Raw genomic sequence first — 126,876 nt, 5'->3', positions numbered from 1 at the left:
GTGTCTTGTCCTCACAGAAATCTGAAGCTACTTCCCCATGTTTACCAATGTGCGTGAGTGAGTATAAACCCAGAATATACTCACCAAAAATAAAACCATGGCAGGCGGTCATGTCCAAGTTGTATGGACATCAGATGTTCATTTACTGTTTGATCCCTTTTTAGTGGCAGGTACTGTGCTGAATTCTGGTGTTCTGAAAAAAACTCTGTAGAAGATTGTAAAGAGTAGGAAATGTGAAGATAAACTAAAAAAACCTGCAAAATTCTTGTTCTGTCTTACTATGCTGTATACAGCAATGGAATGGAATTCATTAACATTAAGCCAATTGTTGTTACAGAATCCACCTTGTCAGTTCCTATTTCAAAAAAAGATCTTTCGTTATGATATTCCCAATGAAATAAAATACTTTGTCTTAGAATATAAATGAAGGGTAGAGAAAATTTATGGTGAATGAAACATATGTGCAAGTAATATGCTTTGCATATTATTTTTACTTAGAAAATCCAGAGATCTGATATTTTCACTGTTCTTTTTTTTTTTTTTTCTTTTCTTTTTTGAGACAGAGTCTCACTCTGTTGCCCTGTTATAGAGTGCTGGGTGCCATGGTGTCATCACTCAAGCTATTGGGCTCAAGCAATCCTCTTGGTTCACCCTCCTAAATAGCTGGGACTATAGGCACCACCCATCATGATGCCCGGCTAGTTTTTCTGTTTTTAGTAAACTGAGGTCTCCCTCTTGCTCAGGCTGGTCTTGAACTCTTTTTTTTTTTTTTTAATTATTATTGGAGATTCATTGAGAGTACAAGAAACTAGGTTATACTGATTCCATTTGTTAGGTAAAGTCCCTCTTACAATGGTGTCTTGCCCCCATAAGGTGTCACACACCGAAACCCCACCTTCCTACCTCCTCCCCTCTCTCTACTTTTCTTTTTCCCCACCCTCCTTCTCTCTCTCTCTGCTCTCTCCTTCCCCCAACCCCCACCATGTACTGGGTCATTAATTGTCCTCATATCAAAATTGAATACATAGGATTCTTGTTTCTCTGTTCTTGTGATGCTTTACTAAGAATGATGTGTTCCACTTCCATCCAGATTAATACAAAGAATGTAAAGTCTCCATCTTTTTAATGGCTGAATAGTATTCCATGGTGTACATATACCACAGCTTGTTAATCCATTCCTGGGTTGGTGGGCATTTAGGCTGTTTCCACATTTTGGCGATTGTAAATGGAGCTGTGATAAACAGTCTAGTGCAAGTGTCCTTACGGTAAAAGGATTTTTTTCCTTCTGGGTAGATGCCCAGTAATGGGATTGCAGGATCAAATGGGGGGGTTAGCTTGAGTTCTTTGAGGGTTCACTATACTTCCTTCCAAAAAGGTTGTACTAGTTTTCAGTCCCACCAGCAGTGTAAAAGTGTTCCCTTCTCTCCACATCCACGCCAGCATCTGTAGTTTTGAGATTTTGTGATGTGGGCCATTCTCAATGGGGTTAGATGATATCTCAGGGTGGTTTTTATTTGCATTTCTCTAATAATTAGGGATGATGAGCATTTTTTCATATTTGCTAGCCATTCGTCTATCTTCTTTAAAGAAGGTTCTATTCATCTGGTCTTGAACTATTGATCTCAAGTAATCCACCTGCCTTGGCCTCCCATAGTGCTGGATTACAGGTGTGAGCCACCACACCCAGCCTTTTTTTTTTTTTTTGATGCAGAGTCTTACTCCATTGCCCAGTCTTGCTTCATTACCAGACATCATCATAGCCCACTGCTACTTCTAACTCCTGCACGAAGCGATCCACCTGCCTCAGTCTCCTGAGCAGCTGGGATTACAGGCACTTACCACCATGCGTTGCTAATTTTTTGTTTTTCTGATAGAGATGGGGTCTCACTACTATGAACTAAAATAAAATCTTGGCTGGCCGCAGTGGCTCACACCTGTAATCCTAGCACTTGGGAGGCTGAGGTGGCTGGATTGCCTGAGCTCACAGGTTCAAGAACAGGCTGAACCAGAGAGAGACCCTGTCTCTAAAAATAGCTGGGTGTCATGGCAGGTGCCTTTAGTCCCAGCTACTTGGGAGGCTAAGGCAAGAGGATCACTTGAGCCCAAGATTTTGAGGTTGCTGTGAGCTGTGGTGCTGCAGCACTCTATTGAGGGCAACAAAAGGAAACTCTGTCTCAAAAATAATAATAAAATAAAATCTAAAGCCTGACCCCGCACCCCCACCCCAGTGACTGACTAACTAGACCCCTCTTGGCCAAGGAAATTCCTAAAACTGAGTTGCTAGCCATGAGAAAGGAAATCAGATATGCCTCATCATAGCCCCTCCCCTTCTTAGAGGGGTCCTCTGTGACTCATTAACAGGCCCAAGGCTATGCAAGACATACCTGCAACTCCTCAAGATATACAACTAACTACTTGAGTCTGGGCATATGTCCTATAGTTTGTCTCTGATTAACAGACTCTTATCTTAACTCAGTATTTGTTTTTGTTGACTCCTGGTCTATTAGACAGAGCCTAAGTCTTTCAACCAACTTCAGCTAAAGAATCTTTAAATTCACCTATAACTTGTGGGCCCCCACTTTGAGATGCCCCACATTTGTGGCTGAATCAATGTATGACTTCCACCTGTAATTATGACTTTACCTGTAATTCTTATCTCCCTGAAATGTATACAACCAAACTGTAACCCCACCACAATGAGTCCACTTGCTTGAGGCTTCTTGGGCGTGGCTCTGGGCCATGGTTCCTCAAATTTGGCTCAGAATAAACCTCTTTAAATTATTTTATAGAGTATGGCTTCTTTTCCATCAACAATGTATTGCCCAGGCTGGTCTTGATCTCCTGGCCTCAAGGAATCCTCCTATGTTAGGATGCCAGGCATGAGCCACCATGCCCCAGCCCAGCACTCCTCTTTTAATGGACTCCCTGACATCTGTGCTCTCCTCTCCCGTAACCTCTGAGAGCACGTGTAGTGAGAATACAATGGAGTCATTCGGGCTGGGGCTGAGACCACACCACTGGTCTGGTCACTTTAGGTCCTATGTGACCTTCACCTTATGTCTCCCATTCTCGCTGTTTTATAAATTCAGCTTTAACCTAGAAGTGTGCATCTTGAGTAGTTTAGGGCAATTGATTTAGGAGATTGAATTTTGAATTGGAATGTTGTTTTGGGTCCTGGGTTATGCTGACTATTGTTTATTATGGGTCATGGATTATGCCAGTTATTATTGTTTAAGATAAGGGGTTTTCTTTTGAATTTTCATGTACAAAACTGTGGTTTTGGAAATGGGAGTTAATCTGTTACCTATGCCATACTTCTCAGTAAACCACACTTGAAAATGTAGAAGTTATTTTTGAAGACTGCCTTCAGTTGTTACTGGTCCACAGGTGGGAATCATAATTTCTCTAACCATATTCTAATTAAGTCATTTTATAATGTATCGCCACAATGTGAACACTCACATATATAAATCTTTGTGTGAGTCTGTTTATACAGTATAGCCACCAAGACAGAGTACAAAGACTTTTGAAGTTCTTAATTCATATTGCCAATGGACTTGCAGGAAAGTTGTGTCTGTACCCATTCTATCAACCAGGTATGAGAGCCCATATATCACCAAGCCAATTTAAAAGAAAAAAAAATATTGTTTTAATTTGCATTTCTTTGATAGTAATTCTGTACTTTTTAAATATATTTGCTGGCAATTTTAATTTGTTCTTTTGGGAATTGCCTATTCATGTAGTCACATCTTTCCTGTTGAGTTTTTCTCTATGGAGACAACACATCCCCTGAATATATATTGTAAACATTTTCACCAGATTGTCACTATCTTTTCATTTGGTGGAGTTTTTCCACCCGATTATTTTGCAACACATCACAAAATATGGCTGTTTATGTACCTAAAAGTTTTATGCTAAGAAACACTGTTTTTATGGTATTACATCAACTAATTCATAGTTTGTCAAGTAGTTCTATCTTTTCAAACACAAAATTTACTTGTAACCTGATTTTGGCTGCCTGGAATGCATATTAACAAACAAATAGCTTGGCCATAATTTGTTAGAGTTGATGGTAAGGCTAATGGCCACATTTCCATGGTTTAGTTTTACAATTTCCAGAGCAGCTTCCCAAATATTAGATTATAAAAGGAGAATCTGGAAACTAACACAAATGGCTACAAAACTGCAATTCCTTATCCACTGTGAGCATCTCCCTCCTATTTCAGTGAAGGAATAAGAGATTCCTAAATCTAAAACACAAGAGGTTTTTGCTACTGCATTAGCGTCTAACTTTCCTAAGATCCAGGTTCTCAAAATAATATGTTCATACACACTTCTAATCAATACTTAAAATCTTAATTAAATAATTGTACATTGTGTGCTAGACACAAATTTAAAAATGAAAGAGGCTGGGGGTAGTGGCTCACCCTGTAATCCTAGCAGTCAGGAAGGCCGAGGTGGTTGAATCACTTGAGCTCATGAATTCAGACCAACCTGAACAAGAGTGCTATTTTAGCTATCTCTAAAAATAGCTGGGCATCGTGGTGGGTGCCTATAGTCCCAGCTAGCGGGGAGGCTGAGGCAAGAAGATCACTTGAGTTCAAGAGCTTGAGGTTGCTATGAGCTATGATGCCTTAGCACTCTACCGAGGGTGACAAAGTGAGACTCTGTCTCCAAAAAATATGTAAATAAATAAATAAGAAATAAAAAAATGAAAGACTCTTTTATCGTGAGGAGATACTCTATAAGAAAAGCAAGAGTAATATATCTCTTAGAAAATAAGAAATACCAGATTTAAAAGGATGATTTAAATGTAACTTCTATGCAGTTACCTATTATATGAAATACATGCTTATATATACTTTATGCAAGTGATATGTTTTCTAATTTTTTTTCCTAGTTGAAATGATCCTCAATCCTTTCACTATAGATATTTATAAAGATCTGTATAAAGATCTTTTTCAGGGGCCGGGCACAGTGGCTCACACCTGTAATCCTAGCACTCTAGGAGGCCCAGGCGGGTGGATTGCTTGAGCTCATGAGTTTGAGACCAGCCTGAGCAAGAGTAAGACTGTCTCTACTAACAATGAAAAACTGAGACAAGAGAATCAATTGAGCCAAGAGTTTGAGGTTGCTGTGAGCTGTGACACTGTGGCACTCTACCAAGGGCAACAAAGTGAAACTCTATCTCAAAAAAAAAGAACTTTTGGGGGTCAATAGCAACAGCAGCTATGACCAATGACATTTATTGAACATTTACTATGTACTACTGCAGAATGGAATGTTTTATTTGAATTATTTTATTCAATCCCCCAGCAACTCTCTAAGGGAGTTACTGTTATTATTCCAATTTTATAGACAAAGAATATGAAGTATAGAGAAGTCAATTAACATACTAAAAACTCACATAGTTAATAAAAGGGATAGCTAGGTTACAAACCCAGTGAGTCTGACTGCAGATTTAATGCTCTCAACTCAGTACTATATTGTACCTCCACCCTCAGGTTGGGTGAGAGTATTTAAGAGTCACTTATAAAATAATAGCAAACACAAATGCAGCCCTTACACTGCACTAACCCTGGGTTTCTCATAGGTAGCCCTATTGACATTTGGGGACGGGTCATGCTCTGTCCTGGGGGCCTGTCCTCTACACTGTAGAATGTTTAGCCTGTAGTATCCCTCCCTAGCCCAGGTTTGACAACAAAAACGTATCCAGACATGCCAATGTCCCTGGAGGGACAAAATAGCTCCCAGTTGAGGCCATTGTAGGAAACACTTCACTTATATTAGGTCATTTAATCCTTAGAACAATCTTATGAAATCGTTACTGTCATTATTTTCATTTACTCACTTCAGCCCAGTGCCATTCTGGGTAATCTAATCATCCAGAAAATGAATTTAAAAGACAATCCATAATCTGGATCAGCCCAATTACTTCTAATTGTGTTCCTGGCAGATAAGCATCTCCTTTGGCAACACAGCAATATTTAGATTAACACGTTTTGTGGGGAAAAATAATCCCTTGTTAACTAGGTCTGCCTAGGTTCAGAGAGAGGGCCTAGAAATTTCAATCTCTTTATAAATGTTGTGGTTCATTCAAAAATAATTTACTGAACACTTACAAAATGTCAGGCAGCGTCCCGAATCCTGGAGATGTGGTAGCAAACAGGCCACATCCTTGCCCTCCCTTTCCGGTGGGCGTGTACACTCACATGAGATATAATGATCACACAAACAATGGAAATAATTTCTTTTCAGTTAATGTTAACACTCTGAAAAAAAGTATGAGGGTGCGAGGTGCTAGCAGAGAGTTGGGCAGGGCACATGTTGGTTTAAATATAAGGATGTTAATGAAGGCCTTGTCATTAATATGACACTAGGGAAAAGGCAGAACTACTACGGGACAGAAAATAGAACAGCGGTTACCAGAGGCTGGAGATAAAGGGAGGGGTTGATGACAAAGGGGCACAAGGGATCTTTCGGGTAATGGAAATGTTCTGTATCTTGATTATGCCACTGATTATACAACTGTATATTAGTCAAAATTCCAGAAGTAGAATTTAACAAAAAGGGTGGATTTACTGGATTAAATTATAACTTAATAAACATAATTCTCTCTCCCCAAACACATAACCTCTTTGGTATTTTAAGGGCTGTGGTTCTGAGGCTAGTGGCTCTCCCCTGGGCAGGAGCTTGAACTGATTAGAAGAGAAATCAAGGGACAGCTTCAGAGCAGGCCAGCAGGGGACAGTGATGCCTCTGCTTACTTCTCTGCTAACCTTCAGGGCTCTGCTGAGGTGGCTGCAAAGAACCCCAACGCATGAGGGCACACACCAAGTCACCCTTTCAGCAGCCAGACCACATCAGCAGGCCAACCTGGGAAGGGCAGCCAGGCCTGCTGAGAACAGGAAAGGTGCTCAGCATTGCTCAGATCGTGGGCTGTGGTTCACTGAGCTGCCTGCTCTTTGTTCACTTAATGTATTTCTTCTCCAAAGAAGAAAATCTGGTTTGATCTGGCACCGCTGAGTTTAGAATCCTCAGAACTGGGCGGCACCTGTGGTTCAAGGAGTAGGGCACCGGTCCCATATGCCGGAGGTGGCAGGTTCAAACCCAGCCCTGGCTAAAAAAAAAAAAATCCTCAGAACTGGGCAAAGTTCACCCCAGGCCTTCACACTCAGAGCTGGCTGGTGCCCAGCCCCAGACAGCCACCACTGTCACCACCCTAAACCTGTGGCTGGAAAAGCCATTTGTTTTCACTAATAAAATCTGCTGCAATGGCCCGATGCCCGTAGCACAGTAGTTACAGTACCAGCCACATACACCGAGGCTGGCGGGTTTGAACCTGGCCCAGGCCAGCTAAACAACAATGACAACTGCAACAAAAAATAGCCGGGCGTTGTGGTGGGTGCCTGTAGTCCCAGCTACTTGGGAAACTGAGGCAAGGGACTCGCTTAAGCCCAAGAGTTTGAGGTTGCTGTGAGCTGTGACACCACGGCACTCTACCCAAGGGCGACATAGCAAGACTCTGTCTCAAAAAAAATAAAAATAAAAAAATCTGCGGCACTGACACAGCAGCCTGTGCAGGAAAAACCTGTGGAAGCCACTTCCCTTAAAAGGACTATGAGTCAGTCCTGTCATCCGGGCTAGTGCACTCAGAGAGGGGGAGGCAAGGAGGGAAACCCACGCTGGACTGGATTCTGAGGACCACTGTAGTGTTTCAGACTCTGTGAACCAAGTTTCTGGCAACTTAACAATGAAATTCATTATCTTGTTAATTACATGCATAAGAAGAAAGAAAGGCATAATCAAAACATTCTTCGTGATGCTAAATATGATAACCTTTGACTCTCTCAAGTTAGAGTCAATCAACTGCTCGGAGTCTGAAAGTATCAGGTTGAAAAGGTCCCGTCTCAAATAGAAAGAACTGGCAGCAGCAAGAGAGCTCGTCTGAATCTAAGTAACAGTATTTCTTGCTATTCCTGGGGATAAAGTAGAAGGAAAGGAAATGCCTGCTTTTTTCCTTCTCCATATTGCTTAGACTCCGAATGCCTTTAAGTGTGTTCAATGCACGCCACCTTCTAACTACTCACTGTTTTTGTATCACTGGTCAGATGCTTGTTACTCAGCCAGAATCCTTCCCCAAGAATTCTGTGCTAGGTATCATCACTGAATACAGAATGCAAGTGTGAACAGAGGATGGGCGCTTTTAAAAAGAGGAACAAACTGGAGGCAGAAGAGGAAGCATAAAGATTGGTAAGAGCTTTTCAGTTTACTGTCCATCTGGTTCATCTCTGTTCATTCTCTCCCCTCAAACAAGTAGCAGTGTCTTCCATGCCTGTGGGCCTCTTTATGGTATTTTGTAAGTACTGTTGAATGAATATTCTATAAGCAAACCATGAGCACAGCAACAGACCCAAATGCTTAAACTTGTATAGTGGTTATGAACTTGTTCTCTGAGAACATGAAAATGGAAGCCAGATTGAGTGGATCCTGTCTGTTAGTAAATCAAGAAGTACTATTTAAATACAGAGATACATTGTGAAATATATTTTAACCCATGACATTATTACAACTAGTATTTTTTAAATATAAAACAAGTAAGTTTCAATGCTGGTAGAATTTTTTTTAATGCTTGGGAATAAATGCAGGTACTTTCTGTTCATTCTCCTTGCCCTTAGAAGTTTCTGGAATCCTAAATTAAAGACCTACTAAAAAGTTTCGAAAACTGGTAGTATTAAATACTATAAATTAGAGGGAAAGTCCTGTCTGTACATGTTAGAAGGCTCAGGGGAAAAGTGGTGATACGCAAACAAGTTGTTTCTCATGGCTTTGCAGGTAAGGAGAGTTTTTCCATTCATTCATTTAGAAAATATTTCTAACTTCCTGCCATCTAAGACCTCTCAGCTAGTCAGAGAAACAGACAAGTAGGCTCACTCCCCACCTAGCAGCTGCTACAATCAAGGGGCACCCAGGGAACTATGGGAGACCAAAGAAGGAACTCACTCAGCCTGGAAAATTTAGGATAAATATTGCCAGAGGAAGTGATCTTGGAGCTGAGTCTTAGGACCCACAGATATTGGAAAGAAGGGTTTTCCAAATGGAGGGAACATTTAAAGGCACAACTGTGGAACAAATGGTATGTTCTAGATGCTGATTGGCTCAGGATGGCATAGAGCTAGAGAAGTAGACAGTGGGTAAATCAGTGTTTCTCAACCTTTTTTATTTCATGGTACACTTGAACTTATTGTTAAACTTCCAAGGCATGCTTCAATTACATTGATCCAAATAAAAGAGTTAAAAAAAAAAGAATATACTTACTGTGCTTTGAACTTTTTTTGAAAATAATTAGTGATCTTTAAAAGTTTTTGCAGCACACCTAAGATCCTCTCATGGCACACTGCGCTGCGGCCCATCGGTTGAAAATCACAGCGTTAGATGATGAAGGACCTTATAACCATGCGAAGGTGTTTGAACTTTACCTTGAAGGCACTGGAGAGTCACCAAAGTGAGTTAAGCAGGGTCCTTGGGGATGAACAGAATTAGATTTGTTTTTCAGAAAGGCAAGAGAGGTGGGTGGGAAGTAGTACAAGTTATTTTACAAAAACCATTTCTTCCGATTAGGAAGTGTGGCCTGATTGTAGGAAACCTACTTATGAATGGGTGACTGGAAATCTGTGCGTGAGAGAATGCACAGTCCTTCTCTGTGCCCCTCATCCGGCTTTGGGCAGTTGTTACAGGACTGCTCTGAGGACTGCAGAGAGTGGCTTAACAGAGGGTTATTAATGATCTTCCCAATATTTTTAAAAAGGGAGTGTCAACCTGTGTGTCAGTCACCACAGTCTTGTAGTTTGACTGGAACTAGGCCATGCTCCTCTGACCAGAAGTAAGAATGGCAGGAGAATGCAAGTGGGACTTTTATTTTTATTTTTACTTTTTTTGAGACAGAGTCTCACTTGGTAACCCTTGGTAGAGTGCTGTGGTATCACAGCTCACAGCACCCTCAAACTCTTGGGCTCAAGCAATCCTCTTGCATCAGCCTCCCAAGTAGCTGGGACTACAGGTGCCTACCATAACACCTGGCTATTTTTTGGAGACAGGATCTCACTCTGGTTCAGGCTGGTCTCAAACTCATGAGCTCAGGCAATCCACCTGCCTGGGCCTCCCAAGTGCTGGGATTACAGGTGTGAGCCACCTCGCCCTGGCAAGTGAGACTTTTAGCTTTGACTGTGATTGGATCAAACTTGTGGCTCCTATGAGGAAAACAGAAAAATGACATAACCTTGCATAGGAAGAAAGAGCGCCTAGAGGGAAGGAAATCAGGCTCATTGCCTGTAAATTTACACTTGCCCTTGGGGGTGGAATTTTGCTCCTAGAATATTGGAAACTATAGAATAGCTGAATACATGAACAAATTTATTGGTGGTGTTTACAGTTTCCATAATAATTCCATTTTTACTCTCCTTTACATTTTAGTAAAGTTCATTTTGAAAATTCTAGATTGGCTTAGCTATAGAAAAGATAGCCAAGGAGATTTTCTCTTTCTCTATTCTTCTTTCTTTTTTTTTCTTTCTTCTTTTCTTTTTGGCATTTTTGCCAAGTTGACAAGTTGGGGTGGGAGATTACCCTGGGGAACCAAGAGAAACTGGAGTGAGAATCTATCGGAAATAAACTCCATGGGGACAAAGTTTTAGCTGGGTTTATTTGGCCACTTTTTTCCCCTAAGCTAGAGATTCTCCTTCCAGGGGTATGATCTGGTCATGCCTCATATAGCTCTGTATTTTAATGAGACAGTTCTGACATGAGGCTGTTCATGTCAGAACTTGAATAGCAGAAATACTGCTAAAAAAAAAAAAAAATCCTAAATCCTCTAAAAGAGATCACATTCCTGGGATCCAGATTTTGAACATACATACGTATATAACCATAGTTTAATCCTTTAATCCTCCCCACCCACACACTCAGTAAGCAGAACAGAAAATGAAAAGGAAACCCTTTCTTTATTAAGGGCATCTACACACTGGGGGTAAGTTCTGTTTACAATCAGTACTACACTTTAACCAGGTTAAAACATTGTTAACCTTACCATTACAATCTGTCAATTAAAATTATCTGAGCTCACAAAAGACATACCTCTGACACTACCTATCAAATTATCAATAGAGTAATGAAATTTTAGGTTCAATTGTTTTACTTCTGATCACTGCTATGTTTCCTCTCAGGAAAAAAAATATCAAGTTATTGATCCATCATTACTCTCCGATTCTATGATCCATTTATGGACCAACTTGTAAGATCATGGCATAAATTCTTATCTGTGAGTATTTCCTCAAATCCTGCAGCTTAATATTGCCAGAATGAGAGATAAAAAGCCTTTTCAAATTCTGTTTAAATAGGGTAAAAGTGGGCTGAATTTTAGACCTTATTAATACATCCAAGTCTTATGACTCAGTTATGAGTTGTGTGAAAAACTTTTGGTCATTACATAAAGGAATACAAGCTATCTCTCCTATGTGGAAGCATTCATTCATTCAAAAAAAATTTTTTTGAGTGTCTACTGTGTGGCACACCCAGTAAGTAATAGATTTGGGAAATGTAACAGTGAGCAAAACAAAGTTCTGTTCTCATGCAATTTATATTCCAGTGGGAGTAGAAAAATAAACAGATATGTCAGGTGAGAAGTGAGAAGATGGGGAGCAATGGAGACTGCTGGCTTATACAGGGTAGTCAGGAAGGTGACATTACGGAAGAGGGAGCCAGTTGTATGAATAGCCAACAGCCTAAGAGATGAGGAACAGGCAAAGCCCCCACGGGAAATGCTTGTTATGTTGCTGGAGAGGAAGGAGGCCATTGTGGACCAGCCACTGGTGGAGAGCCCAGGCTAGCCCTGGAGAGCCAGATCAGAAGCAATGTTTCCTTGAACTGCCTTAACTGGGTAATAAAGGAAATAAACAGAAAATGCGGATTAGTAAATCAAAGAGAATAGGTTTCAGGATAAGACAAACAATATAGTGTTTAACACAAAAAAAGAAGAGGGTATATGGGAATTCCTGTTTCTTAAATTAGGATTTATGTTTTACTACAATTGTAATCTGATTTGAGTGCAATACTTTTCTAAATCTTTCTCATTACAAACATGAAATAAAAATACTGAATGAAAACTCTAAAATCTAACAAGTAACAAGGAAGAAGAAAAAAATACAGAAGAATGTCATTTGCTGTGAGCACAAATGTTAACACTGAAAAAAAAATCAAAGGAGGATTGAAACACAGCACCAAATTCCAAAACTTCAGGCTGCCAGTTTGTTTGCACAAATGTCTTTTGTAAACACAATGCTGCTGAAGTAGTTTTTACCTAATTGTGTAGGTGTCATTGCATACAGAGGGAAAAGGTGGCACTTCCACATGTCTATAAAAAATGTATCCTGGGCTGAGCGGGCTGGAGCCTGCCTTGAGAGAGTTTGAGATATATCCCCTTCCCGGCTGTAACAATGTTAAATGGTCCCATTCGCTTTCCTTTGAACTAGCTGTCCACATCAATGTTTCATTGTTTTACATTATGTTACATTTTTTAACCACTTCTCCAAGTGGGAGTACACAAAACATCCCTAAATAGATCTCCCAGCCATCTAGGCTGCTACTACAATTTGGTTATGTTATTCCATTATCAGTTTTCTGGACCGCTGACTTTGCTTGCACTGGGTTTTTATTCTGGGACATACTGAAGATTACCCGAGCAAAGATCCTTTGCGGGGAATGACCATATGCAATCATTGCGGAGGGTATACAGCTAGCTCAACAGTAGCTAATTATTAAATAATTATTTGAATTTGCAAATGTTTGAGAACCAAAACCAGGTGGGCATTTCGTTTAGGGGGCAGAGGCCACAGCTGTTTTGCTCAAACCTGAGGGCGAGTTCACATATGGAAAGCGCTTTAGATGAATGTTAGCATACAGGCGCTGAATAAATTAACTGTCCCCTCCACTTATCGTTCAGTATACGTTCGCTAGAGGAATAAAGAATTTACGTTTTGAGATTCTTACTATCCCACCATTGGAAAACAGTGTTGAGGATCACAATTATGATGGCACAACCCCACTAGCGAGTGCACGATAATTATCAGATTATTGCAAAGGGAAAGGTTACAGGGGCTGGAGAAGAAAGGCAACATCTGGTGAGCTTCGTCAGAGCTCCGAGATGAGACGAGCCGGGCGCTCCGATGGCCTTCCTGCCCTGCAGAGGGACCTCCTGCTAAACTTCCACCCCCAGGAATTCCCCTTACCCCAGTTTCAAGGGGCGGGGAACAAGAGAAATCTTTGTCAGGTCCGCCGCGCCCCGCCCACTCCTCTCCAGAGCCCCGCCCAGCCTGACGTCCCCTTCCCCCACTAGCTCTCCTGGCCGCGGCCCGAGTTCCTCCCGCTCCCGGAGTCCCGGCCCCGGGTCGTCGGAGCGCACCGCGCGGCGGGGGAGAGAAGCCCCCAGCCCGGCGGCCCGGCGGCCGCGGCGCTCCCCAGGGCGCGCGGCGGCGGGGGCGGGGCCTGCGGGCGGGGGCGGGGCGGCAGCCGCGCGCGCCGCGCCGCGCCGGGGCTGACGAGAGACCGGTCCTCGACCCCCACCCGGCCGCCCGCCCCCTCCGGGCTGCCCGGCGAGGCTGACACCCCGGCCGGGCGCCGCCTGACGGAGGGGGAGCGGCTCGCGCCGGGCCGGCCGGCTCCGGGGACGAGGCCGCCGGGAAGGGGCTGGGGGCGCGCGAGGGGCCGAGCATCGCTCTCCCCGGCGCGCCGGCCCCCGCCTCCCGCCTCCCCCGTTCCCCGCGCCCGTCCGCCCCGCCCCGCCGTGACCCCCGGCCGCCTCCGGAGCCCGACGCGGTAAGTGCGACTTCCTCCGCGGCGTCGGGGACGGGGCCGCCGCGGGCCGGCCCGCTCGCCGCCCCCACGCGGCGCACCGGGGGCGAGGACCCGGCGCCTCCCGCGGGCGGCTGCGAGACCCCCCGGCCGGAGGGGTGGGCCGAGCGGGGCCTCCCGGAGCCGCGCCTGGGGCTCGAACCCGCCCCTGGCGCGCAGCCCCAGCCCGGGAACCGCGGCCCGCGCCGCCCGCGAGTTGCTCAAAGTTATCGACGTCTCGTCGGTGGCCGGCGGGTGAGGAGTGGACAGCGGTTCACCATCAGCTGCTGTCCCGGACTGTTCGTACTAATAAAGCAAACTGGACACCATTTCGGATTTTTTTTTCCTGATTGTTACCTGCAGGCTTTCCTAACCGAAGTTTTTCTTTTAAATAATTGGCTCACTCCCAGAGTGTGGAGAATAAGAAAGGGACTTTATTTTTAATAAGATCTGGTGCCCCGGTGGCACTTTTACATTTAGTCATGTAATTCTGTTCTTACTCTGGGGTCAGAAACTGGCTGAAAAGTTTGCTGTCTCAAAGAGTATAGCATTAGCGTGGTCTGTATTATTGTTTCATTTGATAATTTTAAAAATAAAGAGTTGACGCATTCACAGCATTCGGAAGATACAAAAAGGATATCCTGACTGTCCCCACCCACCCCTGTGCTCTCACGATGTTGTCATTTCTCGTGCGTGGCTTCCTAGATTGTGTATGCAAAGGCCCCTCCTGCTTTCTTTTAAAAATGGAGCAGCTGTTATGAAGCGCCTAGCAGTTACTGATGCGCAGTAACTGTTCATTCCTCCACCTCTAAGGAAACAGCTTAATACGTCTTTCGGGTTAGTAGATCCCTAAAAAGACGTGCTCATGACTCCCCCGCCCCCCGCCGTTTTTAAGCATTGAAAGGTTTGCATTGTGAACGTGTATAATCTCTTCGCTGGTTAAAACTTAATGTGCATACTTTTACACAAAGGTGAATACACTGACATTTTGGCGTAATGGCTCAGGAAGGAAAGAATCAACAGGAAATTGTGAGACAGGGCTTGATATATGCCATACATGGTTCCAAAAATGATTTGAAGCAAGTTACTGCCCATTTAATACCATAGGGTAAAACAAACTAGTTGAGAAAATTAAGGTCGAGCAGGATAAAAAGATTACAAAGTCAAGGGGAAAGATAATACGGAGTGCATACTTTAAGATGATCCGTATTAGAAATGAGTCACGTTTGGGCTTCCTAGGAGGCAGGAGAGAAAGAGAAAGAAAAAGGAACAAAGTAAGTTTGGGGGTATTCCAAAGTGAAAACAAACTAGTTCCGCCTAAGCAAGGCATTTTCTATTAATGAGGCCTGAGAGGAAAATTTTCTCAGGGGCCCTAGTAAAATAGGAGATATGTGATGCAGTTGACAATATCTTTAAAATATTTCTACAGAAAATAGTGAATTTTGCACATCAGTGTTTTTCATTAAAAGGAAGTGACAAAACTCTGCGTATAAGTTCTCTGAAGGCTTCACTTGATTCATGTATAACATTTAGAATGATTTAAACAATATTTTCTAAACTGTGTTCTAAGGAACGAGAAATCGTTTATTACTTGATATAAATTCTAACTTCAAATACGTTTGAGATTGCTGAGTTGGACACATTTCAAGTTTTTACTACAGAATTTCCTGGAGGTTTGCTATGCTTATATTCCAGTTGCTCTTTTATGGAGGGATGTTTTGTGATCTTTTCCAAATTTATTTAACTGTGGATCACAAACTGAGAACCTTGAACCTATAAAAGTGGCTGGATTGTTTGTCCTTCGGGCTATTATTTGTACTTATCATAATTGAGGTTTGATGAGAATTGGATAGCAAAGAGTTTAAGGCTAGCCAATTTGGTAAGGACCAAAGTGAACATAATCTAAAAAAATCAGGATTTTCATATACATGTATTATCAAAGGAGAAGGCTACTTTCCCTCTAAATTCTATCATGTTTCTTCATTGTTCTACAATGTTGCCTGCTGACCAAAGGACTTTTTGGGCAACTTCCTGTTCTGTGCTTCAGGATACTTTGTATTTGTGAATTAGACTAGGTTTAGCAAGTAGAAATCTTCAATTTCTACTTGGATGTAAATAATGTGGTTGACATATTCTTTTTTATTAAAACACTATTTGTGCTATTTACTGTCAAATCTTAATTCTGTACCTATAAGAGACCTAAGAAAGCAAGGTACATAGCAGAAAGATCAAAGCTTTGGAGCCAGAAAATTGGGGATGGTGCCACTAACAGGTAGGTTTGTTTCCAACAAATTAGTGGGCTTCAGTTTCCTCATTTGTAAACTGAAACAATTCATTCATGGAATAAGTGTTGAGAATCTACCCAGGTGCTGGGTAGTAGAGAAACATTTTGAAGGATGCAGTTGAAATAGTGTATCAAGAATCCTTCATTGTCTTAAATTTATTCCATTCCTGAGTAGAGGGTAAGAGTTTGGAAGGCAAGGGATAACACCTATCCCAGTATATTTGGTTCCTGAGTTTCAGATGCCAAGTACTGAATGTTGAGAGAATAAGGGATTGGTCTAAAAATGTATCTGAATCCATTCAGTTTTTGTGTTTGGATCATGAGTTTGGATAATGAGGAACAATTCTATACAAAAATATTCTCTAAATGAAAATGAGGGCCAGAGTTATTCATTATCTTACTGCATTCATGAGAAAGAGGGTTGCTGAATATATCAGGCAGGATAGGTTATGTATAGTAATGAAAGGCCCTCATATCTTACTGGTTTAAAACAACAGAGGTTTATTTCTGTTGTACTACATGTCCAGTGAGGGTCAGCTCAGGTAGTCACTGAGCCCCACACTGTGAGAGGCTCCATCTGAACACATGGCTCCACAATTCTTAAGACAGGGGAAGGAATGTGACAGATTGGCTTCTAACAGCGTCAACCTAGAAATGGCACGTGGGTTAACTTCCACTGGCATTTCATTGGACAAACAAGTCACATGACTCCACCCAACTTCTAGAGATGGAGAAACGCAGTTCTACCCTGGGCCCAGATGGAGGAGACTAGAGTGGTTTGAGCAGGCTCAGGGACTGCTATGCAGTCCAGGATAAATTAAACTCAAATTATGTTTTTCAGTACAATAGTCTATTTAGAAAATAGAAAACAGCATTTCTTTGTATATGTATATTTAAACAGAATTATGGTAATGAGAACTATAAAGAACATCTTTTGTTAATTTGCAATGAAGTGCTTTGAAAAGTCCATAATTAGACTTACTATTCTGATTAAATGAATTTCGTTGTTTTTGAATTGTATGTCCATTCAATAAAGACTTGTTAAGTGTATATAAGGCACTGTGTTAGGTCCTGTGAAGATAAAAAGATGAATGGGGAATTTACAGTTCCAACAGAAAATAGCTATAATTGAGTTTGCTCTCCCTTTCTTTTTAAGGCAGCATTCACAGAATTTTTCAGTATGATTGAAAATACAATTTAAAATTGTGCACGAACTTTATGGCCAAGCTGCATAAATGAATACATATTTTAAAAATGTAAATTGTTATAGTTTGTCCCTTCCACCTTTTTTTTTTTTGGACTTAAGGATTGTTTTGTGATAGACAGAAGTACTTAAACTAGCTTAAGCAAAAAGAGTGTTTTGTTAGAAAAGGAATATCGCTATGTCATGGAGTTCTAGAGCAAGAAGTGCAGATGAGCCTCAGAGACAATTTGCGTCAAAAAGTTAGGAACTAAGGGGCAGCGCCCATGGCTCAAGGAGTAGGGTGCCAACCCCATATACCGGGGGTGGTGGGTTCAAGCCTGGCCCCAGCCAAAACTGCAAAAAAAAAAAAAAGTTAGGAACTACCACTACTTCTCTCCAGGTCCACCTGATTTCTTGCTAGGGTCTCAGCCTGCACATATACTTCATTTTTCTTTTTCTCTATTTACTAATTCTTCTCTATTTGCTATTATATTGGTGTTTTAATCTAAGAGTTTACAAACTTGAAACTGCAACCTCTAACAATTCAGATCTAATCTTTTTTAAGTGCTGCATCTTGGTAAGCTCAAGTTAACCACTATCAGACTTTAGAAAGAATGCAATTGGCCCTTAGGTAGACCAAGTTAGGGTGAATTGGCAGTTTTACAATAGAGGAGGAGGCAGTTCTAACAGCTTGCAATCAAAGAAACCTGAGATTAAAGAACACATGAGATGCCAGTAAAAGTCTGAACCATTAACATCAGCTTGCAAATTCTAGTGGCACAGGGCTGATTACAATAATCAGGATAAGAAGGTGGAACCAGACCTGACTTGTAGCTTAATCAATATTCCCTCCCCAGCACCAGCCAGTGCCATCTCCATTGTTACTGCTTCATCCATCCCTCTTCCTCTCCCAGGGCACATACTACTGAATCATCTAACTGACCAGTCACCTGCTTTGATCCTGATACAGGCTCCCTGGCTTCTCCTCATGGCTTATAATGCAGGAAGAAGAGAGCGCTTCTCCCATCCAAACTGCTCTCCTAGACACTCTTTATCTGGACAGTTTGTTTACACTTTAATTGGCTGTTACCATATCGCTTCAGCTCAATCTAATTTTATTCTCAGTAAATACCATTCTTTTTCTGTTAGCTGCATGTATTTAGCTTTGCTAACAAAGTTCCCTTACATTCTTTATGTAGTATCTTTACTTCCTGGTTGAAAAACATCCATAGCTTCACCTCATCAGCGGCTGAAGGATGAACTATGGGGAGGTGGTATATGTTACTTGGAAGAGGGATACCCAGGAAAAAAAAAATAATAATAACAGAGGAAGGTAAGTAAACGCTGTGTATGATATTAAGTAGGATTTGTCAGAGATATAAGTTAGGCTAAAGGAATAGACAAAAGGGGAAAGGGGTGTTGAGATTGTAGATCTGAAATGTCATTCTAAGACTTGTAAATATACAAACGAAGAGTCTTCTTAGGTTCAGCTAAACATTCAGATTCAGAAAACTACCACAGGCCTGTTCACTCAGAAGGCTATCAGACAGGAACCACAGATTGCTCCCAGGGCAACCTCAGATGATTCTCTGCGGTGGAAGTGATCATCCTAGCAGTCCTGCAAGCCGCTCATATAGCCATCTGGGTGATATGTCAGAATAATCTCACATAGGTGTGTCAGGAGCTACCTTTGCTTTAGAAACCCATTTCCCCACCAGATGTAGTGGTTCATTCTATAATCCCAGCACTTTAGGAGGCCCAGGCAGGGGGATCACTTGAGGGCAGGAATTCAGGACTAGCCTGGGAACATAGACCCTGTCTGTAAAAAAAAATTCTAAAAATTAGCTAGGTATGGGTGCTCATGCCTGGAGTCCCAGAGTCCAGCTACTCAGGAGGTGAAAGGATCACTTGAACCTAAGAGTTCAAGGCTTTAGTGAGCTGTGATCAGATAACACCACTGCATTCCACCCTGGTGAGTAGAGTGAGACCCTGTCTTGAAAAAACAAAACCCATGTCCCACAGGATCCATTATCTCTTATACAACTCCACAGACTTAACTATACTGCAAAGTATATGCCAATTAAAAGAGCCATCACAGGGTGGAGTCTGTGGCTCAAAGGAGTAGGGCACCGGCCCCATATGCCGGAGGTGGCGGGTTCAAACCCAGCCCCGGCCAAAAACTGCAAAAAAAAAAAAAAAAGCCATCACAGTCAGGGAAATCAAAGCTATAGCTTCCTTATGAGGTATTTATAGTTAATAAATATAGGTATTTATAGTTCCTGAGCCCGTATGCAAATTTACTAATTAGGGATCATTTTTCCTATAAGTAATCTTGCCTGGTAATATAGGTAATTGACACACCTAATTCTACAGATTGCCAGGGGAACAGAGCCAAGAGAGGTAACTTAAGCTTAACTCTACTCATACTGATATCCACAGTGCCTTTCATTTAGCAAGCATTCAGCAATGTTTATTTTGATGTAGTGTGTTTTAACTCTTTATAATGTATAAAGTATGCCAGGAAGGATGGCTCACGCCTGTAATCCCAGCACTGGGAGGCTGAAGAGGGAGAATTGCTTGAGCTCAGGAGTTGGAGACTTGTCTGAGCTCTAGTGAGACCCCAACTCCTAAAAAAAATGAAAAACCTATCTGGGCAACCCGGCGAGCGCCTGTAATCCCAGCAGCTTCCGAGGCTGAGGCAGCAGGATGCCCACAGCCCTGAGTCTGAGGTTGCAGTGAGCTATGGCGCCATTGAACTCTGCTCAGGGCATAGGGTGGGACTCTGTTGCAACAACCACCACCAAAAAAAAGCAAAGAAATAAAAATAAAAAGCAAGGAAATAGAATGGATAAAGTATGAAATAGGTTGAGGGGAAGGTGAGTTTAGAAGGGTAGGTAAGGACTAGTAGATCATTAAAAACCCTGAATTCCATACTGAAGATCTTGTTTTCTATTTATCTTGTAGGTGATCAAACCCAAAAAGTTTTAAAACAGACCAATATAGCCTAGAATTGCACTTTAGAAGGTTACTTGGGATATAATGTGGAAAATGGTTAAGAGGGGATTTAGGTTTGAGGCTGGTTCATTTCTATTCAGTATTTGCATTTCGTGGGGAGATATTTCTCTGATAAACAGAAAGATATTCAAGTCTGTGCTCTACAGGAATTTAGAACTGCTAGTAGTTCGACAGGGTTCTGTGGAGAAGCCAGGCCCAGTTTGTCCCTCTGTATTTGTCATCTCCTTCCTCCCATGGGAGGTTGCGACGGCTACCCTGAAGTGCCTCCTAAGAACATTGGATTTAATCTAACGCACCATTGACGCTAAGAAATTCTAGTCTCCGCTGATTCCCACTGATTAGCCTGCTTTATTTTGCTTTCTCCTGGAGTTAAATTATAGAACAGTTTATTAGTGGTTCTTTTTGTTGTTTTTTTTTTTTAGATCTATATTTAGAGCAAACCAGGGTGTTTCTTTAATGATTAACTGATTTAATGAACATTTGTAGTGATTAACCATTTCTAATTATGAGCAGCTGAGAAACAGCGTGTTTCACATTTTCTCTGTTACTTACGTTGTCCTTTACTACCCTTTCCCTACCCGATTTATGCTGTTCTAACATAAATACATACTTCATGAAATTTGATTAGGACTGCAGAAGAATCAAATTGATCTATCATTGGCTCATTGTGTGTTCAGAGAGCCCAGGCAACTTTGATTTTGTGTTGAGAGAATACTGATTGATAATTTTTTCACTCGCATCACTGTAAAGCTACATGGAAGATAGAAGCACTTCTGGATTTGGTTCAGGTCACTAAACGACAAAATTATAGTTATCTACATTGTTACTTTTTATGGCACACGCAATAGCTGGGTGTCTCAGCCCAGGCCAACCCTAATAGATGAGGCGAGAATTTAGCAGAGGTTTCCCACCATGTTTGTGGGGTTACAGTTTTCATATTCTTGCCACAGCAAACACACACTTATATTCACAAGATCTAAGGAGCAGGTGGTGAGAGTACCTTTCTTTTTAACCAGTCATCAAGCCACAGGGCTATTTTCAAAAGTAAATATTTTGTTATACTATAGTCATCATACTCTTAATTGTGATAACTTTTATAGGTCAGCTTGAAAAAAAGGCTATATAATATTAATTTAGCTTATTTTAAAAAATATTCTTTGCTTTACTTCCAGATATTGGTAACTCACAGGTAGTTAAGGGATAAAGCGGTACTTTTGATGTTATTGTGGGTCTGCACTTTGCTTTGTAAGAAACACTGACAGAAATTGGGAGGGAGCCAAGCAGGGAGAAATCTGTGAGGCCCTTGTCCTGGTGAAAAAATGCCATTTTGACATTTAATTGCAATTATGATGAATGTAATATTTTGTTATATAAGAATATGTCTCTCAAATGCCGGTTTTCTGTTTTTGTTTTTGTTTTCTTTGTCTCTTAATGCCTTATTTGCTTTAAGTTTTGGTCAGATACTATCAACAATCCACTCTACAGTTCTCTATTAGACAAGTTACTGTATTCTGAGTCTGCTTTCTCATTTGTGCAATGGGAGCAGTAACTATTCCACCTGACTGACAAGGTAGTCGTGAGTAAAAAATGAGAATATTTTGGAAGCAAGAAGCAATGTGCTGTGCTTGTAAATACATGGTCTTTAGAGTTCATCCTGGATTCTACTTGAGCCCTGCTACTACTAGATGTGTGCATTAATTAGTATTAAGGCAAGTCAATTACTCTCTCCCTTCCAGTGTCCTCATCTGTAAGGATGGTGGGGGAGGAATGACCTCTTTGCCAGAGTTTTTCTGACAACAAAATTCTCCATTCAATGTGAAGTTTTTTACATACTTCTGTGCACATTTAAGCAAATGGAAATAGTAGCTGCCATTATAAATCCTGACCCTTCATCAATACTTACACGTATTGGGTAATATGTACCTCATATTAACTCAAAATTAAAAAAAAAATACTTAGATATGCTACTTATTTAATCCTGTTTTACTGCAGAGAAAACTGAAGATCAGAGAGATGAAGTGCTTTGCCCAAGTGACACAGCTAGCTGGTGAGAGGCTCTTCCTGCTGCCTCACTTAGGCTAACATTAGTAAGTGATAATGTGGGAAAATAACAGTATAAGCTCCCTTGACCGTCTGCCTCTGAAGTGACTCATGGCTTTAACCTGATGTCCTCTCTTCTTTCTGTAAGACGCACTTACTGATACCAAGGGCCAGCTGAATATTCACAGCTGTATAGGCCTCTCTGTAGCAGACCTGCACATTTCTGTTGAATTAGATACTTAACAAAAGTTGGTTGTGTTTTTAACCATTATATTTGCCATACTAATTATAAAACATTAGTGAACATGTAAATTAATGACAGTGTAAAGAAAAGAGAATTCTTTCTGTGAAAATTCAGTTGAATGCTTTGAGATATCTCAGTATAAATGAGTTATTATTAAAAAACTTGCTGTTCAATTGGATAAGGGCTGGATAATTGTAAAAGACTAGGGAAAAAGTCATCAAAGTCTAAAGCAGTACTTGTCAAAGTCCATCGATCGGCTACTGGTCTTCAGACTATTGAACTCATACCAGAATGTAAATTAACTGTATCACTAGGCACACTGATTCAATTGATATTTTTTTCATGGTAAGACTTTCTCCTTAAAGAAAGTAGTGCATTAATTCAAGGTCTGGTGTAAGTTCTTTTCCTATAATGGACAGACCACTCATCTAAAGGATTCCGTATTTATATTCTTCCAGAAGTTCTTTTAAATTCTCTTTCCATTTATGGAAACCTTAAGATGGTGGATCCTTATGGGCATGGCTTGTGTATAAAGAGGACGTCTTGACATTAACCCCAATATGAAAAGATTTGTACAGGAATGTGCATTTACATGTTCAAGTTAAAATAACGTCTTTAAGGAAAAGTAAATATTTTTATAGTTACTGACTTTTTCATTTAATAGACCAACTTCTTCATCTGAGAAGCAGGCTTTCACTGTTCTCAGAGTTCCAGACTGACTGGAAGTAACATCTGTGACCTTTGCAGCTATCTTAGCTTGTCTTTCTGGCTTAGCGTAGCCTGTGCATGCCTCGGATATCTTTACCATGCTGTATGGTAATTTTGAAATTAAACATCTATTCTTGTATCATAAGTGATAATGGGCTTGGCGCCTGTAGTTCAAGCAGCTAAGGCGCCAGCCACATACACCAGAGCTGGTGGGTTCGAATCCAGCCCCGGCCCGCCAAACAACAATGACAACTACAACCAAAAAATAGCCGGGCGTTGTGGTGGGTCCCTGTAGTCCCAGCTGCTCAGGAGGCTGAGGCAAGAGAATCACCTAAGCCCTAGAGCTGGAGGTTGCTATGAGCTGTGACACACTTTTGTGGCACTCTGCCAGTGTCACAAAAGTGACACAAAGTAAGACTCTGTCTCTAAAAACAAAAATTAAAAAAAAATAGCCGGGCGTTGTGGCGGGCACCTGTAGTCCCAGCTACTTGGGAGGCTGAGGCAAGAGAATAACTTAAGCCCAGGAGTTGGAGGTTGCTGTGAGCTGTGAAGCCATGGCACTCTACCCAGGGCAACAGCGTGAGGCTCTGTCTCAAAAAAAAAATTTTTTTAAATGATAATGTAGGGGGACATAATTTAGTTTAAAATTTAAAATTGACTGCACTTTTTTCACCTTGATCTTATATGAGGTATGACAATTTAGTTTGCAAACTTGTCCTAGAAAAGGTGCTGCTTACCTCATTGCTGAATATCAACTACAGTCACCTTCAAAGTATTCCTCATGGGAAACTATGCACCAACACCAGCACCTAGTCCACTCTTTAAAGTAATTTTGGAACTCTTTCTCTGAAATGACTATCAGAGCTGTTGCCCAGCACATAAAAATACCCAACAACTATAATGAATCCCATTCAGCAGGACATTGCCACATGTTGACATGAACACAACTATTAGATACACGCCAAGGTTATGAAACCTTACCAAGGTGCTTGTACAGTGCTGCCATTGTAAGCACAGAGTAGCAAGTTTGCCACTTAATTGTCAGACCTCCTACAACAACAGTTCTGATGGCCATTCCAGAAAAAGAGTTCCAAAATTGCTTTGAAGGTTAGAGTAGACGCCGGTGTTGGTGCGTAGCTTCCCAAGGAGAGTACATAAAGGTGACCATAGTGATATTCAGCAATGAGGTGGGTAACACTTTTTCTAGGATGAGTTCATGAACCTTAATTGTTAGACCTTGAACACAAATGTCATAGTACTTTTATTTTAGGATATACATCAAATACAAAGAAATAAAATCCCTATAGTAGGTGGTGGTTACCATGAAACCATACTTCAGTTTTCAGCGTATGGGTATATCCAAAGTTCTCGACTGCTGAGTTTTCAGTCTACCATGAGGCTTACAAAGCGAGATCTCTTAGCTTGTTTTAGTTGAATTTAAATTAGGTATCTATTTTTAATTTTCACTTACTGATTAAATCAGAAATATTTCTCAGCTATTTTTAACAAAGCAAAAGATTTAACATTGTGCTAGAAATCTTAATTTTAGATTTCAAACTATACTGTAAATTTTCTTAATTACAAAAGAAATTTTAGTGCCCTGTGTTTGGGGTACCTAGTGAAAAGAATGCAAAATAACCAACATTAACAGACCAGGGTTGACCTATGTGCACCTTGAATTTCTGATTTTTTAAATACCATATATTGATTTTTAAGTACAAACTAGATACGGCTCTAGCTAATTTGGCTGCTAGATATATGATTAAGACCAAACTTAACTAAACATACACTCAATCCTCCTGAAACAATATCCTCACTTCCTTATTTATGTTAATGTTGCCATTCTTTTTCAGTCACCCAAGTTTAAAAATACCATCTTCTTTAACTTCTTCCTGTCCATTTGCCGCAGACTTCCTATAAGGATAGACCTTATCTTTACACATCTATCCCCTTTCAGTTCTTACTGCTTCCAGCCAAGTTTAAAATGTACCTCACACATTGCATAATTTTCTTTTCTTTTCTTTTCTTTTTTTTTTTTTTGCAGTTTTTGGGGCTGGGTTTGAACCCACCACCTCTGGCATATGGGGCCGACACCCTACTCCTTTGAGCCGCAGGTGCCACCCACATGCAGAATTCTGTAACTGGTTTCCCTACTGATAGCATCTTCTCTCACAAATCTATTTTTCGCCTTTGCCCAGTTTTCTTGAGGTATACCTCTACATCGTCACCTCAAAACCTGATCCTCACCCAAATAAAGGACATTCTTCTTGATAATTCAGTAAGAGTTTTTCATTCAAGACCTATTGTGCTGAATTTTAAGATCTTTTAATTCAAGGTCTGTGCCATCAATTTATTCATTTATTTTTTATTCAAATCTGGTAATTGAATGCATGTGCTATATAGGCTGTTAGGGATTCAGTGGTCCCTGCTCGGATGGATTTTATAGTCTTTTTTCTGTTCTTCATGTTCTGTTCTACATACAGAACACATGTTTATTGAACTTACATAAATACAGAATTTTAAAAAACATTGTGTTTGCTTTTTATGAGCTTGGAGAAGAAGTACAGAATATCTAGTATATTTTGGGAATTAAAGTCGATGTTAGTAAAAGTAAATCTCAGATCTTTTCAGAGTATATAGTTAACTTATATTTTTTGCCATCATACATTTTTAAGTGTTAGTGGGATTTAAATATTAATGGATTGTAATAGTATTTAAATTTTTTAAATGAGCCAAATTCTGATAGAAGATCTAATTTGATTGCTTCTCAGACTTTTGGCTAAGATCAGTGTAGAAGATCTAATTTTATGAAGTTTTAAAAGTATCCCAGAATTAGTAAATGTTGGAGGGCTCTTTAAAATCACATGATGTAACTCATTCTTTTTATAGTGGAGGAAAAATGTAGGGAGGTGAGTGCTACTGGGTTGGTATAGTAAAATTAGTTCTTGATTTTTTTAATGCAATATATATTATACTCTTAAAACTATGAGAATAGATCACATTAGTCATAAACTGTATTACCTAAAAAGTTTTGTGTGAAGAAAGGTTGGTATGATGATTACCAGTGTAAGCTATTTACAAAGTAACTGTGATTTAAATTGTTGAGTGAAGCTAAGGTTTAAAAGCCACATTGTCAAAATGAGCTCATCTCCAGTCAATCTTAATGACATTTCAGCATTTCTGCTGTAATACTGAATAGTTTCATCCTTTAAATTCACATACTAACATTTGAGAAGATTTGAAGCAGAAATCGTATGTGGGTCCCTTAATTACATTTTCAAAAATGTATTCCTCATTGACACTTATATCATCTATTTTAAATAATGCATGAGCTTTTGTATCTCAAGTTTAACTCAAAGTAAAACAAGGTTATTAAAATGAAAGAGAGATACAGGATATGTTTTATAATCATTTTGAGGAAAGCATGGAGAAGTTCGAAGACATCCGCTACTTAGCCATAGGATTTCAAAGTGAGAGAATTTTATGCCTTAAGAATGAAATAGGAGTGTGGCGCCTGTGGCTCAGTCGGTAGGGCGCCGGCCCCATATATTGAGGGTGGCGGGTTCAAACCCGGCCCCAGCCGAACTGCAACAAAAAAATAGCCGGGTGTTGTGGCGGGCGCCTGTAGTCCCAGCTACTCAGGAGGCTGAGGTAAAAGAATCACTTAAGCCCAGGAATTGGAGGTTGCTGTGAGCTGTGTGAGGCCACGGCACTCTACCAAGGGCCATAAAGTGAAACTCTGTCTCTACAAAAAAAAAAAAGAATGAAATAGGAAAAAGAAATTCTTTTTCTCACTTTCTCCCCCTGGGTAGAGTGCCATGGTGTCACAGCTCACAGCAACCTTAAACTCCTGGGCTTCAGCAATCCTCTTACCTCAGCCTCCCAAGTAGCTGGGACTACAGGTGCCCATCACAATGGCTGGCTATTTTTTAGAAACAGAGGTCTTACTCTTGCTCAGGCTGGTCTCAAATTCCTGAGCTCAAGCGATCCTCCTGCCTCAGCCTCCCAGGATGCTAGGATTATAGGTATGAGCCACTGCACCCAGTCAGGACTCATTTATTCATTGGAGAAATATTTGTTGAGCACCTACTGTCTTCAGGTGCTATTCTTAATGCTGGGATTACAGGGATGAACCAAAACAAAGCTCTACGGGAGCTACTCGGTAGTGAGGATGAACACAAAAAGCAGATAAACAGCTAACACCCCAGGTGGTGGTAAGTGCTGTGAAAAATATTAAGAGAGCTGGGAGACAGAGAATGAGGAGAGTCTAATTTACACAGAGCAGTCAGTGAAGACCATTTTGATAATTCAACAGTGTAATGATTTTTAATAAGTATTGATCTTTCATAAATAATTGCCCTAGGAAGTAATTATCATCCGAGCTGAATAAATTTGCAGGAGTGGGGGGGACAATTTCATATTGTTTAGCAAAATTGATGGAACACAAGAAAAAGTGTTATTTAAGTAAATGCTGAATTTTGTGCCATAAAGGCATTAATGCTTAAGCTTACTACATATTTTTCATAAAGAAAATACCAGAAATAGAACTCCTACAAATCAAGAAGAGACAACTTAATAGATAAAAGCAGCAAGAGACCTAAAGAGCTATTTCACAGAGGATATCCAAATGACCAATAAACATGAAAAGTTACTTAGCCACATTGATAGTGGAGAAACTGTAAAGGAAAACCAAATGGATACCATTGTACTCTCATCAGAATGACTAAAATTAAGAAGACAGTACGTGCCAGTGTTAGCTGGTGCAGTGTATCAAGAATTCTCATATGCTGCTTATAGGAATGTAAATTGGTAATAACAAACTCAAATGAACATATGTATATCTTATGACCTAGCACTCTTATTTCCAGATACACACACACACACACACTCACACAACTGTAATGCATATATGTATGCACCAAACAACATGTGCCAAGTATGTTTGTAGAAGCACTATTTGCAAAAGTCTAAAATTAGAAACAACTGAAGTCCGTCAGCACTAGAATGGATTTTGATGGTCATATATTTATACAATGGGATGCTGTATAGCCATAAAACCCAACCCTCAGCTGCTATGGACAATAACAGATTAACAGATTATTTTCAAAGCATTGCAGCACAGAAGAATGCATTTATATGAAGTTCAAAAGCAGATAAAAATATATGCTAAGAATAGTGGTTACCTTTTTTGTTGTTTGTTTCTTTTTTTTTTTTCTACTTTGGGACAGTTTATTTTGAGATAGGGTCTTTCTCTGTCACCAAGGCTGGAGTACGGTGGTTGAGATCATAGCTCAGTTCAACCTTGAGGTCTCCAGTGATCCTCCTGCCTCAGCCTCCTGAGTAGCATGTCACTATGCCTGGCTAATTTTTTATAAAAACAGAGTCTTGCTGTGTTGCCCAGGCTGACCTCAAACAGTCCTCTCACCTCTGCCCCCCAAACTACTGGGATTATAGGCATGAGACAACTGCAGCAGGCATGATGAAGGCTTCTTCCGTGCTAGTAATTATTCTGTTTCTGAACTTGGGTTGGAGATTACATGGCAATAATTTACTGAACTCTCCTTGTTGTTTACACACTTTTACTGTTGTATGTCAGATTTTTTTTTTAATGTTTCTTCAAGGCACAGGCTGTAATTACAATCCATCTGGAAAATAGGTTTTTAAAAATTTCCAAAACATGACAAAGTTATTGTTTAAATATACGAAAAGCTTCTACTTGGTGATCAGGAAAACATAAATATCATACAAGAAAAAAGGCAAGTAATGTAAGTAGGTAGCTCAGAAAACTAGAAGTCAAAATGCCCAATAAAACTATGAAAATATGCTCAATAGCCCTCTGGAGTTTAAAGAATTAAAGTATCCATTGTTAACTGTTGGGACCATGAAAGTAGATGAGAAGGGTATGTTTACTTTACTTTTGATTGAATTTTAGGAAAGTAAACTGTTCAAATTTATAATGTATACACTTCAACTTAGCAATTCCACTCTTCAGAATAAATTCCATAGATATAAAAGCCCCACAGAAATATTGATCTCAACATTAATTGCAAAAAACCCAAACGCCCAAGGAGATAGTTTAATAAATTATGTTTTATAATATTGAAATACCATGCAACTGTTAAAAAGATTAGTTTGTATTTCCATGTTTATATAAAATTAGATGAGGAAAGCGAAATGCCAAAACAGTGAATACAATACGATTTCTCTTAATAACAGAACTCCTGTGTTATGTGTATATGTGTTTGTCATGATTTTATAAACATGGAGAGAGGTGTAACAGGCTGTACACCCAGCTGTGAATATTGAATACTGGGGAGAATTGAAAAAATAAAGGTTGCTGGGCATGGTGGCTCATGCCTTTAATCCTAGCACTCTGGGAGACCAAGATGGGTGGATTGCTTGAGTTCAGGAGTTCAAGACCAGCCTGAGCAAGAGTGAGACCCCCATCTCTACTAAAAGTAGAAAAACTGAGGCAAGAGGATCACTTGAGCCCAAGAGTTGGAGGTTGCTGTGAGCTATGATGATGCCATAGCACTCTACTCAGGGTGACAGCTTAAGACTGTCTCAAAAAACAAAAAAGAAAAAGAAAAAAGAAATGTATCAGTGAAAAAGGCATATGATATGAGTCTACTTATGTAGAGGGGTTTTTTGTATACATATATGCATATGCATGTATGCATGTAACTAAATCTATGATGGCGACAGTGGTGGATAAACGCTCGCTGGCCTTTGCCAACTCAAGGTCCTAGTATCCCTTTAAAATCAGGGAGCCTGTTTCATGGCTAATCTCCCATCTGCATCCACTACATTAAAAAGTAAAAAAGTCTCAATATCCCAGCATAAAGGGTCTTTAGGCCCTCTTAACATTAACAGTTAACGTGCTTTAACGTTCACATCTCCTTTAGTGTTTAGATTTCTTCTTAAAGGGAATTATGTTGAGAAATGAATGACATCTCAGGGGGCTTTAAAAGTTCAGGCTTCAGTCAACCAAACAACAAAGCAATTAAAATCCCTTCTAGCTATTAGAACTACTACATACAATACCCAGAATCTCTGGTAAGTCACATTGATTGATCGACTCCAACTCACAATTTTATATAAAATTATATTTATTAAAATTTATCATTTATATTATTAGGTATCCTTTCCTCTGTCAGAGTGTAAGTTTAAAACTACTTTTTTTTTTTGAGACAGAGTCTCACTCTATTGCCCCAGGCTAAAGTGCCGTGATGTCTTGGCTCACAGCAACCTCAAACTCTTGGGCTCAAGGGATCCTCTTGCCTCAGCCTCCCCAGTAGCTGGGACTATAGGCACCCACCACAAGGCCTGGCTAGTTTTATCTATTCTTAGTAGAGACAAGTCACTCTTGCTCAGGCTGGTCTCAAACTCTTGAGCTCAAGCAATCTACCCACCTCAGCTTTTCAGAGTGCTAGCATTACAGGCGTGCGTCACCATGCCTGGGCCAGTTTAAAACTTGTAAAAGCAAGATCTGTTTGTGACTCATCTGTCTCTGTGGTGCCTTGTACATATAAATACTTGGTAAATGCTTTCGTGAATGAAGAGAGCAGTGGCAAGACCCTCATGGTAGTCTTTCATTCTGTGGGTCTGTACCATGCTGTCTCCGGCCCCTGCCCACTCTCTGCTCATTCTAACAACTAAAATCTATATACTTCTCCCCACCCCCAATTTCTGGAACCCTTTGGGGCAGTGGGGTTGGGGCTCCCCTCCTTGAGAACCACAGGGCTAGAATAATTGAAGTGTATAGAGTAACTGAAGGATGGTAGTGCCTGAGCTCAACGTTGAAGGAAGAGTAAGATTTTAAAACCAGAGAATTTGGGGCACAAACAGTGTTATGAAAGAGGGAGCAACAGAATGCATAGCCCATCTTGACTGGTGAAGTGTTGTGTCTAAAGTTGGAAAACAAAGTTGGATAAATAGAGGGAAGTTAGAAGGATGTGAAGGATCAACAGGAGGTGAAAAGAGAGGGGAAAGTGTCATTTCACTCCCAATGCATCCCACATGCTACTGCCAAATTAATTTTCTAAAACATTGTCCTGTTCAACAGTCCACTTAATAATGCCATTGCTGTGTGTTCAAGGCATTTTATCTCATCATATTCATTTAACTTAATCTCTTCCTACTCCTCAAAATTGATTAGGTAAGGCTGGCTGGTTGATCAAACCAATATTTCCCCCTCCTTTTTTGTCAATATGTTCACTTCATACATTTATTGATATGTTTCTTATATAAATCTGTCATCATTCTGCCTAAACAACTTCTTACTCTTCTTAGAAACCTTCCCTCTGGTGAAACTGGCCCATACCATCCACCCTGTCCTGATATCTCTTTTCTCTTACTTATAATTTTTATGGATGAATTTCCCGTATAATTTAGCACGAAAGTATACATAGCTTTTCACGTGTCTCATTCTTGTTTTTCTGAATAATTTGTATTCTCCAGAAGAGCTGTATGAGGTTAAGATCTATGCCTCATAATATTTTTGTAAACCACCAAAGCAACTTCTTTTGTCGTTTGTTTTTATTTATTTATTTTGGTCAGTCAATGTAGGCATTTCCTTTTGTGTGAAATTACTTAATGTAGGAGCAGATATCGAACATCCTGAAAACTCGAATTCTGCATTTGCAGATCACAACATTTTAATATCTCAGTATTATCATGTTTCTTAACATTGAATATTTTTCTTTTCTTCAATAACTAGATTTAATTATTTGGGGGATTAAGAATATATATATATGTGTGTGTGTGTGTGTGTGTGTGTGTGTCCCTCACAATGCCTAGTAGAGTGGATTGCTCGCAATAAGTACTATGTATTCTAAAACTTGATTGATTTTTTTTTTCAATGCTTTATCAATTAACCTTACCATAACCATGTTCACACCGTTGCTTTGTCTTGCTAACAGCAGAGTACAGTTAGGGCAATCCAGTCCCAGTCCCAGTCCTTGGTAGCTTTCTTAAGCCACACTTCCCTTTTCCTAAGTAGTGTCATAGAAATTTGGGTGTTATACTAATTGGAAGCAGCCTAATTCTAATTATGGAGCAATATTGGCTTCAGGTTCTATGAAAAAGAGTAAGTACTGTCATATTTTGATCCCTGGTAGTTTTCAAAGTTTTCCCTTTTAATATCCTCATTATCCTTTCTTCAAATGAAATCTTACCTAAGCACTTACTGTATTACTTAGACACACTCCTCGTCTGAAGGGAGAAGGTGGAGGTCCAAGGCGACGGTCTGGAGCCCCACCTCTGCATCCTTCCTTCCTCTTCATTCCCCATCCAGAGGGCACAGCTTGAAGATCACTATAACTCACCTAATTTTAAAAAATCCTTTTTAAAAAGCATGTTTTATGATACCTTATTTAGGAACTTCATTTAAAAATAGAAACATTTTAGTTTGCAAGTGGATTTTAAGTACAAAGGAAAATGCTGTGGAATACGTTTCTCGTTTCAGCAATAAAGGAGTTAATGTACTAAGCCGCAGAGACTGAGATACCGCTATGGGATAGTGCTTTCTGTCATTTGCGGCTTAAGAACAGGGGGTGGTGTTCTGCATTTGAAAGGACTTTAATGAATGCTGTCAGTGTTTGTGAGACCTAATGGTCAGTGGGAAGGGGAGCAGGGAGAGTGGTCTGGCTGCTTCAGGATAGGCGGAGGAGAGTTTGCTCTGATTGAACGGAATGTTCCACCGTGTTTCATCTTAATTCATTATCCTTTGTTCTTTAAAATCTGATACATTGGCATAAAAGTAAATGCAGAGATATATATGTAAGAATGTGATTTATTTTCCTTTAAATCTTTTTGTTGTGTACAGCAGGGCATATACTTCTCTTGTCTTGGTTGGATGCACAAATCTGTGTGCAGTGCTTTTTGCCCGTTGCCTAGACGATCACTTGGTTTCTCTGAGGATGTCTGGTTCTCGTAAAGAGTTTGATGTGAAACAGATTTTGAAAATCAGATGGAGGTGGTTTGGCCATCAAGCATCATCTCCTAATTCTACAGTTGACAGCCAGCAGGGAGAATTTTGGAATCGAGGACAGACTGGAGCAAACGGTGGGAGAAAGTTTTTAGATCCATGTAGCCTACAATTGCCATTGGCTTCAATTGGTTACCGAAGGTCCAGCCAACTGGATTTTCAGAGTTCACCTTCTTGGCCAATGGCATCCACCTCTGAAGTCCCTGCATTTGAGTTTACAGCAGAAGATTGTGGCGGTGCACACTGGCTGGATAGACCAGAAGTGGATGATGGCACTAGTGAAGAAGAAAATGAATCTGATTCCAGTTCATGCAGGTGGATTATTTTCTTACTGTTAGAAAAGGGGTTTGGGGTATATTCTCTATAATGTTTTAAAATAATTTAATATTATTTAAAATCTATGATTATGTAAGTACATCTGTGTATGTAAGTGTATAATATCTTGGTATGAACATGGGATACTTTTGCTAGGGTTTTTAAAAAATTTCTAATATTCTATAAAATATCAAGGACAACAAACAGCCTTCATATCTGTGTTCCAAATATAGATCTGGCTCTGCTTTGAAAAATAATATATAGTGGCAGTCTCATGCATCATTGCCTTGCAGATTCCTTCATTCATTTACCTTCTATATTCAGAGCCAAACTGTAGAAGGCATTTCTATAGTATAAAATTTTACGTGACATTTTAGTCTACAACAGATTATAGTCATTTTTTTAATTTAAGGAAAATGAAAGATTTTACAAAAAGATGCACATTGTAGTTGCCAAAATTTTTTGACACCTTTGCAGTTGTCAATATTTTTCTTATGGTTATTTCTCTTTGTCCTGTCTATGTTGTAGCTCTTCAGACTAATACAGAGAATACTAAGTAACATGTCTCTTTCTAGGATGACAGCTACTAATTCCTGTTATTTGCACTTTCACTGAAATTTGTGCTATTTAGGGAAATGAAAGATAATCTTTCGGGAGGGCTTAAGGGAATGTTGAGGGGCTAGATGTGGTCAACTGGTGGAAAGAGGGCAAGAAGAAGGGGAAATGAGTTAAAAAAAGGAAAATAGAATCATTATGAAATTGCCATTTTTTTTTTCTTTATCAATCTTTATCCTTGGAATCTGGCTTGGTCTTTGAAATGAATTTTCTTATCAATCAGTTTAAACTACAATAACGTATTATGTAACAAGTTAGAACATGAAAGTCATCTTTCTGATTCATCTTCATTTGCAAATATTTCTAGATGTTTAAAGGCACAAATAGCTTATCATGTGTCTAGTTTGATTACTGTATTCTTTTTCTTTTAAAATTTCTGTCCAGGTTTTGACACTTGTAATTTGTAAGTTGGTTATTAAGGATGTAGGCATCATACAGATTGAGGCAGAATGAATTCATAATGTTCAGTTATCTCTTGCTTGAGGACATTTACCACTTTCTCCTCTTCTAACCTTCAGAACATAGAATTCTGAATTGTGGTATCAGAATGACAAAAAATATAGACCAGTCATCTGTAATCATTTCTGTAAGGGACAGAGGGGAATATCTTTACATAAGTAAATGGTGTATTTAATTAAAAATTGTTTAATTATTCCATGACTTACTATTACCTTAAGGGAATAGGAGTAACCGGTAACTTTAATATGGAGCTAATGTGGTTTCATTGTTTTGTATTTTCTTTGGAGACTTGTTGCCATAAAGAAAATAATTTATGTAGTAAAAGTTCATGGTCTATCGTTATTGTGGAAACCAAAAAATAAATATCATGCCATTTAAAAATCAATACAATATATTAAGAATATTTTAACAAAATTAGAATAAACAAAACATTTATTTACAACATAAGTAAACTAACATGTAAAACTCATAATTTGTATCAACTTGGAGAGATTATAATGTGAGTTTAAAATTTTGAAACAGGTATAATCTAGAAAAGATTATACACATTGATCACTATAATTTACCTCCTTACAACAAAGGTAGTTTGCATATGGAATGATTACTGAAATAAAATTAATTCATTCTTTAGCATGCATACTAAAATGTCTTCGTGGACTGTTCATTATAAAAGAAAAAAATTATGTTTTTTTGACTGAGAGATTGCTATGTGCATTCTTCAAGAATATAAAATTAAAATTTTTTTATTTATAGGAGATAAAAGACAAAAAGTTTTTTTAATCTAAAATAAATATAGCTTTACATGCTAATCAAGAAGCCTCATCAAAGTAAGATGAGAGTTGACAGCTTATATCTTCAATGACCAGACTATTTCTAAAATATTATGTGTATTATTTTAAAAGTCTGATTTTTTTTTTAGATATGAGGAGGAGTATATCAAAGCAATTTAATATCCCTGGTGGCTTGAAATTTTAATGTAAACATCTTATTGTAAAAAAGGAAAAAAACAAACATTATAGATTTTAGAAATGTCCTTTGTATGTATATTTTTACTTCTCCATTTTTTTCTAGATTAAATACATGTAATTCTTACATCTTTCTTCAATCCTCTGAGTCTTTGACCTTTATCATAAGGATACATTTATTTGCTCTCAGCTTTTTGATTAAGTGAGCAGTCAGACTTATCTGAGTGGTTGCCCTTCCACTGTAAACAAATCAAAGCCTCTCACCATTAATGTCGAGAAAAGTTACACTGACATGTATCAAAATTTTGTATATAACTTGGGAACAATTCTTTTTCTTATATAACATTTGCAAATAATGAAATAGATAGCAAATATTTTGAGCATACTATAGATTGAGATTTTAAAATATTAAAGATAATAATAGGAAAATACATATATGCTAATTTCTTATTTAAATAGTCATAATATTTACATAGATCCTCAGGACTTAAACCAAAAATTTGAGTTATTAGAAAAAAACAGCTGGGAGTTTTGAATACTTAGAGTCACATCAGCCACAGTGGATCTGGGCCCTTTAAAGCAGGAGTTGAGATGCAGCATATGTTGGTAATATGTTTTAGCCATTGTATTCTAGCATGGAGAGATGTCTGCCTGAGCTGTAGACGTCTAGTAATTCCTGCTGCCACCTACCTAAATGATTTAAAAGTTTCCTGCCTGCTAACTCTGAGCTTGGGTCTGTAGTATAGCCCCTTTTTTTTCCTCCATGAGAGCCATTTAAGTCATTAGGTTGGTATTAAAATACACGTTTTTTTTTTTGTTGTTGTTGTTTTTTTGTAGAGACAGAGTCTCACTGTACCGCCCTCGGTAGAGTGCCGTGGCCTCACACAGCTCACAGCAACCTCTAACTCCTGGGCTTAAGCGATTCTCTTGCCTCAGCCTCCCGAGTAGCTGGGACTACAGGCGCCCGCCACAACACCCGGCTATTTTTTGTTGCAGTTTGGCCGGGGCTGGGTTTGAACCCGCCACCCTTGGCATATGGGGCTGGCGCCCTACTCACTGAGCCACAGGTGCCGCCCACGTTTTGTTTTCTTATACCCTGAAGAATTTTAGACCAAAAGTAACAGAATTGTCACCTTTTATGTGAGTGATAGGTGGCTAGCTCCCAAGGTTTATATGATGGTAACCCACAGTTTATACTTCCATTGGTTTACCCACCTTGAAATTATGTAATTGTGGACATTTTGTTTTTGAGACAGAGTCTCAAGCTGTCACCCTGGGTAGAGTACCATGGCATCACAGCTTACAGCAACTTCCAACTCTGTGGCTTAAGCAATACTCTTGCCTCAGCCTCCCAAGTAGTTGGGACTACAGACACCCACGACAACACCCAGCTATTTTTTGGTTGCGGTTGTCATTGTTGTTTGGCAGGCCTGGGCTGGATTTGAACCTGTAGCTGGTGCCCTAGCAGCTTGAGCTATAGGCGCTGGCCGTGGACATATTTGTAAATGGGGAAATTTCATTATTTTAAATTTTGTTTATAAAGTTAGAGCTTAATACTTCTAGCACTGGACCTTTTTTAGTTATTTTGCATAAAATTTTAACTGTACTTTATAAATACAGATTATTTTCAGCTTAGGATGGTTTCATTTACAGTTTTTCAACTTTACAATGATGTGAAAGTGATGTGTATTTAGTACTCAACTTACAATTGAGTTGTATCCTGATAAGCCGTGGTAAGTTGAAAGCGTATTTTCAACTTAGATGGGGCTTATCCAGATACAACCCCATCAGAAGACAAGAAGATGATCATAGCTCAACTGGGTACTTCCTAAACACTTTTCTAAGCACTTTTCTGTATTAACTCATTTAGTCTTCACAACAAATTTTTGATTTAGGTTGCTACTGGTATCAACCTGACCTAATTATAATTTTATAGGTGGGACAAATGAGCCCCATAAAGACTGAGTAACTTGGGTGGCGCCTGTGGCTCAAGGAGTAGGGTGCCGACCCCATATACCGGAGGTGGTGGGTTCAAACCCAGCCCCAGCCAAAAACGGCAAAAATAAATAAATAAAGACTGAGTAACTTGCTCAAGTTCGCAAGTAAAACAGTTGCATTTCTAAAGAGAAACTATGTTTTTAAGAACAGTTTTAGATTTACAGGAAAATCACAAAGATAGTACATTGAGTTAATGTATACTCCACACCCAGTTTCCCCTATTACTTACATCTTACGTCAGTGTGGTGCACTGATTACTATTAGTGAACCACTGTTGATGCATTATTGTTAGCTAAAGTCTATACTTTATTCAGATTCCATTAGTATTCTACCTAATGTGCTTTTTCTGTTCTAGGATTCTATCCAAGCTATCACACTACGTTAAGTCATCATGTCTCATTAGGCCCCTCTTGGCTGTGACAATTTCTCAGACTTTCATGGTTTTCAGTGACCTTGGCAGTTTTGTGAATATGGAGTTAGGTGTTTTATAGAATGTCTTACTCAATTGTGATTTTTTTTTTCTGATGTTTTCCTCATAATTAGACTAAGGTTATGGGTTTGGGGAGGAATACCACAAAGATAAAGTGACATTTTCATCACATCATTTCAAAGGCGCATTCTGTTAACCTGACTTAGGATCAATGTTGATACTGACCTTGATTACTTTGGAAGTAGCTGCACTTTGAACCCAAACAATCCAGATGTGGATGTCATGCTCTTAAGGGAACATCGGGCTGTACTGCCTACTGGAGTAGACAATTCTCTGTGACTATTCATTTAATCACAGACTTCAGCCAGATTAACAGATAGCTAATAACTCATTCTAACTAGTTTCACCGTCTTTCTCCAGTTAATTCTCTTGTCTTGATTCTGGAGAATGCCAAGCCTGGCTGGGGTGCAAGTATGATCTCTTAACCCAGCCACAACTACTTATCCATACTCTTCTGACCCATCTTACTGGTTGCTTGAAATTCTGTGTTTCAGCTGCAGGCATCCTGAACTCTTTTATTCCTGGGTCAGCTCATCCTGAAGGCAAAAGTCCTCCTCCTCTCCCAGCAAGGGGTCATCTGCTTAATAACACATTCCCTAAAAGGCAGTTTCTTTTTTCTTGGCCTTCTTTATGTTGTCCCTGTATCTCATTGTTTGATCCAGTCTATTAATTCTGGTTCCATTTTAAATTAAAATCTTCTGCATTTCCACACTTTATTTTTTTTTTTTTGAAACAGAGTCTCACTATGTCACCCTCAGAGTGCTGCGGTGTCACAACTCACAGCAACCTCAAACTCATGGACTTAAGTGATTGTCTTGCCTCCGCCTCCCAACTAACTGGGACTACAGGCGTCTGGCTATTTTTTTGTTGCAGTTTTGTTCTTTAACTGGCCTGGGCTGGGTTCGAACCCACCAGCCTTGGTGCATGTGGCTGGTGCTGTAAACAGTGTGCTATGGACACTGAGCCCATTTCTGCACTTTAAAAAAAATGTTTTCGGAGATGACACAGAAGTTCAACTATAATGGGCTTGTATCTGGGAAGGGTATATCATACTGTTCCTCTTCATACACATGTGCTCACATCGTATCACTGACTCCCTTGAGAATCTAACATAAGCCATGTGACCTCTCCGCAGAAAACACCATGTGTATGTGTGTTTATGTGTGTGTGTATTAAATATCTCATATACAATCCAAGTTCAGGAACTCTCTGAAGCCTGTCTGTATGCTGCAGTTCTTAGTTTTAAACAAAAGAAATTGACTGGATGCTTTAAACAGAATAGGAATTTATTGAAATCGTATTTAGTTCCCAGAACTTCTGGGAAGGCTGAAGAATCAGCTTATGACAAGGTAGATAAGGCACTACAGTTGCACAGTTGGCCTTTTTAATTCCAGATTTTTAAAGCAGAAGAACCTGTCTTGATACCACTTACTGCTCACATTTTATTTTACTTGTTTTCCACTTGGAATTCAATAATGAGATTTTAAGTTTTTAGAATCAGATATATTAGGCATGAAAACAATGCCTCACACATACACCACATAGCCAGGCGTCCTCAAACTGCGGCCACATGAAGTAGTGTGAATAGTATTTGTTCCCGTTGTGTTTTTTACTTCAAAATAAGAGATGTGCCGTGTGCATAGGAATTTGTTCATCGTTTTGTTTTTTTTTAAACTATAGTCCAGCCCTCCAGCAGTCTGAGGGACAGTGAATTGGCCCCCTGTTTAAAAAGTTTGAAGATGCCTGACATAGACACATAACTACAGTAGGACCACTATAAGTTGACCAACCAAGGGACTGTTAACAATCTGGTGAACCTTATTATGAAACTAATGTAGGACGTCCACATGAAAGCTACAACACAGTTACAACCTAAGAATAGGGAGAAGAGGGAGGGGGAGGGAATGAGGGGGGAGGTAGGTGGAGGGAGGGGTATTAATGGGATCACACCTGCGGTGCATCTTACAAGGGAATATGTGAATCCTAGTAAATGAGGAATGTAAAGGTTTTAGCAAAATAACTAAGAAAATGCCACGAAAGCTATGTTAACTAGTGTGATGAAAATGTGTCAAACGGTCTATGAACCAAGTGTATGGTGCCCCATGATCATACTAATGTACACAGCTATGATTTAATAAAAAATAAATGAATGAAAAAAAAACAAAACAAAAAACAATCTGGTGAACATAGAAAGGCGGTCAACACCAGGGACTAGGCCTACGGTATTGATATGTACATGTAGCGCATGTCCGGTCTGTGAAAATTAGGTCAACTAGGGCAGCACCTGTGGCTCAGTGAATAGGGCACCGGCCCCATTACCGAGGGTGGCAGGTTTGAACCCGGCCCTGGCCAAACTGCAACAAAAAATAGCCAGGCATTGTGGTGGGGACCTGTATACCCAGCTACTTGGGAGGCTGAGGCAAGAAAATCGCTTAAGCCCAAGAATTTGAGGTTGCTATGAGCTGTGACGCCATGGCACTCTGCCGAGTGTGACAAAGTGAGACTGTCTCTAAAAAAAAAAAAAAAAGAAAGAAAATTAGGTCAACCTAAGGAAATGGTCAGTGTAGGGAGGTGGTCAACTATGGAGGTTCTACTATATATAATTTTATTATTTAACTTTAATAAGTATATTACTAGGGCTTAGGCTAAGATGATGAATAACAGAGAGAGTCAGAAACACAGTGACAGAATAAGATCAAAGTTTATTTCTTGGCTCAGCACCCGTAGCTCAGTGCTTACAGTGCTGGCTGCATACTGTGGGGGTAGCAGGTGAACCCGGCCTTGGCCTGCTAAACAACAATGACACCTGCAACTAAAAAAATAGCTGGGTGTTGTGGTGGGCACCTGTAGTCCCAGCCACTTGGGAGGCTGAGTCAAGAGAGTCACTTAAGCCCAAGAGTTTGAGGGCGACATAGTGAGACACTGTCTCAAAAAAAGAAAAAAAAAAGTTTATTTCTCTATCACCTGACAGGTGGGCAAGTTCAGAGACCCGGGTTCCTTCCCTATTGTTTCTCCATGAAGTAAGGACTTATCCTTTCTGCCTGGTTGTAGCTAACTCATCTCTCCCTCCATATTCCAACCTGTGAGAAGGACCCAAGAGAGGAAAAGAGAATTACGTTAAGCAGGTGACACAGCTGCATATATCAGTTCTACTCATACTCCATGGTGCAAACTTAGTGGCCACACTTAGTTACAAGGGCGGCTCAGAAATGTGGTCTCTACCTGGAGACATGTGTCTCCAGTGAAACTAATTTGCCATGGTAGACGTAAAGAATGGATCTGGGTTATCATCAATAGGTTTATAGGAAGTGAAGACAGATGTATAGACCTCTTCAGCATTCTTTGGATCTCATTTTTTAAATGAATTTTTACCATACTACATAATGTATTTTTTACCATACAGCCAGCAGAAAATAGACATAAGCAAAAATGGAAAAATAAAAATCACTAATTACCCAGCCATGATAAAACAATAGCTATTAATTTGGGGACGTGTTCTACTGGCATATTTTCTCTACATGTATAATAATTACAATAATATGTGTTTTTAAAATAAAAAATCTCAATTTTATCATACGTAGTATTTTGTAGCCTGCTTTTTTAATTCTAATATAAATTTTAAAATTAGGACTCCTTTGGTTGCAAAAGACAGAAGCCCCAAATCAGATAGCTTAGCAAAAAGTAAGCAAAATTTTTGGTTCACAAAAGTAAATAAAGAGTCCCAGAATAGAGCCCAGTTTTAGTCATGGCTGCATCTAACTATTCCAGTAACACCCAGAAGCTCTTTTTCTCCCTTTCTAAATTCTGTTTTCCTTCATGATGGCATTATCCCAGGTAGACTTTCAGTGTGATAGCAAAAAAGCCATTAGCAGCTCCTACCTAATGTTTTCTCTCCTTAGCGAGCCCAGTGGAAAGAAAGTGACTATTTCCTGGAGTGCTAGCAGAAAAGTGAAGTTGATTCTGATTGGCCTTATTTGGATTGTGCACTTGAACCAGTTATCATTGCCAGGAGCTGTGATGCTCTCATTGGCCAGGCCTCAACTGCTTGCTTAAGTCTGCCTAAGTCACGGAGGCTGAGGTGGGGATGTGTGGTTTACCCAAAAGTAGAGGTGGGTTCTGTATCCTAAGAAGGAATCCTGGCTAGGCAAAAATAATGTCAGCTTCCATGACATTAAATAGTCTATATCTTTTCAAACATCTGTATCATTCTTTCATGTATGGATATTTCTTTGGGTTATTTAACAGATATTCTAATTTTTTAAAATTTAAATAGTTTCCAGTATTTTCATACCAGAAATAACCTGTGATAAATCTTCCCTGTAGATAGAGCTCTGTAGCTCCTATAGATGTTTATTTCCTCTGGACAAAATCCAAGATGCACACATTTTCAGGGTTTTTAGTTTGTATTCTCAGTCATTTTAGGATTTGTATTTTAATTCTCACTAGCATTGTTATAAAAGTGCCCATTGGTGCTTCCCCTTCACCCTGGTTATTAAGAAGTTTGATTCTTATAAACAGCATTTACCTCTCCATCCAGGTACTCTGGGCACTATGCTGGGGGCATGGGGAGAATCTATAAATTCCCAAATCAAAATGTGTTTGTCATGAAAAGGAGAGGATGAAGATGTCCTTTTCCCTTAGCTTTTACCATTTCTCTTCATACAACTGCCTTTGTCTTTAGAGAAGATCACCTCCTTAAAGGGGACAATAACTCCTTCACCCACCTAAACTTCAAGACATATTTCAAATCTCACCTCCTTCTTGTTGCCTTTTCAAACACTGGCCCATACTAATCTTTGCTTCTCTGCGTTCCAATAGCAGTTGTACCCCAGTTGGGGACACACAAGATGACCGATGGGTGTAATAGTTAAAAACATATATTAGAACTTCCTTTTATATTATATCTTTTAATCTCTATTTTGTATTTTATAATATAACTGTATAATGGTATCTGTTTGTCTTTTATAAATAAATATTTATTCATATGTTATTTTATTATATATTATATAATATGTAATATATATTATCTATTAATAATATATATTATTTATTGTAAATAAATATATACTTGGGTACATGCTTAAGAGCATACTGAAAAGGGTATGCATCAAAAAATTGAGAAATGGCTAGCCCAGTGTTTTTCAACCTTTTCAATCTCATAGCACACTTGATTCTGTAGTTAAACTTCCATGGTACACTTAAATTATGTTGATGAAAAAAAAGAGTAAAATAAAGAATATTACTGTGCTAAATTCTTTCAAAAATAATTTAATTGATGTTCTTTAGAAGTTTTCGTGGCACACCTAAGATCCTCTCATAGCACACCAGCGTACCATGGCATACCAGTTAAAAATCACTGTGCTAGCCTATACTAAGAAGTTTGTGGTTTGAATATTTGTAAAAGATGTCAAAAGATTCATGGTATAGTCATTGCACGTTTGTGAAGCCGTGAATTCTGAATACCATGAGCTCTGACACAGGTGGCTAGGAGTAAATCTCTTACCTAGAGAATGAGCCAGATAGACCATTTAGAGCTTCAAAGCAGGTTTTTTCTGAGTCAAAATCATACACAGTATAATTCTTGTGAAATAATTTTAAAAAATTATTTTGAAAAATTACTCCAGTAAGAAACCCTACTACAAATTCTGATGATAAAAGTAACAAAAAAGGTATTAGTAGTCATGGTGCATAGTGTGTGAAGACACGCACCCTTGAGCAAGTGTGAGGTCTGGGAAATTACAAGGCTTAGCTGATATTGCTATTTCATTTTTTTTTTCCAGTTTATAAAACTTGACTCTTCAAATTCCAGCTCTCTTCACTAAGGAATTTTCTTTTCCTTAGCATCCCCAGAGTTTCTAACTGGTGCATATGAATAGTTACTCTGTAGATAGTTGGTGACTTGATTCTGTTTGATATTTGCCTCTTTTTTTCTGTTTAGCCATTTTTCTGACTTACAAATTCATTGCCTGCTGCAGAGAGAGATACAAGCTATAAACTAAATGTTTCCCTGTAGCCTAGAAATATTCAGCAATGTATAGTTCATTACAGTGAAAGTCTATTGTAAAAGATTTGAATGATCTCATGTAATTCTTTGAGGTATAATTTATCTTAATAATATATAAATAAAACTAAGCAGAGGTGGGCGGCGCCTGTGACTCAAAGGAGTAGGGCACTGGCCCCATATACCGGAGGTGGCAGGTTCAAACCTGGCCCCGGCCAAAAAAAAAAAAAAAACTAAGCAGAGGTGTTAGGTGTGTTTCCTCTGATATTATGGGAAAGATCAAGTAGAAATCAGAGAGAAATATATTTTAAATGCTCTAAAAATGGCCTATTCCCAGATGCTTGCATTGTTGGTTAGGATGTCTATTGGGTTTACTAAAGGATATTTTTAAAAGAAGTATGAAATTTAGTTGTAAAAATTAATAACGCTGAGGATTTTTTTTTTGTAAAGACAATCATGAAATAACATTGTATGAAGACAAGGGCTGAGATTGCAAACCTTCCCATTGGCCACTGAAAAGCAAGTGTCTGCTGACAGCAGCTCACCCTGATTGTGTGCGTGCTCCGTGCCCGGGCTATGCACACGTTGTTTCATCTAGTAATCCTCCTATGAGGGATCCCCTAAAGGAAAATTACTTAGGCATTACTTATTCTTGTTTTGCTGTTGAAGAAGCTAAGGCTTAGAGAAGTTAAATAACTTGTTCCAGAGTGATACATAGTGAGTGACAAAATGGGAATTGAACCCAAGTCTATAGGACTCTGGACCAGCCGTGTGCAATAGAGCTCTTGAACATATGAAATATGAGTAGCCCAACTAAAGACCTGAATTTTAAATTTCATTTAATTAAAGTAGTCTAATGGGGTTAGTGGCTACTGGATTGGACAGCACAGCTCTAAGAAACTTCATTAGCAAATGCCTTTTCAATTCAACTTTCCAAACTAAAGCAAGTAATAGGAAAAGAAAGAATAAGAAAGTGTTAAACTTGCTGGTTACACAGAGCCAGAATATTTAAAGCAGTTTAATTAGCCAGGGACAGGGATGCGATCCCTGTACCATGGAAACCTAAGAAACTCTTACTAAGTAGCAGTCACATGCAGTGGGCTTTGGCCTAAAATCCTTAATTCTATTGTCTTTTTTTTTTCCTATAGAATTATTCTCATTCACAGTCTGCCATCATTCTCTTTTCATACCCTTAGTTCTTGTACTCACTGATGCCTTAGTTTAAAGATAAATAAGAATTCCCAATTCCTTTGGGGATGATTTGCAACCAGCTGCCTAGGTGTCTTTGTGGGTCACTTTGATTATTTTGGGCCTCAAACTTTCTCATCTGAAAAATAAAGGGGCTGATTTAAATTACTGGGAAGATACCTCCTAGGCATAAAAGCTCTGCATATGACTGCTTCAATGCCTAACGTCCTGCAGTTGTATGGATGTGCAATAAATTCTTTTGTTAAAGTAAATTCTTGCGTTGATAAACTTGTACGTACAAAGTATCTAGTGTTTTTAAAAAAGTAAAAGAAGAATTGGTAGAAAGCTGTGCAGCTCACCAAGTCTGTTGAGTGGTGCTGTCCCTTCCTCCTTCATGCTCCTTTTGTGAACAATGGCCATACTTCTCAGCAGGATACAAATTAGAAGCCTCCACTTCTTTTGATCCTTCATATGGAGCAGTGGAAGTGATTACTGTGCCCAGAAATCTCAGTGAATTAATTGTCACATTGAAATAATGTGTTCATTTAACATGTGATGGCAGTTAAAGACTTGAAAGGAAATAAAGAAGTTTGGAATGTTATTTTAGAAGCATTCTTTAGTTAATGTGTATGTATACAGTAGGCCTACATGTGCAAATTCAATCAACCGCAGATGGAAAATATTTGAAAAATAAATAAGAAAGAACAATATAATAAATAATAATACAAATAAAAATCTATACAGTATAACAACTATTTACATAGCATTTGCATTGTTAGGTCCCATAAGTAATCTAGAGATGCTTATCTATAAATACTGTATCATGCCATTTTTACAGAAGGGACTTGAGCATCGTGGATTTTGTTGTCCACAAGAATCCTGGGACCAATCCCTGAGGATACCTAGGGATGACTATATAAACAATTTTTTTTTTCTTTTTTTTAGGAGATGAAGGCTCACTATGTTGCCTTGGCTGGTCTCAAATTCCTGGCCTCAAGTGATCCTCCCACCTGGCTCTCCCACCTGAGCCTCCCAAAGTGCTGGGATTGTAGTCATGAGCCAGCATGCCTGGCCTGTTTAAATAATTTTGATGTTTTACTTTCTGCTCATTTTGAAAATAACAGATATTCCTTTGAGTTCTAATAGTGCATTTAAAATATTTTATTCAAAGAAATTCAGTTTACATATATTTCAAGTAAAGCATCCACTGTGTAAATCAATATTTTGATCTGTAAGTTCATCACATGCTGATTTTTTTTTTTTTGAGACAGAATCTCACTATGTTGTCCTTAATAGAGTGCTGTGGCATCACAGCTCACAGCAACCTCAAACTCTTGGGCTTAAGCGATTCTCTTGCCTCAGCCTCTGAAGTAGCTGGGAATACAGGTGCCTGCCACAACACCCAGCCTTTTTTTGTTGCAGTTGTCATTGTTGTTTAGCTGGCCTGGGCCGGGCTCGAACATGCCATCCTCAGTATACGTGGCTAGCACCATAACCACTGTGCTATGGGTGCCGAGCCCACATGCTGATTTTGTATTGAAGTATATACCAATGATCTTCAGGTTATATGATCACCTGTAGACCTTTAAAAAATACAGTGTTCTACTACATGATCTCACTCATACTGTATGTGGAATATAAAAAAGTCAGACTCTTAGAAGTAGAGAGTATAATGATGCTTACCAGAGACAGAAGATGGGAGGTGGACAGAGAGGAGAGATGTGGGTCAGTAGGGACGAAGTTACAGTTAGGAGGATAAAGTTTGTGTATATTTCAAGGACCAGGCACGGTAGTTCACACTTGTAATCGTAGCCCTCTGGGAGGCTGAGGCAAGTGGATTGTTTGAGCTCAGGAATTCAAAACCAGCCTGAGCAAGAGCGAGTCCCCCATCTCTATTAACAAAAAAAAAAAAAAATAGAAAAAAACTACCTGGGCGTTGTGGTGGGCACCTATAGCCCCAACTACTTGGGAAGCTGAGGCAAGGGGATCACTTGAGCCCGACAGTTTGAGGTTGCTGTGAGTTAGGACACCTAAACTACATTCTACCCAGAGCAACAGAGTAAGACTCTATTTAAAAAAAAATAAAAAAGTATATTTTCGGGTGGCGCCTGTGGCTCAGTCGGTAGGGCGCCGGCCCCATATACCGAGGGTGGCGGGTTCAAACCCGGCCCCGGCCAAACTGCAGCCAAAAAATGGCCAGGCATTGTGACAGGCGCTTGTAGTCCCAGCTACTCGGGAGGCTGAGGCAAGAGAATCGCTTAAGCCCAGGAGTTGGAGGTTGCTGTGAGCTGGGTGAGGCCACGGCACTCTACTGAGGGCCATAAAGTGAGACTCTGTCTCTACAAAAAGAAAAAATTAAAAAAAAAAGTATATTTTAAATAGCTAACAGAACGGATTTTAAGTGTTCTTATCACAAAGAAATGGTAAATATTTGAGGTTACATAGATTTGCTAATTAGCCTAATTTGGGCAGTCTAAAATGTATACATGTATGAAAACATCACATTGTACCCTGTAAATATATACAATTATTATTTGCCTATTAAAAATAAAATTAGTTTTTTCTTTTTTCAAAAACTTTAATAGGTTTAGGGTGTATACATTAAATTCCATCACATGTATTTATTGTGTAGTAGTGAATATAAAATTATTTTTAAACTCCAGTGTTCAAATCTCACCTCGGATCTAGTGACTTAGGGAATGAGGCTATAGACACAGATGCTGAAATGCTCCCCAGGTTATTCTGATTTCTTTCATGGGTACCAAAATCCCTAAAGGTTCTCAACAAGAAAAGAGGTGGCTTACCTCCTTGGGCTTATATCATACCAACATCTAAAGTAGCCTGAAGTAACTTAGTAACTGTAATAACAATGTAAAGTAAATTTAACATTGATTAGCGTTTATCTTGAATGCTAATGGAAATTAATCACTCAAAACCCATTTAACTAACTCACTGTTTAGTCATTACTGATAATTCAATGTGAAGTACAAAAAATGGGATATAAAATATAGGAACACTAAGAAAGAAGTATCGATTTATTTACCTTATCTTGTTCTTTAAAGACTTTATGGCTTACGAAAATTAGATATTATGATTTTCTCTCCTCCTTAGATCACTAATGCTCTTGTAATCACTTGATGGTATAAAATTTCATTTTATTGAGAAATGTTTTCTTCCCACATTATTTTTTGGCTTATGTTATGCTTTCTCCTAGATTTTAAAATAGTTTTTAATTCCCATTTATTTATATAAGTAACATATAAAATTACATTACTCAATACATTTTTAGAATAATGACTTTGTTTTATTTATTTATTTTTTTGGTGGGGGGAGGGGGAGTAAGGGAGACAGTCTCACTTTGTTGCCATGGCATCATAGCTCACAGCAACCTTGAACTCTTGGGCTCAAGTGATTCTTCTGCCTCAGCCTCCTGAGTAGCTAGCACTACAGGTACCTGCCACAACACCCAGCTGTTTTTAGAGATGGGTTCTCGCTCTGGTTCAGGCTGGTCTTGAACCCATGAGCTCAGGAAATCTACCAGCCTCAGCCTCCCAGAGTGCTAGGATAGAATAATGACATTAAATGTGAAGTTGAGTATATTGTACAGAGTTCTTCAAGTCATCACACCAATAATAGTCATTGTGTACAGCACATCCATTCTAGATAATATATATTTCACTTCTATTATCATTACTGATAATTATCTTCCAAGATCATTAGTGCTTATATTTATACGACACTGAAAATGCATGGGACTAGGAGGATTTAAGTCAAAATATTTATTGGTGCAGGCACTGCTAACTTCTAAAACAGATAAATTTCAGTTCCATGTGAGTGCTCTTGCCTGAGTGATCTTTTATGTATCTTATTTTTTCTTTCATCTGAGTCCTCAGCCTTCTTTCAACCTGCAGACAGGGAGACGGAGTATGGGAAAGCCATGCCTGTCCTTCACCACTTTAAGGTGAACCGTGTGATGTAACACAGTACATTTCCATCCTAAGACCATAGCCTAATTGCAAGAGTAGCTGGGAAATGTCTAGCTACATTCTCAGGGGAAAAGGTGAAGGGGTTTTGGTGAACACACAGTAAGTCTCTACAATAACCCTTATCTCTACCAGAATCTATGACTCTTGGCAAGACACTTAATCTCCTTGGTTTCAGTCCCCTTTACTTTAGGAGTTCAGTAACTTTTTCTTTTTTGGTAAGATTATTAGATAGTTATATTAAGAAGATTCTCTTAAAATATCATGCAGCTTGATTCAACAAAGCATTTGTCAGAATCATAATATCCTTAACAGAAGATCTGATGAGAAATGGGAACAAAGCTATGGCACAGTGTGTGGTTTGGTAGTTACTTGCATAACCAACAGATGTTGATTACTTGATTTAAGTGATCCTGGCTGGAGAGGGGGTTTGGTGGTAGAGGTGGCAAGGGTGTGGACTCAGGACTTCATTTTTAGTACTGATATTTTTACTTTTTCATAATTTCCATCAGTTAGTCAGATGGAAACATATTACTCATACACTTCGTATTATAATTTGGAAATTTCAGATACATTTTTAGACACCTGGATTATGCTATCAAATTGCTTTAATCTGTAATAAAAGTTATAGTATCTACACTTTTCAGGACTGGCCAGACTATTACAAGAATTATTCATAACACTTTTTATGGCAATATATTTTACAAGTGAACTGGGGATAACCCTTTTTTTTTTTTTTTTTTTTTTTTTTTTTGAGACAGAATCTCACTATGTCACCCTTGGTAGAGTGCTATAGAGTCATAGCTCACAGCAACCTCAAGCTGTTGGGCTCAAGCAATTCTCTTGCCCCAGCCTCCCAAGTAGCTGGGACTACAGGCACCCACAACACCGCCTGGCTATTTTTTAGAGATGTTTAGAGCCAAAATCTAGCTCTGGCTCAGGCTGGTCTCGAACCCATGAGCTCAGACAATCCACCTGCCTCAGCCTCCCAAGTACTAGGATTATAGGTGTGAGCCACTGCATCCAGCCCATACAGAACCTATTTTTTAAGTAAAGGATGACTAGGGTTTGTATCTCTAAAATAGTTACATTGTGTTTCTGCCTTCAAAGATGAGACTATAATGATCTTTCTCTCTCTCTCTCTTTTTTTTTTTTTTTTGGCTTAACTATTGCTTTGTATTTTTATTGAAAACTTTTTTTAATTTCTGCCCAGTTACATCAATGAAATAGGAAACCACAATTACAATTCACAAACTGTGGCATGAAAAGCAACACATATCCTCTCAGAAGTTACACCAAACTTCTTCCTTTTTATTCATAGAATGCTCTCTTAGGCCCTTAAATACAATATTAGGAGATACGGTTATCGATATGAACGTAGCGTGGCACTTCTTTAGCAGAAATGTTGGGTTTAACAGAGAAAAGACCTCAAAAACAGGTACTGCAAAGAATATGTGTAGCTATTGACTAACATGTCGTATTCACTTATAGTGTTCACAAGACAAGTCTGACTTCAGTCATCCTTGGTTTTAAAGACTAAAATGATGAATGACTATATATTAATATTGATAGGCAGCATTGATTTCTTCTATTGCATTTGAAGGCTTAAATAGGACTTCATAGGAAAAACCTTTTTAAGGTGATGGGGATATTTCAAAATCCGTGTTTTCTTTCTTTTCAGGACTTCCAATAGTAGTCAGACATCATCATCCTGCCATACTATGGAGCCATGTTCATCAGATGAATTTTTCCAAGCCCTTAATCATGCTGAGCAAACCTTTAAAAAAATGGAAAACTACCTGAGACATAAACAGTTGTGTGATGTAATTTTAGTTGCTGGTGATCGCAGAATTCCAGCTCACAGGTAATTGTTTTCTGCCTCTCTACATGCGTGAAATAGTTCCTTGATAATTTAGTTGCATGTATTAAAGTCACTTACTCCAATTAACTATCATGTTTTGGCAGAGGGGTATCACGGAATTTCTACCCAGAAAACAGCCATATGAAATTATTACACGTTAAATGATCCTAAAAGGATAATTTTCCCTCTGTAGAAGCACAGAAACAAAACACCCAAGCCTCAGAAAATTAGTATTAGTGGATTTTAGCTATTGTAAGCAGCTTTCATCCCATGTTCTACCTATCAAATATATTAAATAAACTCAATGGAAATGAGAGCTAGTGGTTATTTTTAAGTGAAAAAAATGAAGAAGTGGAGTAGCAGAAAGTTTTAAGAATTTTGAAATAGCCACATCTATCCCAACTTCTGTTTGCTCATTTACAGTAAGTATAAAAAGTAGCTTTGGGAAAAAAAAAACTTGGTCACAAGTGATGTATTATTTCTTGAAAAAGAAGAAGAAGAAAAGAGCTGCTTAATAAAGAATAATTCATTTTCTTCTCATAATTCTGTATTCAATTGCTCATTGTTAATCACCACTATGAATCTCAAAGGTTTTTTATTAATGCCCTTCAAAACTAATTAACTCTATCCCAGAGGTTGTTTTTTTTTTTTTTTTAAAGCTCTCCAAAGTGGAAGTAAAATCATTAGGAAGAATGGGTTTGATCTTACTGTTTTAGTCATTTAGTTAGCATACATTTATTGAGATACAACTATATCCTGTGACCAAAAGTCCATGTTATGAGCATAGTTTGTTAGAAAAGATATTTCAGCCTGAATTTCATAGAGGCATCTCAAATTCAAATTTCCAAGACTGAACACCTTACCTTACCTGCCATGCTAGTGCAAGCCGTCACCTCTCACTTAGATTACTAATGCAAGAGCCTCCTAACTGGTCTCCCTGCATCTAGTCTTCCCCTCCATTCTGCTTTTAACCACAGCAACCAGAGTGATCCTTATAAAAGGAACTCAGACTCCATTGCTCCTCTGATCAAATCTTTCAGTGACTCCTTGTGTCACAGCATGTGAAAGCCAACATATGTGCCGTGGCTGGCGTGATCCAGCCTGCCATTAACTGTCTGACGTTCTGTCCTGGTGCTCCCTTCCTCACTCCGTACGAGCCACCTGCACCCCTTGTCGTTCCTGGTACGTGCAGGCCTGTTGCCCCTGCTTTTGCACTTTACATCAGCTATTCCTGCCCCAGTGCTATATCCCGACACCTGTGTGACTGAATCCTGCATCTTCTCACGTCTCTGACCACCAGTTTAAACTCACTGCCCTCTCTCCACTTCCCTTTATACTACATCTTTCCCCCAGCACCACCTTTTATTTACTTCTACTGTTCTACTTTACTTCTACTTCTGCACCACCTTTATGGAATTTACTTCTACTTTCCCCCTCTCTCTGCCCTCTAAATGTAAAACTTCATTAGAAAAGAGGTCTTCCATCTGTTTTGTGCCCTGATGGACTTCAGTACCTGGAACAGTGCCGGTACTTATTTGGTACACAGCAGTATTTGCTCAGTGAATGACTAAATGAATGAAAGGATGGATGAAAAGACAATTCTCTGAAGAAGGAATATTAACGGCCAATAAATACTGGAACAACTTCACTAGCAAGTAGATGGATAGAAATTAAAACAATGAGATACTACTGAACACTACAGATGGCCAAAAATTTTAACATCCAACAATAGTGTAGGGGAGATGTTAGTCTTATATGATACTTATTGGTGGTGGAGGGGGGGGGTGTCTAAATTCGTATAAGAGTTTAGAGAGCAATTTGGTGAATCTTATAACTCAGAAATGCTATTCCTGGGGAGGGAGGAGAATAAAAGTAGAGAAAGACACAAAGGGAGCTTCCGTTATTCTCCGTATGATCATTTTTATGTCTTTAAAAAAAATGAATAAAGCGGGCGGCGCCTGTGGCTCAGTGAGCAGGGCGCCGGCCCCATGTGCCGAGGGTGGCGGGTTCAAACCCAGCCCCGGCCAAACTGCAACAAAAAAATAGCCGGGCGTTGTGGCGGGCGCCTGTAGTCCCAGCTGCTCGGGAGGCTGAGGCAAGAGAATCGCGTAAGCCCAGGAGTTGGAGGTTGCTGTGAGCCGTGTGAGGCCACGGCACTCTACCCGAGGGCGGTACAGTGAGACTCTGTCTCTACAAAAAAAAAAAAAAAAATGAATAAAGTACATCTGTGTAAGTATGTTGACATGGAAATGTATTTAAGACATTATCAAGTGAGAAACATACATGATTCAAAAATAATATTTTGATGGCTCACACCTATAATCCTAGCACTCTGGGAGGCTCAGACAGGTGGATTGCCTGAGCTCAGGAGTTTAAGACCAGCCTGAGCAAGAGTGAAACCCCATCTCTAAAAATAGCCAAGCATTGTGGCAGGTGCCTGTAGTCCCAGCTATTAGGGAGGCTGAGGCAAGAGTTTGAGGTTGTGGTGAGGTATGACACCACGGCACTCCACCAAGGGCAACAAAGTGAGACTCTGTCTCAAAAGAAGAAAAAAAAATATATATATATATATTACACACATATATATTTATAACTATTCTTATGTGACTGTCGAATATCTGAAGAGACATAGCTAATACATATTATAGCAAGATTTAATTTTATAGTGATAGGACAAATACATAACAAAATACAAAAAGTATACTATAATATTAAGAATTTAACACAGAAGTTAAAAATAACTTGCTGAAACAATTTTCAAATGTCTTCCATACCTTCACTATTCCCACAGATACAGTTTTTTAAAATACCTTAGGTCATTTTCAAAAATGATAAACAAAAAATAACCTTTACATTTTTTTCTCTTTTGTATAAAGTTGATTTAATGCTATGGGCTTGCAGCTTGCTTTCTGGATATTACAAAATTATATTTGAATAGTGAGCAGGTAAATCATTTACCTCAGCAGAAAATTTTCAGTAATGGTAATTTATTATTCAAAAGAAAGAAGTAGACCACAAAGCAATTTGTCAAACTTAAAACGTATTTCCCATACCATGCACTTTCCATGGGTAACGAATTTTAAAGAAGAAACAACAGCCTTTATTAATGCACATCAACTTGAATGTGGTCATTGACTTTTTTTCCTAATGTGTTGTCAGATTGGTGCTGTCCTCTGTCTCAGATTATTTTGCTGCCATGTTTACTAATGATGTCAGAGAGGCAAGACAAGAAGAGATAAAAATGGAAGGCGTAGAACCAAATTCATTGTGGTCCTTGATTCAGTATGCATATACAGGTAATAAGTCTGAAAATGTAAATTAAAACCTCTTAGATTTATATTGTATTATTAGATTTCAGATTTCTGCTTCTAATAAACCATAGCTAACAGTTAATTCTGCTGTTGTTCTCAGCACCGCTGGTGATGCTTGTATAAGTTAAAATTCCACACTAAAGCCTTTAAAATGATTATCATAATTAAGCTCTTGAATGGTATTTTAAAATATTAATATAATAATTTGATGAGTTATGTAATATCAAGATTTTACATTAAAAAATTGAGTATTATATATTTGTGTATAGTAGATCTAAATTATTCATTAATGCAACATTTTTAAATTCCAAAAATGAGTCATTATGTATAGTTTTTTATTTTAGTTTTCCTTCTAGTTTTTCATTTCAGTAAAGATTGTGAAGAGCTAATAAATGTTTTCCACATTTAGTGCTTGTTTTTTCTTTTATGAATGTGTCTTAAACTGTCTAGGTCTGTAATATACGTAATGAGCTCTTATTTAGAAATACGACTGTTAACATCAGTTATTTTATAAAATAAGACTGATGTAGTTCCACAGCTAATGGAATTTCTTTTTACCATTCAGGCCGCCTTGAATTAAAAGAAGATAATATTGAGTGCCTATTATCTACAGCTTGCCTTCTTCAGCTTTCACAGGTTGTAGAAGCATGCTGTAAGTTTTTAATGAAACAGCTTCACCCGTCTAACTGTCTGGGAATCCGTTCTTTTGCTGATGCCCAAGGTTGTACAGATTTGCACAAAGTGGCTCACAATTACACTATGGTATGTATTATTTGAAAAGCAGAAAGGCATATCTGCTGTGCCTTTTCCCTTCTTGTTGCAGACTTACCTACATATTGCTGTTTTCCCGTGTCTCTGCCACACATCTTGAGGTTCAGGTTCCCTGTCTGCTGTGTCACATTTTCAATGAGTTATGAGGGAAAAAACACTGAGTACTACTTCTCCTGGATGTATGAGTCAAGCCCTAGGTTATTACACCTGCTGAGAAGCAGAACAGTACAGCCCAGGACTATTCCATTTGCGATTTTCAGATCTGCTGTTTTTTAAAGCAGGATTTCTCCAAACATTTTACCATATTGCACATGGATGAATTTTAGAATTGTTCACATATTTATTAATGGAAGTTGGTTATAGTGGTTTTAGTATATTGGTAGAGCTTGAATGGAAGACTTTTTATTCAGGATAAATCTGATTTTATGTAAGAAGTGTTTCTGGCCACGTTACATGATGTTGCTGTTAATTGTAGCAAATTATATATTCAAGACAAATCATAGAGGAGGTTCTGATACAGTGGCCTGAAGGATAATGGACTGTGGATTGATCTGTGATAGCAAGAAAATAAGAGCATAGTGAGGGTTTGTTGTTAGGACCAACCTTCATGCTGGTCAACCTTCAGGTGAGGGGTGTGGGGAAGGGAAGGTCTGTGGGTTTTTAAGGAACGACCATGTTTCCCACATTACATAATGCCACATCAGTGAGTTCAGTCAGTAAATGGCCTGTGTGCTGGGCCTGTTCACCCATCCTGTGTGTATACAGGAAGGAAAGGATGAGTTCCCTCGCAGGATCCTGGAATCTGGAAACCTTTTTTCTATTCCTGACACTAAATGTAACCTGAAGGCTGTTGGTTTTAAATGCTTCAACTAAGGCAATACAGTCTGTGAGAAAGAAGAAAATGTGAACATTTACATACATGTACAGTTACTCAACTTTTAGGAAATATTATTTCATCTACCCTACTCCTTTCATTGAGTTGGTTGGGATATGAAGAGATTGATGATGCTTTAGGAATCTTTCATTAGAGAAATAGAGATTTAGAAAAGTTGGAAGAATAGGTACTATTGGGAAGGTTAATTATACCTGCTTCATGAGCTTGATGTGAATTAATAGAATTTTAACATTCAAAACAGTGATTGGCACATCATGTACCTAGTCAATAAATGACATCAACCTGTCATCGTCATCCCTACATAGATTTACTCTATTCAACACAGTAGGGATTTATGTAAGAGAACAAAAGGACCATACAGAACCTCAACCTTTATGATTAACCAATGGTGTAATCACTTCCTAGGAATGTTTCTTTTTTATGATCATCCCAGGACCTCAACTGAAAAAATAAGAGATTATGCAGTAGAACAGAAATTCACAGACCTAGCGTGGTATTAGGTTGAGATTTCAAAAATTAAGTCCATTAAAAGATTTTCCCTTTTCAATCTTTATCATCTTTGTAGATTCTGATTTTATCTTTACACCTGCAGTTACAAATACTTTTTGGAATAAGATGAATATAAACAAATAAAATAAAGATGGGTTTTTTCTTTGTAAGTTCATAACGTGAGTAGTATCTTTTACCCAGGAAGTTTTATTCACATGAAAATATTTGTATGCAATTAGGTCAGCCCTGTTGTTTACAGTAGAGACACAATTGCTGCCTTATGGCTTATATGTAAATTAAATTTAAATTTGATGTTCTTAAACCTATTTTCATAGTCAATTAGTTGGGATATATTTTTTTCTGAAGGCCATTATTTTATGTTATTCTGTCTTAACAGAGAGGTGAAATTGAGTTCTAATAAAAATAAGTAATTTAGAGGCAGATTGTCTGATTTGAATCGTTGCTATGAGAACCGAATGAGAATGTATAGCAAAATTCAATCTTCAATTTAAATAAATCCCTCAGTGATTTCATTTCCTTAAAAGGTGTTCAAAAGGGGGAAAGGGCACAATGCTAGCAAGTGTTTGGTAGGGTGACAATTGTTTGTATCGTTATGAAGTAAGTGTAATACCACCCCAGCGAGTTCAATCAGTAAGTGGCGTGAGTGGTGCTTGTGCTGGGCATGTTCCCCCATCCTGTGTGAATACAGGTAGGAGAGGATGAGTTCCTTGTAGGATCCTGGAATCTGGAAATCCTTTTTTCTCGTCTTAACTGCCACTGAATGTAACCTGGAGCAAGTCAGCCTCTAAAAATGTCCAACACTGGTTATACCATTAAAACTATTTAAAGCCATTAGGGATTTATGAAACAATATAGACACTTAATTTCAAATTTTTAAATTTTGTTTCTCAATCTAGAAAACTTACAAAAACATTAAATTCTGCTAAATAACCTGCTTTAAAACCAAATTAATACTTTTTTTTCTTTTTGAGACAGAGTCTCACTTTGTCACCCCCAGTAGAGTGCCGTGGTGTCATAGCTCACAGCAACCTCAAACTCTTGGGCTCAAGTGATTCTCTTGCCTCAGCCTCTTGAGTAGCTGGGAGTACAGGCACCCACCACAATGCTGGGCTATTTTTAGAGACAGGATCTCGGTCTTGCTCAGGCTGGTCTCAAACTCAGGAGCTCAGGCAGTCCACCTGCTTCGGCCTCCCAGAGTGCTAGGATTACAGGCGTGAGCCTCTGTGCCTGGCCCCAAATTAATACTTTTTAAAAATACTTTGTGTTGAATCTCAAGTTCAGTAGTATTTCGTAAATTGTTGAAAACTCAATTTTTACTTAATATAAATTATACTAGAATGGAAAGAGCATTGTTCTCAAATAGATATATCAACAAATAACTTGTCAAATGAATATTTACACAATAGTCCTTTTCTTACTAATGAGATTCAATTAATACCATTTGAAAGTATGGTAATAGTTATACCAGTATTGTATAAGTATGTTGAATATACTATATGCTATGCCTTTACCCACTCAGAAGTGTTTATTATTTTTTTCTTCAGAGTCTCACCTAACATTGCATAATAAGTATCTTTCCATGTAGCTATGTGATCTTTGTCCTTGAAATTTTTACTGACTTTTTAATGCACACCCCCTAAAGCTGAACATTCAGGCTATTTCCCATTTTTACCAGTATAAGTAACAGTACAGATAAGCATTGTTAGGTAGTCAGCTTTGTGTTCTGCTTATATAATATTTATTAACATTTAAACTACAACTAGGATAACTGGATTGATTCAACATTTTTATGGCTCTTGCTTTATGTTACCAAATCATTTTATAATGTCAGTATAGAATTGCTTGAAGCCATTCCAGCATTGAGGTTTTATTAAAATATATTTCGGAACATGATAATCAGTCATTTAAAATAGGGCATCTTTTAACAAATCATGATAAATTGATGCAATTGAATTTAGTTAATTATTCATGAGTGGTTTTCCTCTTAAGAATTTCTACTGAAAGGAATGTCAACTCAAGATATATTTTGTTTTGTTTTGTTTTGTTTTGTAGAGACAGAGTCTCACTGTACCGCCCTCGGGTAGAGTGCCGTGGCGTCACACGGCTCACAGCAACCTCTAACTCTTGGGCTTACGCGATTCTCCTGCCTCAGCCTCCCAAGCAGCTGGGACTACAGGCGCCCGCCACAACGCCCGGCTATCTTTTGGTTGCAGTTTGGCCGGGGCTGGGTTTGAACCCGCCACCCTCGGCATATGGGGCCGGCGCCTTACTCACTGAGCCACAGGCGCCACCCCAACTCAAGATATATTTTAGATCAATGTCTCTCTCAGATTACTATAGGCTATATAGAAAATGTAATTTTCATTTTAATATAAAAGAAAATTATTGATAGTTCTTATCTCTAGCCCTAATTTAAACAGCCTTAGCTATGTTACTAAAACTCTACATGCTGAGACAGTGACAGTACATTAGGAATATAAGAAAAACTGTAAAGGACAGTGTGGCTGCCATTTGCATTTATATTATAACTATGTCAACTACCCATACATTAAGATTTGTAACTATTTGGCCGGGTAAAGTAGCTCACTCCTATAATCCTGGCATTTGGCATGGCCAAGTCAGGATCACTTGAGCTCAGGAGTTTGAGACTGGCCTGATCAAAAACAAGACCCGTCTCTACTAAAAATAGAAAAATTAACCAAGTGTTGTGGTAGGCACCTATAATCCTATCTACTTGGGAGGCTAAGGCAGGAGGATCACTTGAGCCAGTAGTTTGAGGTTGCTGTAAGCTAGGCTGACACCATGGACCTTGAGATTAGGCAACAGAAAAAAAGAAAGAAAGAAAGAAAGATTTGTAACCATTCAAATTGAAGAATATATTTTCCTTCTCTCCAGATTATTTAGCATAATACCATATAAAGGTCATCTCAGACCCAAGGGCATTTTTAGCTCCCATTTCAAGTTGTAGAGCCCTTGATTCTAGCATGAAACCTGGACTGAGTCATCTCCAATCTAAGGTTCTGGTTCCAGTATATTCTAGGACAGGGCAACACTTGTTTTACTTCTTTTTCCAATGAGACCAAAAGAACTTTGTAAAGAAATCAGATTAGAAAAGATTAAAAATTTTAAAACAGATCTAAAATTCTGGATAGTTCATAAATAATATTAAAACAGTCTGTAAGGTCAATTTGGTTCTAAGATAGCCCTGAGGACAAATACTTTTTCTGGGCAGCGTCTAGGAAGACTTCTGTGATCTAGAGTGTTCCTAGGAAATTTAATTCCCCTAGAGCCCATTTCTGGGTAAGAGAAATAACCTCACCCGGGTATCAGACTTGACTCCACTGTTGGCCGAATTCTTCAGCAACCACAAATCCAAACTAACTTCCAGTGGTAGAGTGTCATACATCTTAGCATCTAATTCACTTTTTTCTATCTTCCTTCAAAAGACTTGCCAGAACTATTTCCTAACTTAGGCAAAATGATATCTAAATGTCTTAGGTCCGTTTTAAAAATGTAATCAGTGATACAACACCTTAATTCTACTTATTTATGTTTATCAACATAATTGCAGTTTATTTATTTGTGTTTTTTTTTTTTATTGTTTGTTGCAGTTTTCATTGTTTAGCTGGCCCGGACCAGGTTCAAACCCATCAGCCTTGGTGTACGTGGCTGGCGCCATAACCACTATGCTATGGGCCCTGAGCCATAATTGCAGTTTAAATAGTTTTTTCTGCTATGTTTATTTCCTACCAAGTCGTAATACAATGTAAGATCTTAAATATAAATTATGTTGTGGAATCTAACGCAGAAAACTTCTAGTTTCTTTTAAATAAACTGTGGTGGCCAGAAGAAACAGTATTGTTCATCTGCAATTTTTCCCTCCAGGAACATTTTATGGAAGTAATCAGAAACCAGGAATTTGTCTTATTACCAGCCAGTGAAATTGCAAAGCTTTTGGCCAGTGATGACATGAACATTCCTAATGAGGAAACCATATTGAATGCACTTCTTACGTGGGTCCGTCATGATTTGGAACAAAGACGGAAAGATCTCAGTAAACTTTTGGCTTATATTAGGCTACCTCTTCTTGCACCACAGGTAATTAATAGTTATTTGATTATAAGGTTTTTTTTCCCTGCCTATTCTGTTAAATAAAGTAATTTTACTTATATTTCTTTGAAATGTATAGGTGAAAAGATAGTAAAGTAACAAACTTCTGCTTATGTTTCCAATCCAGAAAGTCTGGCTACATTGCATCAATTAATAACAATCTTAGCTTGGAGTTAATAATTTTATTTGACTCAGTTATAAACCTGTCCTACCAATTGGAGAAAAATTAGTAAAGCTGCTAATAAGAGGAAAACATTGGAACTTAGGAACCAGAAAATGTATATTAATTCATTTTCTACTTGTTTATTAAATATGCACTAAATAGTAGAATCTGGTGATATCCAGATTAACAAAATATGACAGTCGTTCTAGTTCTGGCATTTTAAAACTCTGTCACTTGGCATATTCACACGTCTCAGTTTCTTCATCTGTCAAGTAGAGAGAATATCCTCTCTGACTACCTCATAGAATTATCGTGAAGCTCAAAAACATGCTCTGTAAAATAATACGTTCTATAAATAATATCATTATTATTATCATTAGTTGAGAATTAAGAGATATCTCTAGGCAGGGGCAACAGAGTGAGACTTTTTCTCAAAAAAAAAAAAAGGATTAAAAGGTATCTAGTTGTGTTCAAGGCAGGCAATCAGTCATAACATATTTATAGACACAGTTTCCCCTTTTTACAATTTTCACTGGAATATACAAAAATTTCCCCTGCATACTTTGCTGACTATTTCAAGGCCTAAAATGGAGAAAGAGGCCTTGAAAGCAGAAGAGGAATCAGCTGTTACTATTCAAGGTCAGACTTTCTTTTTTTTTTTTTTGTAGAGACAGAATCTCACTTTATTGCCCTCGGTAGAGTGCCGTGGCCTCACACAGCTCACAGCAACCTCCAACTCCTGGGCTTAAGCGATTCTCTTGCCTCAGCCTCCCAAGTAGCTGGCACTACAGGCGCCCGCCACAACGCCCAGCTATTTTTTGGTTGTAGTTTGGCCAGGGCTGGGTTTGAACCCGCCACCCTCGGTATATGGGGCTGGCGCTTTACCGACTGAGCCACAGGCGCCACCCCAGACTTTCTTTTTTTGATCTAAAATGCCATAAATATTATCTTACCTGTATTTATCTGGAGCATAATGTATTCCTGCTGTTGTGAGCAAAGTTACTGTTTGCTCTCAGGCTTACAAAGACAGTAATCAGTGCTGATTCTTGTAAGATTCCCTCTTCAAAGGTTGATCATTGTATGAATACATAGGAGTAAAACCACATGAATTGATGACAGTTCAGGACACATAACATAATAAAAAGTTTCTCTTGAAACCACATTTAAAGAAGGGAGTAACTTTTTACTACTTAGCAGATTCTTTTTTATTCTTTATAGATGAAATAAAATCTGAAAAATCCTGTTAGACTTGGAAAAAATCTGTGCATTTAAGTAAACCTGAAAATTTACTGCATTTCTGCAGCTTCAGATATTTATATTTGCATGACACTCTTAGACCTTCAAAATTTCTGTTATCTAGGCTGCTGCTTGTATAGCAAAAGTATTATGAAATAATCTCAGCAATGAGAAATCTAGAAAAATAAAGGATTACTATGTGTGTTATGAAGAACTACTAATTTCCAATCAAAAGATAAACAATAGAAAAACTAGAGGCAGACAAACGGAGAAGAAAAATTGCTTGTCCAAAATGCTTTTAAAAAAATGAAAAATGCAATTTAAAAAATGCTTATATTTACTCATCAGGAAAATTCAAACTAAGGGGAAAATGTGGTATTGTTGGCAACAATAAAAAGAGCTCTGCTGTCATACATGACTGATGGAAATATGAATTATTAACTGTCTCTTTGGAAAGTAATCTGACAGCATTTACTCTGTGTGTGTGTGTGTGTCTGTCCGTCCTTCCTGCCTGGAGTTAATTCAGTTCCTAGAAATCTATCCATAAAAGTGAAATCAGTGGATAAGGACTTCTGTGTAAGACTTGTTTTTGAAGCAAATTTTTGAAGTGTATGTACATATATGTGTGTATCTCTGTATACATATGTGTGTGAATGTATATACATACTGGAAACAAAGTTAATGTCCATAATAAGGAAATGGCTGGAAAAAATTAGTACATATATGTACTGTGGGATATTATTCAGTTATTAAAAAAAAATAAATCAGAACTACATCTTTTCAGGAAGACTTGGAGGAAGTTTTCATGAGATATTGTTGAGCAAAAATGGTAAGATGCAGCAAAATGTATAATAAAACAATTAGTAAAGGAAAATACTGTATACCTATTACACGTGTGTGTGTGTGTGTGAATAATGTCAGCAGAGGATCGTACGAGTATGGAGAAGATATGAAAGGATGAATGCGAGGTTGTTTTATAAAGCAGGGAAGGCTTGCAGGGTAGGTAGGGTGATAGAAAACCAAGCACAAAAGGAAAAGATGTTCATTGTTAAACAGAGTGTGCCCACAGGAGTATATGTAATGAGGTAGGATTTAGGGAAGCACAGGGAATTTTAATTTTTTTAGAATAATCACCATTTGGAGTTCTTTGCCCCTTGAGAAATTGGGAAGTTTTGTTTTTGTTGTTTGGGCATTATTTAGAGTAGGCAGATAAATGTAGTCTAGTTAATCAACTCCCACTTCTCATAATTCTTCTTCAATTAAAATTATTTCTAACTTTAAAAGTAAGATAATTTATTTTAGAAAATATGGAAATTATAGAAAAGTAGTAAAAAGATCATTTACAAAGCACCGGTATTCCTGCCAGCCAGAGGTAAGCACTGTAGTATTAAAACGCTAGAGTATACATATACCATCTATGCTCCTCAGTTTTAATTTCCAGTAAAATTAAAAATATAAATTTTGTAAATTTCACATATTTTAGTTTAAAATACGTGCCCACACTTGAATTTTTTTAAACATGAAATAATTTCCATTTTTCTTTTAACCTTACCATTTTCTTAGCCATTGGGGGTATAATCACTATTCTTTTCCAGTTCCTGGCAGACATGGAAAATAATGCACTTTTTCGGGATGATATAGAATGTCAGAAACTCATTATGGAAGCAATGAAGTATCATCTGTTACCAGAGAGACGACCCATGTTGCAAAGTCCTCGGACAAAACCTAGAAAGTCAACTGTTGGCACATTGTTTGCAGTTGGAGGGATGGATTCAACAAAAGGTATTGAATAGTCTTTTATTTAGGAAAAAATAAGACATTTTGAAAACAAAAAAATAAGGAATTTTAATAAATAATATTTGTGGCCAAAAACTTCTTTGAAGAAATTCCTTGTTGCAGGACAGGGGCAAAAAAGTATAAGACAAACCTGGGACATCCTCTGGTGCCAGAAAGTAAGGAAGTAGCCAAAGAACGATGGAGACAGGTCAGAAGACACAAGCAGCAGCTTGTAGAGGAATAATTGGAGAATTCAGAATCATAATTCAATATACATCAACTCTGGCTCATTTAAACAGATGAGGAATTTATTGGAAGGCTATGGGAAAAGGGAAGGAACTATTGCCCCTACCTAGCCTACCTCACAGCCACATTAGACTCCAGGGCTCAGGTGATCCTCCTGCCTCAACCTAGAACCACAGGCAACCACCTCAACATCAGCTAATTTTTCTATTTTTAGTATAGACAGGGTCTCACTCTTGCCTAAGCTGTCCTCAAACTCCTGAGCTCAAGGGATCCTCCTGCCCCGTCTCCCAGAGTGCTAGTATTACAGGCGTGAGTCACCACACCAGCTGCCCCTGCTTCTTGATAATACCTACTTCAGCTTTTAAATCCTACAGGCATACAGTTGATTAGCTGTAGGTCAGCCCAGGGCCCTAAACTTCTAGGAGCCAGGAAAAATAGCATTCCTCGTGTTGCTAATATGTGCCATGTATTACACAAGTACCTGACTGACTTCATCTCATCTCTATAACAGCTCTAAGGGCAGTGTGATCCTTGCTCTCCTGTATAGACACAGGTACCAAGACTTAGAGAGTTAAGTAATTTTCCCAGGATCACACAACTAATTAATGATGGGATCAAGATTCAAACTGCATTTTAACTTTGGAGACTATGTTCTCTGTTCCATTAACCCTTCATTTAATATGCTATTATACTGTGCCCCAAAAGTCCAGCTTCTTTATTCATTAATCCACAAGATGTAAATTTTACATTCTAGCTTTCAAGACTTTCTATAATTTGGCCCTTGCTACTTCACCAGCTTTGTTTCTGAGTCTTTTCCTAATAATCAAAAACTCTGACCTGTTTTGTTCACATTAGCTTCCCTGGCCTTAATTGGTCTTATTTCCAGTATTTTATAAAGAGCAGTTTGTGTTAGTTACATCATTAGGCTCATAGTCCCTTCATGTGTATGTTTAGTATAAGGCCCAACAAAAGAATCAACAAAAATTCTAAATAGCTGCTAAGAAACATGTTAGACTGCAATTTTGCTTACTTTTTTCTGAGACAGTCTCACTCTGTCTTCCTGGGTAGAGTGCTGTGGCGTCATAGGTCACAGCAACCTGAAACTCTTGGACTCAAGTGATTCTCTTGTCTCAGCCTCCCCAAGTAGCCAGAACTACAGGTTCCCGCCACAACGCCCAGCTATTCTTAGAGATAGAGTCTCGCTCTTGCTCAGGCTGGTCTCAAACTCATGAGCTCAGGCAATCCACCTGCCTCGGCCTTCTGCTGTGCTAAGATTACAGTCCTTAGCCACTGTGCCCAGCCTGTGCTTACTTTTTTTAAAGGTTAATTCTTCAGTATAAATTAGAAGCCCCTCAAGCTTTTAAGTAGAATTTTACAATTATTAGGATTTTGTTATTTTTAGATATTTAGATTTTTTTTTTTTTTTTTATTTTTGGCCGGGGCTGGGTTTGAACCTGCCACCTCCGGCATATGGGACCGGCACCCTACTCCTTGAGCCACAGGCACCACCCAGATATTTAGATTTTTAAAGCATTGTTATGAACGCCAATAAAATTACCCTTTTATATGTATAATTTCATAAAAATTATCAATCATGATGTAATTTTTATTAACATGACTTTCATATATTACTATTTAGGAGCAACCAGCATTGAAAAGTACGACCTCCGCACAAACATGTGGACCCCTGTAGCCACTATGAATGGGAGGAGGCTGCAGTTCGGCGTTGCAGTATTGGATGACAAACTGTATGTGGTTGGAGGAAGAGATGGGCTGAAGACTTTGAATACTGTAGAGTGCTACAACCCCAAAACGAAATCTTGGAGCGTGATGCCACCTATGTCCACACATAGGCATGGCCTTGGTAAGTATTACTAATGCAGAGTCACTCAGAATCCTATACACCACACACCACAGCACGTTCACACTCTGCGCGTGGCAGCGGCTGAGTGAGCAGCAGTCCCTCACCAGGCATTCTTCACGTACTCCCAGTATGCTTCACTCTGTTCCACTTTTTTATTAGCACTTATCAATCCCCGAAATACATTTTGGGTCTATTTCCTGATTAAATGGTCATAAGGTCACAACCCTTATCTGTGATGTTTTAGTTCTTAGTGGTAGGTGGGGAGGAAATAACACAGTAATTCTGGTCTTAAAGGTTTCAGAGGCAGTCGCTTAAGGTACAATAGAGGAAAGTTATTTTAAAACTACACCAGATACATGTGTTGTGGCTATTTAAAACATTTTTTTGATAATTAGATTTAAGATTAAATTGGCACTTAGTAGAAACTCAGTAGGTATCTGGAATAATTTAACAAATGAAGCTGGCTCAACTCCTGGTATAAGGAATCATACCAATAGATCACATTTTATTGGTATAATTCACCACCAAGGAGACGAATCAGCTTTGTTTGTTAATTTATGCAACAATATCAAATCTAACTATAGTACAATCTCATGGATTTGAATTAATAGGGGAAGGAATAAAAATGATTCTTTCAAATATATCTTAAATCCAAATAATCAAAAAAAATGTTTTAGATAGCCACAACGCATGTATGTGGTGTAGTTTTAAAATAACTTTCCACTATTGTACCTTAAGCTACTACCTCTGAAACTTTTAAGACCAGAATTACTGTGCTGTTTCCTCCCCACCTACCCAGTAAGAAGAGCAGTGAGGAAGCCAAATACCATTAACAGTGATTTTCAAACAGGGGATCTTAGGTGTGCTGTGAAAATTTGTAAAGATCATCAGTTAAATTATTTGCAAAACAAGTTTGCAGCACAGTAAATATATTCTTTATATTCGTATTTTGCTCTTTTTTTTTTTTAAATCAACATAATTTAAGTGTGCCATGGAAGTTTAACTATAGATTCAAGTGTGCCGTGAAAAGAGGCTGAAAAACACTAATCTATAGCATAATTTTTTGCTTGGTTCAATTTGTATATTTAAAGCTTATTGTAATTATATTTTATTAAACTGTGATTAAGACTGAGCAAACCCTAAGTCATTACTTCTTTCCCGTCTCCTCGTAGGGGTAGCTGTACTGGAAGGTCCCATGTATGCTGTAGGGGGACACGACGGCTGGAGCTACCTGAACACAGTAGAAAGATGGGACCCTCAGGCTCGCCAGTGGAATTTTGTCGCCACCATGTCCACCCCCAGGAGCACAGTAGGTGTGGCAGTACTAAGTGGAAAGTAAGGAAGTACCTAAAGTTCCTTTTAAAATGAAATATACCAAATTTATCAAGCTGTCTAATTAATTTCCAACTGAAAGATACACATTGACAAATACTTTGAGTGATTTGAAGAAACTTTTAAAATAATGTCTGTTTTTTATAGTTCTAAACATAGTAGCTCAACGTTAAGTTAGACTTTCATCCTAAAGTGCATCTACTATACATTTCTAGTTATTTCGAATGAAGAAATTTTACGTAAATATTCAGTATTAATAAGTTGACAGTTAAAGTCTGATGGCTTATATACCTTTAAAAGTATATTATGTATATTATAGTTAAAAGTATATATATGGTCTTTTTAAAATAGTTTTTCTCAGTGTTTCTCTAAAGATTCCTTATATCCTTTCTACTGATTTATCTTTATTTTTACTTTTCTTCTTTCTTAGCTTGGTAGACTGGTGAAAACTAGAACGGCTTTAAAAAGAGTTGTCCTCTTGCAATCATGTCTGCTTTGAGTAAACTGAGTTATTACTAATAGCTGTTGGTTACTCAGAGATTAAATATCTGTCTTTTTGAGCCCTTCTTCCTTAAAATAAAAAGCCTTTTATGGTTATTAAAGAAAAATTGGGGAGGGGGGTAACTTTTGCTTACTTAAAATGCTTGATCATCACTTACAGAAGATGGAATCATGGTTAAAATAGAGACTTAAAATCATTTGTAGACTCATGCCTGTAATCCTAGAGCTCTTGGGAGGCTGCGGTGGGAGAATCACTTGAGGTCAAGATTTGAGATGAGTTTATTCAATCTATAAAGAGCTTCCCACAGGAATAGGAAGTACAAAAGATTTTATGCTTAATAAAAAGTATTATGTCCAAATATTTTTAAAAGTATACATGTATTTTAGGTTCAGAATAAAAGGCTACTTCAAAATAGTGTAGCATATTGATTGATAATGAATTTAAATTGATCCAGGCAACATTTAGGTCATTCATAATTTGTAATATCTTTTTATTGCAGTTTGGCCAGGGCTGGGTTTGAACCTGCCACCCTTGGTATATGAGGCCAGCACATTACCCACTGTGCCACAGGCACCAACCTAATTTGTAATATCTTTTTCTTCTGTAACTTAATTTAATAAAGGATCACTCACTGTTCATATATAATGAATATTAATTTTATACTTTTATTTTAAGCTTTTTATTCTTCTGTTTTACTATTACAAGCACATTCCAGATGACTGTTGATAAACAACTGCTCACTAATACAACTGTGTGTTCTGATTCTGCTTCTTACTGGGTGACCTTGTGCGAGTTTCTTAATCTCCATGAACCTGGGTTTCTTCAGAGATAAAAGTGGTTTCTCACAGCATTACTGTGATAGTTAAATTAATGTGTATAAAATGTCTACCCAATGGTAAATGCTCAGGGAAGTTTAATTTCTTTCCTTTATAAATAAGTCCTCTCTTGGCTGTTTAAAAAAAAAATAAGTCATGGGTATATTTATATGCCCTATTTTATATATTTTAGGGCATTTTTTTTGAGGCAGAGTCTTGCTTTGTCACCCATGTTAGAGTGCAGTGGAGCAATCATAGTTCACTATAATCTCAAACTCCTGGTCTCAAATGATCCTCCAGCCTCAGCCTCGAAAATAGCTGGGTCTAGAAGGATGCTGTACTATGCCGGGCTACTTTTTTTTTTATTTTTGTAGAGACAGGGTTACGCTACATTGTCCAGACTGGTCTTGGTCTTGAACTTTTGGCCTCAAGTAATCCTTCTACCACCTTGGGCTCCCAAAGTGCCAGGATTACACGCATGAGCCAGTGCACCCAGCCCTAAGAAACATTTTAATGTCTCTAGCATGGCTGTGCATCTTGTAGTCAGTGTAACTTGTCCAGCATGCAGCAGCTGTGAATTCGTTGTCATTGCCTTCAGTGCAGCTTACGTTTTCTTTCTCATGTACCCACAGAGTGATATGTGCTATACACGTGTGTCATTTAATTGGTAGCATATGTTCATTTTTAATGGCACATGAATTGACAGTGTGTCTTACAATTGATAGCACCTTAAATTTAATGAAATGCTATAAGAATAGCTTCTTTGTCCTAAGCATAGTAATAGCACAAGTTCTTAGTTATCATTTCCTTTGCTCTTTGTACAGGCTTTATGCAGTTGGTGGTCGTGATGGAAGTTCTTGTCTCAAATCAGTAGAATGTTTTGATCCTCATACTAACAAATGGACACTGTGCGCTCAGATGTCAAAAAGGAGGGGTGGTGTCGGAGTAACGACCTGGAATGGATTGCTGTATGCTATTGGAGGACATGATGCTCCTGCGTCCAACTTGACCTCCAGACTCTCAGACTGTGTGGAGAGGTAATTTCCCATGAAGGGAAACTAAAAATAAATAAACAAAACAAAACAAAAAAAAAAAAATATATATATATATATATAAATCTCTGTTGCTTCCAGACATATTGATAACTTCACTGAGCATCCGCCCCCTGCCAGGCAGCTCTCTAGGAGCTCTATAAACACTGGGTCATGTGCTCTGACCATCCTCCACTGCCCCCCTACAGCCTACTCAGAGTCTTTTCTCGTCACATTACTGCCTCCTTAAACTTTACCTTATAATTGATTGCATAATTTATTAATTGAATCACATGACAAGTTTTATTGTATAGCTGTTTTATACTGGATACTGTACCTAATAAGAAAAGGAGCTTGATGGATTTCAGACAAAAATGACTTAGGGGCTGTAGGTTAAATAAAAAATGAAAAGGGTAGGGACGTTTCTGATACATTTTGATAATAAATGAAATAATATAAAATAATATGATAAAATAAAAGGCTAATAATAAGCCTTACAAGCTTGAACAGGTCATCCAAACTGGCCTCATGAAACTCAAGTGTGGGGCCAGGTGGAGAGCCTGATAGCAGGTTCCCAGCTGTTATGTTCAATCTATCTAGTTCAAGGAATGGAGAAAGTTGAATAGTTGTCTGAACCCTCCAAAGCAGAAAGGAATGTGGTTTATACAAGAAACTGAAAGGCAGCCATTCTGGCTAGAGAACAGAGGAGAAAAGGAGGGAGAGCTGGTGGGGTGGGGCAGATCGTGTAGAGTCTTTGGTATTATGAAGGTTTTGGATTATAAAAAGCAATAAGAAGTTAATGAGGGTCTGTGTGCACATATGTGCATGTGTTGGATATGATCAGATTTTTTAGTGTGATTAGTGTGATTCATTTAACAAACTTATAAATGACTAGAAGAAAAAAAATAAAATTAAGATTTATTGATAACGAATGCTGTCTTAGTTTGTTTCCTATAACAAAATATCGGAGCCTGGGTAATTTACAAAGAAAGGGAAGTTCAAGATTGGGTGGCCACATCTGGTATCTTCTGGTGAGGGCCTCTTGCTGTGTCAGAAATTGGTGGGGAAGGGGAAAGGAAAGCAGGGCATGCAAAAAGGTGAAACATGAGAGGCAGCTTCACCTATAACAACCGCTCTCGCACAAACTAATTTATTCCTGGAAGAACTAACCCAGACTCTTGAAAAAGATAGTAATCCATTTTACCAACCTAATCACCTTATAGAGGCCCCACCTCCTAGCACTGTTACACTGACAATTAAATTTCAACATGAGTTTTGTTGGGAACAGGCCACATCCTAATCTTAGCAGGACACTTTTGCGAAATAATAAGCAGATTTTTTTTTTTTTTTTGGTTGTTGTTTTTTGAGAAAGCAAGAAAGTTATGCCTACACTTCACCTGCATTGGGAGAAAAAACAATTCAGACTATGATTGTTACATGTTATAATCCAGAATTTATATACTTTGCCCCATAAATAATGGGTTTACTGTAGTTCTACACCCAGTGAAAAGCTGTTCATTGATACAAGAGGTATTAGACACAATATAGGTCATCTTAGCATGATGGGTCTACTCTTAGACAACTTACAGTACTTCTGGTTAAGACATCTCATGAAAGGAACAAGAGATCCAAAAATGGACAGCTATAGTGATGGAGGTTGTAAGGCATCTTACATAGAGCCTAACATACTGATTTCCCCAAATTTTCAGTGGTCAGTCTAATGCTGAAAGCAACTCTCAGTGTTTATATAAGCTCCTTATAAGTGGTATCCATTTGCTAAATCAATCTATAAGACTTTAAGTTATATAAGTTTGGGGGATAATATTGATATTCTTCTCTAAAACATGTTTTATTTACATGGCAAAAAAGAAAGCAGAAGATAGACTTGAAGCACAAAACTCTTTTTATATAAAATATTTTGTGAAAAATGTCAGCTTCAGTTCTGAAATTTTCTTGCAGATATGATCCCAAAACAGACATGTGGACTGCAGTAGCATCTATGAGCATCAGCCGGGATGCCGTGGGGGTCTGTCTACTTGGTGATAAATTATATGCTGTCGGGGGCTATGATGGACAGACCTACCTGAATACTGTGGAGGCTTATGATCCCCAGACAAATGAGTGGACCCAGGTATGGCATTTCATTTCTCATTATTACTACTTATTCTCTTTTGGTAAAACAGATCATCTCAATTTTGTCCAATATTGAAATATATAGCATAAACATAACAAAGGCATCTGTTGATTAAATGTGAGAAAATAAGAGACAATATTTAATTTTGTAGCATAATGAAGATTCTAAATCACCTTTCAAGTGTAAGTTACTACTCACAGAAATTATTAATTGATCTGCCACCATTTGCCTGATGAAATGTTCTAGCGTAGTTAGAGCTGATAGGACCACAGGAAGGTAACAGCAGAAGGAGGGGAGTGTGGAAAAAAAGAAATAAGGATAGTGGTCAGAAAAATCTGAGCAACTTACCTTACACAAGCAATAGTTTTTAAATACTGGTGTTTGAGAATAGATTAAATTTCTGGTCATAGCCCAATAAAATGGCAACCCTGAGTTACATGAAAAGAAATTTGACCTGTGGCAGGCCATAACTACAATAGGGAATCTGCTTAACAAATGCAAACCTTGTAACCTAATTGTTTGTACCCTCACATTAACCTGAAATAAAAAAGTAAGAATAAAAGAAATTTGACATGGCAGAAAGAATTCTAACCATATCTATTTCTGGGAGCCCCGAGCACGTCTAAGAATTTTGAGATCTTTGCTTTTGAGATCTTTGCTTCCACCATCACCAAGAACAGAATCAGCAGTTCTGTGCTTGCACGCCCAATTCAGTATCTGGATCAAAAAAGACACTCAGTAAATGTTTAGCTGACCCAAGGTTTTCTTATATAAGGAACAATGGTAAGTATTGTCAAGAAAACTTATGAGAAGTTGTGCTGTTGTAGAATTTAACTTCTTAGGGAAGTCAGATCCGCAGGTGGGAGGAGAGGGCCCAATAGATGAGGACTTTGGTGTTCAGTGTCCCACAGGTTAGTAGTGAGTGGCATAAAAAATCAAGCAGGAAAAAAGAAACGGTTGTGAGAAGGGCTTTAGCGAGAAAGAAAGGTTTAAACTGAGCCTTAATAAATTGATCTAATTCAAAAAGGTTGGGGAACAAGAAGAAATTGTGTGAGGAAAGATGAAAGAAATGTCACTGAATCAGAATCTGCAAGACATTTTGAGGAAGTTTGACTGGTTATAAGGATCCAAGCTTGAGAAGCATAGGAGTTCTTACTGGAGAGGAAGGCCAGGGTCAGAATGGAGATCTGTGCGGTTTGGTAATGAGAAGTCCACAGAGACTGTCAGCCACGGCAGTGATGCAGGTGGGCTCAAGGCAAATCAAGTTAGGGGTGGGGGAAATGAAAGCTGAATAAAGCCAATATTGAAATATATAGCATATTGGAAGATTGCTTCAGTTACAAGGCTTGACATGTTAAATACAGACAGAGTCAAGTAATCATTCTTTATATATGCACATTAACTGGGTTGGATTGGGAGGTGTGGCCTCTGAAGAAATCAGCAAAGGAGTGATCAGAAAGGTTCTTAGAAAATACTGCGATAGAGCATTTAAGGGAGGAGCAGGCGTTTCAACAGTGTGAGGATGAATGAAGATAATTTATTATTCATGAAGTTTGGGGGCCCTCTGAGAATCTGATAAAAAGCAGAAACCAGCACACCATTTAAAAAGTAAAGAGAAGAAAAGACTGTAAGAGCTAGAGGGGCAGACAATTTTAAATTACAACAATAGAAAGTTAACATTTATTGAGCACATCTTATAGAACAGGCTCTGTTCTAAGCATCAATAACTTAATCATCCTAACAGTAGTATAAAGTAAGTATTGTTATTTCCCCATTGTACAGGCTGATGAGTCGAGATACACAGAGTTTAAATAGCTAATCCAAGGCCATGTAGAAATTAAATGGTGGAGTTAGGATTTGAGCTAAGGATTTTTCTTCCCACAAGGATAACAAGGTAGAAGGAAATTCCAGATACTAGAAAGAAAGAGCAAACCTGAAGGGTACTTTTCTGGAAAAGGGCTGGAAATAAAATTAAGAGCAAAACCTGGTCATTCTCAGACTGGAAGGAAAGTCTTATTCTCCAACGAAGAGACGAGAATATGGCTGTGGAAAAGATACAGGGAGTTTGTAATTAAAGAGAAGGATAGGATAAAAGGACTTGGATTGTATAACCTTTTTCTTAAGCAAGTGAGATCGTTTGGTGAAGGGAGGAAGGACGTAAGTTAGAGCTACAGGATTTCATTAGTTACCTAGTTTTCATTAATTATTAGTTTTCACAATTACCTAGTTCCAGCTTCCCCACTGTGGCAGAAGCAGTTCTGAATGATAACCGAGGAGCCCAAAAAGAGAGAAAAATCTCCTCTTATAAGATGTATTTTATTTAAGCCCTTAGGCCAGTTATAAGAAACTCTATAGGCCAGTATATGAGACTTGTTATTACAGATAATTAACACTTTATACTAACTCACTCTGTTATCAAAATTTATCACCTGTGGCCACATAGCTATTTAGTTGGCATGCCATCTGTATTACTATGTAAAGCGTCTAAAAATGTGAACTTATAACCATATTATCAGAAAAATAAATGTTTTCTTTTAACGTTCTGACAAATGGACAAGAGGATATTTGTATGGGGACTGAAATGAGATTATAAAGTCTTTTTGTTTTTTCTTTAATTTTTTTTAAGACAGAGTCTCACTATGTCACCTTCAGTAGAGTGCTGTGGCATCACACCTCACAGCAACCTCAAACTCTTGGGCTTAAGTGGTTCTCTTGCCTCAGCCTCCCAAGTAGCTGGGACTACAGGTGCCCAGCTATTTTTTTGTTGCAGTTGTCATTGTTGTTTTAGCTGCCCGGGCTGGGTTCGAACCTGCCAGCCTCAGTGTATGTGGCTAGCACCGTAACCACTGTTCTACAGGCACCAAGCCGAGATTACAAAGTCTTAAGCCACCACCCACTTCATCACCAGCCCTGACCCAAAGCAGGAGGTAACTATTGATTTTAATAAATTCTCTAAATTACACTTTCTACCCTATTTCCCCGAAAATAAGACATCCTCCGAAAATAAGACCTACTTACAGGAAAGATAAGACGTCCCTTGAAAATAAGACCTAGCGCATCTTTGGGAGCACACCTTAAAATAAGATACTGTCTTATTTTCGGGGCAACAGGATAGCTAGTTGTCATGACTATGTCAGCTATTCACAATATAGAAACTATGTGTCTTGGGTGATTTGAGAAAAACTGCTAATTCCAAACTGACATTTTTATTTAAATGATTTAGAGGTTATATCCACCATACTGTAAATAGATATGGTTTTAAAATAGGTTATTTGATTTCAAAGAGATAAACAGTTATAAAAATAATTGATTCACTATGTTAACCAGTTTGATGAAAATATTTCAAATTGTATATAAAACCAGCACATTGTACCCCATGATTGCATTAATGTACACAGCTATGATTTAATAAAAAAAAAGAAAAAAAATAATTGATTCAGGTGGAAAATTGAAGTCCGGTCTGTTCTTAAAATCTTACTGGTCTGGGAGGTCAGACTAATTAGGAAGTTATTGTGCATTTGAAAAAAAAAATACTTTAGTACATCCCATAACATGTAAGAACAAAGCAAACTAATTTCTTAGTACTTTGCATTAGTCAGCCTGCTCCCCAACGCTAATATTTTAACTTTCTTGGGTCAAATGCAGAGATTCTTATTTTGTTCAGAGTAGTTCTTAAAAAACTATCCTTGTCCACTGTGAATTTCCCAAGTGTCTACAGTACTTTAAAGGAAAAAAGACAGTAAGTGAAAGATCTAAGAAATGTTCCTTATCCGTAAGTTAAGATTATATTCCTTGCTCTAGCAGCCCTCCCTCCTCACCCCCACCCCCACGACCACATACACACTTCTGTCTCACTGTCATAGAGTTCCATCACCAAGTTTGTTTCTCTCCTTGGGAATTACTTGAGTAGCAAATACAGTAGAACCCCTGTAAGTTGACCACCCAAGGGACTAACTGGTCAACATAAGGGACTAGGCCTACTGTACTGACACATACATGGATGGATGTCTGGTCTGTGAAAATTAGGTCAACTTGAGGTGGTCAATGGAGGCAAGTGGTCAGCTGTGGAGGTTCCACTGTATATGGGTAATAAAATAATTTCATGGTTGGGGGTTACCACAACATGAGGAACTGTATAAGGGTCGCAGCATTAGGAAGGTTGACAACCACTGCTCTAGAATAAGCAGATCCCCACGGGTTCAGAGTATTTTGTGTACTATCTCTATAGCATGGCTGTTAGAGGACCTCGCTAGGTAACCCTTGATATTTTTCTCCACATGGATCACCAAGTTACCTAAACGTTTTACATTTTTCATATCCACATGTGCATCATTTTGGCCAAAATATAGTATTTCTTGTAGGTTTATTCTTGAGCTGTTGAAAAGACTCACCTTTAAAGAGGAGTGGATGCTACATAATTGTGATATACCCCAACCATTTAGTCTATGATACTCTGTCTGGAGGGGAGTGTCTTGAGGAAGGGTCCAGGCCAGCAGCAGGGCTAGAGCAACAGGTGGCCAGGACAGCAGCCCTTTGCCAACAAGTACAGATGCTTTCAATAGTACCCCAACTGCTGTAATATTATTGACACTTTTACCTACAAGTCTAACTCTTTTTGTTTCTTTTCTAGGTTGCTCCACTGTGCCTAGGAAGAGCTGGGGCTTGTGTTGTGACTGTAAAATTATAATTCAGTGCTTTATTTTCTAAATGAAGACATCCACTTCCTTTATTAATTCAGTACAATTATTCTATCAAGGATATACTTTTAGTAAATGTGTGATGCCACGTTCCTGGGCAGAAAGTGCCTGATCTCAAAGTGAAGATGTTAAAACACAGGAGAAAGAAGTGGATGGACCAAGATTAAATACTTTCATTTCTTAGTAAATTAAAACTACAGCTGATGGATTGTGAACATATGTTCCTGATATAAAATATGAGGACAAATGCACTTTTCTGAAACATAACCTGGTGCTAACTGGGAATTTCACTTACTCACAGTCAAGTACCTTTTACTCACATTAACCAGATTTATTTATTATAGTGCAAACACACCAGATAAAACTTCTCAAATGTTGCTTTGTAAGTTTATCATACATGAACTGCAGTAATATTTGTTTGTTTGCTTGTTTGTTCAACTACAACCACTATTTTAATGACGTACTAAAGGTATACTATTTAGTGTTTTCAGAAACAGCTTCATCACATGTGCTTTGGTTGTGGATTTTGTTTCTAAAATTGACTTTGTCCAGTGAATAAAGAAAAACAGTAAAGAGTTAAAGCAACAATAACCAAATAAAAACTTGATATATTCTTTGGAGTCCATTTAAATAATCATTTCATTACACCTAGATTCACCAAGAACTACCTTATGATAGTCTAAAATTGAAATTGTAACATGGCATTTTACATTAAATTTAAGATATGCAAATTTGTGTAGAGAAAATAAATGCTACATATACTATAAAGTTCTTTCACCTAATTAGAATTTAATTATATGGATTTGTTTTCTTTTATAAAAGATGTTTTGATTTTGTCTTTTGATATTGACAAAATTGTTTGAATTTTCTTCGGGTCACAAATTGGTATTTGCCTCCCCACCTAGTTTCTTAGTAGTTAGTAAACCATCGTGTTTCTTTGTAATCAAACAGTTTTGGGGGAATGGGCTTATCAAATGTTTAAAAAATAAGTTTAAAGTGTTTGTTACCCAAAGTTTTGTACATTTGTAAACTCTGATCACATATGTGAATGTTAATACTCTCAGTGAATTGTTACTGTTTGCAAAAATGCACTGGGTAGGTAACATTTTGTGATAAATCCTACAAGGTAAAAGTCATTAACTTATATCTTAATATAAAAAGAGCATAAACTAAATTCTCATCTTTTAAAATACATTGTTGTGATAATGTGTTTTTATATTTTATATGACGGTAGCCATTCCACTGTGGGCTGCAGGGAACCAAAGAATGGATAATTAGAGTTCCAAATAGTAATCACAGACCCAAGCCTCCACAGGAGGTAACAATGTATTAATGTTTCTGCTTGACGTAAATATGAGATGTGAATATATGACAAATCACTGTCACTATTACTGTGACCACATCAGTCAAATGGCTACAGGATTTGTTTTGGGAATAGAAGTACTCACTTTCTTGGGTTCCAAGGTAGAAACATATCATATTCATTCAAAATCAGTTCATGTAAATAAACAAAGTTTTTTTTTTTTTAGTTTTTAAAGACAGTAACCATTCATATGTCATATTTTCATTATATTTTGGGTATGAATTCAATTCTTTTCCTGATAAGTACTGATCAGCTGTAGAGTATATTTATATATTTAGGGGAAGGTAAGGAAGAAGAATTTACCTTTTAAAAAAATGTTTAAAGCTGCGATCATTATTTGGGTCTCTAATTATCCATTCTTTGGTTCCCTGTGGCCCACAGTGGAGTGATCAGACTTAGGTTAAAGGAAACAGGTTTTCCTCTCCAAGGATCTTGCTTTCTTTTACAAGATTTTCTACTCTGATAAAAGGCCTCTCTATCACAATCTTGTAGACTATAGGACCTTCTTTCCTAGATATTACTAAAGAGACTCATTTGTTTTCATAGGACAGGGCTTTTGTTAAGACTTTCATTCCTCTACTAGTCCAGAGTTTTATAAATCTAGACAAAAATATGATTATTCCTTGGACCCACCATCCAACATTTCTGCCTTGACTTTTACTGTTAGCCTGTCCATTGAAATGTCTTGAGCTCTTTATTTTAACCCCAATTAAATTATGAAAAATGATACTTTCTAATAATATTTCTAATTATGAACTAGGAATCAAGTTTTTTGTATACATCAATGCGTATAATCCTCACAACAACTTTGTGAAGTAGGATCTATTATTTAGATAAATAAGTTAAGAAAACCAGGGCACAAAGAGGTTAAATCCCAAAATTATTTGTAACAAATAAGCAGCAGAGCACGGATTCAAATGTAGGTAGTCTGACTTGGAAGTCCACACTCTTACCCTGCCTGCTTACAAGTAGAAAAAGGCTTCGTCTTACGTGAGGAATTATTTACTTTAACAAAAAGAAAAATTAAGAGAGCATATAGTCTTTAGTAATAAAGTTTATGCCAGGCACATCCGATCGGAATATTTTGGTTCCTTAGTATGTGGGAGAAATTTTGTTTCAATCTTTAAGGAATTTTTTTAAAATTTTGCTTTAGAAAAGTAAATGCAAGAAAACACCACATATATTTCATGTATTATGAATATTAATTGCATGGTGTTTTGGATAACTATAAATAAGTTTATTCATCAAAAACAAGCATTATTGTGAACAAATCAGACAACCTAGATGAAATGGAAAAACTCCTAGAAATACATAAATTACCAGGACTAACAAGCAATTAAAAAATCTGAACATACCTATAACAAGTTAACAGATTGAATCAATAATCACAAGCAAACTCAACAAAGTTTAGGACTAGATGGGATGATTGGTAAACTCTACCACATATAAAAAGGAATTAACACCACTCCTTCTCAAACTCTTCCAAAAAAATGGAAAAGGAAGGAACACTTTCTAACTCATTCTATAAGGCCAGCATCACTTTAATACCACAACCAGAGACATCACAAAACTACAGACCAATAACCCGTATGAATAGAGAGATTAAAAAAAAAAAAGCAAAATACTAACAAGCCAAATCCAACAGCGTATTTTGTTTCTTTTTTAAAATTTATTTTCAGAGACAGGATTTCACTCGGTCACCCATCCTAGAGTGTAGTGGCTGTTCCAGGTAAAGTCATAGCTCACTGCAGCCTTGAGCTCCTTCATTCAAGCAATACCCCTACCTCACCCCTAGTATTACAGGATTATATTACAATCTTATATGGCACCCAACAGCATATTAAAAGCATTATACATTATGACAAGGATAACTTTATCACACAAATGCAGGATGGTTCCACATACAAATGTCAATCAATGTACTAAATAAATAGCATGAAAGGGGGAAAAAACAGCATGATCATCTCAAATAAGAAAAAGCATTTGACAAAATTCAAGACTCTTTCACGGTAAAAACATTCAGGACCTAGGAAGAGAAGGGAACTTCCTTAACCTGATATAAGGCATTCCTGAAAACCTATCACTAACAACATACTCAGTGAACATTCAAAACCTTTCCCCCGAGATCAAGAAAATGCCTGCTTTCTCTACTGCAGTTCAACATTACACTTCAACTTCTATAGCCAGAGCAACTAGGCAAGAAAAGAATAATAAAAGGAAGATGTAAAGCTATCTCTATTTGCAGATATCATGATCTTATATATTAAAAACCCTAGAGTGGACTTGTATATTATAGGCAAATGGAAACCAGAAAAAACCAGGGGTTGCAATTTTAGTAGCAGATACAATTGGCTTTAAATCAACAAAGACAAAGATAAGGAAGGTCACTACATATTTGTCAAGGGAAACATCCAACATGAAGAGATTTCAATAATTAACATTTCTGCACCCTACCACCCTGCTCATCAATTCATAAAGCAGACCCTAATGGATATGAACAACTTGAAATCTTCCTGCACTATAATAGTTGGAGATTTTAACACCCTTTTGACAGTTTTGGATAGATCCTCCAAAAAGAAACTAAACAAAGAATTATTAGACTTAAACCTGACCCTAGAACAAATGAACTTTACAGACCTCTACAGAACATTTTACCCTAATAAAACTGAATATACATTCTTCTCATCAGCCCACAGGTCATCCTCCAAAATAGATCATATCCTAAGACACAAGTCTTACCTCAGCAAATTTAAAAGAAATTTAGAAATTATTCCTTGTATCTTCTCGGACCACCATGATATAAAAGTTGAACTCAACAGCAACAGTAATCTTCATACTCAAAGTCATAGAAACTAAATAATCTTAGGCTGAATGATAGCTGGATCAAAGACGAGATTAAGAAGGAAATCAACAAATTTTTGGAACAAAATGATAATGAAGATGCAAATTATCAAAACCTGTGGGATACTACAAAGGCAGTCCTGAGAGGGAAATGTATAGCATTAGAAGCCTTCATAAAGAAAGAGAAGAAGCCAATGACTTAATGGATCATCTCAAGCAACTGGAAAAGGAAGAACATTCCAATCCCAAACCCAGCAGAAGAAAAGAAATAACCAAAATTCGGGCAGAATTAAATGAAATTGAAAACAAAAGAATCATTCAGAAGATCAACGAAACAAAAAGTTGATTTTTTGAAAAGATTAACAAAATTGATAAACCTTTGGCCAACCTAACCAGAAATAGAAAAGTAAAATCTCTACTATTACCTACCAGAAACAATAAAGGAGAAATAACAACAGACACTTTAGAAATACAAAAAAATCGAGGAGGCGGAGCAAGATGGCAGCCGAGTAACAGCTTCCTTGCATCTGGGCACCATGAGTCTGGAGAGATAGGACTCCAGGCATCTCTGGCTGGTGGGATCTGCCTATCATCACCCCTGAGAGGATACAGGGAGTCAGTGAGAGACTTCTGGACCCCAAGAGGAGGACTAAAACAGTGGAAAACCGGCAAGTGGTCACATGTGTTCAATCCGTCTGAACCCGCCAGCAACTGTAAGTTCAGTAGCAGCGAGACTGCAAACCAGAAAGGCCTTATCTGTGAACAGTTTTGGTGTCTTTGGACTTGGCACTCAGCTGAACTGCGTTGGGGAGAGCCTGAGCAGGAGTGCAGAGAACTTTGGCCTTTGTCTAGGGCCCCAGTCTGAGCCGCTGAGCCAGACGGAGCTAAAAGTGTTTGGCTCTGGGTCACAGGCAGCCATTGTGAGCGATCTGCCCCGGCAAGCTCCGCTCTCAGGGTCGCAGAGCTAGAATTGGGTGGGAACTGGTAACCCAGCGACCAAGTAGCCTAAGGGCGGGGTCTGAGCCGCCTTGCAGCCCTAACCCTCAGGGGCAGAGTGAGACCAGTTTTGGCACACTGGGTAAGTGGATAGCCACTTCAGCAGTGATTCCAGTGACAAGCACTTCCCTGGGAAAGCTTCTGCTCAGCAAGTGAACAAGTTCAAAGAGCCTTTTAAGTGGGCTGAAGAGAGATTTAGGGTGTCTACTTGTTGGGGTCTGAGAAACTAGCAGCCTCCAGTCGTATCAGAATTGTGATTAACATCTCATACCCCAGAAGACCACGTGTTGCCCAGACAATATTCAGTAACATATATATACTGCTTTGTTTTTGGTTGGATGTTGCAGATTGTTGTTTTGTTTTTCAAGTTCAACCTTTCCCATACAGATCCTTTTTCTTTCTCAATTTTGCTAGTTTAATTATAATTACCCATTGCTGCCTATTTCAATAATTAGAACTTCATTTTTGTTAGTGTTTCTACCGCTACTATTTGGTTTTCCACCCAATTTTATCCCGTAAAGTTTTCTGTTTGCTTGTTTTGGTTTGATTTATAGCATTTTTGTCTTTCCTCTCTACTTGGTGGAGGTGGGGTACTGTGTCTGATCAGGTTAGCAAAGAGCTGCTGACCTCAAGGGAACCACCCAACTGGGCACCCCCAGAAGGTGGTTTTTTTTTTTAAGGTTGTGTCAAAGTACACCTATATTGCTCTGTCTCCCTCTTTCTGTGCCTTTCTTCTTTTTGTCAATATTCCTTTTACCCCCTCTCCTTTCTCTATTTTTCTTTTTTTTTCTTATCACTCAGTCCTCCTTTCTTTCATCCCTTTTTTGCTCTTCAACCTTCTCACCCTTCTGTCCTGTAACCCTCAGTCCACAGGCACGAGAACTTAAAGAGCAAGAGGAAGTGAAAGGAAAATTAGGGCAAGGAAACAGATAAAAGAAATCACTCATGAGGAACAATCAGCAGAAAACTCCAGGCAACATGAAGAACCAGTCCAGAACAACCCCGCCAAGGGACCATGAGGTAGCTACTACAGAGGATTCCACCTATAAAGAAATGTTAGGAATGATAGGAAGGGAATTTAGATACACATGTTGCAAACAATGAAAGAAATGATGGAAACAATGAAGGAAACTGCTAATAAAGTGGAAAATAACCAAAAGGAAATTCAAAAACAGAATCAAATAAGAGATGAACGATATGAAGATATAAAAAGGATATAGCAGAGCTGAAGGAACTGAAACAGTCAATTAGGGAACTTAAAGATGCAATGGAAAGTATCAGCAACAGGTTAGACCATGCAGAAGAAAGAATTTCAGAGGTAGAAGACAAAGTTTTTGAGATAACTCAGATAGTAAAAGAGGCAGAAAAGAAGAGAGAGAAAGCAGAACGTTCCCTGTCAGAATTATGGGACTTTATGAAGTGTTCCAACATACGAGTTATAGGAATTCCAGAAGGGGAAGAAGAATGCTCCAGAGGAATGGAAGCCATACTAGAGAATATTATAAAAGAAAATTTCCCAAATATCACCAAAGATTCTGACACACTGCTTTCAGAGGGCTATCGGACCCCAGGTCGCCTCAACTCTAACCAAGCTTCTCCAAGACACATTGTGATGAACCTGTCCAAAGTCAAGACAAAAGAAAAGATTCTGCAAGCTGACAGGAGTAAGCGCCAGTTGACCTACAGGGGCAAATCCATCAGAGTGACCACAGACTTCTCTAATGAAACTTTCCAGGCAAGAAGACAATGGTCATCTACCTTTAATCTACTTAAACAGAACAATTTCCAGCCCAGAATTCTGTACCCTGCTAAGCTAAGCTTCAAAATTGACAGAGAAATCAAATCATTTACGGATATATAAACATTGAGGAAATTTGCCACAACAAGACCAGCTCTACAGGAAATACTTCAACCTGTTCTGCACACTGACCACCACAATGGATCAGCAGCAAAGTAAGAACTCAGAAATTAAAGGACAGAACCAAACCTCCACACTGATGCAAAAGATAAAACTAAGCAATGGACTCTCACAAAATAAGACGAATAGAATACTACCACACTTATCAATTATCTCAATAAATGTTAATGGCTTGAATTCCCCACTGAAGAGACATAGATTGGTTGACTGGATTAAAAAACACAAGCCATCCATTTGCTGTCTGCAAGAAACACACCTGGCTTCAAAAGACAAATTAAAGCTCCGAGTCAAGGGTTGGAAGACAATTTTTCAGGCAAATGGAATTCAGAAGAAAAGAGGAGTTGCAATCTTATTTTCAGGTACATGTGGATTTAAAGCAACTAAAGTCAAAAAAGACAAAGACGGTCACTTTATATTGGTCAAGGGAAAAATACAACAAGAAGACATTTCAATTCTAAATATTTATGCACCCAATTTAAATGCTCCCAGATTCTTGAAACAGACCTTACTAAGTCTGAGCAATATGATATCTGATAATACCATAATAACAGGGGACCTTAACACTCCTCTTACAGAGCTGGACAGATCCTCTAAACAGAAATTAAACAAGGATATAAGAGATTTAAATGAGACCCTAGAACAACTGTGCTTGATAGACGCATATAGAACACTCCATCCCAAAGATAAAGAGTATACATTCTTCTCATCACCCCATGGAACATTCTCCAAAATTGATCATATCCTGGGACACAAAACAAATATCAACAGAATCAAAAGAATTGAAATTTTACCTTGTATCTTCTCAGACCATAAGGCACTAAAGGTGGAACTCAACTCTAACAAAAATGCTCGACCCCACCCAAAGGCATGGAAATTAAACAATCTTCTGTTGAATAACAGATGGGTGAAGGAAGAAATAAAACAGGAAATCATTAACTTCCTTGAGCATAACAACAATGAAGACACAAGCTACCAAAACCTGTGGGATACTGCAAAAGCAGTTTTGAGAGGAAAATTCATCGCTTTAGATGCCTACATTCGAAAAACAGAAAGAGAGCACATCACAATCTCACAAGAGATCTTATGGAATTGGAAAAAGAAGAACAATCTAAGCCTAAACTCAGTAGAAGAAAAGAAATATCCAAAATCAAATCAGAGATCAATGAAATTGAAAACAAAAGAATCATTCAGAAAATTAATGAAACAAGGAGTTGGTTTTTTGAAAAAATAAATAAAATAGATAAACCATTGGCCAGACTAACAAGGAATAGAAAAGTAAAATCTCTAGTAACCTCAATCAGAAATGATAAAGGGGAAATAACAACTGATCCCACAGAGATACAAGAGATCATCTCTGAATACTACCAGAAACTCTATGCCCAGAAATTTGACAATGTGAAAGAAATGGATCAATATTTGGAATCACACCCTCTCCCTAGACTCAGCCAGGAAGAAATAGAGCTCCTGAACAGACCAATTTCAAGCACTGAGATCAAAGAAACAATAAAAAATCTTCCAACCAAAAAAATGCCCTGGTCCAGATGGCTTCACACCAGAATTCTATCAAACCTTCAAGGAAGAGCTTATTCCTGTACTGCAGAAATTATTCCAAAAAAATGAGGAAGAAGGAATCTTCCCCAACACATTCTATGAAGCAAACATCACCCTGATACCAAAACCAGGAAAAGACCCAAACAAAAAGGAGAATTTCAGACCAATCTCACTCATGAATATAGACGCAAAAATTCTCAACAAAATTCTAGCCAATAGATTACAGCTTATCATCAAAAAAGTCATTCATCATGATCAAGTAGGCTTCATTCCAGGGATGCAAGGCTGGTTTAATATACGCAAGTCCATAAACGTTATCCACCATATTAACAGAGGCAAAAATAAAGATCACATGATCCTCTCAAGAGATGCAGAAAAAGCATTTGATAAAATCCAGCATCCTTTTCTAATTAGAACACTGAAGAGTATAGGCATAGGTGGCACATTTCTTAAACTGATTGAAGCTATCTAGGACAAACCCACAGCCAATATTTTACTGAATGGAGTAAAACTGAAAGCTTTTCCCCTTAGAACTGGAACCAGACAAGGTTGTCCTCTGTCACCTTTACTATTCAACGTAGTGCTGGAAGTTCTAGCCAATACAATTAGGCAAGACAAGGAAAAAAAGGGAATCCAAATGGGAGCAGAGGAGGTCAAACTCTCCCTCTTTGCTGACGACATGATCTTATACTTAGAGAACCCCAAAGACTCAACCACAAGACTCCTAGAAGTCATCAAAAAATATAGTAATGTTTCAGGATATAAAATCAATGTCCACAAGTCAGTAGCCTTTGTATACACCAATAACAGTCAAGATGAGAAGCTAATTAAGGACACAACTCCCTTCACCATAGTTTCAAAGAAAATGAAATACCTAGGAATATACCTAACGAAGGAGGTGAAGGACCTTTATAAAGAAAACTATGAAATCCTCAGAAAGGAAATAGCAGAGGATATTAACAAATGGAAGAACATACCATGCTCATGGATGGGAAGAATCAACATTGTTAAAATGTCTATACTTCCCAAAGCAATCTACCTATTCAATGCCATTCCTATCAAAATACCAACATCGTACTTTCAAGATTTGGAAAAATGATTCTGCGTTTTGTATGGAACCAGAAAAAACCCCGTATAGCTAAGGCAGTTGTCTGTAACAAAAATAAAGCTGGGGGCATCAGCATACCAGATTTTAGTCTGTACTACAAAGCCATAGTGCTCAAGACAGCATGGTACTGGCACAAAAACAGAGATATAGACACTTGGAATCGAATTGAAAACCAAGAAATGAAACTAACATTTTACAACCACCTAATCTTTGATAAACCAAACAAGAACATACCTTGGGGGAAAGACTCCCTATTCAATAAATGGTGTTGGGAGAACTGGATGTCTACATGTAAAAGACTGAAACTGGACCCACACCTTTCCCCACTCACAAAAATTGATTCAAGATGGATAAAGGACTTAAATTTAAGGCATGAAACAATAAAAATCCTCAAAGAAAGCATAGGAAAAACACTGGAAGATATTGGCCTGGGGAAAGACTTCATGAAGAAGACTGCCATGGCAATTGCAACAACAACAAAAATAAACAAATGGGACTTCATTAAACTGAAAAGCTTCTGTACAGCTAAGGACACAATAACCAAAGCAAAGAGACAACCTACACAATGGGAAAGGATATTTGCATATTTTCAATCAGACAAAAGCTTGATAACTAGGATCTATAGAGAACTCAAATTAATCCACATGAAAAAAGCCAACAATCCCATATATCAATGGGCAAGAGACAGGAATAGAACTTTCTCTAAAGACGACAGACGAATGGCTAACAAACACATGAAAAAATGTTCATCATCTCTATATATTAGAGAAATGCAAATCAAAACAACCTTGAGGTATCATCTAACCCCAGTGAGAATGGCCCACATCTCAAAATCTCAAAACTGCAGATGCTGGCGTGGATGTGGAGAGAAGGGAACACTTTTACACTGCTGGTGGGACTGCAAACTAGTACAACCTTTCTGGAAGGAAGTATGGAGAAACCTCAAAGCACTCAAGCTAGACCTCCCATTTGATCCTGCAATCCCATTACTGGGCATCTACCCAGAAGGAAAAAAATCCTTTTACCATAAGGACAATTGTACTAGACTGTTTATTGCAGCTCAATTTACAATCGCCAAAATGTGGAAACAGCCTAAATGCCCACCAACCCAGGAATGGATTAACAAGCTGTGGTATGTGTATACCATGGAATACTATTCAGCCATTAGAAAAAATAGAGACTTACATCCTTCGTATTAACCCGGATGGACGTGGAAGACATTATTCTTAGTAAAGCATCACAAGAATGGAGAAGCATGAATCCTATGTACTCAATTTTGATATGAGGACAATTAATGACAATTATGGTTATGGGGGGGGAAGCAGAAAGAGGGAAGGAGGGAGGGGGGTGGGGCCTTGGTGTGTGTCACACTTTATGGGGGCAAGACATGATTGCAAGAGGGACTTTACCTAACAATTGCAATCAGTGTAACCTGGCTTATTGTACCCTCAATGAATCCCCAACAATAAAAAAGAAAAAAAAAAAAAAAGAAATACAAAAAAATCCTCAATGATTAAAAATCTCTATTCCCATTAATATGAAAATCTGAAGGAAATGGACCAATACCTGGAAACTTACCACCTTCTTAGACTCAACCAGAAAGAATTAGAAATCTTGAATAGACCTATATCAATCACTGAAATAGCATCAACAATACAAAATCTCCCAAAAAAGAAAAGTCCAGGACCAGATGGCTTCATATCCGAATTCTATCAAACCTTTCAAGAGGAACTAGTACCTGTTATACAACATTTCCAAAGCATAGAAAAAGAAGGAATACTTCCCAGCAAATTCTATGAAGCAAATATCACCCTGATCCCCAAAACAGGAAAGGATCCAACAAAGAAAGAAAATTATAGACCAATATCATTAATGACTATTGATGCAAAAATAGTCAATAAGATCTTAGCAAACAATTCAACAACACATCAAAAAAAATATACACCATGGTCAAGTTTGTTTTATTCCAGGGTTACAGGGTTGGTTCAACATGTGAAAATCTATAAATATAATACATCACATCAATAAAATGAAAAACAAAGACCATATGATTCTCTCAATTGATGCAGAAAAAGTCTTTGATAATATCCAGCATCCTTTCAGATGATCAGAACACTTAAGAAAATTGGCATAGAAGGGACATTTCTGAAACTGATAGAGGCCATCTACAGCAAATCCACAGCCAATATCATATTGAATGGTATAAAACTGAAAACATTTCCATTCAGATCAGGAACGAGGCAAGGATGCTCACTATCTCCACTGCTATTCAACATAGTAATGGAAGTCTTACCCATCGCAATCAGGCAAGAGAAGGTGATCAAGATATCCAAACAGGGTTGGAGGAGATCAAACTCTCATTCTTTGCTGATTATATGATCCTATACCTGGAAAATCCCAGGGACTCAACTTCAAAACTCTTAGACGTGATCAAGGAATACAGCAGCGTCTCAAAATCAATACTTACAAGTCAGTAGCTTTTATATATGCCAACAATAGCCAAGCTGAAAATATAGTCAAGGACTCTATTCCTTTTACAATAGTGCCAAAGAAGATGAAATATCTGGGAATTTACCTAACAAAGGGCATGAAAGATCTCTATAAAGAGAACTATGAAATTCTGAGAAAAGAAATAGCTGAAGATGTAAACAAATGGAAAAACATACCATGCTCATGGCTGGGAAGAACCAACATTGTTAAAATGTCCATTCTACCCAAAGCAATCTACAGATTTAATGCACTCCCTGTTAAAGTGCCATTGTCATACTTTAAAGAACTTGAAAAAATAGTACTTTGTTTTATATGGAATCAGAAAAAAACCTCAAATAGCAAATACATTACTCAGAAATAAGAACAAATCAGGAGGTATCACCTTACCAGACTTCAGGTAAATCTATAGTAATCAAAACAGCCTAGTACTGGCACAAAAACAGAGCGGTAGATTTATGGAACAGAATAGAGAACCAAGAGTTGAACCCAGCCTCTTATCATCATTTGATCTTTGACAAGCCTATCAAAAGTGGGGCTATGGAGCATATTGCAAAGGTACAAGTCAAATCTGTCAAGTGTAGAACATAAATGTCTTAACACAATAATCAAGTAAATGAGGCAAAAGCTATGTTGATTGGTTTGACATAACCACATCAGATTGTATAAAAAATATCAACACATTGTACCCCACATATGCATAAATGTATTCATTATCTATGTGTATTTGACTTAATAAAAAATAATAATAAAATAAAAAATATTCAGTGGGGGAAAGACTCCCTATTTAACAAATGGTGCTGGCTGACCTGTAGAAGACTGAAACTGGACCCCCACCTTTCGCAATTAACAAAAATTGATTCTCACTGGATAAAAGATTTAAACTTAAGTCATGAAACTGTAAAAATACTAGGAGAGAGTGCAGGGAAAACACTTGAAGAAATTGGCCTGGGAGAATATTTTATGAGGAGGACCCCCTCCCCCCCAGTCAATTGAAGCAACACCAAAAATACATTACTGGAATCTGATCAAACTAAAAAGCTTTTGCACAGCCAAGAGCACAGTAAATAAAGCAAACAGACAACCTTCAGAATGGGAGAAGATGTTTGCAGTTTATACTTCCAACAAAGGTCTGATAACTAGACTCTACAGAGAACTCAAACTAATCAATAAGAAAAGAATAAATAAACCTATTTATATGTGGGCAAGAGACTTGAACAGAAACTTCTCTGATGAAGACAGGAGCATGGCCTACAAACACATGAAAAAATGCTCATCATCCTTAATCATCAGAGGAATGCAAATCAAAACCACTTTGAGATATCATCTAACTCCAGAAGATTAGCCCACATCACAAAATCCCAAAACTACAGATGTTGGCGTGGATGCAGAGAGAAGGGAACACATCTACACTGCTGGTGGGAATGCAAGCTAAAACAACCTTTTTGGAAAGAAGTTTGGAGAACACTCGAGGAACTGAAAGTACTATTCGATCCTGCAATTCCTCTACTAGGTATATACCCAGGTGATCAAAAATTAATTTACAACAAAGACATTTGCACCAGAATGCTTATTGCAGCGCAATTTATAATGGCCAAAACATGGAAACAGCCCAAATGCCCATTGACCCATGAATGGATTAACAAATTGTGATATATGTACACATAGTATGGAATACTATACAGCCAAAAAAGATGGAGACTTCACATCTTTTATGTCTACCTGGATGGAGCTGGAACATATTCTTCTTAGTAAAGTATCTCAAGAATGGGAACAAAAGTATCCAATGTACTCAATACTACTGTGAAATTAATATATAATCACCTACACACTCAAATGAATGGCAAAACATAACCATAGTCCAGAAAGTAGAAGGGAAGAGGAGAGGGGGGGATGTGGGAGGAGGAAGGGTATTTGGGGGGAACTCACCTAATGTGCATGATGCATGGTACATTTCAAAGCTATTAAGAAATGAGTATAATTGTGATGGATGTGTTGCTTAGTTCAATGTAAGCATTTCACATTGTATATCGAAGCAGTACCCTGAACCCCATAAATGCATCGATGTACAAAGTTATGATCTAATAAAAATAATAATAAATAAAATTATAATATCAAAAAATTAAATAAAAAATTAAAACCCTAAAGAATTTAGAAAAAAACTATTAGAGCTAATAAAACATTTTAGTCATATGAAAACTATAACCCAATTATAGCCCAAGAATATGGAGAAAAAGGGAGAGGGAGGGGAGGGAAGGAGAAGGATGGGTGGAGGGAGGGTAATTGGTGGGACCACACCTACAGTGCATCTTACAAGAGTACATGTGAAATTTGCTAAATGTAGAATATGAATGTCTTAACACAATAACTAAGACAATGCCATATAGCCGTGCGTTGTGGCGGGCGCCTGTAGTCCCAGCTGCTCCGGAGGCTGAGGCAGGAGAATCACTTGAAGCCCAAGAGATAGAGGTTGTTGTGAGTCCTGTGACATCATGGCACTCTACTGAGGTTGGTAAAGTGAGACTCTGTCTCTACAAAAAAAAATAATAATAATAATAATAAAAAAGAAAAGAAAATGCCATGAAGGCTATGTTAACCAGTTTGATGAAAATATTTCAAATTGTATATAAAACCAGCACATTGTACCCCATGATTGCATTAATGTACACAGCTATGATTTAATAAAAAAAAATTTTTTTTAGCAATGTTGCAAGATCAAGACACCAACATCTGTTATATTTCTATGCACTAGTAAGGAAAAATCTGAGAAGGAAACTAATAAAACAATTTCATTTACGATAACATGAAAAAGAATAAAATACTTAAGGATAAATTTAACCAATAATGTATTAGACTTGTACACTGACAAATACAAAACATCTTTCCAAGAAATTAAGGAAGATCTGAACAAAGGAAAGCCATCCTGTGTTCACAGGTTGAAAGACTTAACACTGTTGAGGGAGCATTACTCCCAAACCTTGCCTATGGATTGAATGCAATCCCTATCAAAATCCTGATAGCCTTTTTGCAGAGATGAAAAAGTTTATCCTAAAATGGAACTGCAAGTTACCCAAAAGAGCCCAAACAATCTTGAATAAGAAGAACAAAGTTGAAGGACTCACATTTTCTAATATCAAGATGTACCACAAAGCTACGTTCATCAAAACTTTGTGTTGCTGGTATAAAAATAAACACATCGACCGTGTAGACCAGTACAATAGAATAGGAGAGTCCAGAAATAAATTATGTCAATACCCTGGTCAACTGATTTTCACTGGTCATTGAATGCCAAGACCATTCAATGGAGAAAGAATAGTCTTTCAAAAAGCGCTAATGATAACTGGATATTCCCATGCAAAAGAATAGGGTTGGACCCTGACACCCTATGGAAAGATTAAAGATTAAAATAGATTAAAGGCCTAAACATAAGTACTAAAATCATAAAACTCAGAGAAGAAAACATAGTCATAAATCTTCATGACCTTGTATTTCACAATGGTTTCTTAGATATAATACCAAAAGCACAAGTAACAAGGGCAAAACAATAAATTGGACTTCATAAAAATTAAAAGCTTCTGTACATCAAAGGACAGGATGAATAAAGTGAAAAAACAGCCCACAAAATGAGAGGAAATATTTGCAAATCATATCTGGGAAGAGACTTATACCAAGAATCTCTAAGGACCACCTATGCGCAACAACAAAAAGACAAACGTCCCAATTTAAAAATGGGCAGAGCACTTCAGGGCCATTTCTCCAGTGAAGATATACAGTGCTTCTCCAACAAGCACGTGAGAAAAGGCTCAACATCATTAGTCACTGCGCAAATCAACACCACAGTGAGATTCCACTTCGCACCCACTCGAATCCCTCTAATTTTAAAAAGAGAAAAAAGTGTTGGAGAGGATGTGTAGAAATTGAAACCTTCATTCATTGCTGGTGACAATGTTAAATGGGGCAGCCACCGGGGAAAACAGTTTGGCAGTTCCTCAGTAAGTTAAATGTAGAATAACCATATGACCCAGCAATTCTACTCCTGGATATATATAACTGAAAACAGGTGTTCAAACAAAAACTTGCACACAAATATTCATCACAGCAATAGTCACAATAGCCAAAGAGTGGAAATTACCCGATGTCCATGGGCTGATGAATGGATAAACAAATTGCAGTATGTACATACCGTACAATGGAATTTAGTCAGCCATAAGGAGAAATGAAGTACTGACAGGTGCTAAAACGTGGATAAGCCATGGACACATCACGCTAAGTGAAAGAAGCCAGACACAAAAAAACAACATATGATCTGACTCCTTTTATATGAACCATCCAAACCCATCGGGGTGGGGCTGAGGAGGAGGAACCAGGAGCAACTGCTTAATGAGTTTCCTCATTGGGGTGATGAAGGTTCTTTTTGGGGTGATGAAAATGTTCTGGAAATAGTTATTGGTGATGGTTGCATAACCTGCTGAAAGTACTAAATGTCACTAATGGTAAATTTTATGTATATTTTACCTTTTTTTTTTTGAGACAGAGCCTCAAGCTGTCACCCTGGGTAGAGTGCTGTGGCATCACAGTTCACAGCAACCTCAAACTCCTGGGCTCAAGCAATTCTCCTGCCTCCGCCTCCCAAGTAGCTGGGACTACAGGCGCCCACCACAACACTTGGCTATTTTTTGGTTGCAGCCGTCATAGTTGTTTGCCGGGCCCGGGCTGGATTCGAACCCACCAGCTCTGGTATATGTGGCTGGCGCCTTAGCCTCTTGAGCCACAGGCACAGAGCCAATATAATTTTTAAAAAGCTTTATTAGGGCCAGGCACAGTGGCTCGCGCCTGTAATCCTAGGGCTCTGGGAAGTCAAAGCAGGTAGGTTGCCCTGAGTTCACAGGTTTGAGACCAGCCTGAGCCAGAGCAAGACCTGTCTTTAAAAATAGACAGACATTGTGGTGGGCGTCTGTAGTCCCAGCTACTTGGGAGGCTGAGGCAAGAGGATAGCCTGAGCCCATGAGTTGGAGGTTGCTATGAGCTATGATGCTGTGACACTCTACCCACGGTGAAAAAGTGAGACTGTATCTCAAACAATAAAATAAATAAAAATAAAAAGCTTTATTAGTTACTTGGCCAGGTGCGGTGGCTCACACCTGTAATCGTAGCACTTTGGTAGGCTGACATGGGAGGATCATCTGAGGTCGAGTTCAAGAACAGCCTGAGCAACAAAGTAAGACCCTCTCACTACAAAAAGTAGAAAAATTAGCTCGGTGTGGTGGGGTGTAACTATCGTCCCAGCTACTTGGAAGACTGAGCTGGGACAATCATTGAGCCCAGGAGTTTGAGATTGCTGTGAGCTGTGATCACATGACTACCCTTCCCGCATGTGTCAGCAACAAAGCAGGACCTTGTCTCCAAAATAAAAGAAAAAGCTTTATTAGATGCTTCACAAATTTTCATTTAAACATCATAACTATACCATTCTATACTCATCACTGGGATTAAAACTCTCAATTTAAAACTCCAAAGAGGATTTTTAGTGTAATTTGCAAATAAATGAATAAAGAAAAAAATCTGACAGAAAGGCTCTTTATATCTTACAAGGGAAAGTTTGGGAACTCTTTCCCAGGGTCTGGTAAATGATGGTCATTCCATAAATATTTTCTAAAAGCTGAAGTAGCTATCTTAATCACAAACTCTGTATAATAATTTGGAATCATTGGGTGGTGCCTGTGGCTCAATGGAGTAGGGCGCTGGCCCCATATGCTGGAGGTGGTGGGTTCAAACCTGATCCCAGCCAAAAAACTGCAATAATTTGGAATCATTTATCATAACTTACTCAGAAATAAATATTCAATAATATATTTCATTTTCCTGTGACTAGATTATAAATTTCCAGTAATATTTTTATTATATTTTATTTTTTAACTGGAGTTAAAAAAAATCAACTGTCATGAACAATCGAAGCCTACTTTTGGCATTTTTCATTCTCTGGGTCTGAGATAAACTCTACAGATTTATAAAAATGCACCAACTCCTCCATCAAAGCCTCTGCCCTCACTCTTAAAGCTTAAGAAAATGCCATGTTTATTTTGAATCTTCTGGGCCTGAAGACATTTGACATTTTTTGAACCTCTTGAAGAAATGCAGCATTGATTAATGTGGTTACTGGCATCATAACTAGACTCTACCGCCACACTTATTTTTCCCTAGCCCTTAGTAATTATTTCCTTTGGGCTAAGAAGATACAATCTCTAAAGCAAAACCAAATTTAGTGCCCTGGGATCTTTTCCCAGGCTGAAATTGGTTCCATCTGATCACATTCCTTAGTGGATGATAGGTATAACTGAGACATTTTTCAATAGTTTTGTATTGTTGAATGACTATTACTTGTATAATAAGTTTGTGCCTAAAAAATATTGTAGATTGGGCAGGCATATAATGACTCAATGCCCCTTCAGTTGTGACTGGAAGTGTTGGCATGCTCAAAGTATTAAAGTTGCCATGACGACATTATGTGTAAACACTGGTCAGATTGTTTAATAGTTATCTTTTTCTGAATAAATCATACCCCACCAAGGTCACTTTTTAAGATAGCAAAACACTCTCCATGAAATTAAGAATTTAATTTTCTTTAAAGTTACGAACCTTTATAAACCTATGATACATGATTAACTGAGCAGTTCAAAAAGACAGAATAAATTCTGTAGAAGGATACAGGGCTTTGCTTAGTGGGGGCTGGAGCTGTGAGGTTTGGGAGAGGCTGTCATTCAGAGACCCGTCATTGTGCAGTGACAAGAATAGCTGTGCTATGTGAGAACGCCAGCAAAAGAAAATACTAGGTAATAAGTTTGGCAAGAGCTGACCTACTTATTTCTGATTCCGTATCAGAAACTCAGCAGCAAAGCTGCAGAGACGGGCTGGAGGAGTGAGTTAATCCCATAGAGAATTCCTTCATCTCATTTTTTGATCAATAAGGCATTGAGCAAAACAGTAGGGAGACTAAAATCTTATACAATAATAGGCGATGAAACAAAGAGAGGTTAGTTCTTTTAAGGGCACGTAGTGGAGTATATGTTATATCCCCTGCAGCATTTAGCATTTTATCTACATTTATACAATCCCATAAGTGCTCACTAATTATTGGTTGAATACAAACACGAAATAGATTTTTGTCTTTGAGGTAAAGTGCCTCAGAGGTGTTGGAGTGTGGATTTACAGCATCTCAGATGCTGAAACACAGAATAAAAAGAATTCAGTCGGTTTCCCTGTTCACATATTGTGGGGGCGTGGGTTAGGAGATGGGTGGAGAGCGTGAGCATGGAACTGAGAAAGCCAGAATATGTTCTAGAAGTCAAGAGCGGCCCAAGCTGACCAAATGTGTGTAGAGCAATGGAACAAACTGTCAGCTAATTTATCGTTAAATATATTTCATAATGTGTTGTTTCAAATTAAGGATGCCAGGCATGCCTTCTATCTGTACATGACTCCAGAACATATGAAGACTCCACAGATGGTCATAACATCCGCCAGAGATGCAGTCTGCAGGCAAGACCCCTCTATTCAGTCGACCCGCTCTCCCTTCTGACCTTACCCAAATAGCCACGTGGACTGTTTGCAGCTAAAATATACTAACTAAGTGGTCTGATTTCTCTTCTCCTAGTTATATTTCAACAGATTTTCAAATGTTATTGACATTTTACTCCATATTTTGGTGGTGGAGAAATTTTTTAATGATTTCTCTGTTACATGAATCCTTCACAGTAAGAAATAATCATTGCAGGCCAGGCATGGTGGCATACGCGTGTAATCCCAGCTGCTAGGGAAGATCAGGCAGGAGGATTGCTCAAGGCAGGAGTTTGAGATCAGCCTGGGCAACAGAGAGAGAACTTGTCTCTGCAAAAAGAAAAGGAAGGAAGGGAAGGATGGAAAGGATGCAAGGTAATAAGTTCGGCAAAAACTAACCTACTTATTTCTGAAACTGTATCAGAAACTCAGTAGCAAAGCTACAGAGAAGGGCTGAAGGAGTGAATTAATCCAATAGAGAATTTCTTTATCTCAGAAATTTTTTGATCAGGAACGGAAGAAGGGAGGGAGGGAGGAAGGAGAATGAAAGAAAGCAAAGAAAGAAAGAAAGAGAGGAGGAAGTGGGAGAAAGGAAGGGAGGGAGAGAAAGAAGGAAGGGAGGGAGGGAGGGAGGGAAGTGAAAGAGAAAGGAAGAAAAGAAGAAAAGAAAGAAAGGTCATGGCAGAGATTGTACAGATGATTTCGCAGGTCCCTTCTCACTCCAGTATTCACTGATGTGGGCTGAATAGCATATGACTGACTGCCTCCTATGAACCCAACTCACCAGCTATGACATCTTTGAACATCAATCCCAGTCAGAACCCAGAATGATACATGAGCTATCACCCCATTGCTGAACTACCTGGCCCCGTGATTCTCAGGCATAGTGTCAGTTAGGATCATGGGAAGAATTTTTATTTATTTATTTTTTTTTTGAGACAGAGTCTCACTCTGTCATAGTAGGTAGAGTGCCATGGTGTCACAGCTCACAGCAACCTTGGGCTTGAGCGATCCTCTTGCCTCAGCCTCCTGAGTAGCTGGACCACAGGCACCCAACACTACGTCCAGCCATTTTTTCTATTTTTAGTAGAGATACGGTCTCTTGCTCAGGCTGGTCAAGCACTCCTGCTGCCTCAGCCTCCCAGAGTGCTAGGATTTCAGATGTGAGCAACAGCACCTGGCCCATGCAAAGAGTTTTTTGTTTGTTTGTTTGTTTGGGGGTTTTTTGCAGTTTTTGGCCAGGGTTGGGTTTGAACCTGCCACCTCCAGCATATGGGGCCGGCGCCCTACTCCTTTGAGCCACAGGCACTGCCCAAAACAGTTTTTTCTTTCTTTCTTTCTTTTTTTTTAGAGACAGAGTCTCACTTTGTCACCCCTACATGCAAAGAATTTTTAAACACATGGGTGCCTGGTTATGCCTCTCCAGATATAACATCTCAGGATACCATCAGCCAGAACCCAGGTGATTCTAATGCGCAGCCACATGAAGAGCCATGACCTGGTCCCGTCCCACACAAGAGTGACATATGCTCTCCTCAGACTTACCAGCTTCTTCAAATCAAGGCCCTCTGTGTTATTCCAAGAGAAAACTTTTTAAGCACCCTCAAACACTTTTATAAGAGCCATTTATTCATATAGTTATGAGATTACAAATCATTCTTATCTGCTCAAGTTCCCTGGGGACCACTACTAAGGTCTCTACTAGTTTTATTAAGCATGTGTGCAAGATATACAATTTAATTTTTTAGAATTTGTTTTGTTTATCAGGGCCAGGTGAGGCTTAAACCCACCACCCTGGTATATGGGTCTGGCACAATAACCACTGACCTGTGGTGGCCAGCACAATTTAATTTTTTTTTTTTTGTAGAGACAGAGTCTCACTTTACCAACCTCGGTACAGTGCCATGATGTCACAGGACTCACAGCAACCTCCAGCTCTTGGGCTTAAGCGATTCTCTTGCCTCAGCCTCCCGAGCAGCTGGGACTACAGGTGCCCGCTACAACGCCCGGCTATTTTTTGGTTGCAGTTCAGCCGGGGCCGGGTTTGAACCTGCCACCCTCCGTATATGGGGCTGGCGCCCTACTCACTGAGCCACAGGCGCCACCCTCAATTTAATTTTTTAAAACAACATTCCATGTAGAGGCTTCCACTACTTAAGCTGAGCTTTTCAAGAATTATACAAATCATTGAGGCTGAAATAGAATAGTATTTTAGTAGAAAAAAGGGAATTTTTTGGCCAGGCCTCGTGGCTCACCCCTGTAATCCTAGTACTCTGGGAGGCTGAGGCAGGTGGCTTTCTTGAGCTCAGGTGTTCAAGACCACCTTGAGCAAGAGTGAGACCCTGTATCTACTAAAAATGGAAAAACTAGCCAGGTGTAGTGTCAGGAGCCTGTAGTCCCAGCTACTCAGGATTCTGAGGCAAAAGAATTGCTCTAGCCCAAGAGTTTGAGGTAGCTGTGAGTTGTGATGACATGGCACTCTACCCAGGGTGATGGAGTGAGACTCTATCTCAATAATAATAATAATAGTAATATAAAATAAGAAAATAAAGTGGACTTTTTAAACCAAATTTACTTAAGAAGATATTTGTGATACTCTAAAATTAAAAGTATCTTTTAAATACATGGGCAACTTAGAGCAGATGTCAGATTCTGGGTAATATGGTCAAGTAGACTATTCATATGAATCAAAACAATACTAAAAATAGAAAAATTAGCAGGGGTTAGGCACAGTAGCTCATGCCTGTAATCCTAGCACTCTGGGAGGCCGAGGTGGGTAAAGTGCTTGAGGTTAGGAGTTCGAGACCAGTCTGAGCAAGAGCAAGACCCTGGGCAACAAACTGTGACTGTCTCAAAAATAAAGAAAAAGAAAAAAGAAAAATTAGTCAGGCATTGTGGTGGGCACCTGTGGTCCCAGCTACTTAGGAGGCTGAGGCAAGAGGATTGCTTAAACCTAGGAGTTTGAGGTTGCTGTGTACTAGGCTGAAGCCACAACACTCTAGCCTGGGCAACAGAGTGAGACTCTACCTTAAAACAAAGAAGAAAGAAAATGGCCTCCCAAAGAAAACTCCAGACCTGCATATTTTAACTGGTGGTTTCTAACAGTCAAGGAAGACTATCTGAAGAACTAACCCAGACTCTTGAAAAATACAGTAATACATTTTATCAGCCTAATTACCTCATAGAAGCCCCACCTCCCAGCACTGTTACACTGACAGTTGTCTGCTTTGTAGGCCCAACAGACTTTGTCCCAGGCCATTGTATGTTCTTCAAACTCCCAGAATTCCCATAAACATAATTTATTATCCCCCTAAGATCATCCACAGTTCCCCATCTCCCTTTCCCCCACCTAATAGGGTATATAGCATCTGTACCTCATCAGGATTTTAGGCCATCACTCTGCGATTCTCCCCTGTGCACTGATAAACTTGTCTGCCTCTTCTCTTTTTATAAAAAATAAAATAAAATAATGTCTTAATATTAAAAATTGTACCATAATAGTTATCATTTTAAAATTATCATCTCTTTTGGCAATAAAAATTATTTAGGTCAATTTTTCTTTGACTTATCCAGTAGATACTTTAGATTACATCACAGTGTTGAAAATTGTGTTAATTCGGGCGGCGCCTGTGGCTCAGCGGGTAGGGCGCCGGTCCCATATGCCGGAGGTGGTGGGTTCAAACCCAGCCCCGGCCAAATTAAAAAAAAAAAAAAAAAAAGAAAATTGTGTTAATTCACCTATCGTCCCAGCTACTTGGGAGGCAGAGGCAAGAGAATTGCTTAAGCTCAAGAGTTTGAGGTTGCTGTGAGCTGTGATGTCACAGCACTCTATCAAGGGCGACATAGTGAAACTGTCTCAATAAAAAAATTGTGTTAATTCATAATTCTGGGTTGTTTGCTGGTTCTGTGCAATTAATGCTATTTAGCATATTGTCATTTTTTAATTACATTTTGCTTTAAGATTTGTACTAAGTTTTCTTGTACCAAATTATCTATATTCATATATATAACAATGTTTTACGTATTATATATTGTCTATGACTGCTCTTGCCCTGCAACAAAGTTTAACATTGTGACAAGAGCCATATCTTTTTCTTGACATTTAGAAAAAAGTTCTCCAACTTGTGCATAGAGAATCATTCGTCCGTCAGCTAGGAAATGAGGCCTTTGAGAGGATGAAAATGAGAAAAAGAACTACCTAGTAAAGAAAATAGTAAGTCAGGGCGGCACCTGTGGCTCAGTCGGTAAGGCGCCGGCCCCATATACCGAGGGTGGCGGGTTCAAACCCGGCCCTGGCCAAACTGCAACCAAAAAATAGCCGGGTGTTGTGGCAGGCACCTGTAGTCCCAGCTGCTCGGGAGGCTGAGGCAAGAGAATCGCTTAAGCCCAGGAGTTGGAGGTTGCTGTGAGCTGTGTGAGGCCACAGCACTCTACTGAGGGCCATAAAGTGAGACTGTCTCTACAAAAAAAGAAAATAGTAAGTCAAGGAGACAAAGTAGGGTGAAATACTGAAGAATGAGACCTTGAACTCAAAGTGTCAGACTTTCCCCCGAGTCTGAGAAAGTCTTTTCTGGGACTGAAAACAATCAGAGAGTCTCTGAGCTGTTGAACAATCTGAATGTAATTGGGTTAAAGATTCAGGTTTTATTAAATTGCCTTGAATTTGGTCATTTGATTATTGCAATATAGAGAAGTCAACTTGATTATTTGAGGAACACCAAGCTAAGCACATCATACATATGTTATTTAACTCACTTAAATTTTATGGTAGCCCTATGAAGTGGGTATAATTAGTCCCACTTAATGGTATAGAAACCAGGTAGTAAATGGCAGAGCTATATTCAACACTAACCAGAGCTGTGTGACCACAGGGCCTTTACAAAAAGCTTTGCAACTCGCCTCTGCTTGAAGAGTTGCTGTTTTAATCTTATAGGATGAGACATAATTTGAATGTCAGAAATTGTGAGATGCTATATTGCAATCCGTGCCTCATTTTAAGCTTTTACATTTAGTGGGTAGGAACAGGCGATGTAATTCCGCCCATTACAGGCAGAACACACACACACACACACACACACACACACACACGCCCTTAATAATTTACCTTTCTGTGGTGAAAGGGCAAAAGAAGAGCATTTTAGAAAGGATGGCACATGTCATGATCTGGGTGCAGAGAAGGATTATTGCTGTCCACGCAGGGAACGCAGGGATGCTGAGTAGAGCAGTGGCAAATGGAAATGAGAGGATGAGCCATTTGTAGGAAGTCATAAATCCATTATTGGCAATTTAATGTAATTTAAGAGAGGCAAATGCTTCAAATACCTAAGAAGCAAGACTAGCCCCATAAGGAAGATGCTAGAGGCAGAAATCACACAATAATCTGAACTGGGAAGGTTTTAAAGAAAGAATTGTGTACTGTACTAGAAGATGGGACTCTTAACTAAAAGGATCGGCTGGTTATTGGGGGTCTAAGATTTGATTTTGTCCTAATTGAGCTCATAAGTTAAGCTGTAATTGTTTCATGGATGCTGGCAGAAGACATCCAGGGGTCAAAGACAAAAGGGGGTGAGTCAGAGCCCCAACAGGGAGAGAAGAGCATCAGTGTGTCTGGGGTGGGGTTTCAGAGTCCAAGCAGGCAGAGGTGGAGGGAGTGGCAGAAATTGAAGATTGTTTATTTCCATATAAGGAGATTGATCAAATTGTAATAGCAATTATTTCATTAAGGATAATGAAAGACAAGGTTTTCACTGTTGGAGAAGGGAGTTACAAATACAGAAGAGATAAAAAATAGAATTAACCCTGTGGTATTGAATTAGAATTGGAGGTATTGGTATAAATTCATGGTTTTCAAACTTGTGGTTTGATAGAGATGGTAGATGATAGATAGACATATCGCATAGTTCTGTCTCAGCCTGGGACTATCAAAGATCACATCTTATGTCCAAATCTTTGCTTCTAAAAAAGAATAAAGACCTAGAAGAAATGGCTGATTCCAGAGCTGGGGCAAGGAAAACACACAGCAAACCTGGAACATCTTATTGTGCCAAAAACAAGATGGTTGTGCTCAAAGAATGATCAAGAAATGTCAAAAGAACATGGGATCCAGCTTGAATGGGCTCCCACGGGCCAAACTGGGGACAATTTAAGCATAAAAATAAATGAGCACAGGCTCGACGCCTGTAGCTCAGCCATTAGGGCGCCAGCCACGTACACTGGAGCTGGTGGGTTCGAATCCAGCCCGGGCCTGCCAAACAACGACAACTACAACCAAAAAACAGCCAGGCATTGTGGCGGGTGCCTGTAGTCTCAGCTACTTGGGAGGCTGAGGCAAGAAAAGCTCTTAAACTTAAGAGTTTGAGGTTGCTGTGAGCTGTGATGCCATGGGTACTCTACCGAGGGTGACAAAGTGAGACTCTGTCTCAAAAATAAATAAATAAATAAATAAATAAATAAATAAAAATGAGCACAATGAACTATAATCATTTGAATCAAGTAGGAACACATACAGATACAAATAGACACAGAAAGCAAAAATTTGATGATGAACAGGATGTTTATATAGTTTTAAAGTATCTCTTCCCTAAATATTTATATTTTTTTATTGTTAAATCATAGCTGTGTACATTTGTGCAATTAAGGGGTCCAATGTGCTGGTTTCATATACAATCTGAAATATTCTCATCAAACTGTTCAATGTAGCCTTCATGGCATTCTCTTAGTTACTGTATGTAGACATTTGTATTCTGCCGTTAGTAAGTTTCGCCTGTACCCATTCTAAGATGCACGTAGGTGTGGCCCCACCCATTACCCTCCCTCCACTCGACCTCCCCACTCCCTTCCCCTCCCTTGGCCCTTTCCTCATAGTCTTGTGCTATCGTTGGGTTATAGTCTTCATGTGAAAGCTATAATTTAGCTTCATAGTAGGGCTGAGTACATTGGATACTTTTTCTTCCCTTCCTGACATACTTTGCTAAGAAGAATATGTTCCAGCTCCATTCATGTAAACAAGAAAGAGGTAAAGTCTCCGTCTTTCTTTAAAGCTGCATAATATTCCATGGTGTACATGTACCACAATTTGCTAGGCCATTAGTGCGTTGATGGGCACTTGGGCTTCTTCCATGACTTAGCAATTATGAATTGGGCTGCAGTAAACATTCTAGTACAGATGTCTTTGTTATATTGTGATTTTTGGTCTTCTGGGTATATACCTAATAAAGGAATTATAGGATCAAATGGCAGGTCTATTTTTAGATCTCTAAGTATTCTCCAAACATCCTTCCAAAAGGAACGTATTAGTGTGCAATCCCACCAACAGTGTAGACGTGTGCCCTTTTCTCCACATCCATGCCAACATCTCTGGTTTTGGGATTTTGTTATGTGGGCTACTCTTCCTGGGGTTAGGTGATATCTCAAAGTAGTTTTGATTTGCACTTCTCTGATGATTAAGGATGATGACCTTTTTATCATGTGTCTGTAGATCGTGTGTCTGTCTTCTTTAGAGAAGTTTCTCTTCAAGTCTTTTGCCCACCCTGAGATGAGATCACTTGTTCTTTTCTTGCTAACATGTTTGAGTTCTCTGTGGATTCTGGTTATTAAACCTTTATCGGAGGTATAACGTGCAAATATCTTCTCCCATTCTGAGGGCTGTCTGCTTGCTTTACTTACTATGTTCTTGGCTGTGCAGAAGCTTTTCTTCTCCAAATATTTATTTGGTTGGTTTCTTTTAGATTAATATGAGAGCAGGGATGGATGATTAGGTTACATTGTTTACATTTGTTAGGTAGAGTCCAAGTTGTAATTGTGCCCTCACCCAGGAAGTGTGACATGGACCCATACAATGTGCCTGTTAGGTGGGAGTGCACCTAACTCCCACCTCCTCCCTTCTCTTCCCTCCCACTCACTTGAGTTTAATTTTGTGTTTTTCTCTAGTGTGGGCTTATATTTATACATCTACTGTTTTGTATTAGTATTGAGTACATTAGATACTAGCTTTTCCTTGCTTGTGATACTTTACTAAAGAGAATGTTCTCCAATTCCATCCAGGTTAATACAAAAGATGTAAAGTCTCATCTTTTTATGGCTGAATAGTGTTCCACGGTATACACACACCATAGTTTATTAATCCATTCACATGTTGACGGGCACTTGGGTTGATTCCACATCTTGGCAATTATGAATGGAGCTGTAATAAACATTCTAGTGCAGTGATTTTCAACCACTGTGCCTCAGCACACTGGTATGCTGTGAAAAGATCTTAGGTGTTCCATAAAAAATTTTAAAGATCATTAATTAAATTATTTTGAAAGAAGTTCAAAGCACAGTAAGTATGTTCTTTTTTTACTCTTTTTTTATCAACATAATTTAAGTGTGCAATAGAAGCTTAACTATAGGGTTAAGTGTGCTGTGAGATTAAAGAAAAAAAGGTTGAAAAACACTGTTCTAGTGCATATGTCCTTATGGTAAAATAATTTTTTTTCTTTTGGGTAAATACCTAGTAATGGGATTGTAGGATCAAATGGAAGGTCTACATTTAGTTCTTTGAGGATTCTCCATACTTCTCAAAGAGTAACTTTCAGTTGAGAAGCTGAGCAGACACCACCTTAACCAAATGGTCACAGTGACCACCATTAGTCATGGGACAAATAAAAATCTTATGCCTAAACTAGGGAGACACAAGGAAATCGGTGGGTTTCAGGGGGCAGGGGAGAGGAAGGGACAAGTATGCAAAGGAGGGAGAGTTTCTAGGGCAGTGAAACTATTCTATGTGACATTATGATGGTGCATACATGTCATTAAACATGTGTCCAAACCCACAGAATGTAGGATACCAAGAGCCAACTTAATGTAGGCTGTGGGCTTTAATACACAATCATCAATTGTAACCATGTACCACTCTGGTGGGGGATGCTGATACTGAGGAAGGCTATGTAGGAGGCATATGGGAGCTCTGTATCTTTTGCTCAGTTTTGCTGTGAACCTCAAACTGCTCTAAAGAACAAAATCTACTTAAAAAAAATCTTTTGTTACGCGATAGGGTGCAATGAGAAGACAGCATCGCTTCTGACAGCAGCTCCTGCCAAAGATGTATAATCTGATCTAATCATGAGAAAGTACAGGACAAACTAAAATCCAGGTTCGTTCTACGAAATAACTAGCTCGGCATTTTCAAATGCATTAAGGCACGAGAGTTGAGGCAAGACAGAGTAACTATACTATATTGAAAACAAAGTAAACACAACAACTGAACGTAGGACCCTGGATTGAGTCCTTTCAATACAAAGGACATATTAGGGACAACTGTCAAAACTTGAATAGCTCTATGAATTAGATGATAGTAATATATCAGCCAATATTAACTTCCTTATTTTTATGGTTATATTATGGTTTTGTAGGTGAATGTCTACAAAGTATTCTGGGGTGATGGACCATCATGCTGACAATTGATTCTCCAAAAGTTCAGGGAGAAAACATTACTTTAAACTACATCTTCAACTTTTCTATAACTTACTGATTGCTTCAAAACTTGATAAAAAAAAATTTTAAGGCCCATTTCCAAACTTGACACATGTTCTTTGTGTCTTAGACCTCCCCCTTCCAGCTTCGCAAAGAGCAAATTTCTGCCTTCCTCAGATGCATAGGAAACATTAATGAAGTTGAAACTGTCTGCAAATAATTGATCATTGAAAACTGCACCTCTGATCTGAGAATTGCCAGTGAAGATTCTTCACACATTATTCAATCAACCTCTTCATCCCCGGGGTATGAGGTAAATTTTATGAAACTGATCCATATTTGTGATACTGACAAAATTCTATTAACATTTTCCATTTCTTCCTTTTGGGAAATTCTTAGAAGCAAATCAATACCTTTCCCTGTAGAAGAGATAAGAGAAAATGAATGAAGGCTTAGAAAGACGCTCTGAGACCTTCAAAATTACCATTTTTATGAGTTTATGGTAATATTTACATTAGACTATTTCTCTAGCGATGAGCCAGATGAAGGGGAAAGCTTTCTTTTTTTTTTTCCAGATAGTTATGATTTCCAGGGTAGAGGTAAATAAAAAGGAGGCAAGGTCGAAGGAAGTGAGAAAACGAATGGAAGTTTTTAAGTTTCAATTTTAAGAAAAATCAAAAGAACCAGGAAGAGGTTCATTTATGCTAAATAGTTTATTTGCCTAGCCTGTGGTCTACCTGTCCCATTTAGACATTTTTGTATTTCTGACTGACAATAAATATTCCTTCTTCTTCACTATTTCCTTCATTATTTCTCAGTCTTAGGAGGGTGCTGAAGCTGGCAGCAGCCATAATTTGACTACAAGAAGGTTTTATACTACTGAATCAAGAGAAATTCATACTTCATTAAGAAGTCACTGGGGGGGGGAAAAAAACCCAAACGTATTAAAATATTTTTTCACAATTCTTTTGACCAAAAAAAAACTCTGCAAAAAATTATTTTTAACCCCGAGCCATTACTACTCAGGACCATGTCCCCTGTTCTGCTATGCTTGGTATGATATGAGCTCAAAAACCACGTGGGATCAACTGCTTTTCAGCAACATCAGAATCATTACAGAGGAATTAGAGAAATAAAATGTCTGGGACACGAGTAAATTTTAAAACACTGTATGTTCAAACCCTATATTTTAAGAAAAAAAAATTCTTTTCTCTTTGCTAAAATATTTTACTTCCTCAAGGAAACGTGGTAGGCTTTCTTGGGAAATCCAGCATTGAAACAGAATTTTTTCTTCTCTGAAAAGCCTGCATATAGTCTGGAGAAAAGTTTGGCTGTCCCACTCAACACTGAGCAGGACTTACCGTATGATCCAGCAATGGTATTCTTGGTGTCAATCATGGTGTCACACAAAAATGAAGACTTACTTTCACACAATAACTTGTACACAAACGGCCATAACAGCTTATCTCATAATAGCCCAACACTGGAAAGTACTCAGCGCGGTTGATGAATGCTTAAACAAACTGTGGTACTTTGATTCCATGGAATCCTAAACAGCAATAACACAGAACAAATTCTTTTTCTTTTTCTTTTCCAAGACTGAGTCTCACTCTGTCACCTTACTATGACATGACGTCATAGCAACCTTAAACTCTTGGGCTCAAGTGATCCTCTTCCCTCTACCTTCCAAGTAGCTGGGACTACAGGTACCCGCCACAACGCCTGGGTAATCTTTCTATATTTAGGGGTCTTGCTCTTGCTCGGGCTGGTCTTGAACTCGTAAACTCAAGCAATCCACCAGCCTCGGCCTCCCACAGTGCTAGGATTACAGGCGTGAGCCACACCACACCCAGCCAAGGAACAAACTCTTGATACATGCAACAACTCGCATGAACCTCAAGGGAATTATGGTGAGTGAAAGAAGCCAATCTCAAAAGGATGCCTATGGCATGGCTCTATTTATGTTATATCCAAAAAATAAAATAATTATAAAGAATAAATTAGTAGTTGTCAGGGGTATAGATAATCGCGGAAAGGATGACTGTAGCTGTGACGGGATATGATGAAGGCCTTGTGTGATGATACAGTAGAGTATCTTGATCGAGGTGGTGGTTATGCAAAACTATGGATGTGATAAAATAGCACAAGGCTACGCACGCACGTGCACGCACTCACAAGGTGGATAGGTAACTGTTGAAATCCAAATAAACTGTATACTGTACCAGTGTCAATTTCTTGGTTTTGGTATTATACTATAGTTCCATGACATAGTCATATTGTGGGAGCCTAGAGGAAGGGCACATAGAAATTTCCTGTACATTTCTTCGCCACTTAGTATAAATATATATTAATTTCAAAATTAAAAGTAAAAAAACAAAAGCCCATGTACAAACACTAAATCTTTACGTTTAATTTCATGTTCTTGAAAATATTAAGACTGGTAGGCAAGCAGGAGGGGATGGGGAATTGCTAGCTGTTTAGTTTTAATGTCAACATACTCCCTATGTATTGCCATGGCAATATGGCAGCATTTCTTATGAATAGTGTATTTTTTATACATTTACCAGGAAGATAAAAATGTGTTGGCATGCAGGGCTAGACTATTTTTTTTTTTTTTTGAGACAGAGTCTTATTATGTCACCCTCTGTAGAGTGCGTGGCATCACAGCTCACAGCAACCTCAAACTCTTGGGCTTAAGCAATTCTTTTGCCTCCGCCTCCCAAGTAGCTGGGACTACAGGCACCCACTACAAGGCCTGGCTATTTTTTATGGTTGCAGTTGTCATTGTTGTTTAGCAGGCCTGGGCTGGGCCTGAACCCGCCAGCTCCTGTGCATGTGGCCGGCGCCCTGGGCATCGAGCCAGCCTAGACTATTTCAAAGACCTGATATAACCAGAGCCTATTACGGCCTCAGCTCTGTGTTACACCTGTTGTCCTTCTAAGGGTAATAGTATCACCTAGAAGAAACCTAAAGGCAGGTCTTGGGTCTTCGGGCCACTTCTCCCCTACACATCTGATTCTGGGCATTTATCACAGAATTTTGCACTTTATCAGTTATATTACTTGACCACCATTTTCATTTTCACTCTTTTCAAAGATTATCTCAAACAATAATAGCTTTTTCCTAGGTTCCAAATTTAGCCCATTGCTTGGCATTTTAAAATACCATGTATCTTCTTTAGAAAAGAAAAATTCATATTTCTAGTGTGTTTTCATGAAAATGAATTGAAGTCTATAGTTTTGGGGGGGGTTTTGGTTTTTTTTGAGACAGAGTCTCAGTATGTCACCCTCAGTAGAGTGCCGTAGTGTCACAGCTCACAGCAACCTCATACTCTTGGGCTTAAGCGATTCTCGTGTCTCAGCCTCCCAAGTAGTTGGGACTACAGGCACCCACCACAATGCCCGGCTATTTTTTGGTTGCAGTTGTCATTGTTGTCTGGCAGGCCCAGGCTGGGCTCAAACCCTCCAGCCTTGGTGTATGTGGCCAGTGCCCTACTCACTGAGCTACAGGCGCCGAGCAGAAGTCTTTAATTATTTGTGAAAATCTCCACATCTCTTAACCCTACCTACTATGCTGATTTTTTCCTAGTCTCTTCCTAGTTCCTAAATATCCTCTCCTTTATGACATGCTTTTCCTCTGCCCTTTTTAGAGAAAGCAGTATTTTCAATTTTTTAGCCTCAGAGGTTATAGCCAGAAGTTTTGAAATCACTAGCACAAATTATTAGAAGGGATACCCTGTGGTCCCTGAATGTTCCCCAGTGAAGACCACAGTTTTAAAGAATTTCTAATTTCCAGAATACAATACCTTCTTAGATCTATTCAGAATATAGACAGGTAAGTCACATCTTCTAACCAAGGCTCTTTATGAGACAAACAAAAAGCCTGAATCACATAATTAACATAGATTGAATATTTGCTTTATGACAAGTTTTAATTTGATTTTTGGAAATGCTAGCTTTGTTTTATTAATAAAATCATATAAAAAGTAAAGACAATGTTTGTGCACAATGTTTTTTTAATTGAGGCAAAATTCACAAAACATAAAATTAAAATAAACATTTCAGTAGCATTTAGTATCTTTATAATGCTGTGTAACCACCGCCTGTTTTTAGTTCCAACACACTTTCATTATCCCAAGACAAAAAACCCATGTTTGCTCCCATTCCTCCCTCCAGCCCCTGGCAAAGAGCAATCTGCTTCCTTTATCTATTAATCTACCTATTCTGAATATTTCACACAAATGCAGTCATATAATAGGTGACCGTTTGTATCAGGCTTCTTTATCAATCACATGTTTTCAAGATTGATCTACGTTGTAGCATGTATCAACACTTTATTCCTTTTAATGGCTGAACAATATTCCATTGTATGTATTACCACCAGTTATCATTTGTGGACATGGGGGTGGTTGCCACATTTTGGCTACTGTGAACAGTGCTACTATGAAAATGTGTATGAGTATTTGCTTAAGTACCTGTTTTCATTCCTGGGTGGGGGGAATACACCGATGAGTGGAACTGATGGGTTATACGGTAATTTTATGTTCAACTCTTTGAAGAACTGCCAAATTGGTTTCTACAGCATTGAAGCCATTTTACATTACTGTGTATAGGTTTTTTTAAGAGAAGTTATGAATCTTCAAAAATGAAACTCTGGCTGAACAACATAGGGAAATTTTTTAAAAATAAAAAGATAGCCAAGCTTCATCTTTAGAAATTCTATTTATTTTTAATAAATCTGAGTCAAACCCAAGCTACCCAAGTGACCCTCAAGTAATGCTACTCACAGGATTGAGAACTGCTGCTCCTCGAGACGCACTCAAGGGAAGTAATGAAACAATTTTCCCCTAGAGAAAAGGAATCATTTAATTATCATAGAACCAGAGCTAATTTATATTTCTTAATTTCTGTGGCTATTTGATTCATAGTTATGTATCTGTACCTGGAATCATGCTTGGTACAAAACCGAACAAAAATGTTGGCTTAATGTTGAATATCTAATATTATTTTAAGCTTAAAATGAATCATATATGGCTTGGCGCCCACAGTTCAGTGGCTAGGATGCCAACCACATCCACCAGAGCTGGCGGGTACGAACCTAGCCTGGGTCTGCCAAACAACAATAACTACAACCAAAAAATAGCCGGGTGTTATGTTATGCACCTGTAGTCCCAGCTACATGGGCGAATCGCTTAAGCCCAAGAGTTGGAGGTTGTTGTGAGTTGTGATGCCATGACTCTACCGAGGGCGACATTGTAAGACTCTGTCTCAAAAAAAAAAAAGTCATATGTAACAGCACTCAATAATTTTTTTTTTTTTTTTTTTTTGTAGAGACAGAGTTTCACTTTATCGCCCTCAGTAGAGTGCCATGGCATCACACAGCTCACAGCAACCTCCAACTCCAACAGAAGCCAACTCCAACAGAAGCCTAGGAGATTCTCCTGCCTCAGCCTCCCGAGTAGCTGGGACTACAGGCGCCCGCCACAACGCCCGGCTATTTTTTTGTTGCAGTTTGGCCGGGGCCAGGTTTGAACCCGCCACCCTCCGTATATGGGGCCGGCGCCCTGCTCACTGACCCACAGGAGCCGCCCAGCACTCAATAATTTTTAAGTGACATTAATATTCTTAGCTACTGTTATTAGTTAGGAAAGCAGAGGGAAATCTGGAAATTCCCTAATTAGATATTATTTTTACTATGCTATCTTTTTCTAGCTATTAATTATGTTTATTAGATTTCCTTTCTATATAATACTGGTAGTAAATTATTTATTTGCCCAGATAAGTCTTTGTTTGAAAGTCTGCAAGGCTAAATGGTAAATTGAAGGAAAAAAATAAGATGATCAAACAATACTGACAACTTTCTATAATTGTAGAATGCAATAAAAAGCTCTTTTGTATTTCGTTTATATGTATGTATGTATATAAACAATTTTTTTTTGGGACAGAGTTTCACTGTGTTACCCTCTGTAGAGTACTATCATGTCACAGCTCACAGCAACCTCAAACTCTTGGGCTAAAGTGATTCTCTTGTCTCAGCCTCCCAAGTAGCTGGGACAACAGGTGTCCACCACAATGCCTGGCTATTTTTTAAAGACTGGATCTTGCTCTGGCTCAGGCTGGTCTCAAACTCATGAGCTCAGGTAATCTACCCACATCGGCCTCTCAGGTGCTGGGATTACAGGTGTGAACCACCGCACCTGGCCTTATATTTATTTATTTATGTTTTTCTTTTTGAGACAGAGTCTCACTATGTCGCCCTTGCTAGAGTACTGTGGCATCACAGCTCACAGCAACCTCAAACTCTTGGGCTCAAGCAATTCTCTTGCCTCAGCCTCCCAACTAGCTGGGACTACAAGTGCCCACCACAATGCCTGGCTATTTTTTGGTTGTAGCTGTCATTGCTGTTTGGCAGGCACAGGCTGGATTTGAACCCGCCAGCTCCAGTGTATGTGGCTGGCGCCCTAGCCACTTAGCTTCAGACACCTAGCCTATATTTTTTAAAATGTGAATTTTACCTAAATTTTCCATTTCTGCACTTAGTATTATACATCATTATTTTCCCTCCCCAATTTCATACTGTCCTCCTTTCCTCTATGAAGTATTGAAAACTCTTCCTCCTTCCTCCCAAATGTATTTTTCTGATTTGCAGTAAACTGTTACTAGTTTTTTTAGTATCTTTCTGTTGAGCTTCTTAAAATCTTTCCTAGTTTTCATAGGTTATAATATTAATACTTCTTTCTCATAATGCCATTTTTTTCCAAATAAATTTGTGGTTTCTGAAAATTGCTATAGCAGATATTTATTTATACTTATTCAATTTTACTTATGTTTTGAGACAATCTGATTCAATTGCCCTGGGGGTTGGTGCTTTGGTGTCATAGCTCACAGCAACCTCAGACTCTTGGGCTCCGATGATTCTCTGGCCTCTGTCACAGCCCACCGCTGCCACCGCTTGTCAGGGCCTGGGACTGGCCAGGTCTCGCCTGCTTATCTAGCTAGGTTCCTGATGCAAACGCTATGCTATTACCTTGCTCAAGAACAATTGTTCTTAGGTGCCTGAGGGCTATTTACCTTAGCAGAAGGGAGAGAGAGAAATAGTCTTTGGGGGTGAAGTAGTCTTAGAATAGATCTTAGTCTTTATTAGAGCTTAGTAAACTTCAGCAGAGAGACGCCGTGCTGGCGTTCTGCAGGCAGGAGAGGAGACAGAGTCAGAGTAAGCGAGTCCATGACAGAATGCGCATGCTCCCGACTGCCTTCTCCAGCCTAATATAAGGCTGATCTCGTGCCTCTCAACACCACAGGTGTAAAGACTGACAATTCACCAATGCTCTCATCTCTCAAGTTCTCTCATGCTTGTTAGGAGAGCTAAATCTGCACCCATGCCCCTTTCACCAAGGTGTTCATTATTGAGCTATGCACTTGTTACTTATAACTCTCACTCCTCCTAGCCATAGACTATACGGGCTGCTCCAGGCCTCAGCCACCCGAGTAGCTGGGCCTACAGGTACCCACCACAATGCCCAGCTAGTTTTTCTATTTTTAGTAGAGGTAAGGTCTCACTTTGCTCAGGCTGGTCTCCAAATCCTGAGCGCAAGCAATCCACCTGCCTCAGCCTCCCAGAGTGCTAGGATAACAGGTGTGAGCCACCACACCTGGCCAAAATCCTCACTTTAGTTACAGAATCAAAAGTGAGACTAATTTTTGAAAAGCTGGCTCTAATAAGAGAGACAACTTCAGCCACTGGAGAATGTAAAGGGGTGGGGGACAAGAGCCTCATGTTGCCAGTTTATGCTTTAAAATTGCAAATTAAACATAGAGAATCAAAGACATTTCTAGTGATGGTCATACCTTTTCTCAAATATGCTGCTGAAATTGATCTGTTTTTGCCAGCCTTGCTTACCTGGGCCAGCACATACTCTCCGACTTGCCAACTGGGTACTGCACCCTACCAAAACTGTAAGTTTAAAACAGAACTAAATCCTAGGGACAGTGAATAAAATAATGGTTGTAAATAACCTCTTAACTTTTCCCCTTTAATCCATTAGTTTGGTCAGACAAAAAGATGAATTTTAGAGCATTAAATAATTATTATAGAAAATGAAATGGGGCTTTGCCAGCTGTGTCTAGCTAGTGTTGTGTCAGAGATAATATCTATATTGAAAGATCTTTGTAAAACGCTCCTTGAGGCCCGGCGCGGTGGCTCACACTTGTAATCCTAGCTCTCTGGGAGGCCGAGGCAGGTGAATTGCTTGAACTTTGGAGTTTGAACAGCCTGAGCAGGAGTGAGACCCTGTCTCTAAAAATAGCCGGGCACTGGGGACAGCGCCTGTAGTCCCAGCTACTTGAGAGGCTGAGGTAAGAGGATTGCTTGAGCCTACGAGTTTGAGGTTGCTATGAGCTATAACGCCACAGTACTCTACTGAGGGCCACAAAATGAGACTCTGTCTTAAAAAATAAATAAATAAATAAATAAATAAAACCAAAAAATAAATAAAATGCTCCTTGAATAGTATGCCATGACTGATCTTCCCAACAAATTCTTTTCAATACCAGTAAATTTCAGCCCCAACCAACAGTCAAGACAGAGCCTGCACTTTACTTTTATTGTCCTTCCATAGAGATATTTAAATTCTCCAACGCATGTTGTAACCTGATAAACAGGGTCTAATAGGTTGAGGGTACCCATTTCATTGATGACAGGCTCATTAAGGATAATTCAGAAACTACCATGCTAGAAGTTCTGTCTGCCCTCAATGATGCTTTCATGATTGAAAGGGAATAAGGCCCCTAAACACAATCAGAGAGGTTAAGTAGTTTGCTCAGAGAGACACAGCTACCAAGCCATGGTATTGGGATTCAAATCCAGATAACGTGCCCCTAGCACACCAGCTCCTAACCATTCCCCTATGCTGCATTTATAAATAAGAATGCTCATTGTACCACCGTTTCTAATTTTAAAAATCTTGGTAGAAACTACGTCCATCAAAAGATTATATAAGTAGGGTGGCACCTGTGGCTCAGTGGGTAGGGCGCCAGCCCCATATACCAAGGGTGGCGGGTTCAAACACGGCCCCAGTCTAACTGCAACAAAAAAATAGCTGGGCGTTGTGGCGGGCATCTGTAGTCCCAGCTACTCAGGAGGCTGAGGCAAGAGAATTGACTAAGCTCAGGAATTGGAGGTTGCTGTGAGCTGTGTGATGCCACGGCACTCTACCAAGGGCCATAAAGTGAGACTTTCTCTCTACAAAAGAAAAAGAATAAATTATATAAGTAAATTGTGATACAACCATAAAACAGAACACTATTTAGCAGTTACAAAAGTATATGTGAACATAGACGAGTCCCTAAAACATAACATGGAATGAAAAAAGTATGTTTCAAAAACATAATTCAGTATCAAATCATTTACATGTAAAATATAAAAACATGTTAAATAAATGTATATTCTTTCCAGGTATATGCATATTTATACATATATGTACAGCAAAGGTGTGAAAACATTCATAGACATGATAAATACCAAATTTGAGAAAGTGGCTATATTTGAGAAACAGGATCAGGGCAAATAGGAATGGGGCAATAAACAGAGGTATAAGGATTTTTTAAAAAATGATATCAAAGTCCTCAAGCAAATAAAGACAAATGCTAAGATCACATAGAATCTGGGAAATGAGCATAAGAGTATTGGGTGGTGCCTGTGGCTCAGTGAGTAGGGTGCCGGCCCCATATGCCAAGAGTAGCAGGTTCAAACCCAGCCGTGGCCAAACTGCAACAAAAAAATAGCCAGGCGTTGTGGCAGGCACCTATAGTCCCAGCTGCTCGGGAGGCTGAGGCAAGAGAATCGTGTAAGCCCAAGAGTTAGAGGTTGCTGTGAGCCGTGTGACGCCAGGCACTCTACCCGAGGGCGGTACAGTGAGACTCTGTCTCTACAAAAAAAAAAAGAGGAGCATAAGAGTATTTATGGAATTATTTTCCATACCATTCTGTATCCTTGAAATTTTACATTTAAAAACCTAGCACTTGTTCACATTAAAATGGGTAATTCTATGTTATATGAATTTCACTTTAATTTTTTTTAGTTTCTAAAAACCTACCACAGGTGGAATTTGATAGCCCTAACAAAATATAGTACCATTTTCTTTGACTATATCTTTATAATGTTAAAAAACTATCAAAAGGGAAAGACCCAACAAGAAAAGAAAATTATAGACCAATATCACTAATGAAATATTGATGCTAAAATACTCAATAAGATCCTAACAAACAGAATCCAACAACACATCAAAAAAATTATACACCATGACCAAGTGGGATTTATCCCAGGGTCTCAAGGCTGGTTCACTATACGTAAATCTATAAATGTAATTCAGCACATAAACAAACTAAAAAATAAGGACCATATGATTCTTTCGATTGATGCAGAAAAAGCTTTTGATAATATCCAGCATCCCTTCATGATCAGAACACTTAAGAAAACTGGTATAGAAAGGACATTTCTTAAACTAATAGAGGCCATTAACAGCAAACCCACAGCAAATATCGTATTGAATAGAGTTAAATGGAAATCATTTCCACTGAGATCAAGAACCAGGCAAGACTTCCCATTGTCTCCATTGCTCTTTAACAATGTAATGGAAGTTTTAGCCATTGCAATTAGGAAAGAAAAGGCAATCAAGGGTATCCACATAGGGTCAGAAGAGATCAAACTTTCACTCTTCGCAGATGATGTGATCGTATATCTGGAAAACACTAGGGATTTTACTACAAAACTTTTAGTGATCAAGGAATACAGCAATGTCTCTGGCTACAAAATCAACACCCATAAATCTGTAGCCTTTATGTATACCAACAATAACCAAGCCGAAAAAACAGTCAAGGACTCTATTCCTTTCATAGTAGTGCCAAAGAAGATGAAATATTTGGGAGTATACCTAACAAAGGATGTGAAAGATCTCTACAAAGAGAAATATGAAACTTTAAGAAAAAAAATAGCTGAAGATGTTAACAAATGGAAAAACATACCATGCTCACTGCTGGGAAGAATCAACATTGTTGAAATGTCTATACTACCCAAAGCAATATATAATTTTAATGCAATTCCTATTAAAGCTCCATTGTCATATTTTAAAGATCTTGAAAAAATAATACTTCATTTTATATGGAATCAGAAAAAAACTTGAATACCCAAAACATTACTCAGCAATAAAAACAAAGCAGGAAGAATCACGCTACCAGACCTGAGACTATACTATAAATCGATAGTGATCAAACAGCATGGTATTGGCACAAAAACAGAGAAGTAGACGTGTGGAACAGAATAGAGAACCAAGAGATGAATCCAGCTAGTTACCGTTATTTGATCTTTGACAAGCCAATTAAAAACATTCAGTGAAGAAAAGATTCCCTATTTAACAAATGGCACTGGGTGAACTGGCTGGCAACCTGTAGAAGATTGAAACTGGACCCACACCTTTCAACATTAACTAAGATAGACTCTCACTGGATAAAAGATTTAAACTTAAGACATGAGACTATAAAAATACTTGAAGAAAGTGCAGGGAAAACTCTTGAAGGAATCGGCCTGGGTGAATATTTTATGAGGAGGACTCCCCAGGCAATTGAAGCAGTATCAAAAATACACTACTGGGACCTGACCAAACTAAAAAGCTTCTGCACAGCCAAGAACATAGTAAGTAAAGCAAGCAGACAGCCCTCAGAATGGGAGAAAATATTTGCAGGTTATACCTCCAATAAAGGTCTAATAACCAGAATCCACAGAGAACTCAAACATATTAGCAAGAAAAGAACACATGATCCCATCTCAGGGTGGGCAAGGGATTGAAGAGAAACTTCTCTAAAGAAGACAGACACACGATCTGCAAACACATGAAAAAAAGCTCATCATCCTTAATCATCAGAGAAATGCAAATCAAAACTACTTTGAGATATCACCTAACCCCAGTAAGAGTAGCCCACATAACAAAATCCCAAAACCAGAGATTTTGGCATGGATGTGGAGAAAAGGGCACACTTCTACACTGCTGGTGGAAATGCACACTAATACGTTCCTTCTGGAAGGATGTTTGGAGAATACTTAGAGACCTAAAAATAGACCTGCCATTTGATCCTATAATTCCTTTACTAGGTTTATACCCAGAAGACCAAAAATCACAATATAACAAAGACATCTGTATCAGAATGTTTATTAAAGCCCAATTCATAATTGCTAAGTCATGGAAGAAGCCCAAGTGCCCATCGACCCACGAATGGCCTAGCAAATTGTGGTACATGTATACCATGGAATATTATGCAGCCTTAAAGAAAGATGGAGACTTTACCTCTTTCATGTTTACATGGATGGAGCTGGACACATTCTTCTTAGCAAAGTATCTCAGGAATGGAAGAAAAAGTATCCAATGTACTCAGCCCTACTATGAAGCTAAATTATAGCTTTCACATGAAGGCTATAACCCAACTACAGCACAAGAATATGGGGAAAGGGCCAAGGAAGGGGAAAGGAGGGGGGAGGTTAGGGTGGAGGGAGGGTAATGGGCGGGGCCACACCTACAGTGCATCTTAGAATGGGTACAGGCGAAACTTACTAAATGCAAAATACAAATGTCTACATACAATAACTAAGAAAATGCCATGAAGGCTACGTTGAACAGTTTGATGAGAATATTTCAGATTGTATATGAAACCAGCACATTGTACCCCTTGATTGCACTAATGTACACAGCTATGATTTAACAATAAAAAGAAACCTATCAAAAGATGTAAGTTTATGTTGTATGAATTGTATCAGCGTGGTCCTCATAAGTTTGATTTCTTTAAATGGGTGTATGGTTCCATAGTCAAAGCATTCTGGAGAAGAATAGCTAATAGTTTTTAAATAAAATACTTTTCATTCAGTAAACTACAAATAATAATGTGTATCCATCTTCCTTACATTCTGGGTGATGACTCTTATGTCACTTCAATCCTTGGATGAGATACAACTAATTATTTGTAAGGAATTAATGCAAATTGTTCACAATTTTTCGGAGTGGTCAAATATCCTCCTCCTGAAAAAGTATTCCTAATAAGAAATGTTTTTTTCATTGTTTTGAGACAGAGTCTCACTTTCTTGCCCTTGGCAGAATGCCATGGCGTCATACCTCACCAACCTCAAACTCCTGGGCTTGCAGGAGTATCCAATGTACTCAGCCCTACTATGAAGCTAAATTATAGCTTTCACATGAAGGCTATAACCCAACTACAGCACAACACTATGAGGAAAGGGCCAAGGAAGGGGAAAGGAGTGGGGAGGTTAGGGTGGAGGGAGGTTGACTGATTCTCTTGCCTCAGTCTCCCAAGTAACTGGGACTAAAGGCTCCCACCACAATGCCCGGCTATTTTTAGAGACAAGGTCTTGCTCTGGCTCAGGCTGGTCTCAAACTGTGAGCTCAGGCAGTCCACCCTCTTCGGCCTCTCAGAGTGCTAGGATAACAGGCCTGAGCCACCTCTCCCAGCCTCTATTAAGAATGTTTTTAGGGCGGCGCCTGTGGCTCAGTGAGTAGAGCGACGGCCCCATATGCCGAGGGTGGCGGGTTCAAACCCAGCCCCGGCCAAACTGCAACAACAAAAAAAAAATAGCCGGACATCGTGGCTGGTGCCTGTAGTCCCAGCTACTCAGGAGGCTGAGGCAGGAGAATCGCCTAAGCCCAGGAGTTGGAGGTTGCTGTGAGCCGTGTGACGCCACGGCACTCTACCGAGGGCAATAAAGTGAAACTCTGTCTCTACAAAAAAAAAAAATAAATAAAAAAAAGAATGTTTTTAATTTAACTATCGACTAATTTACCCACCAAGGTAATATTACATTCATAATTTAGTTTTTATTATCCCAAATAACTATTTGAGGGCATATTAAGAGAGAAGCTATAATATAAAGAACAAGTATTAGAGTTAAGAAACATAATAATCACATAGTTACCTCTTTTGAATGTTTAAGGGCCCTCATTTATAAAATAGGCATAATAATGCTTATCTAAAAGGATTCTTGGAATAATATACTTGGGAAATAGAAATAGAAGTTTTTTTATAAATTCCAAATCACCCCACAAAAATGGGTAAGTTAGCTCCAAGTTAGTTTATATTAAAAAACCAAACTATTGAACCAAAATATCAGTTGGCTTTGTTACAGAAATTGACAAGCTGAATACCAAAAGTTAGTATGGAAATTTAGATAACTCAGATTAGCCAAAACAATCTTGAAGAAAAAGAACAAAGTTGTGGCTCAAAGGAGTAGGGCGCCAGTCCCATATACTGGAGGTGGTGGGTTCAAACATGGCCCTGCCCAAAAACTGCAAAAAAAGAACGAAGTTGAGGGATTCACACTTCCTAACTTCAAATTTTACCACAAAGCTACTGAAATCGAGACAGTGTTGTACTGTCATAGTATAGACATGTTATGGATGGAATAGAACTGAGAGCCCAGAAATAAAAATTTACAGCCAATTGATTTTTGACGAAAGTGTCAAGAGATTTTGATAAAATCAAAATCCACCTGTGCTAGGTTTTTAGAAACTAAAAAAATTTAAAGTGAAATTCATATAACACAGAATTAACCATTTTAATGTGAACAAGTGCTAGGTTTTTAAATGTAAAATTTCAAGGATACAGAATAGTATAGAAAATAATATCATAAATACTCTTATGCTCATCTCCCAGATTTAGTGTGATCTTAGCATTTGTCTTTATTTGCTTGAGGACTTTGACATAATTTTTTAAAAAATCCTCATAGATCTGTTCACTGCCCCATTCCTGTTTCTCAAAGACAGCCACTTTCTCAAATTTTGTATTTATCATGTCTATGAATGTTTTCACACTTTTGTTATACATATATGTATAAAAACGTATATATCTGGAAAGAATATACAATGTTGTTTTTTTTTTGCCCTGATCCTGTTTCTCAAACACAGCCACTTTTTCAAATTTGGTATTTATCATGTCTTATGAATGTTTTCACACTTTTGTTATACATATATGTATAAATATGTATATATCTGGAAAGAACATACTTTTTTTTTGGAGACAGAGTCTCACTTTGTTTCCCTCTATAGAGTGCCATAGCGTTACAGCTCACAGCAACCTTAAACTCTTGGGCTTAAGTAATTCTCTTGCCTCAGCCTCCCAAGTAGCTGGGACTACAGGCACCTGCCACAAGGACCAGCTATTTTTAGAGACAAGGTTTTGCTCTGGCTCAGGCTGGTCTCAAACCTGTGAGCTCAGGCAATCCACTCGCCTTGGCCTCCCAGAGTGCTAGGATTACAGGGGTGAGCCACCACGGCTGGCAAAATAGTCTTTTTAACAAGTAGTGCTGTACACATTCAAAAGAGTGAACTTGTACCCCTATCAAATACCATATACAAAAACTAACTCAAAATGGATCAAAGATCTAAATGTATGAGCTAATAGTATACAACTCTTAGGAAAAACCATAACCATAAGTCTGCATGACCTCAGACTAGGCAAATTTCTTCATATATGACACCATAAGCCCAGTAACAAAACAAAAAATGGGTAAGTTGAACTTCATCAAAATTCAAAAACTTCTATGCTACAAAAGACACTATCTCACTATGTTGCTCAGGCCGGCTGTGAACTCCTGGCCTTAAGAAATCCTCCTGCCTTGGCCTCCCAAAGTGCTGAGATTATAGGCATGAGCCACCATAACTGGCCTTTTCTTCACTTTTGAAACATAGTTTTACAGGGCACAGAATACTAGGTCAGTGTGTGTTTGTTTCGTTTTGTTTTTGTTTTAAATCTCAACACTTCATTTTATTTCACCCTCTTCTTGCTATCACAGCTTCTTAGCAGAAGTCAATATAATTCTTATCCTAGTTCCTCTATGTGTAAGTTCCCCACCAATCCCCACCTGGCTTCTTTCAAGATAGTTTTATCTTTGATTTTCTGAAGCTTAAACACGATATTCCCAGGTATAGTTTCTTGAGCATTTGTTTTAGCTTTGGTGTTATCTTAGTTTTGTAATCTGTGGTTTGTTGTCTAACATTAGTTGGAGGAAATTCTCAGTCATTATTGCTGGAATTGAAGTATTGCTTCTAGTCCTTTTGTTCTCATTTAGGCATCCCTATTGTGTGTGTGTCACACCATTAGTAGTTGCCCCACTGTTCTTACATATTCTGTTTGTTGTTGTTGTTTTCTCTACTTTTCATTTTTGGAAGTTTCTATTGTCATATCCTCAAGCTTAGACTCTCTCCTCTTGTCTACTAACGCCCATCATGGGCATTCTTCATTTGTTCGTGTTTTTCTATTTCTAGCATTGCTTTTTGATTATTAGAATTTCTATCTCTTCTTATATTACCCACCTGTTCTTGCACGTTCCCTTCTTTTTCCATGAAGGCCATTAGCCTATCAATCCTAGTTTTTAAAAAATCCCGATCTGATAGTTCCAATATTCTTGCCACATATGATTAGTTCTGATGCTTGTTCAAGCTCTCCAAACCATTTCTTGCCTTTTAGAATGCCTTGTAATTTTTTGTTAAAATCTGGATGCTATGGTTTGAATGTCCCTTCCCAAATTCATGTTGAAACAATCCCCAATGTGACACTATCGGAGGTGGGACGTTAAAGAGGTAAAAGGATTCCGTAAGCTCTCTGCCCTCATTAATGGATTCTTTCACAGAGTCATGGCTTAGATGGACTAATGGATTAATGAGTTATCACGGGAGCGGAATCTGTGGCTTTATAAGGAAAGGAAGACAAACCTGAGCTAGTACAAGCTCAGCCACTTCACCACTCTTCAGAGTCCCTACCAGCCAGGATCTCCCCAGATGTGCCTGCTTGACTTGGACTTTTCAATCTCCTTAACTGTGAGAAATAAATTCCTTTTCTTTATAAATTACCCCGTTTCAGATACTGTTATTAGCAACAGAAAATTAACTAAGACACCAGCCATGATGTATTAGGTAAAAAGGAATGTTAGTAAGCAAGCAGGCTTTTTAGTGGTGTGTGGCAAGGGTGTGCCGGTAGAGCAAGTGTTATACAGCCCTGTGATGAGGCCTCAGTCTTTTGAGACTGTGTTCCTAGAGAGTGAACTTCATTGATACTTCTCAGTCTCCCACACTTAAGTGGGAGGGAATGGCCAGAGGAGGCTGGAATTGGGTATTTCCTTTTCCCTGGGTAGGTTAGGCTCTGATGAAATCTCAGCAGACTAGGCTTTGAAAAATACTTTTTCCTGAGGGCAGGCCTTATTAAGAACTAAAAGCTCTGGAATATTTCAAAAGAGTTATGTTACCAATCAAAAAGGGGTCCAACTACTGGTCACAGTCCAGCCGAAATACACAGATGGGGATAGGTCCACCAAACTTTATTATTAGAAGGCCAGAAATTCTGGAGAACAGTGAAAGGAGCCTCTCCAAGACTGTTCTGCTTCAGTTACAATTCCAATGATTTTTATAATGGGATACAAAGAAACAAACCTAGAAAATTTTAACTTTATCTAAAAGAATCATCAAAGAAAACAACATAAAAGTAGCCTCTACTTTAATATAACCATACTTATTGACTTAAGTGTTACTACCTCCCCCAGAGTCTGCTGAGATAAACATCCTCACAATCAGGGCAAAACCTTTAAGGTAGGTGGAGAGAGAATGTGAGCTGCTCAAACTAGGTCAGCTGTACTGCTTCAGTTTAGCTTCTCAGACTCCATGTTGTAGGTTGTTTTTCTGGCTTCAGTTACTTCTGAAAAGGAATCTTTCAGTAAAACTTTAAGGAATTAACATAACTGAAAATCCAGGGCAAAGAAACAGCATCCTATGTAAGAATCTGCAAACATCCATCATTAGTTATTTAAAATCAATCTTTAATTTTCTCCAAGCCAGTCACGTTCCTACCAAATGTGAGAGATAAAGGCGAAAAAGGGAAAAGTGGATTATTTCAAGAGTTTCATACACTTAAGCAAAAGATGCATTTAATACTGTAAATAGTGAAGCTCAAATACTAAATCACAGGGCAAAGCTGCCAGGTCCAAACTCAAAAGGGAAGCTATTAGAGCTCATCTTTTTTTGCCCACTGTACCATGCCTATTTTATTGGGGGGGCCTACCTTGAAAGGTACCATAGCTCTCACAACTCATCCCTTCTAGCCCAGAAATCTGGAGAAAAAAATGACACATGAGCTTTTCCAAGCCCTCTCTGGGTGAACTATGTAGGAATATATATACGGCCCACGAACCAATTCCTGACTCCTTTTAAACACCGTGCTTTTCTCTGAACTTCTCAGCGCCCCCTTCGGCCACCATTGACTCCTTGGTCACTGCGGGCCAAAATCTTCTACGCATGCGCCTTTCTGGGCTCCCAGAGAGCACCTCCCCCTTACCCCTCCAGGTTTTATCCAATCAGGGGAAGCCTAGGCTCTGTAAAACCTCAAGAAGCCCAACCTCCCAGGGCTTAGCTCCGCTGGAGTCACGTGATCCCGCCCCGCTCTTCCTTCCCTCGGTTGCCAAGGGTCTGACCTTAGCCCGCCCCCCAAGCACCACCCTTCAGCTGGTGCTCGCTGATTGGCTGCCACTCGCGCAGTCTCCTGGGTGACGGGAACGCGGTAGCCTTCTGGAAAAAACCGTGTGCGCCTGCGCATGTGCTAGAACTCACGGCCGCTGGCGCCTGGAAATGAAGGTAAATAACTTGCAAATGCCAGGGGGGTGGGAAAGTACGACCACCGGCCCTTTCCTCAGCCCGCTGAGGATCGCTTTGAAAAGAGAGAGGGTCTGTGCCCCCTTCCCAATTTCGTGAGGGGGTGGGGAAGAGAGCGTGGTGACCGTGGAGGGAGGGGACGAAGTTGAAGGAACGAAGGCAAAAGAAGGAAAACAGAAGGGAGGGCGGAAAAGGAGGCCTCACCTTTCTGGGATTGCCCACAGAGTAGCAGCGGGCGGGAGGAGGTATAGACGGGATAATAGACTGACCTGAAGTCTCTGAACTTGGCGCGGGGAAAGAAGGGGGGTGTGTGAACGAACGCGTTTGGGAGTCGCAGTGAAGCTGACTTGATGCGGCGTCAGGAGCTGCCTCATTTCTCCGGGCTGAAGCCCCAGCAAGCCGCGCAGCTGCCCCGCGCCCCCAAAGTAATGAAGAACCTCTGAAAGAATCATCTCCTTGTATTGCCCGTGACTGGTCCAATTTACAGATCACCTGGTAGCGAGCGTACGTTATTCGGGGAGAAACCTGCACCCACAGGTCTCCCGTAAAATTATCTTAGACGTCCTCATGCTTCTTTGTGGCTATTAGTGTGGAAATTGGAATTGATATAACTCAACATTTAAAGCTCTTCACAATTTTTGAAGTAACAGAAGTGAGGAGGTATCCTTGATTTGCAGTGAATTCGCAAAATCCTTGAGAATTTTGTGCTTGGGCAATTTAAAGGACTTAAAGCCCTGTAACTAATAAGTAACAAACCTTAAATTGTTCTAGGAGGGGTTGGTGGGCGCTTTTCCTGCCTGGGCTGGATATTTTTATATAAAATAGAAGTTAAAGAAATTTAAGTCTTGGTTTACTGGTTGTGAAGCTAGCACTTTTTCCTCTGCAGTGTATATTTATGTGAAGCATCTGTTAGCGCTCCATTGAAGAAAAATATGATAACATCACAGCCAGAGGCAAGTGTACCATATAGGTAATGAAATTTAAGTTTAAGGACTTTAATTTGCATAAGGCGTTCCAGGGTGCTGTGACCACAAAATTGCAAAAGTAAGATCCTTTAAATATTCTTTCTTGAGTGTCTTCGTATTTACAGCTCCAGTTCCCAACCCCCAGCCATGGACCGGTACCAGTTAGTGTTCTGTTAGGAACCTGACTGCGCAGCTTCACTTCCTGGGCACCCGCCCATCCCTCTTATCAGTGGAAAATTTGTCTACCTTGTCACTGGTCCCTCCAAAAAGGTTCTGGTCTGTGGCCCCTTAGGCACTAAGTACACAGCAAGAGGGGAGCAGTGGGTGAGCAGAGCTAAGCTTCACCTGTATTTTCAGCCCTTCCCCATCACCACCTGAGCTCTGCCTCCTGCTACTCACTCCTTGCTCTATGAAACTTTAATGCACCTGTGATTATAGCACACATCTGCTTTCAATAGAGGTGAATTTTTTTCCTTCACATATAAAATACTTATTGGTGTTTGCTTTTGAGCCTTGGGAGAGTTTTGTGTTGCTACTCAGATTGTCAGTCTCCTAGAAATGGTATCTAAACTTCATACATAGATGTGGGTATAATTATTATTTTTTTCTTATTGAGACTGAGTCTCTTTGTCACCCTTGGTGGAGTACTGTGGCATCATAGCTCACAGCAACTTCAAACTCTTGGGCTCAAGCAGTTCTCTTGCCTCAGCCTCCCTAATAGCTGGGACTACAGGCGCCTACCACTGTGCCCGGCTATTTTTTTTTTTGTTGTTGTTTAGCAGGCCCGGGCTGGGTTAGAACCCACCAGCCTCAGAGCATGTGGTCAGCACCCTAACCACTGAGCTACAGGCAACCAGCCAATATGGGTATTATTGTTTAACATTTAACCCAAAATTAAAATCTGAACTTTTTCCACATAAGCTCATGTTCCTAGATGTTCTAGAACTGTCTGATGTAAACATAATGTGAACCAATTTCCAATTTTTAGTAGCTATTAAAAAAATTAAGAAACAGTTAAATATATTTTATCTCATCCAGTATGGTCAAAAATGTTATTTCAACATGTAATCAATACAAAAATTATCAATTAGTTCACATTCTTTATTTTTTTTAGTCTTTGAAGTCTGACATATATTTTATACTTACAGCACTGATGAATTTTTTAATTATTCATATTTTAAACCTTGAATAACTACATTGATTTGTGGCTTCCATATTGGATACCACAGTTCTGAATTATCTAAATTAAATTTTTCAATAGACTGTTCACACAAGCCAGCTTAAGCACTTAATGATGACGTGAATACAACTCATGGGTAAAGGAAGAAGATAATTTTG

General features: G+C 38.7%; 2 protein-coding genes across 6 annotated transcripts in view; both read left to right on the top strand.

The window, feature by feature from the left end:
- Positions 1-13,410: 13,410 nt before the first annotated feature.
- On the top strand, positions 13,411-77,747 carry KLHL5 (kelch like family member 5). Of its 2 annotated transcripts, XM_053577823.1 has the most exons (12): positions 13,411-13,866; positions 33,182-33,658; positions 51,039-51,221; positions 54,378-54,514; positions 55,095-55,291; positions 60,591-60,803; positions 63,810-63,996; positions 65,876-66,100; positions 67,273-67,435; positions 69,574-69,786; positions 71,740-71,911; positions 76,545-77,747. In XM_053577823.1, the coding sequence occupies exons 2-12, from the start codon at positions 33,276-33,278 to the stop codon at positions 76,599-76,601; spliced, it is 2,130 nt and encodes a 709-aa protein (XP_053433798.1). In that variant the 5' UTR covers positions 13,411-13,866; positions 33,182-33,275; the 3' UTR covers positions 76,602-77,747. The 2 variants fall into 2 exon arrangements, with proteins under 2 accessions (XP_053433798.1, XP_053433799.1); XM_053577824.1 differs by lacking the exon at positions 33,182-33,658 and having other exon boundaries at positions 13,604-13,866.
- A 46,760-nt stretch (positions 77,748-124,507) lies between these two features.
- Positions 124,508-126,876, top strand: part of WDR19 (WD repeat domain 19) — a 98,709-nt gene continuing 96,340 nt past the window's right edge. Inside the window, exons 1-2 of one of the 4 annotated variants that reach the window (XM_053577531.1) lie at positions 124,508-124,555; positions 125,460-125,526. In XM_053577531.1, the coding sequence (XP_053433506.1) occupies positions 125,506-125,526 (21 nt within the window). In that variant the 5' untranslated portion in view covers positions 124,508-124,555; positions 125,460-125,505. Of the gene's footprint in view, positions 124,556-125,459; positions 125,544-126,876 lie in introns of all 4 variants that reach the window. The other 3 variants (XM_053577530.1, XM_053577533.1, XM_053577532.1) reach the window with 3 other exon arrangements.

This window comes from Nycticebus coucang, chromosome 23, assembly GCF_027406575.1.
Source record: "Nycticebus coucang isolate mNycCou1 chromosome 23, mNycCou1.pri, whole genome shotgun sequence".
NCBI classification, from domain to species: Eukaryota; Metazoa; Chordata; class Mammalia; order Primates; family Lorisidae; genus Nycticebus; species Nycticebus coucang.
The sequence above is the reverse complement of the archived record's forward strand: the minus strand, read 5'-3'. Positions and strand labels throughout refer to the sequence as shown.

Bases quoted from the DNA above. Each gene is read 5' to 3' on its own strand.
- KLHL5 (XM_053577823.1), top strand. From the start codon at position 33,276: ATGTCTGGTTCTCGTAAAGAGTTTGATGTGAAACAGATTTTGAAAATC. The intron at 55,292-60,590 runs GTATGTATTATT...TTTTCCCTCCAG, and splicing joins TGGCTCACAATTACACTATG to GAACATTTTATGGAAGTAAT. The intron at 63,997-65,875 runs GTATTGAATAGT...ATTACTATTTAG, and splicing joins AGGGATGGATTCAACAAAAG to GAGCAACCAGCATTGAAAAG.